Source organism: Nuphar pumila, chromosome 10 (assembly GCF_984573655.1).
Source record: "Nuphar pumila chromosome 10, dmNupPumi1.hap1.1, whole genome shotgun sequence".
In the NCBI taxonomy this organism is placed as follows: Eukaryota; Viridiplantae; Streptophyta; class Magnoliopsida; order Nymphaeales; family Nymphaeaceae; genus Nuphar; species Nuphar pumila.
Genome location: NC_143258.1, coordinates 88,807,181 through 88,929,076, shown reverse-complemented (window position 1 = coordinate 88,929,076; position 121,896 = coordinate 88,807,181). Strand labels below are relative to the sequence as shown.

Sequence of the window (121,896 nt, the reverse complement as noted above, 5' to 3'; positions counted from 1 at the left end):
ATGCTCTCACTGAAAAAACTCGGAAGCCCAAGTTGGTGATTTTGGATGGTCAGAACTGATATTTAATGTCTGTGCAATGTTTGACACGTGAATACATTTAGGTGGCTTTTGTGACCATATGTTTTACACAAAAAAATATACAATTCATACAACTCAAAAATCTTTAAGGATGTACCTTTTACTTGTTTGTATTGGCCTAGTTATTGTCTTTCCTCTGGTGGAAGAAAGGCCTTACACATAAAGGATTTAAGCATTTTCTCTATACAATTGCTCTTTATAACAAGAATGTTTCACTATTAAAAAATTTAATGATGAGGATATTCTTATTTGTAAGTTAAGATGTGTGGATAACTTGATACGTCGCCTGCATTCCATGTGCATAGATTCATGAACTCGTTCATTGTCTAGAGATCATCTGTCAAGAGCTACAACATTTTTTTTTTAAATTAATGGAAATTTTGGCCACAAAGTCCTCTATGTCGTGAAGCTTCGTAACCACTTTGTCAGAAGTGCTTGCATGAAGCACATTACTTGTTTGATCTACACAACAATTGATTTATCTATCTGAGATACCAGGCATGACATATCCATAGGTTATGTGATTACTGTTATTATGAGTTGAACAAATTCTCTTGGTATTTTTAATAGACAATGTATTAGTATCTCATTTTGGTGAATTGATTAAGAGATCCAAAATCCTACTTGCCCATCCTAACCCTGATTGGCTACCATTTGGCACTTGTTAGGGTCTCATGCATGCAAAACTTAAGTGTGTTTATGTGATAATGCACATGTGAGTCATTATTTGTATTATTTTTCTGTGAGTTATCATTTCTATTTTCAAACAGTTGGTGGCACTTTATTGCTTCCTAACTATCCATTTTCAGGCCTATTATAGTTATGCACTGGATACATCTTGAGCCACTACAATTATTATAAGTCCTGCAATAAATACTATGACAATCTATTACTTTTGATTTTGAACTTTTTAATTGATTTTGAAGTTGTACAGCTCATGAGAGCATACGAGAAGGTCATATTGCTCTAAATGCCATTCAACGAAGACATATAAAAGTTTCCACTCGAGCCACTATATTTGTTGTAGGTTTGATTATTTCACCTCCTTCACATTTATTTAGACAATAATTCATTGTCATATGATCCTGCATATGCATTATATCATAGATTGTGACGAATTATATTTCAATTTTTTTAATTTTTTTTTTAAAATTTTGCGATGAATTAGCGATGGATATTATCTGTTGTTAATATTTAGTTTTGTGACGGAATGTAATCCATCGCTAATTTGTCGATAAATTAGTGACGGATTACATTCTATCAAAAAACTAAATCCGTGCTTATTTAGCGATGGACTCACGATGGACATGATCCATCGCTAATTAGCGATGGATAAGTTTTGTCGCTAATTAGTGACCAAGAATATGCGACGAATGCTATCCATCGCTAAACACTTTAGCGACAAATAGTATCCGTCGCTAATCCGCATTTTTCTTGTAACGTGGGTAAGCAGTGGACTGGTTTAGAACTTGGGAAACTAGGCATTAATTGGCCGGATCCAGTTGGATTTGGCCACAATTTACTACCCATGGACATTTACTGATTTCCAGATTGAACCCAGACAAACTTGGGTCAGGTACTGACCACGTCTGAAGGATCATCTCCTAGTACCTAAATAGATGTTCACAACTTGAGATTGCTCAAGTAGGGCTCGTCTGAACAAACCGAACATGAAGTGTTCAAGCTTTGGTTATTTTTTGTGGTGATTCGAGCTAAACGAGCCGAGTTAGAGTCGGCTAGTCGAGCTAAATGAGTTGAGTTAGAGTTGGCTCATTTGTAATAGGATTTGGACTCTAGACCTATTGAGCCAAGCTCATGCTGATCTATTTACAAACGTTATACATTGTTTAAAAGTTGGAAGCAATAGGATTTGAACTCTAAACCTATTGCTTGCAAGCCTTTGACCATGTATGCTACACTATGTGATATAACGTCACTACTTGGCGAGTCTATACAAGTCGAGCCGAGTCAAACACCAGCTGTTCAAATTTGGCTTGCTGAGCCTATTTTACAAGTTGGAAGAACTAGCTCGTTATGAGCCAAGTCGCATTTCCCCACTCACCTAGGTCTGTAAATTAAACAGACTATAGTTAGGCATTGTGTCTTCAGGATGGTAAGAGCGTAAAAAGTCAGATCAAGGTTCACACGAGTCTGGATCTGATCATGTTGGTCATTCGTTGGTTCGGATCCGGGTCCAACAGGACCCTGTCCCATCAGATCTAGATCAAGAAGGGCCTTAGTCTTTGAACCCTGTATCATCAGATCTGGATCAAGAAGGGCCTTGGAAGTTACCATTACCAAGTAAACCTTCACTCCATTTGTGTCGTCACAGATCTCAAGCAAAACTCTTGCCGTGTCGGGTTGGGCAAGCAAAACTCTCAGCTGCTACATTAACATAAACTCCGTTTATTTTGATGTTGAACCCCATGTACTTTATTGGTCTGCAATTATTGACATTGTGGAATTGACTGTGCTTTAATATCATAGTTCCTGTTTAGAAACAGCCAAACATTTTGCAAAAACTCCCACAAGTGCACATGCATGTTCATGTTACTGAATTTTCATGACCATGTGTGTATTGCATCCATGTACACTAATATAGTGTAAACTAACTAGTGTACACTAACCATCTGTTGGTAATAAAGCGTTCTTGTTTCTTGTTGGTCAAAGTTGAAGCAGGGGTTCTGCCAGAGTTCTTTGATGCACTTATGACCACTTTATGATAAATGTGCAAAACTCTTATAAATTAAATTAAAGATGAGAAAAGAACAGTGGCAATGGATTCTTTGATTTTAAAATTTGAAGGAATTTTCATCATTTTAGTCAAGAGTTGAATATCTTGCCAGTTAACAAATAAAAGGGTTGCAGTCAAAACATTAACTGAAAGTATACCAACAATAAATTTCTGCTTCAGATGGGGACAGGCTTAGAGGAATCATTATTAACTAATTACCCTTATCCCCAGTCCATGGAGGCAAGGAATGCTGGACTATCATACATGGAAGTCCATTATCCTCCATAGTTTTATTGAAAGAATATTAAATGCTAGAACTAGCTCTCGAGTTTCTGCTTTCAAGTTTTTCCATATAGGAAATTTGATGCAAAATACTTCTAACAACTAGATTTCAAGATACTTCCAAATCTCTAGTTTTGTGCGGATGGTACGTCTTGAATTCTACTTTCAAGACTACCCCCATCTACATGAACTAATACAGATACCAAGTTGCAAGAAACACAAACTATGCAAACTAGGCTAAGATTTCAAGAACTATGAGCGTCATCCATACCAGATTGCAAGAAATACATGATTTAAGGGTGTCACCCCCTTGCTTATGTTGAACCAGGGGTGGGACACAGGTTTACACCGCCGGGACAATGACCGTAAGTAAGCAATGAAGGAGCCGCATTGGGGCCAAGCGCCCACCCTGACATGAAAATCCCTCGGTAGAGGGATTCAGGTCAGGGTGGGCACCAACCCTTTTACACCCCCCCTCCTCTCTCCACTTACCCAAAGTTCTCTTTCTGCAGTCTCCACTCTAGTTGCTGGGCTGTCCGCCATCCGGTGGCACCAACAGCTGCATCTCCGATGCCACTGAACACACCTCTTAAGGTCATCTCCATTTCTCTCTCTCTCTCTCTCTCTGCATAACTGTGTCGGGGCCAGGCGTCCACCGTTCGGCAGCTCTTTGGTGCACGCCGGTATGTGGAGGGGTCTTCTTCTTCCTCCTCTTCTTGTTTTTGTTTTTTTAAATTATTTCATGAATCTAGTGTTTTTTTCAAATTATTTTATTAATCACTTGATAGGGTTTGGATTTTAGAGGGTTTATTTTTTTAGCTGACATAATGTGTGATGTTTGGTGGTGTTTATGTTTTTCATTTAGTTGTTTTTCTAATAACATGAATGTTTAATTAAGGTTTAGGTTTTTTTGTGTTTTTTAGGAGTTTGGGTTTTGATTTATTTTTTAATGACATAAATGCTTGGCTATGGTTTTAGGTTTTTTGTGTTTTTTTTTTTTTCAAATAGCATTAGACATGACATGAATATTTAATTAGGTATTTATGTGTTTAAACAGAATTCCATGAATGCATGCTTGATTTTGGTCGGAAATTTAAGGTTTTATTTTTTTCAATTACCATATCTACAAATGAAATTTGTTAAGATTTTGATTTGGTTTTTTACTATGAATTTGTGTCCACTCTAGTTTAAATTCCTGGTTCCACCAAGCATAGCCAAAGCGACTAGGTCTATGATCATGGAGGTGGTTTCCCATTCCTCGTCTAAAAATAAAAACTAGAGATGCTCAGTAGGCCTAGAGTGAAATGTTGAGGGCTCAAAATGGTCAAAGTTAGAGGCCACAATAATCCAAATAGCAGACATATGCTGCAGACAGGAGCACCATTGTCGCTATCTAAATGAGTGCATCACATCAATTGTAATTTGTCTCTAAGGATGCCAACCAAAAACGTGCAAAAGCATCCCACAAGTTGTTGATCAACACACTCATGAAACAAGCCTCTACTATTGTTCATACACTATCAATCAACTCCTACGTTGGAAAGTCGGCCAGAAAAAACACCACTATCGACCCTCTTCCTTTTACACAATTCTTGTACACAAAACTTGTTCTTTTAAACTGTTGTTATAATGCAACACCTTTTTTCTTGGTACAATTATTCACCCTCGATTATTTAGAATCAATGTCACACATCTTATTCTTGGGAAAATCTTGTGACATATCAAAAAGAACGAGTTTTTCTCGAGAAATTCCTCAGAAAATATCAGTATGTAAAATATAAAAATATAAAAGATATGTACAAAATTATAAATAAAAATATTCATAATGTAAAAATTGTTCAAATTTGCTTTTATTGCATTAATATCGTAAATAAAAAAATGATATATTCAAACATAAGGGATACTACAAAAATCTCTTTTTTTGTTATTATCTGGTTTTGAAAATATTGCAATAAAATCATGTTGAATGATGCCTTTAAACTGCTAGGAACTTCCATCATAAACGCTTGGACAATTTGTTATCCTCCACCCAATGTCATGACCACTAACCCATCTATCATCATCAGAAAGGAAGAAAATGAGTCAATTTGGTTGCTTGAGAATATATGCCCTGCAGATGTAATCTTGATCTGAAAAAAATGTATGATGCTTGATAGAATCCAACTTATATACATGTGCTCTCTTCAACGAATTATTTACAAAAAACTGCTTATTAAATCAACTATTTACAAATGCCACTCCAAATTTGGGTTAATACCACAAAAGACTCCATTATCTGAGTATATCTCAAATACTCTCGCCCGAGGTATAAAATAATACTAATCATTTTTTTACTTAACAAAGAACAACTGAATGATTTTAAGACCATATAGCTTATAATGGGAGATGGCTAAATGTAATAACAAAAACGTCAAGCAACTTTTTATAGATACCTGGTAAATTAAGCAGAAAATGACTGTTGTATGGCTAATTTGATGTGATTTTCTAAAAATTCTATAATTTTTTATATTCTCTTGATGTCCAAAATCGCAAATATCCGACATCATTAGGACACTTTTACCCTTTGCAACTGTGAATTTAAGCCTTTTTCACGATAAAATTATACTACATGTTGGCTATCTCCAACACCCACTTAAATTCAGAATTGCAAGTTTTTTTATGCAAATTTAGACCTCACAAACTCACATAAAATTTATTTGTAAAATCTCGGTGAAACTGAAACCACCAAAATCACAAATATCATATTGTTTCGTATATAATAAAAAAAACATAAAAATATTTGTGAAAAAACCTCACATGAAATTATTTTTGAAAGGTTTTCATAAATAACATATTGTTTCACAAAATAACTGAAATCACATAAATTTATGTGTGAAACACTTACCACTAATTTGGAAAATAGCTGACATTTTGGCATATATTGCACGCTCTCACATTAAGTTATTTGAGAATCTCCAAATATCACAAATATCTTACTTAAATATTTGTGAAACTATGACAAATATACGATATTTCTTATTTTTTGTGAATTTCTCGAATCATATATAAACCCATTGTGGTCTCCAACTTACATCCTTTCCGACTACTAATTTTGGAAAATATTACCAACTCATTTGCGTATATCATACTCGTTCGCATATATGTTTTGAAATCTCGTGAAGTATATTTGTGAAAATCCTACCGATCGACAAAAATTGGACAGTTTTGCAAAATTGTTTATCAATGTATAGACAAGTCAATATGATTAGCATATAACTAAATACAATTAGTTTGCACGAAATCAAATAACTTGAAGTTTAACAATTACAAAGTTACATTTAATTCATGGGCTTCAATACAAAGTTAAAGTCAAAGTTTAACTTGATTCATTCAATTACAAAGTTTAACTTGATTCATCCAATTAAATGTAAGTTTAACTTAATTTATTATAAACGTGCATAATTGTCCATGGCCCGGCTAGCTAGACAAACTCTTCTGACACCTCACTAACTGATGTCTTCATATTTTTATTGTTTTGCACATCTTTGAAAGTCCTTTCCTTCATGTGCTTATAGAACTTGATTATATGATACCTTATAGTTGTGACATCTTGCTGAAAATAACCCTTTATTAGCAAACAACTAACTAGAGCGAGCATCTCAAACTAGTGAATAACTTATATAAAAACACATACCTCCATGAAGTTCAACCTCCAGTTTCTGCCCAAATACTGCATATATTGTATGACAAATATACCATAATAATACATATAAAATAAAAAAAATATCAAGTAAAAAATATGTACATGTACGAAATGAGTTAACAAACAAATGCAAAGTAATTACTTATTCTCTTATTGAGGAATATTCTTCATACTCTGCGTTGTCTAATCTTTGTAACAGTCGAACTTAAATTATGCCAAAAAAAACAATGAACCTACAACACATATACACGACAAGGAGATAATAAACATATATAAGAAAACACATTATTGAGTAAGTTATGTTATCATACTATTTATTTGAGGTTTTTATCTGCTAAATATGTGTTCGATATGGAATTATACAACGTGAAGTCTTTTTTCTTCATGTCCATTTGCCAAAGAACCCAGTGATTGTTTTTCCAGTTGAAAGGAATTAAGAACATCAACATAAATCTAGATTATGCAAAAAAAAATTTGTAAATATGCAAAATTATGTAAAAACATACATTGTTAGCATCAAGGAAATGATACAGCAAGTTGTTGCTCTTCAAGCAGTCAGTTGCCCCACCTTGCTGCCCTTTAGTTGTGATCATTTGTTGTGAACAAACAAGGTTTACCAGTTAATTTTTACTAATCTATAGTAAAACAATATAAACATCACTTTTATAACTCACCAAGAAATACGAGGTAAGGTAAAGGGTCTTTGACAAGTTGTCTCTTTCTCTGCCCTCGTTGTGAGTTACTTGGATTCTTTCTACAAGTCGTGCTAGAAGATACATAGTAAATTCAGTGTGGTAATAAAAGAACAAATAAAATTACGTGCAAACATAACAAAAAAATAAATAAATTAATGTGCAAAACGAATACTTATGTCACTTGCCAAGAGAGTTTATTTGCAAAACTGATACTCTTTCTGCTCTAGGGTGTTGTCTTCTATAGCTTTTTTTTCTCATTAACTTGTCATTAACAACAAAATGAATTGTATATGATTAATATTAAATATACACACATGATTTGGGATATTGCTTAAACCTCATGTACGATCAATTGTTCCTTGCTCTTCGAAACTCGGAGCTCTTTGAATCTCTTTCTTTTGTAAGAACATGTACGACCATACATCTCGAACTACCTAGATATACATAAAAAAAGTAATTAATTAAAAAATATTGGATATGCATATAAAAGAGTAATTACTTAAAAAATATTGGATATGCACACAAAGAAGCAATTTATTAAACAATACTAGATATATATACATGCTTTTATTTGTGGTGGCTCATGTTGTGGCTAATCTTACTACATACACTACACTTATATGGAACAATATCCTTGTGTTTTGTTCTTCATTTATTAACCTCAGATCACCCTACTTTTTAACCACTTTTGGCAAATGAACAGTTATATGAATATTGATTATATGTAGCATGATATGATTAAACTTTAAACCACTTGTCGCAGTAATCCATTGGTAGATTGTCCTCATACAAAATGCATGTGATCACAAGTTTGCAAAGAATCTCGCTAACCTACCACTCTTCATAAGAGCATAGTGCCTCTGAAGATCAATATTGTAACTGTGAGATAGGACGTGATTTTCGTACCATTGTCGGAGGCAATGCATTACTTGCACACGTACTTGTGCATTTTTTTTAGTTCCTCTAGCTTTTCTTTGACCTTCAGCATCACAATGCATGTCATATGTTGCCCCATAGTTTTTTTTTCTCAAAAAGTTTTATCAATATGAAACGAGAATTTTCAATAAGTGAAATTAGGAGCTTGTTATGTATGGTGAGAATACATGAATTGAATCTCTCTACTATATTAGATGTTAAGCAGCCATATTTTTTTGCTTGAAAGTGATAGTTAGCCCAATGTTTCGGATCCACGTCAGTGACAATATAATTGTATGCGTATGCGATTTGTTCTTTAACTTTGTCAAGAAAATAATTGCATTATTATTTTATAGCTACTTGAGATACACTCCACCAAAGTGCATTGAGTGGTAAACTAAATTTCTTCGAAAAGTTCTTTGTTAAATGCTTCATGAAAAATCTAACATGACATATAGGTCATGTGTGGAAGACATCACACTTGAAACCCAAATATTTATCTGAGATAACTATCAATACTTCTCTCTCTAAACTCATCGAAGAGTATGAATTTGTGCTTTAGTACATCTAAAAACCATGTTCATGAATATTTAGACTCATTATCAACAACTGCAAATGCTACCAAAAATATCTCACCACAAGAATCAATACTATAGGTCGACACTAATATACAAATGTATCTTCTTTTTAGGAATGCGCCATCTACCATAAGAATTGAAGGACATTCTTTAAAAAACTCATCGATGTTTGGCCGGAAGAATAAGAACATATGCTTAAATCAACCTTTCGGATCGACCTTAATATACCCTAGCGATCCTCGGTTAGCATTCATCAGATGATTCAAATAGGTGGAAAACATATTGAAGGATTGTTCAAATAAAACATATAATGCAGTCTTAGTGTATTCCCGTCCACACCATGCTTGTTTGTAAGTAACCTTCACATCTTCCTCGCGATTGATGTCATTCATAATTTTTCTTGGAGTTATTTTTGGGTTATTGTGCATGCATTTTTGAATAATACTTGAAAAACATTTTCTCTTCTAAAAGGTTACCCCATGATCCACCACATCTACGCTCGCTATCATACCTCTTCACTTAAAAGAAACTTGTTCTACGTACCTTTGTGCAATGGATCTTTCACGGGCATTCAACTATCATATGAGTGTTCTTCGTATATATGATAATGACTCTGTTATTACAGATCTTTAAGAAATTTGCTTTATAGTTATTTCTAATCACATGATTTTTCAAAAACTTGCGACAGTGTTGAAGATCATTAAACCTTTTGCCTAAAGCAAGGTCTCGATCATTTGAGTATGTTGATAACCATTATAATTATTTACAATCATTAAGCCTTTCATTACGCAATTGCTCATATAAATTAGATGTTTTCGCTTCAATAAATTTTAATTGTTCTTTTCATTGTATGAGAACCCATTGAACAAGAAGCAAGGGTTCGCATTCTTCAATGCCATTGTATACTTATCATTATTGATATCATTCAATTTTGCACTATCAACATGATCATTGCTTTCACTAATTGATTGTTCGATTTCACCAACTACATCAAAATTTATTGTATCTATCAATTAATTTGCTTTCATGCATGCATCATTCTGGCATTTCTAATATTTAAGATTAACCATCAAAATATCAAAACCATATCTCAATCATAAATTATATTGAAATTATAACTTGTACCTAGCATTGGTGTATGCTCGAAAAGGCTGTGTCATTCAAATTATCGCGATGAAGATCACTGGCACTTATTTGTCCATGTGGTTCTATATCCTTTGTAGTGATTTATTATTCATGTACAACAACAATATCGTCCACTGTTTGCGACAGTTGGGTAATTGGCAAATGACTCATATCAATAGATGGTGCTTGGGATAGATACACATTCTCTACGGGGTTCACATCATTTTATTGATCAACTACTTTTTGTTTAACTTTTCCTTCATTAATAACAGCGATTCTACATCATCATCATCCTCAATATCTATCAACATTTCTTGGTTGTTTGACCTCAAAGCTGTAAATTCCTTAAAGGTAATATTTTTTATGCCTATTATAGATTTTCAATTAGTTTAATCAGACCTATGATAATGTACTTTAACCCTTTTAGACGTCATCATTGAATGCCTACAACAATCATGATAGTGTACTTTAGCCCTTTTAATGCTTGTGCACAGTGAACCCTAGCCCCATTACACCAATACATGAACAACAAATATTAACTAAAGGACAAACAAACAATCATAAATCATCTACAACAATATATATTTCTATGAAAAAAACCGTAAACATAATAAACCCTAAATAGAAACCGATCACAAGAATGATATCGCAACTTTCTAAAAAATACACATGGGGATACACAAGTATATATTGTATGGAACTCACCTTTTGAACCTGTAGTTGAGAAAGCCAATCACAAGGGTGATACTGCAAGGGTTCTATAGAAAAGTTCTTTCCAGATACAAACGAGAAGAAGAAACCCTAGAACAAAAACAAGTATATGTATGATTCGATAAAATCACAACTATTAAGAAAAATCACATGTAATAAAAATTTCGCAAATATGTAAGTAGCATATTTGCGATTTTGTTGGTTCTTTTAAGTGGAGTTCCGCACATAAATTTATGTGATTTTAGGATATATGCGAAACAATGTTATTTGCGAGAGGTTTTGCGCAAAAAAAATTATTATATACGAAAGAGTGATATTTGTGATTTTGGTGATTTATGTTTCACCAAGATTTCACAAATAATTGTATGCGAGTTCGTGAGGTCTAAATTCGAATAAAAAACCTGCGATTCTGAATTTAAGTGGGTGTTGGAGATAGCCGATGGGTGATACAATTTTACTGCAAAAGAACCTAAATTCGCAGTTGCAAAGGGTCCTAATGATGTCGAATATTTGCAATTTTGGACATCAAAAGAATATAAAAAATTATAGGATTTTTAGAAAATCAAACCAAATTACCCATCTAGTACGGTTATTTTCTGTAAATTAAAAGCAGCTTTTTGTAAATTACTCTTAACTTATCAATTGAAGAATTAGAATTTCCACCACAAAGAAACCTTGCAATGGTTCGGTTGCGCATATCAACCACATAGCAATCTGTTTGTTGTCACGGCTTTGTAGGCTGGCAGGAGATTTGGATCAATTTGTGCCAAGAGTTTTTGTTTTATGGACACAGGTTTCCTTTGTTGGGATAATCTTTGATCGGCATCCATCTATCTGTGTCACAAGATCACGCTATTGTTAATTCCAAGGTTGTTAAATGCGATAAGGTGAAGCGAGGCGTTGAGCCTGTTATGAAGCTAGGCGTACTCCTCGAGGCGTTGAAGCGTAAGCTTCATGATCAAAATAATAAAATAAAATATTTTGATCGCCGGTGAAAATACGGCCAGTAATAAAAGGGGGCTTTACAGTTTACACGGAACAAAAGAAAGAAGGGGGGGATGCTACAAAACTCACAGGCGGCCTCATTTACATTTTAGTGACACTTGGGACAATATCTTAAAATATTTTCTTTTATATAAAATGTGAGATATTTTTAATCAATTAAATAATGAAAAGATCCGTGTCCTAGCATCATATTTTTCAAAAAATAAGAAAACTCACTCTCAAACTCATATCGAGTCAGGAGTCATGTCCGGGTGTCATTGTGACATAGCCATCAATCCAAGGGGTTATGAAGAGCATATAGCCACCCCTTAACTTCTACCAAGCAGTATTAGGGTGGGGCAACTGGTTTCACCGAGTGCCAAAAAAATTTAGATGACTTTTTGAAAGTTCAGGACCTTCAGGTCCCAAAGATACTGAAACTTGTAGTCTTCTGCATTCAACAGAGCCAGTAAACCAACAGTGGATTCAACTAAAACAGGAAACATATTCGCCACTTCTATAACCTGTACTTCAGCTATTAATACATGCTACATGCTTTTGTGACGCATATATTCATATGATTTATTTATTTGTAACAACCCAGCATTGGTGATGAAAATAAAAATATGATTCCCACTTGGGAAAATTGATTAATTAGCCAAGAGCTAACTTAGAGGGTTTTAAGCACTGTTTCGCAGTCTTGAATTGCAGGTGCATTGTGGTTTCTGCAACAATCTGTGTTGTTTGGGAGCAGTTTGTTGTGGTTTCTCGAACACCATACGATGCAATGGTGTTTCCAGAACACTGCCTTCAGATGGAGTTGCCAACCCCAACACCATTCATAAGAGGATGTTTTTGGCAACTCCATCCCCAACACCATTCATAAGAGGATGTTTTTGGCAACTCCATCCCCAACACCACATTTTGACAACACGACCCTTTGGCAAAACCATAGTTTGCCAACACATGGGAGAACGGTGTTCTTAAACCGATGCAAGGTTCCCAAACAGAGATCAAAATCAAATTATAAATACTAAATTTCAGAAAAGGTATTACTATTTTATGAAGAGAAATCTGCAAAACACAAAATTCCCAATAAACTCGCAATACTTCATTGCTGGCAACCATGATTTCCCAAGTTTTCTAAAATGTCAATTTTTTCCTAAATCTTCCCAGATTTTCCTTGCCAGATAATCCCAAGAACAGGCATTGGTGAGTATGCTAAAGTGTCGTGCCTGTCAACCTGTCTTGGTCAGACAAGGCCTATCCTGACAGGCAAGGGGAATTACCAATACAACCACCACGTATAACCTTATACATGCATAGCCCACCAACATTAGGCTTTAGTCTTCAACATTAGTCATTTAATGACTTCTCCCAATTTCTTTTTATCAGATGACAAAATTCTCAGCATGTCTAAACAGAACATCAGACCATATTTTCATCTATTGAAAGCTATTTTAAACCTTTTGCTAATCTTCTGTTTTAAATCTAAGCTTTAATCACTCAATACATCCATATTCAACACTAAGAACACTTCTTGACAAAATCATAGTTTCATTTATGTGAATATCGGGTTACAATATGGTGGTATAGGCAAATAGTTAGTGATGATGGAAATATACATGAGATTTTTGCAAACCATACTGTTAACCATGTTTGTTCTTGCTGACCTGAAAATGCCTCCAAGCTTCGCCCTTCTTTAGCTGCAGAATTCAAATCTTATTTCCGGTTGTCCCCAAATCACGCTACCAAACAGATGATTTCCCAATCATCTGAAACCCATAAATCTTAGCCAGATGAATCGAACGCCAAAAAAATTCTCAGCATATGGAAAGACACGAACCTTCATATGCTTCAGCTGCGACCTTTTTTCTGACCCCGGCTTGCAATCAAGCAGATCAGAGCTGGACCCTCTTGGACCTACCATGTATATTCACAGAGGGGACTCCGAAGTCAGACAAGGCCAATTATGGAGTTTAATTCCTATGCATAGTCCTTGGGAGTTTCACATTCTTCTATGCTGATGCTTCTTGCTCTTCTTCAGTAGCAAGGACATATGCTCAATCTCTTCATGACTAGTGGCTGTATTGCCAGTCAGCAATCGCAATGCCTCACTAGCTGCATCTTTCTCTGCAAGTTTTTTGTTCTGGCATGGATTTCCAATGAACTGCATCCCGTTGAACTCAACTATAGCTCTGAATTGGTTGTTCTTTAATTGCTTTGTCTGATAAGTTGGTGCTTCGTGTCCTGCCCTTACGACCAATGTTTGCAACTGACTCTTGGAATTGTCACCCCCAGGACCAAACCCAGGTTTTTGAAGCAATGCTGATCCCGACGTTTTAGGCTTGAAAACCTCACGTCCAAAAACAAACCTGCCTTGACATGAATCTTCAGAGACCAGCAATCTGACTGCAGATATGAGATTCTCATAGCCATGAAGGTCCATTCTCGGAGTTATAAGCTGTCGCACATAGACATGAAAGGCAAGTCATCAGTAGCTATGACAGAACAATAATTGCAACAGCACATGAATGGTTCTACTTCTAGAGGCACCTTCTTCTGAATTAGTTCATCAAGCTCTCTTTTGAGGCAAATATACATTTCTGCCAAGTCAGGCTTCATGAAGAATTCTAAGTAACCCCCTAGCATTTTCAAATGCCCATCCTGTGCAAGGAAGCAGCAAAAGGTTGAGGAAAGAAAGCTTCCATAAATGACAAGCAACAGGTCAACTACAATTTTATCAGCAGCAAAACCAAAGGGATTGATAGGAACTCACAAGTCCTCCTCGAGAAATGTATCCCCCAAACAGTAGAAGGGTAGAATCAGAGATCGCTGTTGAATCACGAAGGAACACTGTTTTCACTTTCACTTTTTCATTGAAAACCAGCCATGCATAGGGAATTCTTTGTTCCCGTCCATTGACTGAATTCTGAAAGCAAATGCAAGGAAAAATATTGGTGAAACTTAAAATTGCACAAACCATGCACGTGCATTCTCACACACCAAAAAGGGGAAAACAAAAAAGAAAAGGAACTTACAGAGTAAAGCAGGACATGACCATCCTCCATTGTCTTCAAAGCAATTGACTTTTCTTTGTTCTGTAATATAATGATATCAGCATTATCAGTGGAACTTAAAGATTACACCCAGATACTGAAGTATGGAACTTGCCATGCACATAAATATTTATGGCATTCACAAGATAGCCAGGTTGGCATATACAACAGCAGCAGCAACAACAACAAACTGAACTAGAAGCAAAACTTAACCTTGCAAGCCATGTTCAAGAGCCAGGGAAAATTAGGACGATGGACAAGAAAAAGTTTTCACAAGGTTTAGCCCAATTATGGCATGTTAACAGTCGTACCAACCTACCTACGTCTTCACAACAGCAGATACTTATAAATGGTCAAGCAAGACGTCACACAAATAAAAGCTTCCACTTTTAATGGATTATGAGATTTTGTACACAGTAAGATCTGTTGAGAAACATACTTGCAGATAGTAGCAGCACAGCATCTTAAAAGCTGCAAATTAACCAAGTAGATGGCAAGTAGACAGCATAAAATAATAAATACATAAATAAATCATAGGAATACTAGTGGCCAGCAATGTAAATCTTATTTTTTGGGCATCATTTGTTTAAATATCATTCTTCACGTGTCTGTGTGGACACATAAATGTGCATGTGTGGATACATTTGATATTGACTAAGTTAGGTGGACATCTCAATCACAACTCACTTATGTCACAGATATTCCATTTTGACTCCCGTTCTGTATTCCCTTATATACAAGTGATTAGAAACTTGGTAAAAATGATTGTATCCCTGGATCCTCGGTGGTATTCATGTGACAGCAACTTACCCTATGTAATATGGATACTTTCAGAAGGGTGACATACCTGTGTCATCACATGTCAACACGGCTACTGGCACTGGTACTTCATGGCTGCAGGTTAGACCAGTTTAGGATCTGAACTGATCCAAACTCAACCAATGTGGGTGATCCTTCCACAATGCAATCTGATAATTGTTATGCGGAATCATTTGCATCAGTTTTTAAGGTGCTTAGAGGGTCACTTTCGTCCATTCCTGTGTGGTGTTTGATATACACACGTAGGGATGGCAGTGGACTGGGGGAAAGCGGGGCCCCGCCCCGCCTCGCCCCGTTTGGACCGGGGATGAAGGGTATGAAACGGGGATGGAGGCGGGGACGAAGGTTAAAGTCCATCCCTGTTCGGGGATGCCTTACACTTTTCCCCGCCCCGCCCGCCCCATCTCCAGTCCTCTAAAGGATAGCAATAGACTACGGGGAAACGGGCCCCCGCCCCGCCTCATCCCCGTTTGAACCGGGATGGAGGACATGAAACGGGGATGAAGGTTAAAATCCATCCCCGTGCGGGGATGGAGGTTCTAATCTTGAGATGGGGCAGGGGTGGAGACCCTGTCCCCCGCCTCGGTCCATTGCCATCCCTATACACACGCATACATGCATACATACTTTTATTAGGAAAATACATACATATACACTCAAGTGCATGCACGCACATACACACACATGCACCTGTACCCACACTCATACCTATGTGACAGCACCCACTAGACATCACATACTGCTGCCCTCTCTAAACTTTATCTTCTTTCTTGGGAGATGCATGCAAATTCTTTCTCCAAGTTGTCCTCCCTTCTACTTTCCAACTATTTGAATTTATTAATATCTTAATTTGGCAGTTTCATAGGCTGACCAAACAAATTTTCCATAATGAAGGCAAAACAGAAAAGAAGATCCAAGAAATGAAGTTCTGCAACCCATTATTTGCATCAAATGTCCCTTACCTACTATATTTTGCTACATGAATGTGTGGCTACTGTATCGTGTATCATGATAATACCCTTGAAAACAAGAGAACAGCAATAATAAAACATTAACAAGTTTCTAATCTTTTCATGAATGAAATGCTTATCAATTTCAGTTTTTCCTTTTCGATTTCAGTTTGTTCAGCTATAGCTTGAGACAGGAGTAGATAGTCATTGCATTCTGAATGATCGGTAGATCTATACTTCAGCCATTAGTGTTCATCATGAAAAGACAAACTCAACTACATTATCAGCCATGGAGCAAAATTCAGCCCTGGAAGAACAATGAATTGTTTGTGGCTATTCCAAGATAGGAGAACAAATAAGCTTGGGAAAACAATAATTTGGCGACACTGTTGTCTAACAAGGCGGCCAAAACCAGAGTTACCAGAAGCTTCTTAGGTAGGTGGGAAGCTCGCTTCCTGGAAACTCACTTCGGAAGCGCGATACTCCTCGCTTCCGAAACTTCATGGGAAGCTCGATTCCCCCACGCTTCTTCTATGCTTCTCATACACATGGTCTATGCATACTATATACTTTTCTCACGTTTCTTTTCATCTTTTTCATGTATTTTCTCTCATGCTTTCACTCACTTTCCATGTACTTTATTTAAATTGGTAACCATCATTGTTAGATTTTAATAAAATTTAACTCTTTTACAGAAAAATCATAAAATATAAGAATGATCAATTTTATTTTAGTTTTTATTTGTTTCTTGTTTGATTCCATATTGCTTCAATTTTTATTCATATTTCGCTTTTAAATTGAAACTTCGCTGCTTCCCGCTTCGGATAAATTTTAAAATGCCTCGCTTCCTGTATTATTTCCCGCTTCCGCTTCCTAGTTTGGCAACCTTGGCCAAAACTAATGGTATAATGTTTGAACTGGCGTTAACGTGAAGTGAGAATAATCCATACATAAGGCACTTTAACCTTATAAAAGATGCATTTTACAACCTCTGCACAGAGTGTTTAGAAACAGAAAGATGATAAACAATAGATATAGTTTCAGGCTAAGTACACAGGTGCACAGGCCCAACAATGCTACTTTACTGTGCTTATATACTCCGGGGCTCATGGCTACCAATGTAACAAAAGGTTTGCAACTACATGCTAGGTTAATTTCACATCTGGGCCAGAACCCTCACATTTATTAAGAAATCAACCATCAAAATTGGCCTTAATCACGTGGATGCAGCCACAAATAAATACAGAGAATTGTCAAATTGTACATATATTTATACTTGTGCATATACGTATATGTACATGTATATATATATTATATTTTACACATATATATATATATACATTTATCAATATAAATAAATATATATACATATATATATATATATGTAATTGTGGGAGAGTCAAACTGATTTGACAGCTCCCACTCTTGTAATGATCTCTCTCCCTCTCTTTTCAATCTCGCCCCCTCCCCCCCCCCCTCCTTTTGTGTATAAATAGGAGTGTTCTCTCCTTTGTAAATTATGCTTTTTGGCACACTCTCTATTGAATAAAATATATTTTTTATATTGGCTTATTGTGTATCCCCTTTGTGGGGTTTGTGAAGTGTGTTCTTTTAGAACAGATTGTGGTTCCCTTTGTGAATGTGTTCCTTAAGAAAACACTTTTGTTATCTACTCAAGTTGAAGATTGGTGGACTTTTGGTTCGTGATTGAAGTCTCCTTGAATCTTTACAAGAATATACTAAATAAATTTTAAAAAATATGCAATACATATACATTATGTAATATATGCAGCACCTAGAAGTACCTAAACACCAGATCTCTGGCGTACCACCATCAATAAGGTTATGCCAGGCAATTTCTCGCATCTGCCTCACACAGAATAAGCCCATTTACTCTGAAATTCCTTTTTAGTAGTTCCAAGATAAAATTATGTCAAGGTTTGACATCTGGAATTCTCTAATTTTTATTGGACATTAATTCTATTTTCTGTAATCATGATCTTAAGACCTTGATGTTCAATACAAGGTAAGAGAAAAAAAAACTGAGAAGAAGCCCCAGTTGAAATTGAAGATTCTGCATATACATTAATACTGTTACCCAGTTCTAGAGCGAAAACCAAATCCTGCATACCTTAGTCACAACTTGAAGAAATAGCATGACTATACATATATGAATATTTTTGTGTTCCTGATTTAACTAATATGACCTAATAAAATTTACACCTTTATTTGCACTAGTGATAGAAATGTTGTCCGAAGGAATGTTCCTTTGGTGTCTCCAAAGATAAGCCATTAACCCAAGCACAACATTTAAACAAGAGGCCTACTTACAAGGACACATTCAGCTGTAAATTTTCAATGTTTAATATCAACTGCTATATATCATTTTTTGAAAAGGAGAGAAATCCTTACCACAACAGAACAAACTCCAGGATATAGACCAGCACATATAACTGACCGAACGAGATATTCATCGTAACTCCACATATTGCAAACATCAGCATTATCACCAACAAGACCTGTATCCTTGAGAAGCGAAAGAAACTGTTTCCGAAGGGAATCAATGGCCCGCATTGTTTGAGCTGAAAGAAAGTTCTTCCAGCAGTATTCATAACCAGCACCTTCTCCATCAGCATTTTTCCAACCACCATATGCTCGAACCAGTGCAAGATGATCACTGTAATCCTTAGAGGAGAACTGGGATTTTGCAGACTCAGCAAGCTGAAAGTGAAGAAAATAACAATACTTTCATAAGAAACAAATCCAAAGAGCCAAAAAACTAAGCATGAATTTTAACAACATACAACTTACAGGTAACAACAGTAATAGTATTAATAGCAAAAGCTAAAGCTCAGAAATACTGAAAAATGTACATAAAATGTCTGCATATTCAAAAGATGTAGGTAGCAACAAGCTTGCAGCTGTCACATGGGTGCAGGTGCGGGTGCGGGGATTCGACACTTCCAAAAAACCCGGGTGCGGGGGTGCGGCAGGGGCAAAAAAAAAATTATATATATATATATAGAAGGGGGTCGGGGGTTCCCCCGGCGCGGGTCGGGATCCAGTTTTTTTTTTTGGTGTGTTTGTTTGAAGACTTGTTACCCACGTTCTGCTTGTTGTGTACTTTGATCGACCCAGCCTGCTGCGTTCTGCTGACTGTCATGATTCAATCATGTCTGAAACTCTCTGGTCTTCACGAAAAAAAATACAAGTGAAAGGTTTGATGTGGTTTGTTGGAGAGAGTCTTCACGAGGCCTACGGCTCCACTGCCACGCCACTGCCTAGGGTTCTTCAAATTTCATTTTATATACAGTTGCACACAGATTACAGCTAAAAGAAATTTATTGGATTTGACATGTGGAAAAGAGAGGTCTACACAAGGCTACGGCTAGAGCACCCATCTCGTCAGGAGAAAAGTGAATACTAATAGCCACCAAGGCTACCACCACCATTATCATTTATTATGGAGAGAGAAAATCCTTGACGAAAAAGGATCTGGATGGTTGAAGGATAAAGACTTCAAAAGGCTCTTGAATTTTGGTTTTAATTTTTAAGGAAGATGGATCATCATTTACAAGTTAACAGTATGTTTTCCAACGCTGCGAATTAACTGTTTGGAGGCAGGAATAGCATGGGATGCCAACAAAGCTCGTCAGATGTTGTGGACACAAGTGCCCCTTTATAAAACAAGAGCAGCAGCAGCAAGCAGCTGTCAGCAGAATTTTTTTTTTAAATTCTGCAGTCCATTTCGTAGGGCAAAATTTAAAAAAAAAAAATCCAAACAAAAATGGACCGAAATGACCCTGGGTGCGGTCAACGCACCCAGGATCGGGTTGACCACACTCGCGTCGAGTCGCGTCGACGCGGGTCCGGCACCCTGCTAGCCGAATCCCTGTGACATAGGCTTGCAGCATACAAGAATGCACCAATTTCATAATAAGGTCAAAGTGCCAAACAAATATTTGCAAAGGAAAAATAAGAGGAAGCATATTTAATTTATGCCATCTAATTTGGGGACAAGATTTTATTTCCAGAATAAAGGCATTTTCAATCATCTAATTTGGTCAGACTTGGTATGAAAAATTGCAAATCTGTAGCCTTATATGTGACTTATGTCATACAGGTACAGGCATGGACAGTATAGACACAAAAAAGAGGACTGATTTTGAATCTGGACAGAAACAAGGTCCGTATCTATAAATATGATAAGTGATAGCCTTAGCAAAAGAGGGGGAGGAAATGATATTTTGAATAAAAGAGGGGGGAGAACAAAATTTGAACACCCACCGCCCTGCCCCCCGCCCCCCCCCCAAAAAAAAAATAGTCAGGTGTGAAAACACATGATGGACTTATTTCAGTATACAGGGTGCATTTATAAAACTTCCCAAAGATGGTTTATTTGACACTTAAAATGTAAAAAAATATATATATTCTATGTCACGTATGAGTGGGTGCCAGTACACTGTATGACATGTTTCCCAAAAGAAGGGTAGGCAAGAACCGCTAGCTTGTACATGTTACACACACATACAAATATATATCTTGCTGCAAATAAAGAACTAAACCAACAGATATGAAAAAAATACAATATACAGTCACATATGATGTATCCTAATACTATATAATATGTGCCCAGAAGCACCCAATACCAGCATATGAAAGTATCAGTGACACAATGGTACATTTGGTATTTTCAAGTACCCATTACATAGAATTTTTTTTCAAAAATGTTACTGCATGGTAGTCAAATATCCCTAGTTTTAAACTAATAAACGCACATCTATAGACTACTAAAATTTTTTGTACATATGCACATAAATTGGAAGCATTCACTTACTTCCTTCTTATCAAAAGGTGTTAGGAAGGGATCTCGGACGCTTAAGCCAGTCACAACAGTCAAAATAGGATCTAAGCAGTTGAATATAGCACCTAAAATAAGCATCTTTCCAAGTTTAGGTTCCACTGGAAGCATTGATAAGTGGCGTCCTGTTCAGTTCACAAGAGGCAGACTTAAAAAGAGCAATTTACTGCAATAAAAAAATTGCTAACACAAAAATAACTTTATTTTTAAAAAATGAATAGCAAAGTTAAGTTTATCTGGCATACCAAGAACGGTTAAATTTTCCTTATCATCCAAAGCTCCAATTATCTTCAAGTACTCAACAGCATTTTGGGCCTTGAAATTGAAATCCAGGTTAGTTTGGATAAAGAAAGTCAAGAAATTTGGAAGTGAAAAAATTGAAAATCCAAAAACATGTCAGGAAATGAAAAGAAAACTGAAGCAACATTCCAAATCCTCACAGAAACACTCACATAAGAAGACACCACTCACCGAGAGTAGTTCTGGTGGCTGTAGAGCCTTTGAAAGGAACTCTGAAATGCTACCAAGCTGTAAAGTTTTAATTTGAAGGCAGAGTGACTGTAATGGTGTTCTCAAAAGCTCTGGCAATTGGTATTCTGCAAAAGCATCATAGACACAGCGTGGATAGAGATGGTAACATTCTCCAGGCTGGACACGACCAGCTCGACCTCTTCTCTGCATGAAGAGGAAACATAGGCAACAGTGGCTTACCCTACCAACATCTTAACAAAATAGTACATTAGGAAATGCAAATGCATATTTTCAACAGAACTTGAATCTAATCCTGATGCCCTTTGATTGTGCTTGCTACAACCAGTCGAAATGTGACATACAAAAATATAGGGTGAACAGGAAAAAGAAAAAAGCTATCCCCAAAATAGCATGAGAATCATCTCAACAAAATGAAACAGAAAGCACGATTTGTGGTACGATGCTCCAAGTTTTATCGATAGCAACCAATTCTTGTTGGATTTGAATGTCAGCATAGATGAACTTAACTACCTAATGCATTAACAACATAGTCATAATAATGACAAATATTGCTGATATTTTGAACATATCAGATTTACCACTACATTTTCAAAATTTTGATGCATACCCAAAAAAAGGATATTTTCCTTATCACCTACTTTGTAGGTATAGTGTTCTTAACCTGATATTTATGTGACAAAAACTCCTTTCCTGTTTTCTATCTTATTTATATTTATAGATTTATGGATTATATATATTTTTATTTTTGTATATACCAATATTATTGCAGGAATTTACCAATAAATACTGGATTCTCTGACCAATATTTTTCTGAGAACAAGATTTGTAACTATGATTCACATGAATCTGGTAGCAACCCCCACATCACAGAGAGCAGATGCGAGAAGCAGAGAACATCATAAAAAAAGGAAACTAGTGAAAACTTTAAAAAGAATGATAGAAGCCTCCCAGGAATAACATGCAAGAACATGGTTCCTTTATATGAGCTTCCAATAAAAAATAGTATGATGGTGGCACAAAGTGCTTCACTTCAATTAAATAATTGAAAATTAAGCCAACCTCTACAACTAGTTCCATTGGCACTGGGACAATGATCAAATATGAAAGGTCATAAAAAACAATAATTAAATACCCATATTGAACTTGAGGCTGATGTGAGAAGCAACTGAAGCATGTATTCTTACCTGCCGAGCAGAAGCCTTTGAAATCCAAGATGGGAGCAAGCATGGAGTATTATTCAACGCATCATAAGATGTCTCTTTTGCCTTTCCACAGTCTACAACAAAGACCACATCGTTGATGGTAATACTGGTCTCGGCCATGTTAGTGGCAAGAACTATTTTTCTCACACCTTCTTCTGGTTTGTCAAAAATTAACCTCTGAATGAAGGGGGAAAATACAAAAATGAGATTAATAGAAACATTACGGTAAACAATGTGTCAAATAACAAATAAGATGCAATTTAAGAACCTAATTTTCCAACATTAAATTCATGAATTGGCAAGAGAAGTATTTGATATACACATGGGGGCATGTATAGCTGCAAAAAATTAGAAGTAACAATTATTCACCAACCCATTATAAATTCGTACAAGCCAGAGAACACTCAGGCTTGAACTACATTCTCTTTTTTTTTTCTTCAAGATGCTCAAAAGATAAAATTCTAAAAGGATAGTACATAAAATAGAATGACAAGAAGTCAAGTATGCAAAAAACTAGAAAAGAGAACAGGCAAAAATATAACAATCAACTACAACTGTAGACCTCAAGAGAATCATGTTCCTATTAACCACATCCCATTCAGGAGAGCATACGCCTTTGCCATTATGTGATATTCTCATATCCTTCTTTGGAGGTCACAAAAATCAACTAAATCATTAAAAAATACATTAAAGTCAATGAGTACTTGTTGAGTGAAGCAAAACAAGCCAATATCAACCAACTATAAATTAAGGACAAGCCAAAAACCATCCTACAACAACCAACAAGCAACGAACATATGCATATGGCAGAAAGGAGATGGAATGCCAAGGATATCAAATTTGAAGTAGGGACAGAACAGGGTTGGCAAATTCAGTGCACCAGACCAGGCCTGCAAGCCCAAGACTGCAGGCATGTTCCTCAACTAGGTCCAGACCAATGTGTATTCCCATTTAGAACCAGACCCACATGACCCATATTGAAATGTGAATCTGTCACAGGGACTCGGAAAACTGGGTGCCGCACCGGCGTCTACGCAACGCGGGTGCACGTGCGGGTGCGGTACCCGGTGCGGTCAAACCTTCCCTGGGTGCATTGACCACACCCAGAGCCATTTGTGTTCAATTTTTATATTTAAAAAAAAAATCTGCCGGATAAAATATGCGGCGGAGAGGAGGATAAATTTGCCCTAATCCTCCCTTCCTCTCCTCCGGACCTCGCCTCCTCAGGTAAGCTCTCTCCTCTCCTCTCCGACTCCCTTTGCTCTCCTCTCCGACTCCCTCTACTCTCCTCTTCGACCCCTCCCCTGCACAAAGAGGGCGCAGGGAGGACAGGGAGGGGGCTCAGCCCCTCCCCTGCCAACAGGGAGCGCAGGGAGGGGGGCTCGACCCCTCCCCTGCACAAATTATATATATATATATATATATATATATATATATATATATATATATATATATATATATATATATATATATATATATATATATATAAATTTTTGCCGCACCCCCCCACCCAAGTTTTTTGAAAGTGCCGCACCCCCGCACCCATGTGACATAGATGTGAATACATCATGATTGGTGAATAGTATCATTCACCCTTGCTGCTTAGACATTTTTGGATAATACTCTCTCAATTAGCTACCAATCTCTCCTACTCTATTAATGGAGCCCCACATCACAATGATATTTTAGCATCGCTGGCTGTTCACAATGGCACCATATATCCCAAGAAATATTCGATTTTGGTATTGCTGCACCTTTTTCCCAAAGAACGAACTATAGAGATGGAGGATGAAGACGATATTTGGGATTGTAACTTGGAACAATACCCAATATGGGTCATCCCTTCAATTTTTTTCTGTTTACATTAGCAACACAAAAAAATACAATATTACTGCTACCGTTAACATGGGGTTACAACAAAACAAATAATTACAAAGAAGCCCCTGTACACGACCCATAAAACAATAAAAGAATATACCCATTCTAACAGCCCCCCTCAAGTTGTACATGGCTTACAACCATGGACAACTTAGACTTCAAAAACCAATATCTTTCCTTGGTGAGACTTTTGGTGAAGATATCTGCAATTTGGTCTTTGGTGCTTACAAATCTGGCCTTGAGTTCAAGATCTTATATCTTATTCTAGATGAAGTGCTGGTCTATTTTAATGTGCTTTGTCCGGCCATCTGGCTTATATTTTATCTAGAATACCCATTTTGAACCAACCACATTCTTGTTGTCCTTTGGCCTTCTGACAATCTCCCATGTTCGAGATTCATTCAAAGCCTTCATTTTCTCATTCATGGCCTCAATCCATCTGTCGTTTTTGCAGGCTTCTATAAATGTTTTTGGCTCCTAATGGTTCTCAATTTCTAAAATGAAAACTTGATGGTCAAGACTAAAACGTTCATAGCTGACCCACCCTTCAATAGGATGACGAACTCTTGATGATCTTATCACAACATGTTCCTCATTCACAACATCTGGCTGCTCATTGGATTGTTCACTTTGTTGTTGTCTATCATGAACATTACCACCATGTCTGACATAAACTTGACCATATCTGGAGACTCCCTGAATCTGTGAATCTGTGTTGTCCATAGTAGGTGCTGCAACTTCATCTTCGCCTTGTCTTCCTAGAGAGACATGCTATTCATGAGTGGTTTCTCCAACATCATGGCAGGTAGGGGTGTCGGAGAACAATTCAGCACTCAACCATAGTTGGTAAACTTCAAGCTTATCACCAGTCTTTTCTTGCATTGCAATGGGAGAAGCATTCTGAAAAGAATTTTCATCAAACACCACATTTCTATAGATATGAATGCATTATTTAAAGGGTCATCACACCTATAACCATCATAGTCATTGGCATACCCAACAAATCTACATGCTATAGCTTTGTCATCAAACTAGCTTCTAAGGCTTTTCTCAGCATGAACATAACATGTGCAGCCATATGCTTTCAGGGCATCATAATTGGGATGTTCTCCAAACAACACATAATAGGGAGACTTATTTTTAAGTATATGCATGGGCTATTACATGCACAAGCAGTCTCACAATGTCTGTTTTTTTTTTCAGCCAGACCATTTTTTTGAGCTGTCCGCAAGCAAGACATTCTATGGTTAATTCCATTTTGGTGTAAGAAATCAATGAATTCCTTTGATGTAAACTCACCACCACCATCACTTTGGAAATGAACAATGGGAGTAGAAAATTTACCTTTAATGAGAGCATAGAACTTATGAAAGATATCAAACACATTAGATTTATTTTTCATAAATAGTTCCAGGAATAACAACAATACTCGTCAATGAAGATAACATAGTACTTGCTGCCAGATAAAGAAACAATAGGGGCTGGTCCCTTAACCTCATAATGGACAAATTCAAAAGGCTTCGAAGTCCTATCATTCCATGGCTTGAAAGGTAAAACACGACTTCCAAATAAATGACAACTATGACATAAACTGGATTTGGGAATTAACCCATCAGACATAAGTCTCTCAACAAAACCACGATTACAATGAGCAAGACGAAAATGCCACATTGTAGCTTTATTGGACTCTGCAACATCCGAAATGAAAACAACAAGACAAATAGGCTTCAAAGCTGGACCTCTAACAGCTGACACAGATGAATAACGATCTCCCTTGATGGCGTACATATTCTCTCATTGCTCTCCGTCAACCAAAGTCTTCTTCGTAAGAAGATCCTTCACATAAACAGATGAGGAAGTGAATACAACACAGGAATTTGTATCATCAAGTTTAGACACCGAAACTAAATTTTTTTGAATATTAGAAACACACAAAACACTTGACAAAGATAAAGAATTAAAATTTGGAATAGTGATTTGAGCACTACCAAAATGAGTGATTGGGTGGTGATAACCATCTCCCGTAACAACATTGTTCTTACATAAATATGGAATTAACTTCGAACACTTACCTACATCACCTATGGTGTGGTGGCAGCTCCAGAATCAATGTACCAGTAACCATCTTCATTCTTTTTAAAGTTAAGACCAGCAAAGGCAGCAATAAGAGAATTCTTTTCGCTTCCTAATTGATTGTTATTACGTTGTCCTTGATTGAAACTTTGACCTTGAGTAATTTTTTTGTTCTTACTTTGAACTACATTGACTTCAGGATTGTAGTTAGGATCATTCAAGAACCAGCAATTGGCCTTCACATGGACCTTCTTGGAGTAATAGCATATTGGAACCTTACTTGTCATAGGCACTAGGCGGAGCCTAGGCGGTGAGCCCGTAAAAAGGCCTAGGAGGGGCCTAGGCAGTACCCAAAAAAAATATAATAAGAAACATGTATATTTGTAAACACCCCAAATTTTCCATATCCATTCCGGACATCCTCCTTTCACAAATGCCAACCACCCACAGTACAGTGTAGGAGTCGCACCCTTAGGTCTATCCTAGTTTAGGTGTCATTTTACCTCATTTTGTCAACAAAATTACCATTTTACCCATAGGTCACCCTAAACCCTTGTCAGTTTAGACCCAACCAAGCTCATCTTAAGTTCAAAAGAGTTAGAATGTCAATCATTTCTAGCTCTCCTGAGCTGACGATGAGCAGTGTCAGTTCATTCTGGCTAAATTTAGTTCGTTTCAGGAGAAATTAGCTCATTTCTAGCTCGAATTTTAACCAATTGTCTCCAAGGCAGTCAAATTCCAGTAGATCCTATTCCTATGTGTCTAATTGAACTCATCAAGAGTTTGAATGGTCCATGTCCAGTTCAAAGTCACTTCTCACATTCTTGGACCTTCATTTCAGCTCATTTCAATCAAAATTAAGCTAATCTCAGTCAGCCCAGCTAGTGTTTTAGCTTCAGATTTAGTTCACCTTAGTATAACTAACCTTCAATTCAGTTCTATCCAGTTTAAATCAGTTCAAACCAGTTCATTACCATGTCACTCTACACCCTGCAGGGCAAAACAAAAAAAATGATTTCTTGGACAGAACATCAATTATGTCAATTTCCAAGTTGGGACAATTCCCAATCTGGACTCAAACCAATTCCTTTATCTGATATTTTATCTATATCAGAGATCCAATTCCACTTCTGGGCCCGATCCAATATCAAATCCAAGATCCAAATCCAATTTTTATCATGGGCCTAGAATTTTCGTCTAAATCCATATCTAGGGTTCGAACATCATTCTGGATCAATTCCTTTCATTTTTATCTTCAATCGAGATCCAAATCCACTTTATTCAAAATTTTGGATCCAGATCCAAATTCAAAATCCAATTTTTATCTAATTTCAAAATCAATCATTGCATTTCAAGTTCAAATCCAATGTTTTGAAAAGCCATTTTTGAAAAACAATCTGAATCCAATTTAAAAACTCCGATTTGGATTTCATTATAAAGCCCAAATTTTATTATGGATCTTAGATCCACTTCAATTTTTAAACCCCAAATGATATCCAATATTCATTTTCTGTTCTCGACCTAGATCCTTTGTCCAATTCACCTTGTTATTCATATCTAGGATCCAATTTACTTTCTGAACTTGGATTATCTCATTAGATATCCAAGATCCAATAAATCATTCCCGGATCCATTCCTCAATATCCAAGATCCAATAAATCATTCCCAGATCCATTCTTCATATCCAGGATCCAGTTTACTCTTTTCATCATCCGAGATCCATCTTAAGTGTTTTCATCCTCAATCCAGGATTCTTTCATTATTTTGAAACATGGATTCTGACTTAAGGTCCGAGATCCAAATCCATTTGTCATTTTCAACTTCGGATCCAGATCTAAATTCAAACTGTCTTCTAATTTCAAACTTGGGTTAAAAACAGATCTTTCAAATCCAAAACCCAATGTTTTACCACAGATGTTTTGAAATGTTTTCAGAAAAATATCTTTTTCAAATACATCAGATCAAGATCCGAATCAGATTTCTGATTTGGATTTCATCAAGCTTGTATTTTGAAAATGGATCTTAGATCCAAATTGATCCAAAAGACCCACCTAAGTGGCGTCATGTTCTTGAATCATCCATTCCATATTATTCTTGTTTTAGAAATTTATTTCTCACTCTTTATTCCTTTGCTTTTAACTTTAATTTCAAAACTTCCTTTTAAAAATCCTTTTGAATGCTTTTAAAATCCAATGTGAGGCCCACTTAGGTGGCGCCACATTAGGGTTCCTTTTTGGAGTTTTAGTTAGTTTAAAGCTTTAAAAAAAATCAAAACAAATGTTAGTTAGAGAAGAAAACAAAACCAATTTCTATTAAAAATAAATTAGGAAAATTGATTAGCCTAATTAGGCTAATTAGGGGAAAACCTCTAGAAACCCTAAATTCCAACCCAAAATCCTTATAAATAGATGCCTTAAGGTGGTGCCAATCGCAAGGAGAAAGCCTCCAACCCCTCTCTATATCTCTTCCAGCCCCCTTTGGATCTCTCTCCTTTCCCTTTTCCTTCTTCTTCTCCAAGTAATCGCCCCCCTCCTACTTCTTCATTTGGGTTGCAGCCAAGCCGCCTCCACAGCAGGTAATCTTTTCCTCTCTCTCATTTCATTTCTTCTTTACTTTAGTTGATTTACATTGCTGCAAATCTCTTTTTATTCAAGCCGCCATGAAGATGGAATTTGATCTTACATAGATCAAATTCCTCTTCAATCGGCTATAGCAATTGCTCCATGCCTTTGGTTCATCTGATTTTTCGTTTGTTATTCCTTTATTAGATGCATTTTAGTTCTAGATTATTGTTTTTCATCCATCTAAAATCCAAAAATATTGCATATATGTCTCTCTTTTCATTTCATTTTTAGCTTAGATTAATTTCTTTCATTTTCTTTTACAATTCTGCATATATTTTGATTTTGGCCTCACTTTGGCTCTGCAATTTCGGGGGTTTATGTTTGTCATTTCGATTTGATTTTTTATGATAGATTCATGATTATGTCTCCATGAATCTGTGATTTTTTCACGATTTTTGGGGATCTGATGACCCACTTTAAAAATCAAGAGTTGAAACATGTTATTCTGCACCGTCAGAATTTTAGCAGAATCAAGACCGACTTGCCGGAGTGATTTCTTCCTAACTGTAGATGATCTCTCTGATCCGTAAAAAGTGATGTCTTTGTGATTGAATCTAGTTTATTTGTGCCAATTTTTAACAATTTTCATGGTCATTTTAGGTCTGATTTTGATAAAAAATCAGAACCCTGTCATTTTACAACACCTGAGTTTGCTCAGGCCTTAGTTCATTTTGTCAGAATCATATCTCCCTAATGGAAGATCATTTTCTAGATCTATAAAAAGGGTTTGCTTCATTTACATGTCTAGTTTACCTCCGCCAATTTTCACCAATTTCTATGATCGATTTCTATTTTATTTGCGTTAAAAACCAGGACCTTTTTTGTCTGCAACCTCAAGCATTGCTCAGACCTTGAGCCATTTTGTCTGAATCAGATCTCCCCAACCCGAAATGGTTTTCGAGATCTGTAAAAAGGGTTTTCTTTCCTTATGTGTCTAGTTTATCCATGTCAATTTTTATAAATTTCTATGATTATTTGTTATTTCATTTCTGTTGAAATCCATGACTGGTTACAGAACACTATGTTCTGTAACAGGTTTATCTCTTGAGATAGAACAATGACTTTGCGGAGTCACTACGCCCAAACCAAAAAAGATTTTCCATTTCTGTAAATTTGAGTAGTTTCCTAATCTTTTCAAGCAACATCTCTCAGAAATTTGAGAGAAATTGAGTCGGTTTAGCCACTGAAACACCCAAATTACAGAAACCTGTCTGTTAAAATCAATTTCTTGTTTCTAAAATTAATTCTCTAATGTTTCATTAATATCTCAAGATTCATAAATGATTTTTCGATTCTATAAAAAAGAGATGTTTCTCTGATTTGTCCTGAATCCATTGACTCAATTTGGACTTAAATTGAGTTCTTTTAGGCCTCCTTTCACCCAAAACACTCTGACATGCTTTCCTATAAATTTTATTTCTATAAATTCCTGTTTAAATTTGATAAAAGACCTTAATCCAGTTTTTCCTCCAAAGATTTTCCAAAATTTTCAATTCTAGATTGTTCCTAGGGTTGTTAGGGGTCTCCATACCAATTTTTAGAATGTTTTATGGTCATTTAGCATCTCATTCATTGCATTTTTCAAAACCGATTTTCTAAAAGTCATAATTTTGCTAAAATAGGGGCAAATTAGGCATTTTCTCATTTAATTTCTCAATTTCAAATATTATTTTCATAGTTTAAAATTTTGTTAATGTTTTTAATCACATCAACAAGCTCTCCAATCAATTTCATAAACTTTTGAGCTTCCATGTGATGAATATTTAAAAATTTCTTTTTAAAAAACCCTAATTTTAAGGACACTCTTAATTTTAGGGGTATTTTGGTTATTTTGCCCCAAATTTCAAAATTTAATTTCCAAAATAGATCTATTTTGATGGTTTATTAAATCATGCATTCATCCTTTATTTCATTTATGGTTTTGATTTTATGAAAAGCATAAAAAGGGCTTATTTATGAAAAATATCCTTTAATTTCCGGATATTATTGGATAAATCCCGAAAAGCTTACATTTTTTCATTAATGTGTTTGCAAATTTTGCAAGAAAAGATCAAGATGATGTTTCCTTATATTTCCTCTTTTTCTTTATTTTATTATTCAATGTAAATTATAATCAAATATCAAAAATAGTAGAAATTTCCCTTTCTGCATTAGTTAGATTTCATTTGCATATAGTTTTATTTTCAATATTAACTGTTATGGTTTGTCATATGCAATTTTCAATCTCACTTATGGTGAACACGAATGACACGTGCACATTCTTTTAAGAAGTTGATAAACTTAATGGAATTCGTATTTGTGGTCATAATCAGAATACAAATGAAATTCAAATTTTATTAATTTCTTTTAAGTTACAAAATCCTACACTCTTAGGCTATTTTCAAAAACCATTTTATATTTCAAAAGGTTTTCAAAGATATTTTCAATAAGATGCATTTAAAACATGTTTGTGGCCAAAGTCATGGATATGTGGCAAATTCATTTTTATTAAATTTTGTAAAAGCACAAAAATCAATTTCACAAATTCATAAAGGCTTTTACTTTCTCAAATCTTTCAAAATAAAAGAATTAACAAAGGTTTTCCTTTACTCAAAAACAAATTTCAAAACAATCATATTCTTTTCCAAGCATTTTTCAAAATTTTGAATTTTTCAAAAAGATTTGCATTTTTAAAACAATTTCTAAATAATAGCAAAGTATTTTTCAAATTTTCTAAAGTCTTCTTTTCAAAATAATTTCAAGGCAATTTCGATTTCAATTTCAATTTAAAATTCAATTTCAATTTCAATTTCAAATCTCAACTTCAAATTCAATTTCAAATTCAAATTCAAATTCCATTTCGATTTCAATTTCGACTTCAATTTTCCTTTCAATTTAAATTACAATTTCAGAGCAATTTCAATTTCAAAATAATTTTAAAATGATTTCAAAGTAACTTCAATCTCAAGACAAATTCAAAGCAATTTTAACTTCAAAAATCGATTTTTTTCAAAATCATTCGGGTTTTCCCTCTTATCGGTTTTCTCAAAACATCTCCCTTTTCAAAGCAACCTCAAAATAATTTCCAAGTAATTTAAATTTCAAAGTATTTCAAAATTTTGAATTTTCCAAAAGATAAGTATTTTTCAGAATTTTTAATTTTTCAAAAAGATTTGCATTTTTAAAACAATTTCTAAATAATTCCAAAGTATTTTTCAAATTTTCTAAAGTCTTCTTTTCAAAATAATTTCAAGGCAATTTCGATTTCAATTTCAAAGTAATTTCAATTTCAATTTAAAATTCAATTTCAATTTCAAATCTCAACTTCAGTTTCAATTTCAATTTCAATTTCAATTTCAATTTCAATTTCAATTTCAATTTCAATTTCAATTTCAATTTCAATTTCAATTTCAATTTCAATTTCAAATTCAAATTCAAATTCAAATTCAAATTCAAATTCAAATTCAAATTCAAATTCAAATTCAAATTCAAATTCAAATTCCATTTCGATTTCAATTTCAATTTCGACTTCAATTTTACTTTCAATTTAAAATACAATTTCAAAGCAATTTCAATTTCAAAATGATTTCAAAGTAACTTCAATCTCAAGACAAATTAAAAGCAATTTTAACTTCAAAAATCGATTTTTTTTAAAATCATTCGGGTTTTCCCTCTTATCGGTTTTCTCAAAACATCTTCCTTTTCAAAGCAACCTCAAAATAATTTCCAAGTAATTTAAATTTCAAAGTATTTCAAAATTTTGAATTTTCCAAAAGATAAGTATTTTCAAAACAATTTTAAAAGCAGTTTCAGATCATTTTCAAGATTTTGAATTTTCTAAAAGAAATCTATTTTCAAAACTATTTCAAGGCAATTTCAAATCAAATCCAAAACAACTTCAAAGTCATTTCAAAACAATTTTCAAAACCATTTCAAATTTTCAGGTCATTCTAAGCATGCTTCATGATTTTCCTTGAAAATTTTCTCAAAATCACATGATTCTGCATTTTTAAGACTTATAATAATTACTTAGGCATTTAAGCAAAGCAAGGCATAAAGTTCAATCCTTTGTTCAATTACCCCTGATAAAGGCGCCAAGAACAGTTGAACCTCGTACCGACAGGCGGATCCCATTTCCCAATTTTCAAAAAACTGAGGAGAGTTATTTCATCATATCGCTGACCCCATAGGTTTTGGGATGAAGGCGTAGTTGTTGTTGTTGTTGTTTGAGGAGAGTTATTTCAAAATCTTTTTCAAAAGGTCAGTGGACTTGCAAAACGTAAAAATTTTGCAACGATCATAATATTCTCTTCTTCTTCTTCTTCTTCTTTTTCTTCTTCTTCTTCTTCTTCTTCTTCTTCAACTCAAAAAGAAAACAAATGATGTCTTAAAAAAATTCAAAAAAAAGCCTAGGCAGTGACAGCCTAGGGGGCGCCTAGGCGATGGGGCTACGCCTGGGCGACAATATAAGGCCCCACCTCCCAGACCTAGTCGCCCAAGCGGTGGGGCTACGCCTAGGTCGCCTTTAACAACTAAGATTGGAACACCTCCACCCTGATTCTGATTAGGAACTCCTAACAGATGCATATTAGGTAAGGGTAAAATACCTCTACCCCCTTGATCATTCCCACAACCTCGACCTCGCCCAACACCAGTATTGAGGACATCACTAGAAGTCTTTGCATCTCTATTTTGGTCCTTCAAATCACTGAGAGACAACTCATAATGTAAAAGCTTGGATCAAAGCTCAGCAAACATGGGTAAGGCAGTAAGAAGAGACATAGTGGATAAAATATAAAACTCCAATCCAAGTCCACTCAATGCATGTCAAACTTTCTCCTTTACCTCTATCTCACACCCAACCATGGCATATTGGTTCGTTATAGACTTCAACTTGTTCAAATAATCAAGTAACACTCATAGATCCCCTCTTCAAGTCCTGAAACTCCCTTTTTAGATCCATAATTCTGGCCTCCGAAATCTATGAATTAAGTCTAAACCAATCTTCCCCAAAGCTCCATGGTAGTAAAATCATCTGGTATGCCTATGAGAACCTCCTGTGAAAGAATAGAGGTGATATAGGCAACCAGGGCTTGATCCCTCTTCATCCAGTTAACGTATTTTGGATTGCGAATTGTGGATAAAGAAACAACCCCTTTCTCATCTTTCTCTTGTCGTAAGATGAACCATGTTGGGATTTTGACCAAGGTTGTCAGACTAGGAACCAGAAGCGGAAAGCGAAAGTGGGAAACGATACAGGAAACAAAAGCAAGAAGTGATGCATTTGAAAATGTATAGGAAGCGGGAAGTGATGAATAAAAAATAATATAAGAATTAAATGGGAATCGAAATGGAACGCAAATAAAAACTAAAATAAAAGTGACTTCTTAAATTTCATGATTTTTTTAGTGTAAGAATTAAATTTTTAACAAAACCTAAAAATGATGACTGTCAATTTAAAGAAAGCACAAGAAAGTGAGTGAGAAGCGTGAGAGGAAACACATAAAAACAAGAAAAGTTGAGTGAGAGAACATCTACAAAGAATGGACGAAACATATGAAAAGCATGGGAGAATTGAGTTTTTCATCAAGTTTCAGAAGCGAGAAGTATCGTGCTTCCGAAGCGAGTTTCCGGGAAGCGAGCTTCCCACCTATCTAAGAAGCTTCCAACCATAGTGACAAACGTTTTTATCGGCAATTTCTCGTTTTTCAAAAACTCGCAAGAAATTGAAAAAAAATCATAAATCTTGCATTTTTTTCGGCAAAATCTCGACAATAAAAAAATAAATTAAAAATATATAATTTATTTAAAAATAAAAATACACGATTTTTTCTTTCTCCAGTATGGGTGTTGGAGCAGGCTCTCTGGCAAAGGGAGGCGGTCCGATGAAACTCAAAATTGACCCGTGTTGCCGACAAAAAACCAGATTTGGACACCAATGGTGACAGATCCGACTTCCACCAAAGGTTGTTGCAGATGCAAGGTGAGCAAGAACATTATTTCCCCTTTTTTCAGTTATAAATTCAGCCACCACCGGAGTTGAATTAGACCAACACCAATCAAATTTCTATTTTTCGGACCGTGGTATGCCTTGTTCTTCCGTCGGCAACTCCTACGAGGGCTGACTTTCTGGCTATTCTAAAAGTTTTTCAGGCATCGCACATAAACCCCTCTTCGCTTTCTTTCTCACTTCCTCTTAACCCTCAGTTTTCCTGTTTAAGGGTTTTAATCACAAAACCAAACAGAGTTTGCCCAAACAGAGTTTGCCCAAACAGAAATTTCTTTCATTGTTTGCAAAACAGAAAAACTATTTTTTTCTTTTTACTGACCTGGGTGTTGGAGCAGATAAAATTTATTTTTTATAAGAAGATATTAATAAAAATATTTTAAAATAAAAATACATGATTTTTTTGCAATAAATAGCTGTTTAAAACGTAAATATCACGTTTAAATCGCGATATTTATGTTTTTTTCATAAATCTCGCGATATTTTGAAAATCTTGCGAGAAATTGCCGTTTTAAACTTTCTGGCAATTTCTCGCGATATTATCACGAGATTTTTATAAATCTCGCGATATTTGTCACTAGGCTTCCAACACTAATCCATCCAAATGTCCTGCAAGGTCCTAACTTCGAATGAATAGTGAAATTTCTCTTTAAGGTCAGAAAATTGGAATGGGTTAATTTTTCGGACACAAGTTCAGGCAGGAAGGTGGAGGATAAGGATTTGGATCTATGAAAACAGTGAAAATAGAGTAATGAAAGAAGTTATACAAGAAACAACCAGGAATCCAAAACACGAACATAATCGGATTCTGCAGGCACGAATCATCGGCACCAACGAATTCGACGGGGAGAATAAAGAAACTGACTCAATAATTCACGTCACAATAATAATAATAACATTAAAACCTCCAAAAGAGAAATAAATAAGATCTGAGTTTTTTTTTGCAAATCAGATCAACGAAACAACAACAGTAATAGCAATAATATAATCTACACATTAAACAAACACCTATTGTTTCATCATGTGAAATATTGTGCCCCCCCCCCAAAGAAAGTAAAAGAAAGGTATGAAGTATGGGTGAAAACGACAACAATTTCTCAATATTTTGGGATGTTTTTCAGGTTTTAACAGACCCAAAACAATAAAACTTAAGAGATTAGAAAGACATATAGATCGATCTATAAGTAATGATTAAAAGAAGAAGAAAAAAATCTTGGGTCATGAACAGTGTTGTTAAAAACGCGCCTCAAGGCACAAAAAGCCTCCCTCACCTCGAGGCGAGGGCCTTTTTGCCTTGAGGCGCACTTAAAAAGCTTAAAACCATAAAAGCGTACGCCTCATGCGCCTTGAGGCGAGGCACGCCTCACCGTGAGGCGCGCATTAAAAAAAATCGAATGGGCCCGGACCCGTATTCTCGAAGGTTCGAGAGAACCTGTGTCTTTATAAAAGACACAGGCACCTCAGGCGAGGGGCAAATGCCCTCGCCACTTCTCTCTCCACTCTGTTCCCTCTCGTCCCCCGCGACAACTGTCGCCGACCACCACCCGCCGCCTGTCATCGCCTCTTCCACCTTTTTTCCTCTGCCGAGAAGGCGTCGGCGACCCGCCGGCCACCACTGGCTTATTTTTTCAGTTGCGAGGGCGCCAGCGACTCACCGCCACCACCGTCCGTTCCGGCGACCTCGGCCAACATCCCCGACGCCACCTTTCCTCTGCATTTTTCGGTGACGTCGGAGTCGCCGCCGCCAGGTAAACCCTCTTCTTTAGTTCTTCTTCTCTGTGAGGGGTCGACCGACGGGGGGGGGGGGGGGGGGGGGCAGAGCCCCCTGTTGTCGCCTCTCATCGGCAGGGGGTTACCCCTGCCTTTCTTTGGGGTTGACCGACAGGGGAGCGGTGCCCCCCCTCTCGTGGGCAGGGGGTCCCCCCCCCCTCTGCTTTTCTCTCTTGGTCGACCGACAGGGGGGCGGAGCCCCCTGTTGTCGCCTCTCGTGGCCAGGGCCCCCCCCCCCTCTGCATTTCTCTCTTGGTCGATCGACAGCCCCCTGTCTCTTTCTTTTTCGGTAGGGGGCTCCACCCCTTGTCACTCACCTTGTCGTCAGGCAGGGGGCTATGCACCCCTTGTCCTTCTTGCTTTGCCGGCAGGGGGCTCCACTCCTCCTGCCATTTGCCTTGTCGACAGGGGGGCTCTGCTCCCCCTGTCCTTTTTGTTGTGTCGACAGACAGGGGGACTCCCCCCCTGCCTCTTTCTTTGGGTTGACCGGCAGGGGGCGGAGCCCCCTGTCGTCGCCTCTCATCGGCAGGGGGCTCTGCCCCCTGTCGCTTTCTTTTTCAGCAGGGGGCTTCGCCCCTGTCACCTTCTGTTCGGCAAGGAAGGTTAATTATTTCATGTTAATTCATGTTTCTTGCATATTAGATTAGTTTTAATTAACTTTAATTATCGATAATAGCCATTTGATTAAAATAGAAATCAGTGGATAGAATAAATAGTTATTTAATTTTTTATTATTTAGCCAAATAGATTAGATTTATTTATTGTTTCCATCAGTTAGTTAAGTTTATTTTCAATCTCAAAAATTTTATTTCTTATATTTAGATTAGAATTTAGTTGTTAATTTATTAATTATCGTTTTTAGATACATTTATACTTGTGAGAGTAGTTAAAAAAATTTGCAGTACATTAATACTTATGTTGAAGTTTTAGTGTAATAAAGTATGCTGATTTTTCGATTTCTTTAAAAATCTGACTAAACATGACAAGTTTTAAATCTGGTATGTGTTTTCAACTAAAAGAACTAAAGATATCACAATCATGGGTTTGGTTTACAAAACTTGCAACGAACCAAACCTGGTTAAGATGGACAAATTACTTAAAAGACCTTTCAACTCACATTATATTTTGATAGATTTGCAACTTCCTGACTACTATGCCTTCAGTTAGCGGAGTTTTATAGTTTTTTGATAGATCACATTATTTATAATTTTAGATAACTTTTATAGTTTTTTTAAGTTTAAAAAAAGAATTTTTTTGAGGCTTACGCTTTGCGCCTCGAGGCTTACGCCTTACCTCAAATTTTGGTGGAGCGCCTCGCTACGCCTCAACGCTTTTCACAACACTGGTCATGAAAATATAAGGGAGACAAGAACAATAAGTAGAAAGGAACAAGAAATATAAAGAAAAGAAGAGAGGGAGATAAGGAAAAACCTGAAAGAGAAGAAATCTAAATCAATACCTTACAAGTACCTGTAGGATTCAATCTTGAACCCCTGACCTGATACCACACATTCGATTTTGGTATCGCTGCACCTTTTTCCAAAAAACAATCTATAGAGATGGAGGATGAAGACGATATTTGGGGTTGTAACTTGGAACGATACCCAATATGGGTCGGCCCTTCAGTTTTCTTCTATTTATATTTGCACAGAAAATTACAATATTACCCCTGATATTAAAATGGGGTTACTGTTAAGATATACATATGCGTGTATATATATGTATATATGCATGTATATACATGTATATGTATATATGTGTTTATTGTTAACTGAAATACCCATTAGGGGTATTTTGATCTTTTCTCTGTAATAGTTGTCAGCCCATTAGGGGTTGACATTTCTGCATTTTATTTCATGTATTTATTTTTGTCTTTTTCTTTTTTTACCTTTTTTGTCTTTTTCAGATTTGATGGGACAACTCCATATAGCTATTGAGTGCAGCCCCAACAGCTATATTGAGCTGCACCCCATTTGCTCCATTGTATTATAAATTGGCCTCTTGTGGCCTTGTATTCCTAACTCATTCTTGAGTGCTTCTATGCAATAACAAGTTTGTAGACCCTTGTGTGGGTGGTTTCGTGATTCAATCAAGTATTTTTACTTGATTGAAAGTGTGTTCTTGAATGTGTATCGGATTCAATCCACTTCATTACATGGTATCAAAGCTTTGGTGGTCCAAAGGCAAGTTTTTTTGAAGAAAGTTTGTGACAATATCAAGAGGAGAATCGTACGCTTAGGGGATACAACAAATCGAGGATTGTTGCATCGGGAAGCATGCCATCTCTCAAATAAGTGCTCGTATTTCACTCTTTTTCTTTTTTCTTTCTTCTTCGTTCTCTACCCTTTCTCTTAGCCTTGTAAGGAAATGGAGAATGAAAGAGAGGTAATGGTCTCTATTCCCGTACGCCTAAACGATACAAACTATGTGATATGGGCATCCATAGTTAAACACAAAATATGGGAAAAGAGATTATGGGGTTTGGTGGACGGTACCGAAAGAGAACCCAAGCTCATTCTTACAAAAAATGAGAATGAGAAAGAGGTTGCTCTTTAAGAAGAGGAAATGGGTAAAGCCGTTTCCGATTACGAGAAAAAATGGAAAGAGTAGAGGATGGGTCACTCCAAAATAATTGGATGGCTCATCAATAGTGTGAACACCCACAAATGTTCTAGCTTAGCAAAATTTGATTTCGCTAGTGATGCATGAAAATATCTTAAAGACATGTATAGTCTTAAAGATATTGCACACATATGCAATGTCCAAAACAAGGTGAGAACCATGACCCAAGGAGAAATGAGTATTAGAGAATATTACAATGCACTTTCTCTCCTTTGGGATGAATTGGCTCTTCTTGAGCCAAAATGGCATTGTTGTCAAGATGTAGAACTCCGTGAAAAACAAATTAAAACGGAGCATTTCTACCAATTTGTGAATGAGCTTAGACCCGAATTTGAGGAAACTAAATCGGCTCTCCTTCATAGAGGAGGTGTGCCATCCATAGTCGAAACTCTTGAAGAATTGACTATGGAAGAAAATAGATTGAAGAAGTCATCCACTTCAAAAGATGAAGAAACCGTGCTTGCTATGTCAAAGCCAGATAATCATACTAAGAGTTATAAACCTCCTCACTTTCTGAAAAATGAGAATGGGAGAAATCCTAACAACTATGAGAGGAATGACAAAAAAGGTGGCAAAATCAAATGCTATCATTGTTATGAATCGGGACACATCAAGCCGTTTTGTCCAAAAAGAAAAAAAGAAGATCAACGAGATGATAAGAGAGTTGCTTCGGTGGAAAAGAATGATATTGACAACTCCAAATGCATTAGCTCCTTATCTTTAGCTCAATTAATGGAGGCGCTACAACCAATGTTCAAAACTCAAGCTTCTTCCTTTTCGGGGGCGGCCGTATCCACAAGTGGTGACCCTGGTAAGACTTCTTGGATCTTGGACTCTGGTGCCTCTTTTCATATGACTCTAAATGAGTCAATATTATCCTAATGTCATTCTAACTCAAATGATTCTTATGTTTCAACCGCCGACGGAACATCCTTAAAAATCAAAAGTCTTGGGATCTTTCAAAAACAACCAAACTTTCACATACCAAATATTAGGGTTGTGCCAAAATTAAATTTGAACATTTTATCGGTTTCACAAATTACGGATCATGGTTGTAAAGTTTTATTTTAATTTGAACATTTTATCGGTTTCACTCACAAATTACGCCTCAACGCTTTTCACAACACTGGTCATGAAAATATAAGGGAGACAAGAACAATAAGTAGAAAGGAACAAGAAATATAAAGAAAAGAAGAGAGGGAGATAAGGAAAAACCTGAAAGAGAAGAAATCTAAATCAATACCTTACAAGTACCTGTAGGATTCAATCTTGAACCCCTGACCTGATACCACACATTCGATTTTGGTATCGCTGCACCTTTTTCCAAAAAACAATCTATAGAGATGGAGGATGAAGACGATATTTGGGGTTGTAACTTGGAACGATACCCAATATGGGTCGGCCCTTCAGTTTTCTTCTATTTATATTTGCACAGAAAATTACAATATTACCCCTGATATTAAAATGGGGTTACTGTTAAGATATACATATGCGTGTATATATATGTATATATGCATGTATATACATGTATATGTATATATGTGTTTATTGTTAACTGAAATACCCATTAGGGGTATTTTGATCTTTTCTCTGTAATAGTTGTCAGCCCATTAGGGGTTGACATTTCTGCATTTTATTTCATGTATTTATTTTTGTCTTTTTCTTTTTTTACCTTTTTTGTCTTTTTCAGATTTGATGGGACAACTCCATATAGCTATTGAGTGCAGCCCCAACAGCTATATTGAGCTGCACCCCATTTGCTCCATTGTATTATAAATTGGCCTCTTGTGGCCTTGTATTCCTAACTCATTCTTGAGTGCTTCTATGCAATAACAAGTTTGTAGACCCTTGTGTGGGTGGTTTCGTGATTCAATCAAGTATTTTTACTTGATTGAAAGTGTGTTCTTGAATGTGTATCGGATTCAATCCACTTCATTACATGGTATCAAAGCTTTGGTGGTCCAAAGGCAAGTTTTTTTGAAGAAAGTTTGTGACAATATCAAGAGGAGAATCGTACGCTTAGGGGATACAACAAATCGAGGATTGTTGCATCGGGAAGCATGCCATCTCTCAAATAAGTGCTCGTATTTCACTCTTTTTCTTTTTTCTTTCTTCTTCGTTCTCTACCCTTTCTCTTAGCCTTGTAAGGAAATGGAGAATGAAAGAGAGGTAATGGTCTCTATTCCCGTACGCCTAAACGATACAAACTATGTGATATGGGCATCCATAGTTAAACACAAAATATGGGAAAAGAGATTATGGGGTTTGGTGGACGGTACCGAAAGAGAACCCAAGCTCATTCTTACAAAAAATGAGAATGAGAAAGAGGTTGCTCTTTAAGAAGAGGAAATGGGTAAAGCCGTTTCCGATTACGAGAAAAAATGGAAAGAGTAGAGGATGGGTCACTCCAAAATAATTGGATGGCTCATCAATAGTGTGAACACCCACAAATGTTCTAGCTTAGCAAAATTTGATTTCGCTAGTGATGCATGAAAATATCTTAAAGACATGTATAGTCTTAAAGATATTGCACACATATGCAATGTCCAAAACAAGGTGAGAACCATGACCCAAGGAGAAATGAGTATTAGAGAATATTACAATGCACTTTCTCTCCTTTGGGATGAATTGGCTCTTCTTGAGCCAAAATGGCATTGTTGTCAAGATGTAGAACTCCGTGAAAAACAAATTAAAACGGAGCATTTCTACCAATTTGTGAATGAGCTTAGACCCGAATTTGAGGAAACTAAATCGGCTCTCCTTCATAGAGGAGGTGTGCCATCCATAGTCGAAACTCTTGAAGAATTGACTATGGAAGAAAATAGATTGAAGAAGTCATCCACTTCAAAAGATGAAGAAACCGTGCTTGCTATGTCAAAGCCAGATAATCATACTAAGAGTTATAAACCTCCTCACTTTCTGAAAAATGAGAATGGGAGAAATCCTAACAACTATGAGAGGAATGACAAAAAAGGTGGCAAAATCAAATGCTATCATTGTTATGAATCGGGACACATCAAGCCGTTTTGTCCAAAAAGAAAAAAAGAAGATCAACGAGATGATAAGAGAGTTGCTTCGGTGGAAAAGAATGATATTGACAACTCCAAATGCATTAGCTCCTTATCTTTAGCTCAATTAATGGAGGCGCTACAACCAATGTTCAAAACTCAAGCTTCTTCCTTTTCGGGGGCGGCCGTATCCACAAGTGGTGACCCTGGTAAGACTTCTTGGATCTTGGACTCTGGTGCCTCTTTTCATATGACTCTAAATGAGTCAATATTATCCTAATGTCATTCTAACTCAAATGATTCTTATGTTTCAACCGCCGACGGAACATCCTTAAAAATCAAAAGTCTTGGGATCTTTCAAAAACAACCAAACTTTCACATACCAAATATTAGGGTTGTGCCAAAATTAAATTTGAACATTTTATCGGTTTCACAAATTACGGATCATGGTTGTAAAGTTTTATTTTAATTTGAACATTTTATCGGTTTCACTCACAAATTACGCCTCAACGCTTTTCACAACACTGGTCATGAAAATATAAGGGAGACAAGAACAATAAGTAGAAAGGAACAAGAAATATAAAGAAAAGAAGAGAGGGAGATAAGGAAAAACCTGAAAGAGAAGAAATCTAAATCAATACCTTACAAGTACCTGTAGGATTCAATCTTGAACCCCTGACCTGATACCACACATTCGATTTTGGTATCGCTGCACCTTTTTCCAAAAAACAATCTATAGAGATGGAGGATGAAGACGATATTTGGGGTTGTAACTTGGAACGATACCCAATATGGGTCGGCCCTTCAGTTTTCTTCTATTTATATTTGCACAGAAAATTACAATATTACCCCTGATATTAAAATGGGGTTACTGTTAAGATATACATATGCGTGTATATATATGTATATATGCATGTATATACATGTATATGTATATATGTGTTTATTGTTAACTGAAATACCCATTAGGGGTATTTTGATCTTTTCTCTGTAATAGTTGTCAGCCCATTAGGGGTTGACATTTCTGCATTTTATTTCATGTATTTATTTTTGTCTTTTTCTTTTTTTACCTTTTTTGTCTTTTTCAGATTTGATGGGACAACTCCATATAGCTATTGAGTGCAGCCCCAACAGCTATATTGAGCTGCACCCCATTTGCTCCATTGTATTATAAATTGGCCTCTTGTGGCCTTGTATTCCTAACTCATTCTTGAGTGCTTCTATGCAATAACAAGTTTGTAGACCCTTGTGTGGGTGGTTTCGTGATTCAATCAAGTATTTTTACTTGATTGAAAGTGTGTTCTTGAATGTGTATCGGATTCAATCCACTTCATTACATGGTATCAAAGCTTTGGTGGTCCAAAGGCAAGTTTTTTTGAAGAAAGTTTGTGACAATATCAAGAGGAGAATCGTACGCTTAGGGGATACAACAAATCGAGGATTGTTGCATCGGGAAGCATGCCATCTCTCAAATAAGTGCTCGTATTTCACTCTTTTTCTTTTTTCTTTCTTCTTCGTTCTCTACCCTTTCTCTTAGCCTTGTAAGGAAATGGAGAATGAAAGAGAGGTAATGGTCTCTATTCCCGTACGCCTAAACGATACAAACTATGTGATATGGGCATCCATAGTTAAACACAAAATATGGGAAAAGAGATTATGGGGTTTGGTGGACGGTACCGAAAGAGAACCCAAGCTCATTCTTACAAAAAATGAGAATGAGAAAGAGGTTGCTCTTTAAGAAGAGGAAATGGGTAAAGCCGTTTCCGATTACGAGAAAAAATGGAAAGAGTAGAGGATGGGTCACTCCAAAATAATTGGATGGCTCATCAATAGTGTGAACACCCACAAATGTTCTAGCTTAGCAAAATTTGATTTCGCTAGTGATGCATGAAAATATCTTAAAGACATGTATAGTCTTAAAGATATTGCACACATATGCAATGTCCAAAACAAGGTGAGAACCATGACCCAAGGAGAAATGAGTATTAGAGAATATTACAATGCACTTTCTCTCCTTTGGGATGAATTGGCTCTTCTTGAGCCAAAATGGCATTGTTGTCAAGATGTAGAACTCCGTGAAAAACAAATTAAAACGGAGCATTTCTACCAATTTGTGAATGAGCTTAGACCCGAATTTGAGGAAACTAAATCGGCTCTCCTTCATAGAGGAGGTGTGCCATCCATAGTCGAAACTCTTGAAGAATTGACTATGGAAGAAAATAGATTGAAGAAGTCATCCACTTCAAAAGATGAAGAAACCGTGCTTGCTATGTCAAAGCCAGATAATCATACTAAGAGTTATAAACCTCCTCACTTTCTGAAAAATGAGAATGGGAGAAATCCTAACAACTATGAGAGGAATGACAAAAAAGGTGGCAAAATCAAATGCTATCATTGTTATGAATCGGGACACATCAAGCCGTTTTGTCCAAAAAGAAAAAAAGAAGATCAACGAGATGATAAGAGAGTTGCTTCGGTGGAAAAGAATGATATTGACAACTCCAAATGCATTAGCTCCTTATCTTTAGCTCAATTAATGGAGGCGCTACAACCAATGTTCAAAACTCAAGCTTCTTCCTTTTCGGGGGCGGCCGTATCCACAAGTGGTGACCCTGGTAAGACTTCTTGGATCTTGGACTCTGGTGCCTCTTTTCATATGACTCTAAATGAGTCAATATTATCCTAATGTCATTCTAACTCAAATGATTCTTATGTTTCAACCGCCGACGGAACATCCTTAAAAATCAAAAGTCTTGGGATCTTTCAAAAACAACCAAACTTTCACATACCAAATATTAGGGTTGTGCCAAAATTAAATTTGAACATTTTATCGGTTTCACAAATTACGGATCATGGTTGTAAAGTTTTATTTTAATTTGAACATTTTATCGGTTTCACTCACAAATTACGCCTCAACGCTTTTCACAACACTGGTCATGAAAATATAAGGGAGACAAGAACAATAAGTAGAAAGGAACAAGAAATATAAAGAAAAGAAGAGAGGGAGATAAGGAAAAACCTGAAAGAGAAGAAATCTAAATCAATACCTTACAAGTACCTGTAGGATTCAATCTTGAACCCCTGACCTGATACCACACATTCGATTTTGGTATCGCTGCACCTTTTTCCAAAAAACAATCTATAGAGATGGAGGATGAAGACGATATTTGGGGTTGTAACTTGGAACGATACCCAATATGGGTCGGCCCTTCAGTTTTCTTCTATTTATATTTGCACAGAAAATTACAATATTACCCCTGATATTAAAATGGGGTTACTGTTAAGATATACATATGCGTGTATATATATGTATATATGCATGTATATACATGTATATGTATATATGTGTTTATTGTTAACTGAAATACCCATTAGGGGTATTTTGATCTTTTCTCTGTAATAGTTGTCAGCCCATTAGGGGTTGACATTTCTGCATTTTATTTCATGTATTTATTTTTGTCTTTTTCTTTTTTTACCTTTTTTGTCTTTTTCAGATTTGATGGGACAACTCCATATAGCTATTGAGTGCAGCCCCAACAGCTATATTGAGCTGCACCCCATTTGCTCCATTGTATTATAAATTGGCCTCTTGTGGCCTTGTATTCCTAACTCATTCTTGAGTGCTTCTATGCAATAACAAGTTTGTAGACCCTTGTGTGGGTGGTTTCGTGATTCAATCAAGTATTTTTACTTGATTGAAAGTGTGTTCTTGAATGTGTATCGGATTCAATCCACTTCATTACATGGTATCAAAGCTTTGGTGGTCCAAAGGCAAGTTTTTTTGAAGAAAGTTTGTGACAATATCAAGAGGAGAATCGTACGCTTAGGGGATACAACAAATCGAGGATTGTTGCATCGGGAAGCATGCCATCTCTCAAATAAGTGCTCGTATTTCACTCTTTTTCTTTTTTCTTTCTTCTTCGTTCTCTACCCTTTCTCTTAGCCTTGTAAGGAAATGGAGAATGAAAGAGAGGTAATGGTCTCTATTCCCGTACGCCTAAACGATACAAACTATGTGATATGGGCATCCATAGTTAAACACAAAATATGGGAAAAGAGATTATGGGGTTTGGTGGACGGTACCGAAAGAGAACCCAAGCTCATTCTTACAAAAAATGAGAATGAGAAAGAGGTTGCTCTTTAAGAAGAGGAAATGGGTAAAGCCGTTTCCGATTACGAGAAAAAATGGAAAGAGTAGAGGATGGGTCACTCCAAAATAATTGGATGGCTCATCAATAGTGTGAACACCCACAAATGTTCTAGCTTAGCAAAATTTGATTTCGCTAGTGATGCATGAAAATATCTTAAAGACATGTATAGTCTTAAAGATATTGCACACATATGCAATGTCCAAAACAAGGTGAGAACCATGACCCAAGGAGAAATGAGTATTAGAGAATATTACAATGCACTTTCTCTCCTTTGGGATGAATTGGCTCTTCTTGAGCCAAAATGGCATTGTTGTCAAGATGTAGAACTCCGTGAAAAACAAATTAAAACGGAGCATTTCTACCAATTTGTGAATGAGCTTAGACCCGAATTTGAGGAAACTAAATCGGCTCTCCTTCATAGAGGAGGTGTGCCATCCATAGTCGAAACTCTTGAAGAATTGACTATGGAAGAAAATAGATTGAAGAAGTCATCCACTTCAAAAGATGAAGAAACCGTGCTTGCTATGTCAAAGCCAGATAATCATACTAAGAGTTATAAACCTCCTCACTTTCTGAAAAATGAGAATGGGAGAAATCCTAACAACTATGAGAGGAATGACAAAAAAGGTGGCAAAATCAAATGCTATCATTGTTATGAATCGGGACACATCAAGCCGTTTTGTCCAAAAAGAAAAAAAGAAGATCAACGAGATGATAAGAGAGTTGCTTCGGTGGAAAAGAATGATATTGACAACTCCAAATGCATTAGCTCCTTATCTTTAGCTCAATTAATGGAGGCGCTACAACCAATGTTCAAAACTCAAGCTTCTTCCTTTTCGGGGGCGGCCGTATCCACAAGTGGTGACCCTGGTAAGACTTCTTGGATCTTGGACTCTGGTGCCTCTTTTCATATGACTCTAAATGAGTCAATATTATCCTAATGTCATTCTAACTCAAATGATTCTTATGTTTCAACCGCCGACGGAACATCCTTAAAAATCAAAAGTCTTGGGATCTTTCAAAAACAACCAAACTTTCACATACCAAATATTAGGGTTGTGCCAAAATTAAATTTGAACATTTTATCGGTTTCACAAATTACGGATCATGGTTGTAAAGTTTTATTTTCTTCTAATGATTGTTTAATACATGATCTCCAGTCCGAAAAACCGATTGGGCAAGGCCATAGAAGAGGAGATCGCTATGTAATGGACAATCTTGAGTTATCAAAACAATCTTTTTGTAATTTTGTGAAAAGAAAGATATAGAAAATTGGCACAAAAGACTAGGACATCCTAGTGTGACCAAATTACACTTGTTTTCATTTCTTACTTATTATAAAGAAAAGAATTTGGTTTATGAAGATTGCATTTTTGGCAAAATGAAAGTTTTACCCTTTGGGCAAAGACAATTTATATCCAAAAATCTATTTGAGTTAGTACATTCGGATGTATGGGGACTGGCTCCAGTTATATCGAAAGGTGGGGTATCTTACTATGTTATATTTGTAGATGGTTATAGTAGACATTCTTGGATCTTTTTTCTTAAGCAAAAGTCAGAAGTACTTGATTGTTTTAAAAGATTTTTCTATTATGTAAAGACTCAATTCAAAACCAATATTCAAATTTTTAGATCCGATTTTGGGAGAGAATTTGTATCAAAAGAATTTAAAAATTTTCTTGATTCAAATGGCACCATTCATAAAAAATCTTGCCCTTATACTCCTCAACAAAATGGACTAGCTGAAAGAAAACATAGACATATTGTTGAGACCACTAGAACACTTCTTGTATCAAAAAATGTTCCAAAAATGTTTTGGGCCGAAGTTGCTCTTACGGCAGTCTATTTGATAAATAGAATGCCCTCAAAAGCTATTGAAAATATATCCCCTATTGAAAAATTGCTTAAAATCCTCCCCGATTATAAAAGATTGAAATTCATTGGATGTAAGTGTTTTGTTCTTACCCATAAGAACAACAAACTTTCTCCAAAAGCAATCCCCTGTGTTTTTTTGGGCTATGCCGAAAATCAAAAGGGATATAGATGTTATGATAGGGAAAGAGAAATTATATGTTTCACGAAATGTTACATTTCTTGAAAATGAAGATGGTTTTAGCAAGGAAAAAACCCAAGAAAACTATGATTATTAGTCTTTTTTTTATCTCATCAATGAACATGAAGGGTATGAAAATCTTCATAATTAGCATGAAAGTGAACATGAAGACTCTGACTCTCATGAAGGAAGTGAAAATATAGACAACAATCTTAACAATATCGACCCATCCCATAGTAACATACAAACATATACTAGGCGGACCGAAGGGCACCCACCATGTGCTTTAGAAAGATATTCTCAAAATCAAGATATTGATTCTGCTAGTATTAGAAAATCGGTAAGAATTTCAAAAGCCCCTAGTAGATTTGTATCTTATGATTCCTTTGAACCAAGATATTGAGCATGCTTAATGGCTATACACTCATATTTTGAACCATCATCCTACTATGAAGCTAAAAATCATCAAGAATGAATTAAATCCATGAACGATGAATTAGAAGCATTAGAAAAGGCAAAAACTTGATAAATTCAAACATTACCTAAATGAAGGAAAACTATAGGATGTAGATGGGTTTACAAAATCAAAACCAAATAGGATGGGACATTGAAAAGATTTAAAGCTAGACTAGTAGCTAAGGGATACAGTCAAGAATATGGAATTGACTATGATGAGACCCTTGCCCTAGTTGCTCGAATAACGATTGTCAGAACTATCATCTATATAGCATCAATCCAAAAATGACCAATTTTTCAAATGGATGTGAAAAATGCATTTTTAAATGATAATCTGGATGAGGAGGTCTACATGGATCATCCACCAGGTTTGAATTTAGCACATGGGAAAACTCTTTGTCTATGAAAAGCCTTGTATGGGTTAAAACAAGCTCTCAAAGCTTGGTATGATAGATTTAGTAATCTGATGACTCAACTGCATTTTAAATCTTGTTTTACTGACACTGCATTGTTTGTTAAGTCTTCCAATGCAGGGATGGTTATACTATTGCTTTACGTAGATGATATGATAATCACAGGAGGTGATAAGCAGGGAGTAAACCATATCAAAGATGTACTTAAAGACAACTTTGATACGACAGATTTTGACTTTTTACGATATTTTCTTGGAATTGAAGTAGCTTAATCACCTCATGGTTACTTTTTGTCACAGACTAAGTATGCCGCAGAGATCATAGAGAGATCGGGACTCTTAGATGAAAAACGGGTTGACAGTCCAGAGGTCATAAATGCAAAAATGAAGAAGGATGGTGGAGAACCTCTGCAAGATCCAACCCCATACAGACAAATGATTATAGCTTTGTCCTACCTTTCTATTACTCGTCCTGATATCTCTCATGGTATTCACTCTGTCAGTCAATTTCAGCATGCTCCCACTACAATACATATGAGTGTTGTAATGAGAATTATTAGATATATTAAGAATTCTATAAGTCACGGATTGTTTTTATCATCTTCTTCCTCATTAGAACTCATTGCATACTCAGATTCTGACTAGGGAGGGGATGTGAATGATAGACGCTCAACTACTGGTTTGTGTGTTTTTGTAGGTGACTCCCTAATCTCCTGGCGATGCAAGAAGCAACAGAAGGTGTCTCTCTCATCAACTGAAGTTGAGTATCGCGTCATGGCAACGACTACGTCTGAGTTAGTATGATTGCGACAACTACTAGAGAATTTGGGAATTCACACCACAGAACCTTCCAGATTATGCTGTGACAACAAGAGTGTGTATATATCGCGAGCAAACATACGTTTCATGAGAGGACAAAACACATTGAAATGGATTGCCACTATGTTCAGAAAGAATTTCTGCGGAAGACTATCACCCTGTCTTATGTTCCATCAGAGTATCAACTCGCAGACTTCTTCACCAAAGCACTTCCTTCACCTAGATTTCACTTCCTACTTGGCAAACTCTCGGTTGTTGCACTATGAGTTTGAGGGGGGTGTTAAGATATACATATACGTGTATATATACATGTATATGTACATATATACACGTAATGTACATATATACACACACGTATATACATATACGTGTGTATATGTATATATACATGTATATGTATATATGTGTTTATTGTTAACTGAAATACCCATTAGGGGTATTTCGGTCTTTTCTCTGCAATAGGTGTCAGCCCATTAGGGGCTGACATTTCTGCATTTTATTTCATGTATTTATTTTTGTCTTTTTATTTTTTTACCTTTTTGTCTTTTTCAGATTTGATGGAACAACTCCATATAGTTGTTGGAGCTGCCCCCAACAGCTATATTTATGATGGGACAGCTCCATATAGCTGTTGGAGCTGCCCAACAGCTATATTTATGACTGTTGAGTGCAACCCCAACAACTATATTGAGCTGCACCCCATTGGCTCCATTGTATTATAAATTGGCCTCTTGTGGCCTTGTATTCCTAACTCATTCTTGAGTGCTTCTATGCAATAACAAGTTTGTAGACCCTTGTGTGGGTGGTTTCGTGATTCAATCAAGTATTTTTACTTGATTGAAAGTGTATTCTTGCATGTGAATCGGATTCAATCCACTTCATTACAGTTACAACAAAACAAATAATTACAATGAAGGCCCTGTACACGACCCATGAAACAATAAAAAGAATATGCCCATTCTAACAAGAAAAGCATTGGATGGTCATGGAAAATGTAAGATGTAATAAAGATGGTATTCATCTTCTCATCTATGTCACATGGGTGCGGGTGCGGGGATTCGGCACTTCCAAAAAACCCGAGTGCGGGGGTGCGGCAGGGGAAAAAAATGTAATATATATAAGGGGGGTCCGGAGGTTCCCCCGGCGCGGGTCCGTCTGTCGGATCGGTTCTCGATACAGATCCAGGTTATCCAGACCAGACCTGGAACCCAAATGGGTCTGGGTGGGAGCCTGGGTCAGGACCGACTCAATGAGATTCGGGCAGACCTCGGTAATGAAATCACTTAAAACTTAAAGTTCGGTTTCTGAGAAACCGAACGATCAGTTTCTCAAAAATCAAAAGTCACCAAAAAAGGGCAAAAGCCCCTTCGGCCTCCTAGTTACTAGGAAAATCGTTGGCGAAGCTATCGATGAAATGGCGACGCTTGACGAAAGAAACTCTCTGCTTGCCTGCGACGGCAGCCGGATTGCTGGCCAAAGCCAAAAAACACCAAGTGTTGAAACCCCAAGGAAGAACCCAACTGATGCACGGGTTTGGGGTTTCGGCCAGCAGTATCAGTCCGGTGACAGCGAAAATCCGATGACCATCCGTAGCAGCCAACGACGCAGGCAAGGCCGCCAGCGATCCACGACAAAAAAACCCTTCCAACGAAGGGCATTGGCCACCCGATCCTCCTGACAGAAACTGAAAGTGCCACTTGCGAACGGTGGTACTCCAACTCTGCCAACGACAGCGGTGAGGCCGCCGGCGATTGTTGGCCCCCTCATCTCCCCGACGAAAGCCACAATGGGTAAAGGGTATAGCTTTTTTTATTGTGCATTCCACCGGCAGCCAAAAAAATGGACCGAAATGAACCTGGGTGCGGTCAACGCACCCAGGGTCGGGTTGACCGCACCCGCGTCGAGTCGCGTCGACGCGGGTGCGGCACCCTGCTAGCCGAATCCCTGTTACATAGCTTCTCATACTTTTCAAGGATGTAGGCTTTGCATGGCTTACAGATGGAAGATGAATCAACATACCACAAGATAACAAATAATTCTGAGGACTAGACACCAGTAGGACTGCACACGAGCCGGTTTCGAGCCAAGCTTAGGCTCGAAAAACTCAAATCATCCAAAATATATATGTTCAAACTCGGCTTGAGCTGGAGCCAAGATTGAATATTATCTGCACAGACTCGGCACGGGTCAAGCTCGATCATAGCTTACCTCATTTAAAAAAAAGTAAAGAAATTTAATGTGCAGGAGATGGGATTCGAATCGACCAGCTCATACATGAGAGGCACGCGTCTTACCCATTTGGGTAAGACTTCTTTTTGTAACTGTCAAGAAATACTTTACATATGCATAAACTAGTGCCTAGTCGAGCCTAATCGGGCTTATCGAGCATAGTCAAGCTTGAATGTCTGATCAAGGTCAGCTCATTTATATTTAACGAGCCTCAGTTTTTGTTCAAACTCTGCCCATTTACCTACTCGGAGGAGTCCGAGCCAGGCTTAAACGAGTCAAGCACTAGCTTGGCTTGTTGTGCAGCCCTAGACACTAGACAAATGAATTAGCAACTCTGCAGATACGGTAGCTAAAATCATTATGGTCAAGCTTCTGGTTAGAAAGGAATGTCAAGTCTGTTGCCAGATCAAATCTGGTTTCACAAACACCCATTATCTGATTCTCCAGGATATTGTAGTGCTTCCTTGTTTTTCAGGTTGGCTATTGTAGTAGGGTTACCTAAAATACAATGAAGGATCTCTTCTCTGATTGATGCCTGGTAAAGTGTCATGGCAGTCCTAAACGATGAGAAAAAAATATAAGATGCGCTTCTTTTTGTGTTATTTTTCGTTTGTGACTCCTATCATCTGAGCTCACCCATTTCTTCTTTTCCCAGATAGAGTTTACCTCTTTCAATTATGTGTTTGTCCTTCAACACTCAAGACAAAAGCCATTATCGAAGCATATTGCTCCACCAAGCAACAATAATCATATGATATATGTTAATTATCAAATATCTCATGGGGTGTTTGGTTCGACACCAAAAACATGCATAGGATGACTATGGTTTGCAAGTTTAACTGTTTTTGGTACTTGTTGTGTGGCTCACTTACATGTAACTTGGCATGATTTTTTGAGGTAAATCGTGGGAGAAATAAAATTAGATAATATCCAATTCTATCCAAAATGTATTTCTCCAAAAAATGTGCAACTAATCATATCCTTAAACTTTTAATTTTTTCATGTATACAAAAGTGGAATCTACACAGAAAAAAGGGGTGATCAATACAAGAAGCACGATTTTGAAATTTCAACTTAATGTAATTTGTCAAGTCAAAGCATATCATTTGTCACATACAGAGAAAGAAAAAATCAATAAATAGAACTGAAGAGCAAATTCATAGTGTACCTTGCCAGGGATTAGAAGCAATACCATTAAACATACAGGCGACAAAAAATGAAAAGGAAAATTATTACCTGCTCCGAACTAGCCATAGATCCATGGCATGCAAGCAGTAGTACTTTAGTAGGATCGCCCAACAATGGATGAGAATGAAGCTGCTCCTTGAGAGCATTAATGTCATCCCAACCAGTCATAAATACCAGAATGGCACCAGGCTTTTCATTTCTACAGATATGGCACAGCACATTTTCTATGAGGTTAAAACCTATAGAATCAGGGTTCCAACATGACAAGGACTCACGAGTTCTCAAACTGTATTTCTTAAAGTCAGCAGTTTCCAGTGCATCCTGTCAAGATAAAATTAAGTAGAAGAACGTTGAAGAAGAAGATGCTGAAAAAGGTCACATGATGGAATTAAATCAATATATTATTAAATAGGATTTCAAACCTCAACAAGAGTAGCTATTTGACTCTTCCTCTTTCTAAGAGCTTGTTTCTGTATTTTCCACATCTTCTCTTGCCCATAGTCATCTATTTGATTATATGGAGTTAAACGATACCCAGTAACCTCGAGAATATTCTCCAAAAAATGGGAGCGAACTGGATGGGTGAATCCCTGAAATAAGGCCAAAAATCCTCTAAGAAATCATGAATACTGAACGAACACATCCCATGTCTGATCTCAAAAATGCTTTCAGGATTATGTAGAAGCATAGAACATAAAAATAAATAAATAAATAATGTGAAACCCATAATAGCGATCTAAATATTTTTTCATTCAACTTTGTGAAGAAGACAAAAAATAAATTCACACTCAAAGTAAAAACTCTATCAACATTATGGTTCTGCCTGGGAGCTGGTAGTTGTGCCGAAGCTAAGCATTTGGGTTGAAATTGGGTCCAAGTCTAACTCTTCTCAAAGTGGCTCTTTAGGCAAAAAGGGACGCATTTGAGGAGTCGTGAATGCACTTGATGATTCTGACACCCAAAACCAGCTCTGGCAAATCTATCTTCTATAGAAGAAATTTGCCAATTCTAGGAATTGGACACCCCTTCCATTTCTCCTACTCCCAACTCCCTTTGACACCATGTTGTCAGTGGCAAGGTTGCCAGACTAGGAAGTGGAAGTGAGAAACGATATGGGAAGCAGAAGCAGAAGCAAGAAGCGATGAATTTTAAAATGTATAGGAAGCATGAAGCGAGGAATAAAAAATATATATATAAGAATTGAATGGGAATCAAAATGAAACACAAATAAAAAATAAAATAAAAGTGACAAATATTCAATTTCATGTTTTCTTTAGTGTAAGAATTAAATTTTTAACAAAATCTAAAAATGATGACTACCAATTTAGAGAAAGCACATGGAAATGAGTGAGAAGAGTTAGAGAAAACGCATAAAAAACAAGAAAAGCTAAGAGAACATATAGGAAGAATAGATGAATCGTGTGGAAAGCACAGGAGAAGCATGTAGAAAGCACATGAGAAGCGTGGGGGAATCGAAGTTCTCATCAAGTTTCGGAAGCGAGGAGTATCGCACTTCCGAAGCGAGCTTCCAACCTATCTAAGAAGCTTCCGGTAACAATAGTCAGTGGTGCCTATGCTTTCAAAGTAGGACATAAAAAAAGTGGAGAAGTTAGTCAAAGATAATCCAGAATACCATGAATAGAGCCTGCAGATTCGATCCAACTAGCACTGCAATTTTTCTATCTATAGACTTTCAATTCAATTTTGAACATCTATTAACTTGACCTCAAAGTCTGTGGACTTTGAAATGCACCTAGTGTGTACAGATCAACAACTTACATATATGGCTCTAGGCATTTCCATGAACCCAAGATTTTATTCAAGAAGATTCTCATGTGCATTATGTTTTCCAAGAAGAAAACAGCATGCATAGGATCTCGCGAACACATAAAACAACTTTATTGAGATACTCGGGTGAAATAACTATAAGCTTATATATGAACATTTACTCATCCATTCCACCCAAGCACATAACATTTCAGAAAAAAGAGCAAAAAGAATACATGGCTTTGAATAAGAAGTTATCAGTTGGATGAGAGCTACAACAAAATGAAGATTAACCTATGGGAAGCTCCAGCTCCAATAGACTACCACATTGTGCAGCTCACAATACAGGAATTAGAGCCAAAAGACCACTTACAAGGGAGCTTCAACAGGAGGCAAATGCAAAAACAGTCATTGTCCTTAGTTTTAGGAAGGTTGCAGCTGTAGAAGTAAAACCAAAGACTATTCAAGGTTTCTCCATCCAGGAGATCTCTTCCAAGGTGGAAGTTCTACATGTAGGATAGCTATCAAATTATATAAGGAATAAATAAGTGAAAGAAGATGGAAGTAGCCACTAATTATCCTAATGTGGATGTGACTTCTAAGTACAATAAATTATAAAATGCCAAGGAAATTCTTCTAGCTGGGTTGAATAACATAGCTGGTTGATTAGGTCGCACTATCATAACAGAGGGATCTCAGGTTTGAATCCCATGTGGGTTATCCCCCAGCTTGGAAATTCCTCTAGCATTTATAATCAACCACGCCATATTACAAAATGCTATTGAAGAAATAAAAGACGGTAGTGATTTTTGACGTGAACTTACAGGAATATGTAGCATTGGAGCCTTGCCCAAGTAGGATGAGAAAAGTTCAGCATCGAGAGTTGCACTCATCAAAATCAACCTCAATTCAGGTCTGCGGGGCAGCAGTTCTTTCAAGACAATAAGCAGAAAGTCTGACACCAGTGTGGATCACCGTGAGTAGAAAATTTGTCATTAATCCAAAGTTCAACCAAATTCAAACAAACAACTACCTTCATTCATCCCACGCTCATGGATCTCATCAACAATAACATGAGTTACACCTTTCAGTTTTGGGTCAATAAGTAATCTCCTCAAAAGAACACCAGTAGTGCAGAAAAGTAGACGAGTGTCCCTTCCTTTTACACCCTCCAAACGAACCTTATAACCAACCTGGGGAAGAAAGGACCAAACTTATAAATCCTCAAATCACTGCCCTATGATTCAAGATGTAGAATCTTAAATAACTGATGGTTCTGATTAGTTTATGCATGAACAACTCACAGATTCACCCAACTTCTCGCCCCTCTCAGCAGCAACTCTTTCAGAAACAGACATAGCAGAAATACGTCTAGGCTGAGTACAAACAATGCTGCATGTTGCTCCACGACAAGCATCTATCTCAGTTTCTAAAATGTATTGTGGAAGTTGTGTAGTCTTGCCACAACCAGTTTCACCAGAGACGATGATAACCTGCGAAATCAACACACCCATTACAATCTATATACATGGTTCACAGCATGAATTGCATACTGATTTAATTCAACAAAAAAATGTTCCAACTTAAAGAGGTCAGTAAGCTTCCAACTATCGTAAGGCTATTTTCATGCAATTGATAGCCTGAAGTAGAACACAAATAAGAAAAACATTAACATAAAAATTGCTATAATCATGTTATAATGATTCTGGTATCAAACATATAATTGGATATTAGGTTGCCAGACTAAGAAGCGGAAGCGGGAAACGATACGGGAAGCGGAAGTGAGAAGCTATGCATTTGAAAATGTATAGGAAGCGGGAAGTGAGGAATAAAAGAAACAATATAAGAATTGAATGGGAATCGAAATGGAACGCAAATAAAAACTAAAATAAATGCGTCTATTCTTAAATTTCATGATTTTTTAGTGTAAGGATTAAATTTTTAACAAAATCTAAAAATGATGACTGCCAATTTAGAGAAAGCACATGGAAGTGAGTGATAAGTGTGAGAGGAAACACATAAAAAACAAGAAAAGTAAAGTGAGAGAACATATAAGAAGAATGTATGAAGTGTGTGGAAAGCATAGGAGAAGTGTGGGAGAAGCGAGATTCTCATCAAGTTTCGAAAGCGAGGAGTATCGCGCTTCCGAAGTGAGTTTCCAGGAAGCGAGCTTCCCACCTATCTAAGAAGCTTCCGGTAACTCTGATATTAACACATCCACAGCCATCCACTGTAGCACCAAAAGTGAAATGTGCTCACATGATTCAAATGTGCCTGAGTCTGTACAATGGTTTTATCGTGTTAATAACTGGCAAGGATTAAAAAGGCACCTGTACTGAAGCAAGAGGCACTCACTAACAGTGGGAAACCGAGAAATGTCTTGCCACCCTTGGGGAGGCGAGTTTTCTCTAAAAAGAACAAATGTGTGCCCCTACTTTTCTACTCACAACAAATTAAGGTTTTTTTATCATATATAAATAAACAGTCAACCATGGAGGAGTTTAAGGATGAGTAAATGCATATTTTGGAAAAGTAGTTTTTGTTTCGCATTAAATTATAATTAACGATGGCATGCAGTGGGTGAAAAAACACAACACACACGTGCGCTATGCTCAATTTCCATTTCTCGATAAAATTTAGAGGCATGTGCTGACTTGGAAAGTCCCACTTTATTATAATTTATTTGTTCACTCGACGTAGAATTAGAAGAGCATAACTTTTCACTTGGGGGCACAGCACACATCCACCCCCATATGGAACGAGGTCCAGGTCAGAACCCCAAACAACTTCACCAGAGAGAGAGAGAGAGAGATGGGATAAGGGCAAGCGCTAGGCAGTGACCTTACTAGAGTGGTTCATATATGGATGTTAACAAAAAATAAAGACATATCCATGTTTTGTTATTTTGCAAATGATAAATCATGCAGTTAAATTGTTTACCAAAAGAAAAACTTTGCTCAAGATCATAAGCATTTGAAATTGGCCTAATATATCCATAATAAGTTTCTGAATCTCACATATTCAAGAGCTAACATTTTTGGGAAATCAATTACTTTTACTAGGAGAAATTGATCTCTCAAGAGTGGGCACTGTCTTGCAAAATGCCGAAATCATGATTGCAAGTTGATAATGCCGCTCTGGTTCCATGTGAAACACAAGGCTTAAAAATGAAAGACATAATAAGAAAAGACAAAGGATATGACCCCAAATTTTTCACCATAAGTATGATGGCAGACTGATTCCATATGTTCAGAAAATGATGGCAAGATCACCACTTTTGTAAAGACAATAACAGGAAACAAAAGATAAAGTTCCATAAAACAGTGCACAGATATTATAGTGACTTCTCAAGAATTCAAGGCAATGAATACATAACCATTTTTTTATATTATAACATTATTCCCAAATCTGCTTGCAATAGAAAAAAAAGGAAGCTGGTTATGGAAACAACTCAAACCTGATTCTGTGAAATGGCTTTTAGTAAAGTATTTTTTTCCTTGTATGCAGGAAGACTTCTTCTAAATTCTTGCATTTTTTGGCCTTCAGGTGATTCCTGCAAAACAAAATTCGCCTGGTTAAATACATGAGTGTAAAATCTTGCACAACTAGTACGTTACCGATCTCACCAATGTTGTAATTAGTGTATCGGAACCCGCATTGGAAGGGCTGGCGATATGGGTGTATCGTATTGTATCATAAGATACAGAAAAACTCCATTTTTTAAATCATAAAAAATATAAAAAATGCACAAAAATCAGAAAAATTCCAAAAACTCAGAAAAAATAGAAAAAATGATAGAAAAAAAAATCAAATTGCATTATAAACAATTAAACATACACATGTACTACTATAACATGTGAAACGATATTGTAACAAACTAACAACTAACAAAACATAAGGTTTACTATTAAAGAGTCACATTAGATAATAAACAAAAGCAAAAAGTTGAGTAAACAAATTATAACAATCACATAATACAGAAATAAAATAAAATAAATTTTAAATAACTAAAAAAAATAAAAATAGGACCACAAAGATAATTAAAGCACACTTTAGTCAAACTGCAATATTAAGTAAACTTCATTATGAAAATTGAGCATGATTATTATGTAACAATTATCAAATATAAAAGCTATAATTATGATGTTATAACAATGTATCCATTACATATATCAAAAGAATAAAGTATATATATATATATGTGTGTGTGTGTGTGTGTGTGTGTGTGTGTATCATTTCTCAGTAGTAAACATTAAAAAAAAAGAACTTTCATAATGTCTTCATTAATTAGTTTCACTAATTACAATAAGCACAAGAGTTGAATAATGTGTAGCGACAAGTGCCCTTGTGCCTAGGCGATCTGATTAATTCCCTCACCTAGGTGAACTTTCATAATGTCTCCATTAATTAGTTTCACTAATTACAATAAGCACCAAATTGTATGTGGCTGAAAACGAGTCGCAAAAATGTGAACCATGAATAGGACTAAAAGTGAAGAAGGATCCAAAATAAATTGCTTGAAAATTTTAGCACAAAAAAGTGAAAAAGTTGCTGTATCGTAAGATATGGCATGTATCGTACGATACGGTGTGATACGGTCCAATATACCACATTTTCCGATTTAGGGGGGGTATATCGTATTGCATGGATCAGCAATACTGTGATACACCGTATTGTATCGTACGATACGATACAATACTAATAACACTGGATCTCGCAACTGCCTGATAAAGTGAGCCAAAAGTAATCACCACATGTAAACATCAGGTAAAATTCAAATGAAAAGTCAAGAACTGGATCACCAGATGAAAAAATTGCTATTTGGAAAGCAACATAAGAGCAGTTACAATTCACATGTAATGTATTAAAAATTAATCACAAACGCGTAAGTATGACGACAAAAAGCACCATACAGCAGAACAATAGAGAAGATATACTAGCTTTATGACATTTTCAAAGATCAGGAATATTGATGATGCATGTATAATTTATGCGACAAGAAAACAATGAAGACATTTTTTTCATAGATCACCTGAACAGAAAGGAAAACATAATACAAAAATAGAAAAGACATTTGCAACATGCAACAAGGAATAAGAATACAGAACCTTCAATGGTGAAAGGCACATATAAAGCCAAATGCAAAATTGCTAACATCTGCCTATGCTTTATGTTGACTAGTTACCAATAATCAAGCAAGTAGTACTACCTACTGATAAATCAGCATATTAATTAATCTGGTAATGAGAAGTGCCAGTATCCAATTTGTCAATAAATATCCATTCATCAACAATATTTTATTTTTTTGTCCAAGTCATCTCATTTGCAACATCTGAAGTCCTGACAGAGGCATTTAGCGTTACACTACATATAGGAAGGCGATTATGCACAAGATACAGGTACATATATGTATGTTTCCATATGATGCAGGCTACTTGACATTTTCCATCTCTTTGGCTTCTCTTCTACCATACAAGTTCCAAATTTTTCCTAATACATTTGAATAAACCTTATAGAAATTCAACCAGCAAGAAAGCTAGACCTTTGAATTTCAACTCATACAAGAGAAATGCATATCTTGCTACATGCTTTTCTTAAGAATAATGCACTCATTCTAAAGGGTCTGAACTATCACATTCTGAGTATGATCCCAAGTTGCCTTTACTGAGGTTCCATTGTCAATACAGTTGTTCTTACTTGACATCGAGGGATTCGGAAAAAAAGAATGCCCAGTTGATTTATCAGATTTTATAATATGTGCGAATTATAAATATACATATGCATGCATGTTTGTGTGTGCACACAAAAAAAATATAAATAAGCACACACACATGCACATGCATATACACACATGCATAATAAATATATAGGAAAATTGGTTCCTCCTAACTTTTCATACGGTGTGGATAGACACTGCTAATTTTTTATCTTTCAGGCCATATTTCGTAAATCTGATCCCACAGATGTGTTTAGCATGATCAATTTGCTAGGAAACGACTGCTTTTTAAATTTATAAACATTCTGAGTGCTTGATCTTTGAAGCCTTATAAAACCTGCTCACATGTCAAAATTCAATGAACAAAAAGCCTATTCCTACTAAACAGACCATGTAAATCACATCTATAAGGTCAGATAAAAAAAACATAAAAAAATTCAAAATTAAGTCAGTCTGCACCCTCCTACCGTTGGGAGGAACCAATCACTCTATATATGTAATGTATATATGTGCTTATCTCGGACACAGAGTCCGCGTAGCAGGCTTTATTTATTAACTCAAACCTTACAGAGGGTTTTACCATGGCTTTTCTTACTAATAAACATGCTTTAATCAAATTGATTTGATGAGAAATGTTTTTTTATTATGAAATTTCCGTGCATTATGAGGCCATTGACTTTTGGATTCTTTTAGAAACCTGTACAAACATCCTATGATTTAACACATACTCCAAATAAAAGAATCATAGGGGTTGCATCTATACAGTCAGATTTAATGCATACAGCAGAAAATCAACAGAGCTAATAACATATATATATATATATATATATATATATATATTTCTCTTCTTCCCTGAGTTTCACGAGGGCTAGATTAAGCACTGAAAGGTGTAAGAAAATTACATCCACTCAAGGTTACATACATAAACTGCCCCGAGTTTCACAACAGCTAGATTAACCCCCAACCAGTCAAGGTAATAACATTCACTTGAGACTTCCCCTTGGAAAGGCAGGTTGTAATTTCCTTCACATTATCTTCTTGAAACCCAACTCCAAAATAAGTCTTCACCATGAGTCAAAGTCGACCAATTATGCCAACTTCTTGATCTCACAATTCATCTTTAATACCTTTGTGCACCTTCCCTCTGTTCCACATTTTTCATGATCCTCTTGATCTGGTGTATCAAAAAATCAGTCGTTCCAACTCATCTTCCTCCCTCATCTACTTCATCCAAAACAAGAATATCTATGCACTCTCCTCTTTCAACTATCCCATATGATGGCCCTATAATGAAAAGAGGTGGAAGCTCCAATGGAGTAAAAAGCACTCTTTAAGAGTGACCTTAAGAACCAAGAACACAAACATTATAAGTGCACACACAAAACTCTCAAAAGTAGAAAATGACTTAAAGTCATAAGTTGGATTTATTGAAGAAAGGAAGAGAAGGGTGAAAACCCCATGCTTACAAGAGGAGAATACCTCCTCTATTTATAGAGGAGGGAGGCTCAAAGAAGGGACCACAAGGGGGCTCCCTTGTAGTCGTTGGGAGCCCCAACGGTCAGAAATCTGACCGTTGGGGCCCCAACGACTACAAGAGTGGGGCCCTTGTGGTCTTACAAAAAGTAGAAAAATAAAAAGAAAAAAAGGTAAAAAAGAAAAGGAAAAAAAGGGGAAAAGTAAAAAGGAAAAATACATTGTGGTTTTACAAGAATACCCCTATCGGGTATTTCACTAAAGAAGAAACAATATATATATACATATATGTATATATATACTTATATATATACGAATGTATATATATATATAAGTATATGTATATATATATACATATTTTAACACGCCCCCTCAAACTTTACAGGGGAGAAGACCGAAAGTTTGCTAAAAAGAAACATAAATCGTGGAGTTGGGAGCGCCTTGGTGAAGAAGTCAGCTAGTTGATACTCTGAAGTAACATATGGTAACGAGATAGTCCCTCTGAGATATTCATCTCGAACATAATGGCAATCCATTTCGATATGCTTGGTCCGCTCATGAAAGGTGTGATTGCTGGGAATGTATATCGCACTTTTGTTATCACAGCAGAGCTTGGTGGGAGTGGAAATGGGGACGCCCATGTCACCAAGGAGACTCCTGAGCCATACGATCTTCATAGTTGTCATTGCCATGGCCCGATATTTAGCTTCAATGGATGACAGTGAAACCTTCTGTTGCTTCTTGCATCTCCACGAAATGAGGGATTCACCTAAAAAAATACAAAGACCCGTTATTGAGATACGATCATTGAGATTTCCTCACAAGTCAGCATCAGTAAAAGCAGTTAAGTCAAGAGATGAGGAAGAGGATAAGAAGAGTCCCTTGGATATAGTATTTTTGATATATCATACTATTCTCATTACGGCCGCCATATGAACCGAAGTAAGTGCATGCTGAAACTGGCTTACTGCATGAACTGCATGAGTTATATCTGGACGTGTGATGGATAGATAGGTGAGAGATCCGATTAATTGACGGTAGGGGGTTGGATCCTCAAGAAGAACACCATCTCCAAGTCTCAGTTTTGCATTAATAACTTCGGGAGTCTCAACTTTCTTTTCATCAGATATTCCTGATTTGGTACAAATTTCTGCAGCTAATTTCATTTGAGATAGGATGTATCCTCGCGGGGAATAAGCCACTTCAATCCCTAAAAAATATCTCAAATATCCAAGGTCAGACATATCAAAAGTTTCTTTTAACATAGACTTTACATCATTTACTCCATTTTTGTCATTCTCAGTGATAATCATGTCATCAACATACAGTAGAAGCATAATAATGGAGTCACCTGTCCTTTTAACAAAAAGAGCAGTGTCAGTATAGCAAGAAGAAAATCTTAAATTGATTAATACATTACTAAACCTATCATACCAAGCTTTAGGAGTTTGCTTAAGTCCATATAAAGCCTTTTTTAATTTCAAAATTTTTCCATTTAAATTCATACCTGGAGGTGGTTCCATATAAACTTCTTCATTTAAATTACCATTTAAAAAGGCATTTTTGATATCAAGTTGAAAGATTGGTCATTTTTTAACAGAGGCTATAGCAATAAGAGCTCGAACACTAGTCATTCGAGCAACTGGGGCAAAAGTTTCATCATAATCTACCCCATACTCTTGGGCATATCCCTTGGCTACCAACCCAGCCTTATATCTTTCCAATGAACCATCACACTTAGTTTTTACTTTAAAAATCCATCTACATCCAATGGGTTTCTTGCCAATGAGAGGATCAATGATTTCCCAAGTTTGTGCCCTTTTAAGAGCATTAAGTTCTAGTTTCATCCAAATGAGCATATTGTTTAGCATCATTGTAATGAGATGGTTCATGAAAGGAGTGAAGAGCAAGTAGGCATGCTCCATAGTTAGGAGAAAAAGAATCATAAGAAACAAATCTATTGGGTATTTTGGAAATCCGATTTGATTTTCTTTGAGAGGTCTCTTCGATTGACTCACTTTGAGAAAAATTTTCAAGGGCACAAGGTGGATTTCTTTCATTCCTTCTAGAGTAGACTTGTATTTGTCTTGAAACATTTTCTTCTAAGTTTTGATCATCATTTGGATGTTCAAAATGATTTTCACCAAGGGGTTCACTAGGATCAATATGATCATCTATGATGTTTTCTTGAGGCAATAAGTCAAATAAAAAAGAATAATCAATATTTTGATTTGGTTGGTGCGAAAAACCATTTTCTTCTTCTAGGAATATGACATCTTTTGAGATATAAAGTTTGTTTTTGAGTATGTCAAAACATCTATAACCTTTTTGTTTTTCGCCATATCCCAAAAAAATACATTCAATAGCCCTAGGCGAAAGTTTATCATTTTTGTGAGTTAGAACAAAGCATTTACATCAAAAAATCCTTAGTCTTTTATAATCGGGAGACATATTGTAAAGTTTTTCAAATGGAGAAAGATTTTTCAAAGAGGATGAAGGGGTTCTATTGATAAGATACGTTGAGGTTAGAACCGCTTCGGCCCAAAAGGATTTTGGGATATTTTTTGAAATTAATAACGTTCTTGTAGTTTCTATTATGTGTCTATACTTTCTTTCCGCAAGACCATTTTGTTGCGGAGTGTTGGGACAAGAACGTTGATGACAAATTCCATTTTCTTTTAAATAGCTTTGAAAATCATTGGACAAATATTCGCCTCCCGAATCAGACCTAAGAATAGATAGATTTCCCAAAAATTGATTTTTAACCATTACATGGAATTCTTTAAAAAAGGAGAAAACTTTGGATTTGCGACTTAGAAAGTAAATCCACGTGAATCGAGTGAAGTCATCAATAAAGACCACATAATACAAAAATTCTCCTTTAGATAAAATAGGGGAAGGTCCCCACACATCGGAATGAACAAGTTCAAATGGGCGAGTGGTAAAGTAACTTCTTCGAGGAAATGGAGTAGCTTTAGATTTCCCAAAAATGCAATCTTTACAAGTCATGTGATTGTCTTTACAAGTATTGTTCAAAACGGAAAAAGAGACATTTTTACAAAATTTGGATGACCAAGTCTCTCATGCCAAATTCCAATACTTTTGTCTTTTACAAGATTGCAAGAAGATTTAGATGGAAGAGTCAAAAAGTCCATAAAATAGAGATCACCCCTTCTATGGCCTTGCCCAATCAGCTTCCCTGACTGGAGATCCTGCACGGTGCAATCTTTAGGTGAGAAAGAGACTTGACATCCATGATCGGTGATTTGAGAAACTGAAAAAAGATTTAAATTAATTTTTGGAACGATTCTTACTTTAGGAACAAAAAAAATTTGAGAATTTTTAAAATCAAGCGTTCCAATACTCTCAATTTTCAATGATGTTCCATCGGTCGTTGAAACATAAGAGGATATGGGTTCGGAAAACACATTTGAAAGAGAGTTTTTATGAGATGTCATATGAAAAGAAGCACTGGAGTCTAGTATTCACATACCTGGAGGTGATGAAGAATAGGCGATGGCGGCTCCGGATGTTGAGGAAGAAGTCTTGAGAAGATGTTGGAGAACTTCGGAGATGTGATTAAGAGTCTCTTTGATATCTCCCACTTTGGCATTTTCTTCTTCCTTCTTTGGAGAATTTTCTCCAACCGCGGCTACTTTTCCTTTAAGTTTGGGACAAACCGGTCTAATGTGTCCCGGTTCATTACAATAATGGCATATTATTCCCTTTCTAGGCCCATTACTATTTTTGTTGAAGTGAGGAGGTCTATAGACTTTAACATTTGATTCGGGCCTAGTAACGGCCAAAACTTCATCATTCTTAATGCTTAAGCCAAGTCGAGTTTCTTCTTGGCATATTTCGGCGAGGGCATCTTCAATAGTTAGGCTTTGCTTCTATGGAGAAGAGATGCCCTAACTTGTTCAAATTCCGGGCGAAGACCATGAAGAAATTGAAAGAAGTGTTCATTTTCAATTTGTTCCCTTCTTAATTCAATATCTTCCGAAGCCACCCATTTCGGCTCAAGAAGAGCAAGTTCATCCCAAAGAGGGGTTAGAGAGCTAAAGTAGTCCCGGACACTCATATCCATTTGTTTGGTGGAACGGATTTTTTCTTGACAAAAAAATTGTCGAGCAAGATCCTTTTGGGTATAAAAAACCATGCCTCATTGGACCTTCTAAATTTGGCAATATTAGCACAATTTTTAAGGTCAACATTGTTCATAAACCATGCCAAAATTTTGGCATGGTTACTTTCTCAATCTTCAACTTTGGATTAATGGTCATTGATAGCTTTGATGCGCTCATCGCCATCTAAAGCTTTTTCAATCTCATTTTCGATTTTAGTGAGAACAAGAGAGGGTTCGGGAGTAGTTCCCATAACATAACCCCAAAGTTTCTTACCTCTTAGATGATTTTTCATCGTGGAGGCCCACATGAGATAGTTGGACTCATTTAGCTTAAAAAAAAGCTCCACTTTAGAATCGCGTTCCATCGGCACCAAATCCTTCCCTTCTCAAAATTTGAGAGGCACACATTCCAAGATAATAAAGAGAAGCCCAATCACCAACCGAGCTCTGAGCCCAATCACCAACCGAGCTCTGATACCATGTAATGAAAAGAGGCGGAAGCTCCAATGGAGTAAAAAGCACTCTTTAAGAGTGACCTTAAGAACCAAGAACACAAACACTATAAGTGCACACACAAAACTCTCAGAAGTAGAAAATGACTTAAAGTCATAAGTTGGATTTATTGAAGAAAGGAAGAGAAGGGTGAAAACCCCATGCTTACAAGAGGAGAATACCTCCTCTATTTATAGAGGAGGGAGGCTCAAAGAAGGGACCACAAGGGGGCTCCCTTGTAGTCGTTGGGAGCCCCAACGGTCAGAAATCTGACCGTTGGGGCCCCAACGACTACAAGAGTGGGGCCCTTGTGGTCTTACAAAAAGTAGAAAAAGAAAAAGAAAAAAAGGTAAAAAAGAAAAGGAAAAAAAGGGGAAAAGTAAAAAGGAAAAATACATTGTGGTTTTACAAGAATACCCCTATCGGGTATTTCACTAAAGAAGGAAGAAACAGTATATATATACATATATGTATATATATACTTATATGTATATATATACTTATATATATACGAATGTATATATATAAGTATATGTATATATATACATATTTTAACAGGCCCCTCCACCTAGTTATCAAGAAAGCATTCATCCTTTCTACCATCTTCTGAGCTAAGACACATCGAGATCTCCCTGCTTATGTGCTAGTATATAAATACCCAAGTATTGCAACTCCCCTTCAACCATGCTAATAGAGTAAGCGAGTCTTGCTAACAGCCCATACAACTGTTGACACCCAAACCATCACCTTAGGGATTTGATAGCATACCAATGCTATCTTCTTTCTACATTCTCCAAATCCCAACTAGATGCATTATTTTTTGGAAAACCAACCATAATCACTACTTTCCTTCATGGTGGGCTGGGGATGGATCTGTGATAATTCCTTGGTTATCATTCTTGCTTTCCAACTTCTCTACCATAGTGAAGACAACCTCACTGTTTCAATCAAATATTTAACAATGCCTGCCAATTTTAAGCAATGACATGACCGATAGGTATATGATATTAGCAGTATTTTGGAAGAACCTCAACATTTAATCCTTGGTGGGTGCTCAACTTCTTGGTGCATAATCTTTCCTCAATACAAGATCCATAACCTCCTCCATTAATTGCTAGAGGGGTGTAAACTCGTGGTCTCGCAACCAACAAGTGTAGTCCCTTTGTGCCCTTGGGTTAGACTGAATAGGAGCATTGTCAAGGTATACTTCAGTTGCAATGTTTGACCTTGGAAGCAGTGGCGGAGCCAGGGGTGGGCGGTCTCCCACCCCAGAATTTCTTATCGGACCCGGGTCGGGTCCGGATCCGAGAACCCAATAGGGTTAAGTTAGTAGGGTCACGGGGAAGGGCTCGCAACGCCTTTCCCTGTGCTACCCTCCCCCTTCCTCCTCACCTCCCGTAACGGCCATCGCCGGCCGTTGCGTTACCAGTGGTCGTCGGCTCCCTCTCATCCTCTTTGTTTCCCCCTCTGCGATTTCCAGCGAGCCGATCCCCCATGCCAACCCTGTCACGACGAGCACCGGCGCCTCCCGCAAGTAAACCCCTTCTCCTGATTTTCTTTTCTCGTTCGACCGGGATCGTCGGAGGACCAACTCAGGGTTGGTGTCCTCTGTCGGAGCCTTCCCCCGTGACGGTTGGAGGTCCGACAGAGGGTCGGTGGCCTCTGTCGAAGACTCCCCCTTCCCCTGGGGTTGTCGGAGGTTCGACAGAGGATCCGGTGGCCTCTGCCGGAGCCTCCCCCTTTTCCTTCGGTGGTTGTCGGAGGGTCGGCAAGGCCCGACTGCCTCAGTCAGGCCCTCCCCACCCATCTGAGGTCAGAGAGGGGGGGGTAGCAGAGGTCCCGACCACCTCTGTCAGGCCTCCCCTGCCCCTTTGGTCTCTCCGGCAGGACGGGGGGGGCTCTGCCCCTGTCCTCATGCTTGTTGGCAGGGCTTTGCCCTCTGTCCCTTTGTTCTTTCCGGCAGGACGGGGGGGGGCTCCGCCCCTATCCTCGTGCCTGCCAGCAGGGGGCTTTGCCCCCTGCCCCTTTGATCTTTCTGGCAGGACAGGGGGCTCCACCCCCTGTTGTTTTGATCGTCGGCAGGGGCAAAGCCCCTGTAGTCACGAGTTGAATACTTCTCTTATGTGATTTTCTTGAAACGTGCAGAACTTGGATAATTTTTTTATCTTTTTAATGATTTGGCATTACTTGCTAGAACTTGCGAATTAAAAATCAGGTTTGGACTTACTTGGCATTACTTCAGATGAGGTAAACTGATTATTTCATGTAAGAGAAAGATCCAGAGATCACATCAGGTTTGGACTTTGGAGAATTTTACTTTCACTTGATGATTGAGAGCTTTAGATTCAGTTCATATCATGTTGGTGATACTCATTGCTTAGTTACAAAACATAGTTTGATACCTAGCTTCATATAAGATTGTCATTTTCATTTTGCTCGATCCTTTTTTTGCAATAAGATTTGGCTCATAAAACATTGTCTTATTTTTTTTTCATTGGATAGGAATGGATAAGTTTATAATGAAAATGTCAATCTTTGATAAAGCTTTTGTAACTCGAGAAGGAGAACAAAGTAAGAAAATAAGCAAAACAGAAATTGATGAATCAGAGTTACCTGAAGACCCCGCACTTCGTCCTTCTATTTTTAGTTATCATCCTAATATCCAAGATAATGTTCGTAGAGCATATATGATCTGATGTCCTTGTCAACCTCGAGATTGTACTGTTCAACTAAACCACCAAAAACGAAGGTTCATTCCAGCTTGGTATGATGAGTATAAGGATTGGTTGGAGTATAGTACAAGTAACCATAAAACATATTGTTTGCAGTGTTATCTTTTCAGGCCAAAAAGCACAGAGAAGATTAATGCAGAGGCATTCGTATCTGAAGGATTTGATAACTGAAAAGACAAGAGGTTTGATAAACATGTTGGAAGCTCTAGCAGTTTTCACGATTCAGCACGAATGAAGTGTCAAAATTTGATGCAACAAAAATAACATATTGACGTTATACTTTATAAACAAAGTGTTCGACAGAAAGATGAATATAGACTTCGTCTTTGGGCAATTGTTAATGCAATTAGATACTTGTTAAGTCAAGGATTGACATTTCGAGGGCATGATGAAGCTGAAGAATCTCTTAATAGAGGAAATTTTATTGAGTTGTTGAAGTTATTTGCAAAGATCAATGATGACATAAATAAAGTTGTATTGAAAAGTGCTCCAGAAAATAACAAATTGATATCTCCTGATATACAAAAGGATATTGTCAAGGCTGCTTCTATACAAACCATAAATGCTATCATCATGGAACTTGGAGATACTTTTTGTTTATTTTACTTGATGATTCTCGTAATGTATCAACTAAAAAACAAATGGCTATTGTTTTACGGTTTGTTAATGAAAAATGTTTACTCTTATGCATGTTCTTGAAACAAGTTTTGTCACTCAAACAAGCAGTTGAAGAAGCATTTTGTAAGAATAAATTAAGTATATCAAGTTTGCGTGGACAGGGTTATGATGGAGCAAGTAATATGAGAGGGGAGTTTAATGGATTGAAAAGTCTTATATTACATGAAAATGCATCTGCATATTATATTCATTGTTTTGCACATCAACTTCAATTGGCATTAGTTAGTGTTGCTAAAAAAAATTCATTGTTTGATGTGTTTTTAATATATTAGGCAGGTTGTCAACTTTTTTCTCCACTTCATGCAAGAGATCTGAGCTCATTCGAGAAGCAGAATTTATGTGAATTATTGAAGCACTTGCATTGGGTAAACTTGAAACAGGACGAGGATTAAATCAAAAAATAAGTTTCAAACGACCTGGTGATACTCGGTGGGGTTCTCATTACGATGCTTTGGTTAATTTACTCAGTATGTATTCTTTTGTTATTCAAGTGTTAGATTTCATTGCAGAAGATACATATTCAAGAAAAAGTTCAGATGCAACTATTTTATATCATCAATTGCAAGATTTTGAAATTGTTTTTTGCTTACATTTGATATGCAAAGTTTTGGGAATAACTGATGACCTTTCACAAGCAATTTAGCAAAAAGATCAAGACATTGTGAATGCTATGAGTTTAGTCACTACATCAAAACAGTGCCTTCAAGGTCTGAGAGACAATGGATGAAACTCTCTCATAAACAAAGTGTTCATATTTTGTAAGAGATTTGATATTCTGATTTTTTATCTAGGGGACTCATATACACCTCAAGAACGACCAAGACGTAAGGTTGAAAAGATCACCACATTGCATCACTATCGTATTGATGTATTTTATGCTATTATTGATTTGCAACTTCAAGAGTTGAATGATCGTTTCACTGAAGCAAATACAAAGCTCCTCCTTTCAATGGCATGCTTGAGTCCAAAGAATTCCTTTTCTGCTTTTGATAAAGATAAGTTGATTCGTCTTGCTGAGCTTTACCCTCAGGACTTTTCTAGAGTAAACATAATTAGACTTGAAAATCAATTGGATATATAAATTGCAGAAATGCAAAACAGTGATCAGTTTTCAAGTTTAAAATATTTAGCAAAGCTAGCAGAGATGATGGTAGCAACTCAAAAGCACATTGTATTTTCTCATGTGTATCTATCTATTGATTAAGTTGACATTAACTTTGTTCGTTGCAACAGCAAGTATTGAAAGAGCATTTTCAGCTATGAACAATATCAAAAGTCATCTACGTAATAGAATGGAAGATGAATGGATCAATGATGCTTTGATTACTTACATAGAGAAGGAGACATTTGATACCATCAGTGATGATGCAATTATGAATTGTTTTCAAAATATGAAAAATAGAAGATGCCCGTTGTAAAATTTTCATGAATTTAGTTGTTTGTATTTCTTAAGTGAACAATCTTTATTTTAGTTTAAAAGTACAATTTAAGGTTTTATCTTATTATGTTCATAAATTTAGTTGTTTGTGTTTGTAACAATTGTTATTTTAATTCAAAGGCTTATTTAAGTTTTATCTCTCCACAAACGATTGTTCCTCCAGCGGAAAATTTCTGACTCCACCACTGGTTTGAATAAATGGATCGTCCTTCAAGACCATAGCATTGTCCCCGAGATCTGAAGTCTGCCCACCCAACAAAAAACTTCTGGCTCCGCCACTGCTTGGAAGTTGCAAGTGGTCGAGCACTATACCCTTCTTTTGCATTCATCTAAGCAGCTTGGAATAGTGAAGCAAGAACAAATGAAAATAGATGGCAAAAAGCACAAAAATAATAAATGCTGTGGAAAATAAGAAAGTACTTGCATATAAGTGTGAGGTACCACGCGCGCACACATGCATGCATGTATTTTATATATGTCAATTCTGATAACTGAATCATTTGTTACCCTAAAATGTACCTGCCATGCATGTTGTTGATCACAAAGTTGCAGACTTTTTCGCCTCAAAATTTTTTCCATGACCATACTAGTTGGCGTCTGAGATTCTTGTCGATCAAAAAACCCATCGTCACTCCCATCTGGACTAATGTTGGCATTTGAACTTGAAATGGCAATATCTGGCAAACCCAACAGACTTCTAGGCTTTTGAGCAAAAAACTGATCGAGTAGACTGTCCATTTTCCTTTGCAAAATGACAGGAATTATAACCTGTTAAATCAAAGCTAATATTGACCAGTCACCACATGAAAGTGATTTAGCTTTGATGTCAAGCGACCAATTTAATTACCCATACATAACTAATTCATTTTACCTCTCTTTGTGGTCGTTTATCATCAAGATCAGGCCTGTAGTTTGGTAATGGAACTTTACTGACAACCACAACTCTTGAATACTGACGGCTGCCGTGTTTTGCATTTTCCCAGGATTCAGTAGCCCAAATCATACATTAAAAAGAAATGAACAGCAAATGAACCAAAACAAAGAATACTGATATAGGAAAAGCAAATGAACCAAAACAAAACATACCTATATAAACCCATTCTACTAGCCAACACTTCTATCTGCTCGTAGTCTCGTCTATCTTTTCTGTCTCTCGAAACCACCTCCTGCTCATCTTTGTTGCGCATAAGCATGTTTAGTTTCCACTTCCAGTCATCAATGTTCTCAAGGGTTGATGAATCCTGTTTGAAATTTACAAACAGATAGAAAGAAGTAAACATGATGTTTCAGTACTCGCAGAAAGACTCCACATCAAGCAGTGTAATATGTAGAAAGAAAAAATAGCCACAAGTGTTTTTTTTTTCAGGGGCAAATCTCATAGAGAATAAATTTATGTGTGACACCATTACCCTGACAATAAGCCTGTTTGGATGTACTTTATAAACACTAAACACATTGACTCTATTAAAGTTCATTACACTAAACATATTGTGAGAGTAGATGAAAAATTGTTTAAAAACCTAAAAATAGAACATGTTTCTAATATATGTGGTAAAACTACATTTTGATGTACTTCTACCTGAATCTAACAATAAGCATGATCACAGTATGATTGTCCTAGTACTTTCATTTCCATAAGTTCCTTCAAATCACCATTAGTGAATGAAGTCCCAATCATAGTCTTCTTTCTTCATACCAACACCTATGTACTTGTAGATATACCTAGGCCTAGGCCAGTCATGCAAAAAGATTAACAAGTCAACTCACCTAGTCAACATAACCAGGCAATCAACTAGGCAGCCTAGTCATCAACAAGTTGACCATCATGGCCAACATTTTTTCTTTCCACTATGATCAACATTCTTCCTACTTTTGAACCTGAGCATTTATGCTTATTTGGGTAAAATGGTCATAACGATGAGTATCAAGAACCAAAATCCAGACACACATACATGCGTGTATTGACACAGACACACACGAACATGCACATGCACATGCACACACACACATGCAAACATACAGGCACACATATATACTTACAGAAAGTCTTTGTAGGTAGATTAGGGGCAAAAAGTCTTTTTTTTATTTTTTCACCTCTTGAGAGTTCCTTCAAGCTATTTGGTGGTTTCTAGTGAGCTTAGAGTACGACGTTGTGGCTGGAGAAAACGCAAGTAAAATTCATCCTTCCTCTTTTTTCTTCAATTCTCTTTTCTTCTTTTTTGACTCATAAATGATATTTCATGATTATCATGTGTAAGGAAATGAAGATATTTTACAAAAGCACAAAAGCTCAAAAGCTCACAACATGTGTCTATTAAAGATACCTTAACCATAACCCACAAAAGGGTACAAATGAGAGAGCTTCAAGAATAAAATAATAAATTTATTCATTCACATAAAAATGCTTAAAAAGCATTGATCCAAAGAGAGGGCAGTTACCCCTTATTTATACACATTAGAGAGAGGTAGAGAGAAGCCTTGAAGAGGCTTTTTAGAGAGAAGTTGGAGCTAGTCCAACGGCTCTATTTGTAGCTGTTGGACTATTTGTAGTCGTCCAACGGCTCTCCAATTCAAACTAGTCATCATTAATATGTTGACTAGTTTGTGTCTAGTTCAAAAAGAACTAGACAACCAAAAATAAAAATACCATAAAGAAAAGAAAAAGATTATAAATAAAAATAAATAATATAAATATTATATAATTATATTATATCTATACACTTTTTAACACTCCTCAATCTTATGGTACAATGATCGAAACTTTGTTAAAGAGGAAATGAAATCTAGGAGCAACGAGAGGTTTGGTGAAGAAATTTGCTAATTGGTATTCTGATGTAACATAAGGCAGATCAATGATCATATGTAGATGATTCGCTCTAACGTAGTGATGATCCATTTCGATATGCTTGGTGCATTCATGAAATGTTCGGTTGCTGGCAATGTACATCGCACTCTTGTTGTTGCAGCACATGCATGATGCTTTTGTCACTTCAACTCAAGGTTTTAAAACTCGCCGAGTCAACTCGGTGACTCGGCTAACTCAGCTCAGCTCAGACCTCCAGCGAGTCAACCCGACAAGGTAAACTCGGTTTGCGAAGACTCGACTGCGACTCAGCATTGACTCGGCCTGACTCGACCGAGTCACGGGTCATACTGGACTCGGGCGAGTTTTGGGCACTTTCGACTTGACAAAACTCGGGTGCTGGATCGCTTGGACTTGCGAGACTCGGACCGAGTCACGAGTCACAAAGAATCGGATGGTTCGTGATAATGGAATGTTTGAAAATTTATTGTTTTACCTTTTAACGAAACCCCTTTAGGGTCTTCATTGTTCAAGCCTCGACGAAAGAGAAGGAGAAGGTGCGGTGCGGCTGCATCTCCGGCCATCCGACGAGAACTCCGGCATGAACAGCGACACCAACAAGGAGTTTTCGGCGTGAACAGTAACTTCGACGAAGGTACATCGTGCTTTTTTTTGCGTTTTGTTCAGAATGTTGTTCAGGTATTTCATTTTGTTCTTTTGTAATTTTCTATTGAACATTGATATTTATTGTCTAGTATGTTAATAATTTTTTGAAATTGAAAAATGGCAGATAATCACAGATAATGCAGCCAACTATCAAGCAGCTGGAAAGATGTTGGAAGATAGGAGAAAAACCATATTTTGGACTCCTTGTGCAGCTCATTGAATAGATCTCATGCTTGAAGATTTGTCTAAGATAAAAGGCATAGTTGGATGTGTGGAAAAAGGAAAAGGGATCACCTATGTCACATGGGTGCGGGTGCGGGTGCGGGTGCGGGTGCGGGTGCGACACGGGTGCGACACGGGTGCGGCGCAATTTCAAAAATTTTGGACACGGGGACTCGGCTATATATATATTTAAAAAAAATATATATATATATATATATATATAAGACTCGGTCAAAGTTGTGCCCATTAGGGGACAGGTGATGAGTTGTAAAGGCATTCTGTACACTTTCTTCATACAGGAATAATTCACTTTTGGGCACTTTCTTCATACACTGTAATAATTCACTTTCTTCATACAGGAAAAAACCACAAAAACTTGAGTTGTGCCCATTCTGTACTTAAAACTTGAAAGTGTACAGGTTTTTTAGTTGTGATGGGTTTTTTTCCTTACAGCTGTAGCCCAGAAAATTTAAAAAAAAAATCAAAAAAAAAAAATCCAAAAAATGGACCAAAATGACCCTGGGTGCGTTGACCGCACCCAGGGTCAGGTTGACCGAGTCCGAGCCGCACCCGTGTCCGCACCCGTGTCGGTGCGTGTCGACGCGGGTGCGGCGACCTTGGACCCGAGTCCGTGTGACATAGGGGATCACGAAGTTCATTAAAATCATACTTTTGTTTTGAACCTAACGAGGACTCAATTTTCCAATAAGAAAGAAATTCTAAGACCGGTTACTATGAGATTTGCCACTAATTTTATCATGCTTCAATCTTTGCTAGAACATCGAAGTGGTCTTAGAAAAATGATGGCATCAGATGAATGGAACAATTCAAAATATTCATCATATGCTGAGAGAAAAGAGATGAAGGATACAATACGAGTACAAATTGAAGCGAAAATTGAAAAGCGAAAGTTGATTGCTGAAATACATTGCAGATTGCTCAAGTATGGTTATCTTTACTTTAGTTTTTACTCTTACTCTTGTAAGCTTTTAATTTAACTTTACTCTAGGGCTTGTTTTTATTGAAATATTGAATTATTGTTTTGCTTGGTTGTTCGATTTCTTGCTATTAAATGAGTAATTATAAGTTAGATATAGTTTTACTTGATGTTATTTTACTTACTAATCAATTAAACTAGTAATTAAGTCATTCTACAAACCTTTATACGTTTAAATGACAATTTATATATTGTTTTTCTTTTAAAATCAAAAGTTAACAAAACCTGGTCTGAGTCACCGACTTGACCCGCTGAGTCACGAGTCAATAAAGAACGAGTCGAGTCCCGAGTCACTGGGTTTTAAAACCTTGCTTCAACTCACATATCCGCAAGCAGCCTTATGAGCCAGACTACCTCCATTGTTGTGGTAGTCATAGCTGGGTATTTAGCTTTAGTTGATAAAAGAGAGATCTTTTGATGTTTTTTGCACCGCTACGAAATCAAGGATTCACCTAAGAAAACACAAAAACCAGTGGTCGAGTGCCTATTATTAAGATCACCTCTCCAATCAGCATCAGTATAAGCAATCAAATCTAATGAAGATAAACCAAACAAGAAGAGGCTTTGAGAAAGAGAAGATTTAATGTATCTAATAATACGCAAAATTGTTTTCATGTGAACAAAAGTGAGAGCGTGCAGAAATTGACTAGTTGTGTGTACAGTGTGTGCTATATCAGGTCTAGTAATTGAGAGATAGGAAATTGTCCCAATAAGTTGCTTGTAAGGAGTAGGATCTTCAAGAGGATCTCTATCACCAATTCTCATTTTGGTGTTGGCAACCCCTGAAGTATCAACTCTCTTATCATCTCAGATTTCGAAACTGGAAACAATATCAAAAGCAAATTTAGATTGAGATAATCAATAATCTCGAGAGAAATAAGTTACTTCAATTCCTAAAAAATATCTCAATAAACCCAGATCAGTAATTTCAAAATGATTTTTAAGAAGCCTTTTAATATTTTCAACTCCCTGTTTGTCTCCTCCGGTGATAATCATGTCATCCACATAAAGGAGAGAATAATAATACCTGCATAAAAAATCTTAACAAACAAAGCAGTGTCGGCTAGGCAAGTTCTGAATCCAATATCGCATATAACATGACTAAACCTGTCATACCAGGCTTTTGGTGCCTGTTTAAAATTATAAAGAGTCTTTTTCTAAATGAAGAACTTTATCCTTAAGAATACTTATACCTGATGGTGCCTCCATATATACTTCTTCATCTAGGTTTCTTTTGAGAAAAACATTTTTGACATCCATTTGAAATATAGACCATTTTCTAACAAAAGCTAAAGCTATTAAGGTCCTAATTGTGGACATCCTATCAAATGGAGCAAAAGTTTTTCATAATCTATGTCATACTCTTGAGAATATCCCTTAGTCACTAATCTCGTCTTATATCTTTCAAGAGTTTCATCACTCTTGGTTTTAATCTTATAAACCCACCTATAACCTATAAGTTTTTCTCTTTATGGAATATCTTGAATAGTCCAAGTGTTAGCCTTTTCTAAGGTTTCTAATTTTGTCTTCATGTCGTTTACTCACTCAATATGTTCTTTAGCTTGAGCATAGGATGTAGGTTTTATATACGAGTGTATTAATGCAAGGAATGCCTTATATGTGGGAGAAAAAAAATCGTAGAACACAAATTTACCGGGAGGTTTAGAGACTCTAGATGACTTGTTTTGTACTTTTGAATATTTTTCTAGTGCACATGGAGAATTGGATTCCTTACGTCTGGAGTATTGCAAACAGATGGTGCCCCTATGGGTTTGCTCTTCATTAATTGCATTCTGCTCAGTATCTATAATATTTTGACCATCATCAAGATCGCATTCATAGTCATAATTATCATACTTTAAAGTCAAATCTATCAGAAAGGAATACTCCGTTACTTCCTTAGCTTTTTCAAAATAAAAAAAACTTTTCTTTTCCAAGAAGGAAACATTTCTTGACATATACAATTTTTTATTTTTAATATCAAAACATCTATAGCCTTTTTTGTTATCTACATAACCTAAGAAAGCACAAGGAATGGCATGGGGAGAGAGTTTATCATTCTTATTAGTAAAAACAAAACACTTGCATCCAAAAACTCTTAATCCAGAGTAATCAGGAGTTAATTTAACAAGTTTTTCAATAGGAGTTATATTTTTCAAAGAAGAAGATATTGTTAATGAGATAGGTAGCACTTAGGGCAGCTTCAACTCAAAATTCTTTTGGTATTTGGTTTGCTATCAATAAGGTCTTAGTAGTTTTCATAATGTGTCTGTGTTTTCGTTCAGCCAAATCATTTTGTTGTTGTGTGTGAAAATGAAGAACTTCAATGTATTGGATGAATGGGTTTAAGAAGAAAATGAAGAAGGCATTCAATAGATAAACGTGGAGGGAGATTAGGACGTAAATGACGAAGACCCCACGTATATTGGAGATGATTTGAATGTCGAAGGAGGAGGAGAACAAGAACAAGAAGATAATGATGATGATTGATGGTATACTTCTTAAAAACTTGGTTATGTATTATAATTTGTAATTGTAACTGTTACGTATTCATAAACTTGATTTTTTTGCTTTTTGATAAATCTTGTGGCATGTTCTTAATTGAAGATATTGTTAAAATGTATCATTCAACATTTGTAATATATATATATATATATATATATTTTATATATATAAAGCATAATACATATTCATATATGGTATATATGCATATGTATTATCCTAATTATATATATAAAATATATATTTTTCTATTTATAGGCATAGGGGTAGTTTAGACATTTCACTATTTTACGCATATTCTATTGGGAATATGTTTGTAATTTTCCTTTTAAATTTATTTTTTATTTTTTCCTTTTTCGTTGTTTGCGCAACCTTGGGTGGCTCCCCAAAGAGTCGTTGGGGGCTCCCAACGACTCCTTTGGGAGCCCCCTAGGTGGCTCCTTTCTTGTGTTATAAATAGGGGTCTCCCCCTTTGTATTTCTTACTTCTTGAGGGAGCTTATGCTCCATTGTAATGGGGTTTTTACCCCTTGTCCATTATTTCTTCAATGATATGCAACTTATGACTTTATGTCATATTTTTCCCTTTTTATGGGTTTTATGGGTTAGCACATTATGTGCTTGTGTTGTTTCCCTTTAATGGGTATATTTGCACTTCACGTGCATAAGTATGGGTTCATTATTGAACCCAATGTATTCCAACTCACTTTCTAACATGGTATCAGAGCAAGGTTGAGATCGAGTTGCTCTTTGGTGCATCGGGAAGCGTGGTGTTCAAGAATTTTAAAGAAAAATGGTGAAGTATTCATTTCTCTCTATTGTTTTTCTTATAGTTATTCGGTATGCATTCTATTTCTTTGAAGTATTGTATGAAGAATTTAATATGTTCTTTGTTTTTTTATGTGTGCTCTTTGTCATTAAGTCCTTTTATAAAAATTTGAGTTACTTACTACTCCATTGAATCTTTTTCGTATGTTTTTCTTTGAAAATTTTTAAATGATAACTTGTTTTGCGAAAAATTAGATATATGATTGCTCAAAACTTGATTTAATCGGTCGGTAAAAATTTATGACCATTGGAACTTTGAATCTACTTTTTAAACCTAACCTTGTTTATGAGAATACCTTTATATGAATGTTTAGTCTTTAAAGAAAGGTATGTTAAGATTAAAATGTTTGTGAAATGTAGCTTTTTTGAAAATTGTTTGTCATATATGAAAAATTCCATATTATGTTCTCTTACCCAATGTGTCCGTTTTATATGAGCAACATTTAATTAAGAAAGTTTTTTTATATATAATACCGGTTGAATTAAATTTTAAAATGGTCTTATGGAATATGGTGATTTTCTTTTCATCTTTACACTCTTAAGGATGTTTTCAACATTTAGAGAGCTCTCTCTCTTTTCAATAAGAGATATTTATATTTTTATGTTGTGTTGTCTCTTGTGGGTTTGGGTGTTTGCCCTTTTGTTTGTTCATTAGTGAATGTTGTAAGTGCTTAATGCACTCCTTGCTTTTCGGCATATTTCATTATAAAAGTTATGATCTTCCCTAATGTTTATTGCGTACTTATTTCATTAGGAGTAGGTAAGAATCTATTAAGTCATGTTTTTTGATAAAACTAAGAGTTTTTTAATTTTTCCCTCAATAAATGTTTAATTTTTATTTATGCCATAGTACAATCTTATTTTATCATAAGGTTTTGTTAATGAATCTATTTTGTTGGGATTTCTTCCACTTTAATGGAGTTTTCCCCTTCGTTGGGAGTTTTATTTGTGTTTAAGCTCTCCTTAAGGAGCCTTTCGGTCCTTATAATCTTCTTGTGAGTATATACTCTTTTATGGAGATCTCATGATTGTTTATGAGTATCATTTTTAAGTTGCAATAGTAGATTTCATAAGTTTTTTGAACTTCACCATCTTTATGAATGCCTATATTGGCCTAAGTTTGTTATTTTCGAACTTCACCAACTTCACCGCTTAATTGCACCTTATATCTTTCATAATTAAGGCTTGTTTGTTCCAAATCGGTTCGTACGCATGATGTTGCTTAATATTTCATGTTATGTTTGTTGCATAATAAGCCTTTTTGGTGTACAAGACTTCTTTTGAAGATTAAGCATAATTTGTGGTTATGCAAAATTGTTTTGATGGATTATATTGGACCTTTGATTCAATTTGTTAATCGGTCCTCTTTGTAAAAAAAATTTATTTTGAAAATGATTCCTTATGTGTTTATTGCCCTTTTGTGGCATTTATGTTTGTCCATCACATGTTATTTAATGCATCATTGTTTTGGCCTTATTATTGTTTTATTAGAGATGTTTGTTGAGGTGAGTTATGGGCACCTCGTGTTATATCATTTTAGATTGTCCAAATTGCCATATTATAGATGGTGGTTGAGGTGAGTTATGGGCACCTTGGGACTCTAGAATGATTTGGTATATGATCTCTAATTATAAGTGTGACACTCGTTGTTATGTCTTTTTAGATTGTCCACCTACCATATTATAGATGGGGGTTGAGGTGAGTTATGGGCACCTTGGGACTCTAGAATGATTTGGTATATGAGTGTGTCACTAGTTTGTTCTTGTGCCATTGATATTATGGATGCTTCTAAGTAAATGTGATGGACATATGGTATTTGAAACCTTAAATGTTTTAAGGTACTTTTAAAATCAAGATGTTTTGGGATTATAGCCCAACCTTTTATTTGTTTATGAATCTTATGAGTGCATTTGCACATTTGTGATTCTGTATGTGGTGCTCGTTGTGCACATGTGTTCTTGTGATTTTGCACAAGTATTCTAAGTGTTCTTGGTGTGTGTATGTTCACACATTTGTTCTCAAGAATTTTATTTTATCGATTATAGTATCTTGTTGAAGATATTTTTTACATGCATGTTATTGTTATGAGAATTCATTTTAAAAGGAGTATTGTTTTATTCGAGGTTTATTTTCATTACAAGTTTATTGCCTCAAAAGTCTTTTTCTTTTATGCCCATTATCTAAGTGTCATCATATGTAGACAAGAATTTTATTACACCTTCGTGTGTTTTTAGCCCTTTGTTGGCTTTTGCTCTCTTGGTCTAGTAGCTGAACACACTTGTCTTGAGTGTTTTTATATGTAGACAAGGCACGTTGATTCACACCATGGTGTGTGATTTTTAGCCTATGTTGGCGTTTGTGTCCTTGTTCTAGTCGCTTTAGATGTATGCCCATGGTTGGCTTATTTCACTCATTTCAAGTGCTATCATATGTAGACAAGAGATGTATTATGTTTTAGCCCATGGTTGGCTTATTACTCTTGTTCTAGTAGCTGAACATACTTGGTTTTAAGTGTATTTTTTACGTAGACAAGGGATACTTTTTAGTCCATGTTGGCATGTATTCTCTTGTTCTTGTCGTAGATGCACTTATTTCAAGTATTATTATATGTAGACAAGAGGTTCTTTTACGCACCTTTGTGTGTGTCTTTGGCCTTTAATGGCTTTATATTCTTGATCTAGTAGCTTATACACTTGATTTATGGGTTTTGGAGGACTAATGAGGAAGATGTTTGTAATGGATAAACTATTGTTGAAATTTGCAAAATTTCATTCATGACTTGTGTTTTTCAAGCAAATCATATTTTTGATATGCATATCAAGTTGATTTCTTAGCATTTAATCTATATATTAAGTGCTTATTGTTTTTGTCACCCTTATATGCAAAATGTGTATTAAGTATGTCTTTCATAAATAATTTTAAAACCTTATGAACTCTTGGGTTTATTTTGCCTAAAGTATGCTTGGAGACTTTGTTTCTCTTGTTTGGCACTTCATTACATGTTTGAAGCATGATCATTAATGAGTTCTTTGAGTATTAATTCATTTCATGATAAGTATATGCATATGCTCTTTATGGCTTTTTTGGGCCCTCATTCAATAATGTTTATGTATATCATGCCTCTTCGTAGGCTTATTGTGATGTCCCTTAGTGGACCATTTTGTTATTCCCCATTATGGGGTTATATTTGTCCAATGGTGGACCTTATGAATGCATTATGCATTCTTGCAATTTACTTTTACATATTTTTTGCTTCCGCTCATTTTGTTTTAACATGATGTATGATTTAGAAACTTTTGGTTTTCTAAATTTCTTCGGTTCATGCTAAAGTAACCATCTTATTATGCATAAATTTTTGCACCTTGTTAGGAATGTTCTTTTTTGAGTAAAGTGCAAAGATATTGTTTACTTGTTCTTTTGTTGTTTTTTCTCAGGATCCTGAAGATAAGAGGAAAAGAAGTACCTTGGATAGAAGGTGCTCATCGATAAAGACATTGGAGGAAGACATTTACAATGGCATTCGTACTGAAGGCTCTTGAAGCTTTGAGATTCTCCTTCTTGCCGTCTTCAATCTTTTTGTTCCCCCACGCAAAGCTTGAGGGGGGGTGTTAAAATGTATCATTCAACATTTGTAATATATATATATATATTTTATATATATAAAGCATAATACATATTCATATATGGTATATATGCATATGTATTATCCTAATTATATATATAAAATATATATTTTTCTATTTATAGGCATAGGGGTAGTTTAGACATTTCACTATTTTACGCATATTCTATTGGGAATATGTTTGTAATTTTCCTTTTAAATTTATTTTTTATTTTTTCCTTTTTCGTTGTTTGCGCAACCTTGGGTGGCTCCCCAAAGAGTCGTTGGGGAGCCCCCAACGGTCACAAATGTGACCGTTGGGGGCTCCCAACGACTCCTTTGGGAGCCCCCTAGGTGGCTCCTTTCTTGTGTTATAAATAGGGGTCTCCCCCTTTGTATTTCTTACTTCTTGAGGGAGCTTATGCTCCATTGTAATGGGGTTTTTACCCCTTGTCCATTATTTCTTCAATGATATGCAACTTATGACTTTATGTCATATTTTTCCCTTTTTATGGGTTTTATGGGTTAGCACATTATGTGCTTGTGTTGTTTCCCTTTAATGGGTATATTTGCACTTCACGTGCATAAGTATGGGTTCATTATTGAACCCAATGTATTCCAACTCACTTTCTAACAGATATTACTATTTTGCATTGTTCTTATGACATTTGATGATTGATGATGTGTTATGTAGCTCATAGAGACATAAATGCTTCACATGTGATTTTATGGTAGCATTTTGTGCATTTCATCATTTTTTGTATGTTATGATTTCTTAGAATTTTTGCTAATTTTTTTTTATTTTTTTACGGTGAACAAGAAATACCGGTGGATGATTGTTTCAAATATTTGGGATCTATCATTCAAAAGTATGGAGAAATTGATGGAGATGTAAATCATAGGATAAAGGTTGGGTGAATAAAATGGAAAAGTGCAACTGGAGTGGTGTGCGATCGTAGAATGTCATTGCGGTTGAAGGGAAAGTTTTATAGGACGACAATTAGGCCCACTTTACTATATGGTACGAAATATTGGGCTGCCAAGAGACATCATATTCAAAAAATGAGTGTAGTTGAGATGCGTATGCTTAGATGGATGTGTGGAAATACAATAAAAGATAAGATTCGGAACGAGGAGATACGTAAGAATGTAGGTGTTGCATCCATTGAAAATAAGATGAGAGAGAATCGCTTACGGTGGTTTGGACATATTCGGCGAAGGCCTAATGATGCTCCAGTTAGAAGGATGGAGAAATGGGAAAATATATTAGTTAAAAGAGGTCGGGGTAGGCCTAAGAAGACTTTGATGGAGATGGTAGGAAAGGATATGAAGGCTTTGAACCTCACCGAGGACATGGCATTGGATAGAAATGATTGGAGGAGAAGGATTCATGTGGAAGACCCAAAATGATTTTCTTTTTTGGTTCATATTGCCGACCCCAATTGTTTTGGGATGAAGGCGTAGTTGTTGTTGTTGTTGTTGTTGTTGTTGTTTGTTGTTACGAACGTTTTTTAGACATTTTAATTTTTTTTTATTTATGATTTTTTACAATACGATATGTATCTTATTTTGGGCCCAAACAATACGCGTTACGATATGATACATATAACCTTGGGAGGAACTACTAGTCCCACTCAATTGAGCCTTTTGTTGTCCTTGGTTTCCCCTTTCCTGTTTATTTTGAAACATGTTCACTTCTGAGTTGTACCTGGGATGATCTTTATACCAACAATTAGCCTTTATGTGACCAGGTTTCTTGCAAAAAAAGCAAGTGAAAACAATATGTCCTCCCTAAGTATTTGTCGAAGGAGACATATTGGTGGTTTCTTGCTTCATGTTTCACATGAACCTAAAAACAGCCTTTTTGTCATTTATCTCTGTTTTGTATAGTAATTTATTGTTTTTATCCCCTATCCTAGCAACCTTGATTATTTTACTTTGAACAAAAAAGAAAAAATTGAGTTTTGAAAAGATTTGTAGGCAGTTCAAATCCATTGATTTAGATGTTGCAGCTCTTTCATGCAGCAAACTAGAGTAGAGACCCACATCTATGAGGCCATGTTTATTCTGAACAACCTTGCCTCTTCATATCTTTGATGGCCTTGATAGCTAAAAAATGGCTGCATAGTTAAAAGTGCACCATCCCAAAATTGCATACCATGCATCAAAACAATGCACTTACTTCTATCAAACAGAATTCTTTATAGTCTGGTAGAAATCTATAATATTTATTTGCAATGCTTACATGTTACCCTTTCAAGGCTTATAACTCGCTTTTTGTAGGTGCCCTTAGAGTCTCACTTTCCGCTGTTTTTCAAAACATTGGTTGTAATCGCTATTGGCAACACTAATGTGCATGCTTGTGAAAGTGAGAAAGTCAATTTACTGTCTTAACATTCTGCAATACCTTATCATCTAAATCCCTCAGCTTTACTCAGATTAACTTGTTAAAAGCTATACATAGCCTTCAAGATATGATTATATGGCATGTTTACCATTTGGGCATGTTCAATCAAAGTTTTGTGATGGCCACCTTTTGTTTATGTGCACTAAAAATCTGTTTGGTTCAATCTTATAGATCCCACATGGCAAACAGTTCTTGTTGCACAAATTCTAATCATTAGATCTACTTAATTCCATGGCATATGCATCTCACACTATAAGCCAGGCTGACCAGCAGTTGGACCTCTTTAAACTCAATAATCCACACAATGGTTCAATCAACATTTGGCTGCAGATGGTCAAGCCGTTTAAACATGTATTCTTACTCTACATGTTGACAAAGAATTCTAAATGGCCATATAAGGTCGCTATAAGCACAAACAACAATTTAACAGATCATTTTAGAAAATTTCTCAAAAAAAAAAAATACGATAGCAAAAAATGTTCTTCTGCAATACACAAGTGCTTCAAAAAATGGATTTTTCACCAAGGAAAGAACTTATCAGAGGCAAGAAAAATACAATAAACCAGGTTTTTGAGTAACAACACATTAGTACAGCCCAGCATATGCCGTGAATGAAAAAAACACTCTGTTATCGTATACAGTAATGACCCAACTCACTACATCAGTATAGTTAGTCTTGAAAAGAGCACGAAAAAGCAAACCATATGTCCCCTTTCCCTAATATCACGAGCACGTCTTCTAAATATTCAAAACAATGCAACCAGTAACTGCAATTCAAACTGATAGAAAAACAAAGGTGACCATGCACATAGAGTACCCCATGCATCGAACAAAAAAACAAAGCAAAACAATTGAAATCCAATTGAGACAAGCGGTCATCCAACTCCACACCAAATTCCTCCGGGAAAAAGGGGGAACTTGGCCCCTAATACCCAATTGAGGAAAATTTTGATCAGAAACCCACTGAATTTGGTTAGGAAAGAGATAACAGCCCGTTGATCGAATTCAGGGAACTAAGAACGAAGAAAACTCGATCGAAAGAACCCACCTTGTTAGTCTCGAGCTCGCGGTCGGAGTCCTCCTCGGAGCCCTCATCGAAGGCAAGGCGGCCGTAGCTGGAGCTGGGGTGCAGCGACGGGAAGGTGGGGTTGGAGGGGATGAGGAGCGCATCATTCCCCCAGGAATCGAGATCCCACGAGCGCGCTGAGAAGACAGAGGAGGACGAGGAGGAAGCGGCAGGGACGGCGACGACGCTGCGCAGGCGGGGGGCGGCGGGAAAGTGGTAGGAGGAGCGGGCGTCCTGGCGAAATGGGTAGTCCCTCATCTTGGGGGAAAGGGATCTTGGGGGCGAGAAATGGGGGGCAGCAAGGCGGCGGGTGGAGATCTTAAAGAGCAGGTGGGGGAAGGGCATGTTCAGGGAGAAGGGAGGGAGTAGTCATGGATAAAGAGAGAAGAGGCGGCCTTCTCTCTCCCTCTGTCTCTCTCTCTTTCCTCTCCTCTGTCCTCTGTAGTGCCCTCCCCTGCTCTTCCTCTCGAGGGCTTTTGTAGGGAAGTGCAGGAAGGGGTCTCCTTTCTAAGTTGGCGGTTAGAGAGAGAGATGCTGCAATAGGACCTGGATCCGTGTAGGGCAAGGTCTGACTGTACGGGTCCAGAGAGAGAGTTAACGGGTCGGATCAGGTTTGAACCCAGGTGAGTTCAAACCCGGATCCGACTAAAGGATCAGGTACCAACCTGCTCTGATCGGGTCTGCCATATGGAAAACCATGAGCAGACCCTGTAAAAATTACTTGTTCATACCTGTAGAATAATATTTTGTTATCTTTTTTACATTCGAACCTGGGTCTGGTATAAAATTTCACAGACCATATCCACCTCCATGTACTAATAGAACGCTTTAAGTCCCACTCTGATTCTAACATGACATCATTCTTTATCACGATGGCAGTGGAAGGGGGGGGGGAACGGGGCCCACTTGCCCCATTTGGACCGGGGATGAAGGGCATGAAACGGGGATGAAGGTTAAAATCCATCCCGTGCAGGAATGGAGGCGGAGATGGGGATGTTTCCCTGCCTCGGCTCGCCCCCGTTTGGACCCGGGATGGAGGACATGAAACAAGGATGGAGGCGGAGGTGGAGGTTAAAATCAATCCCCATGGGGCGAATAGAGGTTCGGATTTTGAGATGGGGTGGCGGTAGAGACCTTGCCCTCCGCCCCGGGCCCGATCCATTGCCATCCCTATCACCAACCTTAACCCTATAGCGTTTAGTACGGGTGGGGTTCAGGTAAACCCCTAGGAGACACGGAAGTGAACAAATCTATGTTGTCACAATTGTATCGGCCAATATAGACTCGAATCAAATCGGGCTGAATCAGACAGCATTTACTTTTTTTCATATAAGTCACTAAATTTAAAAAAAAAATGACATATTAAGTATTTTTTAAGTAATTTAATAATTTGAAAGACAAATATAAAAACAGCGGGGAGGCCGAATTGGCCTTTATTGGATCGATTTTTTGGTACAATAGTCAATTTGCATTGATTCCGGCAACATTGGGACGAATAACTGCTTAAATATTTTGGTAGGAATGTATTTGCTATAATCATTTATAATATAAAATGTCTTGGGTTTTTTTCCTTGCATTTTTTTACCATATGATCGGCATGATTCATTTAATGTGTGGCGTACATAGGGATGTTAACCTATCAGATTTTATATAATAGCCGATCAAATCCGACTTCATTTAGTTAAATTTGGTCAGTTAAAACCATACCTTACTATGATCAGATGCATGTGTTTTTGATCTTTTTTTATTTGAACGAATATGGTTTTGAACTTTAGCTACTCAACACGACAAATATCCAAAATAACAGATTTAGTATGAGTTCATCACCATCCAAAACCGAATCTGTTTAGCCAACATCTGATTAATCGGATTTGGTATTGGCCACATTCGACCCGATTATGAATATTTTCCATCTCTAGTTCTACATAGGGGTGGCAATCGGGTCGGGTTGGCGGGTTGGCGTGTCAGCATACCTCAACCCGAACCCGACCCGTTTATTAAACGGGTCGGCTGTGGCAAACACAAACCCGACCCGTTTAATAAACGGGTAACCCGACACGACCCGCCAACCCATTTAATAAATGGGTTGGGTCGGGTAAACGGGTTTTCAGGTTCGCGGGTCGGGTTGGTGGGTTGACGGATCGGGTTGGCAGGTTGGCGGGTCGGGTTGACGGGTTGGCGGGTCGGGTTGGCGGGTCGGGTTTGCGGGTTGACCCACCCGCCTAACCCGTTTATTAAACGGGTCAGCCGGGTTGGCGGGTTGGCATACCCCCAACCCAAACCCGACCTGTTTAATAAACGGGTTACGCGGGTCGACCCGTTTATTAAACGGGTTGGCTTAAGTCCAACCCGAACCCGCCTAAGAGGCGGGTTGGCGGGTCGTGTCAGAAATTGCCACCCCTAGTTCTACATGGTTCATTTAACTTGGATTAACCCCAATCCCATAAGAAGAACATGAGTGTCTACCTCATTGAGAACCTGACATTGAATAGAAAGTTTATGTACCCTCTTTTGATCAAACAAAATGTAATATCGAAGTTCTCAGATCTTCCTTGCCACCACTTGAAAAGAAACCAGCCATGCCCTATGAAGTTTTTTGTCCTTAAAGCCATGCGTTCCCCACCATAACAAGACATGGGACAAGCTATCTCTAGGTGTTTTTTTCTTTCCAAAATAGAAAACTATTTTTTTTTTCAAATAGAGGTGGCAACTTCACAAGACATTAATATTTGATCAGTCGATTCACACTTCTTACCACACATAACACACCTGCTAGCCATATGAAAGTCAAGATGCTGCGGACAACCTTGATTAAGCAGTCTTTTGCCCACTGATAACCTTAGCATAACCACCACATGAGGAACATGTAGGAAAACCAAATGAATGGATGTAACTGAAGGGGGGGGGGGGGGGACGTCCGACAGTTTGCTTCCCAAATAGCATGAACTGAGACCTATGAATTACCTAGCCAAGTTAATATATCTATACTTCTTCCTCTATTAGTGAAACCATTTATTAGTAGGCCAGTGAATGAGATGTCTAGTGCACATAGCTCCTCCTGGCAGAGTATGATGAAACTTTTTCAATATTTGTAAGACCTGTGATTTTTTAGAATTATAAATAAATAAAGTGAACTTCTTTATTATCGAGTTAAAAAGGTGTGTCTATCTTTTAAATTTCATTTATTAATGTTTTACATGTTTATTTGCTCATTTATGGCCAATAAGGCCATACATGGTATTTTTAAAATTATTTCAAACAACTAACTAGTTAAAATATTAAATTTATAGTTAAAACTATATATTTTAGTGAGTTGTGACTTATCAAGGTGTTTTTGAGCTTAACTAAATGTATTTTGAAAGCTTACTAAAGGATTTTAATCAAAAGGTATTTTGGTTATAAATAATTTAAGTAGGTATTTTAATTGAATATAATTATTAATCACAAAATTTCTAAGACAGTAAATTATCTAGAGTTAGAATGGTTAATTTGTTTTAGCAAAATTTAGGATTTAGTTTTAGAAAAGAAGTAGATTTCTAAAATGGGCCCAAGGACCCTATGGGTTTGGACCCTATTGGGTTGATCCAAAATTAGGTTTTTATGGGATTTTTAATAACTAAAGAGAATTAAATTAATTTATTTTTAATCTAAGAATAATATACGTAGGGTATAAAATTTGTAATTGTTATTTTTGGTATTTTTTTCTTTACACAACCCAATTTAGGGTTTTGAGTTGAAATGGATCCAAATCAGATCCAATTTAGACCTAGTTTGAATAGGTGCATAAGGGGTACTAGGTGGGGCCCACTAGAACACCCAACCCTTCTTACTCCCCTTATCTTCTTTTATTTTCTTTCCCTATAGATCAACATCCCCATTTCATTTTTTCTTCTCCTTTAGTTTTTGAAATAAGCATCTTCTAGCTTCTTTCTTTCCTCTAGCTGGTGACTTTGGAATTTGTACCCACCATTTGGAGGGGGGGGGGGTATGCCATCTAGATCTATATTGACAGAGAGACATGTTCTTCTCTTTCATCATCTTCTTCTTTCCCTTGTTCTTTTATTTTTTTGGATATTTTTCTTTAACCAAATTTCCTAAATAGGCATTTCTATTTATGCCCATTTTCAGCCTTGGGAACTGTGTCCCAACAGATTTGCGCTACTCACAGCCCTGTTGATGTATAGAGGTATGTATTTCTTCTCCTTCATCATCTTAGCTATCAATTTCCTCTTTTTGAGCATTTTTCCTCCTTGATCCCTCTAAAATAGAATTTCTTGATTTTTGTTCTCACATACCTAGCATTGGGAACCATGCTCTGTTGCTTTACACTCTCTTCTATGTTTAGCAACACCATCTTTATTCATGTCATCACTTTCTTCTTCCATTCACTTATTTTTCAATCGATTTCCCCAAGGATATCAGGTTTTTATTGTGAATTGGGCACCTTAGAAACTGTGCAACAACATAGGAGACATCTTGGGGTGCGTGCAAATAGTGGAGCTCATCCGACCAATGAGATTTAGTCATGGGTTGCCATTGGTGAAGATATATGGGTCAATTTTGGAGAAATCACCCTACTCGATCTTTTTTGGGTGTTGATTTGGGTGTGGATTTGCTTTACAACACTTCCTCGATCTTCGTAGAGCCCTGTAGCACACTCTCTGTTAGTAGGAGAGTGCGCATGCCAAAACAACAATTTGTTGTAGTTTTTGTGAAACTCTTTTATCTTTTTTTGTTTCATGACGTTACATTTCTGGATCTACGAAGGTAGGATCCCTAAAATGAACTTGTTGAATGCTTAATCAGGTTATTTGGTCATATTCTAGTATATTTTAGCGTTATGTTGATTGATTCGTATAGCATAATATAGTATTACCAAATTAGGTTTTTAAGATGCCTAATTAAGTGATTATGTTATAATATAATTATTTAGTGTAGTAAGCATTTAAGTAGAATGATTAAAATAGCTTATTTAATTTAGTAATACATGTTTATAATTCTTAAAAATTCAGTTTATGCCTTGAAAATTGTGTCACATGCTAAGTGTTCGGTAAATGCCTAAGAAAGCATAATTTTTAAAAGTACAAGCAGCTTTAAACGAGATTTAAAACCAGTTTTAAAATATGAATCATGTGTATTTAAAACTCAATTTGGAAGAGATTTTATACATAATTGTATCATGGTTATAATTATGTATGAAATGCATCATAAAAATGCATGTGAGTAATCGCGAATGTGCATAGTTAATTAAGATAACACGCACATCGTCAATATGGTTTGTGCATGTGCTCATGCATTGTTTATGATTGTTATTGAAAGTGTTTAAGGGTATATGATAATTTAGTTTAAAATTATATAATTCTTAAATGTATATATCATGTGAATATATGAAATATCATGTAAGTATTGCAAATAATATGATACTTAATGCGAAGTATTGTAAGCGACTAAAAAGCCAAAGTGCATTAAAAATGCAGTGCTATATGAAAATTGGGTAAATGCCCATGGTAAGTGAATATGATGCAAAAGCATCATGTAAAAAAATGATTGAAGTTTAGAGATTATGTTGAACATAATTTGAATGTATGAGAATAAAAGTGTTCTTTTGTTATGGTTCAGGAGATCATGCTCGACATGATTTTAGATAGCAGAATATGAAGTGCTTATGTAGGTACATGTATGCATATGCATGATTGAAATGAATATTGTGTGAATGTATGGTTAAATTGTATGTTTGTGCAAATGATTAGATGCGAAGTCTATCATATATGAATGAATGTATCATGCATATGAATATAAATAAATGAATCATGTGTGTGGGCATGAATAAATTATGACATGTATCATGTATGAAAGCATAGTTGAATGTGTTATCTATCATGCATAAGGGCATGAATTAAATATGACATGACCAAAGCATAAAAATATGAGAGAGTTATCATGTGAGATAATAATACTGGAATGTGACCTATGTCTTTAATAAAAAAAATAACCCTGGGATCATGGGTCAAAATGAGGCATCAATGAAACTGGGCTCTCAAAGATGGTTGCACTACAAGAAACCTGTGGATTAGCGATGACCTAAATCTGTCGTTAAGCCGACGCTAATCCATCGCTAAACAACTTAGCGACGGATAGCTTCCATCACAAATTTTTTTATGCTAATTAGCGACAGAATATATTTGTCGCCCATTCCGTTGCTAAGTAGTGACAGAATGTATTTGTTGTCAGTTTCGTTGCTAAGTTGCGACGGAATAACGAATGCCAACATTCGTCGCACGATCGTCGTTACTATATGGCGATTTTGGTGTTGCAACGGATTTATAGTCATCACTAATCCGTCGCTATATTCAACGCTAAAATTAATTAGCGATGGATATATCCATCGTTAATCCGTCGCAAACAAGGAAAAAAATAAAAAAAAATTATTTGAAAATTAAATATCAAGAAAAATTTTCTCGTGATACAATTTATATTTTCTGTGAATAAAAAACAAAGTACACATCAAAATACATATAAAAGGAAACTAAAACAATTAATCGATCCACTGTAAAATTCACAATTTCTAATTATTTATAAATCAACATTTACATTTTTGAAACAAAAAAGAAGCTAGAACAAATTCAACACATGAATCTAATCATCGCCAAGATTTTGTGTATCCTCTTGTTCATTGTCTTGATCTGTCCCTTCAGCTCCACTACACTGATTATCGTCAGCAACCTACACGAGAAAAGAAAGGTCAGTATTGATAAACAAAATATACTGAAATAAATTATACTCTATATGTAATTCTATCATGCTCATATGTGTTCTAAGGCAGTAAAAAAACTGTATATGTGATTCTATCATGCCCATATGTGTTCTAAGGCAGTAAAAAAACTATATATGTGAATCTATCATACTCATATGTGTTCTTAAGGCAGTAAAAATTTTCTTTTTGTGATTCTATCATACTCATATATATGTGCTCTAAGGCAGTCAAAAAACTGTATATGTGATTTCTATCATGCTCATATGTATTCTAAGGCAGTAAAAAAACTTTATATGTGATTCAATCATGCTCACATGTGTTCTAAAGATAGTAAAAAAACTGTTTTTGTGATTTCTATCATGCTCATATGTATTCTAAGGCAGTAAAAATACTTTATATGTGATTTCTATCATGCTCATATGTGTTCTAAGGTAGGCAAAAAACTATATATGTGATTATATCATGCTCATATGTGTTCTAAGGCAGTCAAAAAAACTTTATATGTGATTCTATCATGCTCATATGTGCTTTAAGGCAGTCAAAAAACTTTATATGTGATTATATCATGCTCATATGTGCTCTAAGGCAGGCAAAAAACTGTATATGTGATTATATCATGTTCATATGTGCTCTAAGGCAATCAAAAAAACTGTATATGTGATTCTACCATGCTCATATGTGCTCTAAGGCAGTCAAAAAACTGTATATGTGATTCTACCATGCTCATATGTGTTATAAGACAGTAAAAATTTTGTATATGTGATTCTATCGTGCTCATATGTGTTCAAAGGCAGTAAAAAAACTGTATATGTGATTCTATCATGCTCATATGTGTTTTAAGGCAGTAAAAATATTATACTAAAATATTATATAAAAGGTCAGTATTGATAAACAAAATATACTGAAATAAATTATATGCAATGCACCTAAGTTAAGGCAATCAAAGTTATATGAAATCTAATGACATGTAATACATCACATGAAACTTTCAACCTGAAAGGTACCTGCAAACGAAACTCTCCTTTTCTGCAAAAAATTGTTGAACTCATCCCGGAGAACGTTGACAATTGTTTCATGGAAGTAGTCACGCATTGTGTCCTTAACGATCTGGCGTACATCATCCCAAGAATCAGTCGAATGTTTGTAGCTGATGTTGACGGGAGAAGTCTCTAAGCCATGAGTGGAGGAAGCAACGATTGGTGAGGTGTTCATATTACTCCCAAACCCGAACACACAACCCTTTTTGGGTTCACCTGATGCAGTCACCCATGCTGCAGGATCAAATGATGGATGTTGAGTAGAGTCATCGTCATATCGCTCTACCATTTGTTGCTCATATGACTCCTACAAAATAATGTTCACATTATAAATTAATAATTAAGAATTACAATGTTTATGATAACTTGTATATTACAATAATTACTAATATAATAAATATATATCATTGTCGTTCTCGCCTTCTCCGATATAAACTCTCCTGTGGTCTTACGTTTATGTGTTTGAACAAATACATCCTTGTATGGCACAATGTCTCCTTTTTTCTGTTTTCTGCGAAGTGAAGTGATAAAAGATTTAGTTAACAGGTTTACAACAATACTTATAAAATTGATTTGTTTATATATTGATGAGTTACCATTTTCTTCAAGTGGCTCTCAAAAATCCTACATCTACCTGTGTGTAGATGGGCTTCAGACATTTTTGCTCAATTTTGTGCAGCCTTCGCTAAGCGGTTTCGAAATGCATCTCCAGCCCACTTGTCACACATTGCATCCCAAACATCTGACCTGATAGTAGGAGGTCCATGGCCCTTCCATTGCAGTGGATCATCTATCCCGCCAGATGTTTTTCTTGATGAAGTCTTCATATTATGCAATATGTCTGCAAATCGATTGACAACCACCTTCTGTCACACCTTACTTGCATCATGTCCCTCCATTGTAGTCGCGAAGTGATTCGAAGCCTACAAATATTTTCAAAAAGTCAGTAGACATGACTATAACAAATAATTAAATATGAAACACATTAACTATGACAAACAATTATATACCGTGAATGAGGACCACAATCTGTATATCACCTCTTTTGGATACTCTTTCCATTGAGCGATCAGTCATGGTAGATATTAAAGTAGTGAATTCCTAATATCGCGTACTACTTCCTGTGGCTCAAACCTCATGCTGCACCTGAATTGGTACATAGTAAATATCAATATATAATATTTATAAGATATGCAATAAGTGAAAATGAAATACTTACGGTCGATTATCGATATACACTATTTGAATGAGTCTTCTTATGTCAGACTGAGAAGACCCTGTGAAACATCATCTATAAAAAAAATATGTTAGAAATTCTCATAATGCGCATTTCAACTAATCAAGCATCTAATTAGTTAAATGATATACCTATCAAAGGAGCCCGTGAAGATGAAGGTTGAGACTGGCTACTACTGGATGAACGACCACTGTAAGCTCCACAAACCATATTCTAACAAATAAAAAATGTAATGTAATACATTCAAATTGTTTCAAATCATTCATATTAAGTATTTCAATACACTCAAATAATTCAAATCAAGTATTGCAATACATTCAAATCATTATCACACATTTTTATACATTCAAATCATCCACATCAAGTATTGCAATACATTCAAAACATTGGAATACATTCAAATAAAGGTTTATATTACAAGATTTTGCTCACTAGCTCGAGAATTTTTCCTCATCACTTGTTTGACTTTCATATTCTTCTTCTTCTTCTTATTTTTCATCTTCTTCATCTTCTTTTTTTTCATTTCTTTATTCATTGTTTGTCCATCCACTTGGTATATCATTTGGATCACATTCTTTTATGAATGTTTCATCGTCCAATGAAGATATGACATTCATATCATACGCAACATCGTGACCATAAGAGAAGTCATAACTATCATCTGATTGATAGTAATCACTCTCTTCAGTTAACTTGTTTTCCTGTAACTGATCATACTCAGGCTATAGTTTGGACTTCATCTTGCAAACTGCCCACCATTCATTTCTATCTGACTTTTTTGTACTCGGATATGAAGTATAATAAACTTGTTGAGCTTGCGAGGCTAATATGAATGGTTCATATGTTCCAAACCTTGATTTATGATTCACCTCCACAATGCCTGAGGCTTTGTCGACTCTTGTTGCAGTTGGGTCAAACCAATGACACTTGAATAAAGTTACCCTATTATTTATGCCTAAGTAAGTCAACTCCATTATTTCCTATATAACACCGTAGTAATCATGTTCATTTTCACCATAGCTGCTACCCTTAATACACACGCCACTATTCATCATTGATTTGTTTATACTGTAGTCTTTTATATGGAATTGATAACCATTTATGATGTACTTGTTGTAACATTGCACAACTTTAGTCAGACCATTTTGTAAATCACATATTTCTTAATCTTTAACATCACCATGGCGGACCTACAAACATAAACAATGATTGTAATCACGACCAATTAAGTAACTTAATGTTGTTTACAAGTACACAATTTATGTGAGCGTCCTTACCAACTCTTTCAACCACTCCACAAACTTAGTTTCACGTTCTTTTTGTACTTCTGCATCAGTGAGATGTGAAACTTATCTTCGCAACTCCAGATCAAATCGTCTGCAAACCACAAATACTTATATTACCGAACCATGTATGTATGTATAGAACATAAAAGGATTTAGAATTGTGTTGCATCTACATGTACTTACTCGATATATGGGTCGATCGCTGAGCAATTAAAAAGAATATAGATGTGTGCTGCGTCTTGCTCTTGATCTGCCAAGAGTCTTGATCGGTAACTACCAAATGCATGCTCAAGTGGTTGAAATATCGACAGTTTGTCAGCTACAGTTATTTGTTCTCCATCATCGTTACGAGGCAGGCATATGTAACGTGTTGTAATGTAAGGTTCAAAGTACATCGATGAGAAATTTGAAATCCCTTCTAAAGTGTATGCCTCACAAATAGAGCCTTCTACTCTTGCTTTATTATAAACCTTTTTTTTTTTAGGTCAAACATGCATCTGTCAAAAATTTATATTTCAAATTTGAAATATCTATCATTAAAGAGACAAATATAAGAAAATATATACCTTTCAAATGGGTACATCCACCGATATTGCATAGGACCACCAACCCTTAGTTCATATGACAAATATATGATCAAATGTTCCATAACATTGAAAAATGCTGGCGGAAAAAACTTTTCTAGCAGACAAACAGTAGTGATGACAGAGTCCTCGAGATTCTTTACATCAGATACTACGACTTTCGATGCGCACAATGTTCTAAAAAATCTACTCAACTCAAACAATACCCCCCATATAGGTTTGTCTAACATATCATGGAATGTTAGGGGTATCAATCGTTGCATAAAGATATGACAATCATGGAGCTTCAACCCATATAAATGTCCATCGTAAATCTTCACATCCCGAGCAATGTTAGAGACATATCCATCTGAAAATCTCAACTGTCTCAACCATTGACATACTTGCTTTATTTAATCAGGTGCAAGCACGTACCTTGCCTTTGGTTTCAGTACTTTGCCATTATACTCTTTAAGTTCCAATTCTCATCTTTTACATATTACTTTTAAATCCATACGGGCCTTCAAATTATCGCAATCTTCTTAAAATCTCTATGCCAGACAATCTTATGGATGAACCTTCCATTTCAGTTGTGCATGCTCGAAACACAATCCTTTGTCATCGGAATGGATGGTCGTTGGGTAAAAATCGACGATGACACTCAAACCAACAAGGCTTCCTTCCATGCGTCAATCTTAAAGTTTTTGTATCCTTCATGCAGTACGGACATGCCAACGTCCCATGTGTGCTCCTACAAAATAACACACCATATGCAAGAAAGTCACTAATTGTCCATAGAACAATGACCTTCATATCGAAATTTTATTTTTTATTGGCATCATATGTGGTAACACCGACATCCCATAGTATTTTTAGTTCATCAATCAATGATTTTAAATATATATCAAGATTTTGGTCAGGTGAGGTCGGACCAGAGATCAATAGAGACAAGAAAAGATTTGGACGCTTCATATACAAGCTTGATGAAAGGTTGTATGAAGTTACAAATACTGACCAACATGAGCATGGAGTTGATCTATCCCCAAATGGATTAAATCCATATGTATATAGACTGAGTCTAACATTTCTCACTTCCATTGCAAAATTCTGATGAGTATAATCAAAGTGCTTCCAAGCTTCCGCGTCAACAGGATACGTGATATTGTCTTCATCATGTCGAACTTTATTTGTATGTCATCTCATGTGTTTAGCTGTCCTTGAAGACATATACAATCGTTGCAATCTAGGAGTGATAGGAAAGTAGCAGAGCGACTTGTATGAAACTTCTTTTGATCTCGTGCTACCATTGCCTCTTGTCTTTAGCTTGAACCGAGGATGCCCATATGACGGGCATGATATGTTGTTTTCCTGATCCTTGAAATATAACATGCAGTGATTTGGACAAGCATCTATCTTTTCATACTCCATACCTAGAACGTTGACCATAACCTTCGCACGATAGAAATTTTGTGGCAATTTCTCATCTTTGGGCAACATACTTTTCAAAATCATGCACAAACGGTCAAAACATGATTGACTCAAATTATACTTAGACTTCAAATTCATTAGTTGAAGAACTGCAGACAAGATAGTGTGACTCTCTCAACTGTTCTAAAGTGGCTCATCAACATCTCTAAGTAAATCATAAAATCTACTAGCTGCATTGTTTGGTGATTCTTCATCTACTGCAGTTGTTACATCACTAGGACCCATAGCAGAACCTAGTTTTGTTCTTGCAGCATCAAATATCAAATCCATATATGGATTATCGTGCACCATATTCACCCGTGGATCAAAATTGTTGCTAAATTCTTCACCATAAAACATTCAATTATGATAATCACTCACAAAACCCTTCCTGTATAGGTGATGTCTAACGCTATGAGGTTCTACAAATCGATTGTTCTTACAAATCTTGTAGGGATACCTAATCCGACCTGTGAGATCCACTGTACTGACACTTGCCATTGCAAATTCAATAAAACTTTCAACATCAACCATATATTCATGTGATAACTCATTGTCAACTATCCTACAGTACATTCATTCACAATTTACAGTTATTTTATCGTATGATGTTACTAATAGTATTCTAACCAGTTAAAAGAGAATCATCAGAATGTTATGATGAAGAAAATATCAAAGTTATCATGCAATATATGATGTCATACAATCACAAGAGTTATGATGCATGCATTAATAACTTAATATTTTCATGTGCAAACTATTTGTAACACGATACATTCATTTGAAACATGCTTTCATTATACAATTTCACATATAAGTCATAATCAAATTGAAAGTAACTACATGCAAGCATTGATACAATCACATCAAACATTGCAATACATCGAAAACATTCATATCAAAAAAATGTCAAACATGTACATGTAGCAAACACACTCCAATATCTCGTTAACTACTACCATGCCTAGCATGAAATCCGTACTCCAAAAATAAAAACACATCTATTCTCATACATTAAAATCATGCTCAGCATGATCTCCAAACTCCAACAAAGCAGTCCTAGATATCAACAACTAAGTGAGTGTGTGAACAGTAAAGTGTTGCATCCAATAAATTAAATAACATGTGATGCGCTTGCATCACTTACTCACCATGGGTATTTACCCGATTTGCATTGTTTTTGTCACTTACTTACCGCGGGTGGCAGAGCAGAAGCGGGATCTGTTGAGAAATCTGCAAGAGACACTGTTAAAATGAAGTCACCCTCTGCCGAAAGAAAAAAATTTAGAATAAATATCAAAGTCGGACGGGATTCCGACGAGGCGGAACGTCTCCTAGGAGTCGACCACCTCTCCGTTCGGCCCAACAGGTTTTCGAGTTCGGTTGGCCAGTCAGTAGGCTAGCGATATACGACAGCGACACGAGGTCTCCAGAAACAGTGATCGTCCCCAAGAGCAGCAGACACAGAGTGATGTCGTGGTTCAAGAACCCAACGATCGCTGGGTGCCCCCCGTCCCATTGCCCCCCCCCCCCTACAAAAAAAAAACAAGGCAAGAGGGGAGACCCTCTGCCAAAAAAAATGAGGCACAGGGTCGCCCCTCTGCCCAAAAAAAAAAAGGCAGCGGGGCGACCCCCTACCGAAAAAAAAATGAGACAGAGGGGCGCCCCCCTGCCCAAAAAAAAAGCAACAGAAGGGCGACCCCCCTGCTCGAATAAAAAAATAAGGCAAGGGGGACGACCCCTTGCTGGAAAAAAAGAGACAGGGGGTGCCCCCCACCCTTGCCGAAAAAAAAAGAGGCAGGGGGGCGACCCCCTGCCAGAAAAGCAGGGTGGCGACCCCCCTGACAGAAATAAAAAATGAAGCAGGGGGCGACCTCAGGCGCCCCCCTTGCCGAAAAAAAAAGAACGAGGCAGGGGGGCGACCCCGAGCCAGAAAAAAAAATAACCCACTTACCTGGGAGACGTCGGGCGACAGAATGGGAGGCGATGGGCTGGGGGAGGGACGGGCGGCAGACCGGGGAGCAACGGGCGGCGGGCGGCAGGCCGAGGAGTGCGTCGGGCGGCGGTCAGAGGAGTGCATTGGGCGGGAGAGACAAAACAGGAAAGAGAAAGAAGGGTTATGATTAGGGATTTGCGGGAAACTTAGCGACGGATTTGGCGATGACCTACTTCCGTCGCAACGTTGTCACAAATTTACATGATCAGTTAGTGACGAAATATTTTTGTCGCTAACGTCGTCGATACGTTCCGACGGAAAAACCTCCGTCGCCGAATCCGTCGCTAAATGTTGCGGGTATTGCAACGAAAACCTGACGTCGCTAAGCCGTCACTAATTAGCGACGGATTTGGCGACAAAAGTTTTTTCGTCGCTATTTTCATAAATATTACAGATTTTAGAGCCAGATTTGTTTCTCTTGTTAATCCGTCGCAAAGTTGCGACGAAAAAATCCATCATAAACTTTTGTCGCTAATGGCCATTTTTCTTGTAGTGTTAGGCCCATCTTGATCTCAAAGAAATTGCTGAGTCCATCTCGATCTCATGTCTTCTTTAGAGATGAAAAGACAATACAAACCTTATGAGGTATTATGATGTTGAAATACTACGTGTGCCTCATCCTCGCCCTAAAGAGGTTATAGGGACAGACCTACATGAGGATTCACAATGTAGGGTAAAAAACTCAGCAGAGTAAGGGAAGATATTCCATTTGTTTCTATCTCGGGTGACATATATGGGCATAGGCCGATACAAAGACTCTGTGTTTATATCTTAATTACTGCATTGTAGAGTTGATCGCCTAAAATAGACCCCGTTAAACTATATGAGAAAAAAATAAAATATATAAAATAATAAATACTCTTATGGTTATTTTTAGACAATTATGTCATCTATTGTACTAGATGAGTATAAAACAATCAAGAGAAACAATGTATTGTATTCATATAATCATATTTATCATGTACATAAATATATAAAAGTAGGCACGTAGAATTTCTTATGTTTACATATGTCATTACATATGAGTTTACATGTGAATGAAAAAGATATGTATAGGGTCATGTAATTAACCTGATGATTCAAGTCATAAGACTTAGTAGAATGCACATGAGGTGCTTGTGTATGTGAGACACACAAGAATGGTCAAGAGAAATGACATATTTCTCATATGATAAAAATACAAAAGTGCATTATTGGTCCTAAGAATAAACTTAATGTTTATATAAATATAAAAATGCATATCATAGTCATGAGATGAGCATATTTATGTTAGTTTAAGAAAAGAGTGAATGCATTTATTTTTCATAGACTTATATTCTTATTTATTTAAAAAATATACACGTATAAAGTACGCTAAAACGGTTGAAACTTTATAAATGCAGATATTATGTTTTGAGATAGACTCTTATGTCCTGACTTGTTTGAAAAATATGTGTGTGGGTTTCACGCTGGATACGGTCAATGGGATTTGACCTATTACTTTATGCAATTATATATGAATTGCTTGATTATTATTTATTTATATGAATGTATGCCATAGATGTAAATGAATGAATGTCATGGACGCAAATGAGTGTTATAATGCAAATTTTCTTGACCTTTATTTTGTAAATGATGAGAATCATACTTTGGTTGTACCATTATAAATTTGATTTATATTTTTAAGTTTGGTTTTGGGTTTTCTTATAAGTACATTCTTAATGCTTTGCCATATTACAAATATTATCTTGGAGGAATAAAGCAAATGACAGGTTGTTGCGCACTTAAAGAGACACTCTTACCCATCACGATCCCTAGAGGATCCAGACTATTCTTTTCCAGACTTATACATATTAAACTTTTGTTTTGGATTATTACTATTTTAATGATGTGTAAATATTTTTGGATTAGATAAACTCATAGATGTTGTCTTTTCTTTTATGCAATAATTAAAATATGATTGTAAATCTCAACTTTTACGTAACTTATCAATTGTTTTAAACTTGAAATAAATTTTGTTTTCTGCATTTTTATGTGATTTTCTCAATAGTAATAACCTCAATCGTGTTGTGTCTACATATGATTTTATATTGTATTTGATACTGAGAGGCTAATATATGCTCGTGCTTGCGCTCAGGCAGCCCGTCCAATATTTGGAACGTGACCGTAGATGAATTCGTTGACATATTACTTTGCAGAGTCATGTAAAACTTTATAACAAATAAAAACATTTTTTAAAAAAATTTGGGTTTTAGAAAAAGTTTTAAAATGTTAATTTTTTTAAAGGAATATTACACTGTCACCTTATCTTGACATATGAATAAAGGGCCCAAATTCAACCAAGGGATCATACCAAACAAGAATTTTTTGCCCTTCACCAATGTGCCATTTAGTCTCATCTTGAATTAAAGTGCAGCTATCCACCACACCTTTCCATTCCCACGAATGACCGTGAATGTTCCATCTATACCAAATTGGACCATCTTTGGCATATTTAGTGATAGACAAGATTGGTTTAAGGGTTATCATGCTGATATGCTACAAACCATGCCAACTTGATACACAATGCGAGATTCATCTCTTCTAGAAGTTTTATTGCGAATCCCTTTCCTGCAAAGGTAGAAAAACATTTTCTCAATGCTAGAAGATGGAAAAAATTAGAAGAATTTGGGTCATTCCATAGAAAATTACATATCAAATGTTCAAACTTGCTGATCACCATTTTAGGAATCCTAAAACTCATCATTCAGTAATAGCAAAAGTGCATACAATTGATTTGATGAGTACAAGATGTCCAACCAACGATAATAACTTACCACTCCATAGATCACGACATTGCATAGTCTTATCTACTAATAGTTGGCACACGATAGCAGAGATATGGCCAGTGAAGATAGGAACTCCCAAATACTTGAAAGAAATTTGATCAATTTTTTATCCAAAAAAATGTCTAATAGTAATAATTTTGTCAAAAGATAAATTAAAAGGAACAAAAGCAAATTTCTCCTTACCAAAAGGCCCGAAACATTTTCAAAGTTGTGCAGAATAGATTTGAAATTTTTAACCGAAATTTTCTCATCTCTGATAAAAAACAGTGCATCATCAGCATAAAAACTATGACTCCAGCTAAACGATCAGACAGATGATGGAGACAATTCATTTAATCTTTCAGCAAGTCAAATCCTTCTCGTAAGCCATTCCATAACAATGAGAAAGAGATAAGGTCATAGAGGATCACCTTGGCAGATGCCTCTGCTACTAAAAAATGATCACATGGTTTACCATTAACAAGCACAACAAACGAAGTTGAAGATACACACAACATAATAAAATCAATCCACTTGCCACTGAAACCAAAATATGAGAGGGAGGTACGAAGAAAACCCCAACCAACACTGTCATAAGCCATCACCAAAAATGACTTAAAGAGAACATTCTTCCTATTGCTTACTTCCAAGGAATGGACCATCTCATGCACAATCAAAATGCTTGCCTGAATAGAACAACCTTTCAAGAAGACACGTTGGTTCTCCGAAACGATACGTTGCAGGATCCCACACATTCTGTTAACCCCAAGCTTCATGATTACCTTGTAAATAACATTACATATACTAATGGGAGTATAGAGAGGGTGGTGTATGTTCGCCCCCGATGATTCACTGAATCCCACGTCTGTGTTCGGGGCTTTGAATGAGCACCACGTATACAAGCACATGGGGCTCGTATTCCCGTGTATGTTGACATAACTTTGCATCGGACTCTGGTGTTGTTGCAAAGACTTAAGTACCCTTTCTTGTTATTCTTCTCCATAAAGTGATGGTTTGAGAAAATGACAAAAATGCCTTTCATTCAAAAAAGAAAAACCAAACAGTTCAAAAAAAGGACAAACATGTCCTCCATCCAGAAAGTCGAGGATGATGTTGACTCTTCAAAGTCTTCTTCTTTTTCTGTTCAAAAAAAGGACAAACATGTCTTCTTCTTCTTTCTCCGTAAAACACTGTAAAACCCTCTCTCTCTCTAGAGAAGAAATCAAGGGAAACAAAGAGTTCTTCCGGGAGAAGGCCATGAACATCAACCCTCTCACTCTCTCTCCCTTCTCTCTCTACTTCTGTGCACATCCAACAGACGATCCTACATCGCTCCATCGTCATCTTCTTCTTCTTCCTTCTTCGTAAAACACTGTAAAACCCTCTCTCTCTCTAGAGAAGAAATCAAGGGAGGTAAAGGGTTCCTCCTGGAGAAGGCCATGAACACCAACCCTCTAACTCTCTCTCCCTTCTCTCTCTACTTATGTGCCTGATTTAGAGTTTTTGCCCTTACAGGAGGGGGGTCCGGGGGTTCATCCCAGCGTGTGTAGCATCATTCAACTAAATGAGTTGTAGATCCTGATTCAGAGTTTTTACCCTTATAGGAGAGCGGTCTGGGGGCTCCTCCCAACGTGGGTAGCATCATTCAACTTGAAGAGTTGTGGAGTCTGATTCAAAGTTTTTACCCTTACAGAAAAGGGGGGTCTGAGGGCTCCTCCCAGCGTGGGTAGCATCATTCAACTTGATGAGTTGTGGAGTCTGATTCAAAGTTTTTACCCATTCATATTTTAAGGCATTAGATCTCATGTTTGAATATCCACGCATGTGCAGTTTGCTTTCATCATGTTTAGTTGCTTTCTAGATTATACTTTGAATTTTGGTGCATTTTAGATCTATCAATTTGTATGTAACCAGAGCTCATTTTAATCTGAATTTTTTACTGCAACTTCATGCATATGTCTTCATGCTCTCCACCAAAAATCAGATCATTCTGAGTTTGTTTGACTCACTTTAAAAATCGAGATTCAAAACCTGTTATTTTGTACCGTCAGGATTTTAGCAGAATCAGGACCAACTTGCGGAAGTGATTTCTCCCTAACTAGAGATGATCTTTCCGATCCGTAAAAAAGGTTGTTTTCAAAATTGAATCTAGTTTGTTCATACTAAATTTCAGCGATTTCTATGGTGTTTTCATACCAGTTTTGGGTCAAAAACCATAACCCTGTCACCCTGTGTCATTTTAACGGCTCAGGTTTTGATCTATATTGTTTGAATTTTATTTTTCTAATGGGAGATCATTTTTCAATTCTGTAAAACGGGTTCTTTTTGTTTATGTGTGTAGTTCATCCCTGTAAATTTTTAAAATTTTTCATGGTAAATTACTATTTTATTTTGAGTAAATACCAGAACCTTGTATCTAGATTTTATAAATGTTCTGATTTTGGCCCCCATATCATGACTGTTGTAGCACTTCTTCAACAAATCGTTATTTGATTGACAATATTCTTCAGCAAATTATTGTTGTAATTTTTTTGAGTCTCTAATGAGTCCCTACTATGATTTGTAGTATTTTTGGGTCTCCAACGAGCCTCACAATGATTTATAGTGTTGTCCGATCTTTTAACTATGATTTATAGTGTTTTGGGGTCTCCAACGATCTCCACAACGATTTGTAGTGTTTTTCGGTCTTTTAACTATGATTTATAGTGTTTTTGGGTCTCTAACGAGACCCACAGCGATTTATAGTGTTGCTGGACCTCGCTATAGCGATTTGTAGTGTTTCTCGCTAAACACTACAGCGATTTGTTATACAAATCGCTATCCGAATCAGGACCAACTTGTCAGGGCCATATCTCCCTAACCGGAGATCGAATTTCAAATCCGTAAAAAGTGGTGTCTTTGTTATGAAATCTAGTTTATTCCTGTAAATTTTCAGAGATTTTTATAGTCATTTGATACAAATTTGGATCTAAAATCAGACCCCTATTAGTCTATCTTATTTGAGTGACATAGGTTTTTATTTCATTTTGTAAGAGTCATATCTCCCCAACGGAAGATCATTTTTCAAATCCGTAAAAACGGTTTTCTTCCTCTATGTGTCTAGTTTATATCTGAAAAGTTTTATAACTTTTTATGCTCATTTGATATTTCAAACCTGTTAAAAACCGAGACATGTTATAAAATATTATAAAACATAAAAAATTTGAAACTTCCTATATGTGTCTCAATTTTTAACAGGTTTGAAATATCAAATGAGCATAAAAAGTTATAAAACTTTCCAGATATAAACTAGACACATAGAGGAAGAAAACCCTTTTTACGGATTTGAAAAATGATCTTTCGTTGGGGAGATATGACTCTTACAAAATGAAATAAAAACCTATGTCACTCAAATAAGATAGACTAATAGGGGTCTGGTTTTAGATCCAAATTGGGTATCAAATGACCATAGAAATCGCTGAAAATTTACAGGAATAAACTAGATTTCATAACGAAGACACCATTTTTTACGGATTTGAAATCCGATCTTTGGTTAGGGAGATATGGCTATGACAAGTTGGTCCTGATTCGGATAGCGATTTGTATCACAAATCGTTGTAGTGTTTAGCGAGAAACACAACAAATCGCTATAGCGAGGTCCAGCAACACTATAAATCGCTGTGGGTCTCGTTAGAGACCCAAAAATACTATAAATCATAGTTAAAAGACCGAAAAATGCTACAAATCGTTGTGGGGCTCGTTGGAGACCCCAAAGCACTATAAATCATAGTTAAAAGATCGGACAACACTATAAATCATTGTGAGGCTCGTTGGAGACCAAAAAATAATACAAATCATAGTAGGGACTCATTAGAGACTCAAAAAAATCATAACAACAATTTGCTGAAAAATACTGCCAATCAAATAACGATTTGTAGTGTTTTTCGGTCTTTTAATTATGATTTATAGTGTTTTTGGTATTTCAAACCTGTTAAAAACCGAGACATGTTATAAAATGTTATAAAACTTAAAAAGTTTGAAACTTCCTATATGTGTCTCGATTTTTAACAGGTTTGAAATATCAAATGAGCATAAAAAGTTATAAAACTTTTCAGATATAAACTAGACACATAGAGGAAGAAAACCCTTTTTGTGAATTTGGAAAATGATGTTCCGTTGAGGAGATATGACTCTTACAAAATAAAATAAAAACCTATGTCACTCAAATAAGACAGACTAATAGGGGTCTGGTTTTAGATCCAAATTGGGTATCAAATGACTATAGAAATCGCTGAAAATTTACAAGAATAAACTAGATTTCATAACGAAGACACCACTTTTTACGGATTTGAAATTCGATCTCTGGTTAGGGAGATATGACCTTGACAAGTTGGTCCTGATTCGGATAGCGATTTGTATAACAAATCGCTGTAGTGTTTAGCGAGAAACACTACAAATCGCTATAGCGAGGTCCAGCAACACTATAAATCGCTGTGGGTCTCGTTAGAGACCCAAAAACACTATAAATCATAGTTAAAAGACCGAAAAACACTACAAATCATTGTGGAGATCGTTGGAGACCCCAAAGCACTATAAATCATAGTTAAAAGATCGGACAACACTATAAATCATTGTGAGGCTCGTTGGAGACCCAAAAATACTACAAATCATAGTAGGGACTCATTAGAGAATAAAAAAAATCATAACAATAATTTGCTGAAGAATATTGCCAATCAAATAACGATTTGTAGTGTTTTTCGTTCTTTTAACTATGATTTATAGTGTTTTCGGGTCTCTAACGAGACCTACAGCGATTTATAGTGTTGCTGGACCTCGCTATAGCGATTTGTAGTGTTTCTCGCTAAACACTATAGCGATTTGTTATATAAATCGCTATCCGAATCAGGATCAACTTGTCAGCACCATATCTCCCTAACCAGAGATTGAATTTCAAATCCGTAAAAAGTGGTGTTTTCGTTATGAAGTCTAGTTTATTCCTGTAAATTTTCAGCGATTTCTATAGTCATTTGATACCCAATTTGGATCTAAAACCAGACCCCTATTAGTCTGTCTTATTTGAGTGACATAGGTTTTTATTTCATTTTGTAAGAGTCATATCTCCCCAACGGAACATCATTTTCCAAATTCACAAAAAAGGTTTTCTTTCTCTATATGTCTAGTTTATATCTGGAAAGTTTTATAACTTTTTATGCTCATTTGATATTTCAAATTTGTTAAAAATCGAGACATGTTATAAAATGTTATAAAACTTAAAAAGTTTGAAACTTCCTATATGTGTCTCGATTTTTAACAGGTTTGAAATATCAAATGATCATAAAAAGTTATAAAACTTTCTAGATATAAACTAGACACATAGAGGAAGAAAACCCTTTTTACGAATTTGGAAAATGATCTTCCGTTGGGGAGATATGACTCTTACAAAATAAAATAAAAACCTATGTCACTCAAATAAGACACACTAATAGGGGTCTGGTTTTAGATCCAAATTGGGTATCAAATGACTATCAAAATCGCTGAAAATTTACAGGAATAAACTAGACTTCATAACGAAGACACCATTTTTTACGGATTTGAAATTCGATCTCTGGTTAGGGAGATATGGCCCTGACAAGTTGGTCCTGATTCGGATAGCGATTTGTATAACAAATCGCTGTAGTGTTTAGCGAGAAACACTACAAATCGCTATAGCGAGATCCAGCAACACTATAAATCGCTGTGGGTCTTGTTAGAGACCCAAAAACACTATAAATCATAGTTAAAAGACCGAAAAACACTACAAATCGTTGTAGGGCTCGTTGGAGACCCCAAAGCACTATAAATCATAGTTAAAAGATCGGACAACACTATAAATCATTGTGAGGCTCGTTGGAGACCCAAAAATACTACAAATCATAGTAGAGACTCATTAGAGACTCAAAAAAATCATAGCAACAATTTACTGAAGAATATTGCCAATCAAATAACGATTTGTAGTGTTTTTCGGTCTTTTAACTATGATTTATAGTATTTTCGGGTCTCTAACGAGACCTACAGCGATTTATAGTGTTGCTGGACCTCGCTTTAGCAATTTGTAGTGTTTCTCGCTAAACACTACAGCGATTTGTGATACAAATCGCTATCCGAATTAGGACCAACTTGTCAGGGTCATATCTCCCTAACCAGAGATCGAATTTCAAATCCGTAAAAAATGGTGTCTTTGTTATGAAGTCTAGTTTATTCCTGTAAATTTTCAGCGATTTTTATGGTAAATTGTATCCCATTTGGGTCTAAAACCATACCCTTATCAGTCTGCCTTATTTGAGTGACATAGGTTTTTATTTCATTTTGTAAGAGTCATATCTCCCCAACGGAAGATCATTTTTCAAATCCGTAAAAAGGGTTTTCTTCCTCTATGTGTCTAGTTTATATCTGGAAAGTTTTATAACTTTTTATGCTCATTTGATATTTCAAACCTGTTAAAAACCGAGACATGTTATAAAATGTTATAAAACTTAAAAAGTTTGAAACTTCCTATATGTGTCTCGATTTTTAACAGGTTTGAAATATCAAATGAGCATAAAAAGTTATAAAACTTTCCAGATATAAACTAGACACATAGAGGAAGAAAACCCTTTTTGTGAATTTGGAAAATGATGTTCCGTTGGGGAGATATGACTCTTACAAAATGAAATAAAAACCTATGTCACTCAAATAAGACAGACTAATAGGGGTCTGGTTTTAGATCCAAATTGGGTATCAAATGACTATCAAAATCGCTGAAAATTTACAGGAATAAACTAGACTTCATAACGAAGACACCATTTTTTACGGATTTGAAATTCGATCTCTGGTTAGGGAGATATGGCCCTGACAAGTTGGTCATGATTCGGATAGCGATTTGTATAACAAATCGCTGTAGTGTTTAGCGAGAAACACTACAAATCGCTATAGCGAGGTCCAGCAACACTATAAATCGCTGTGGGTCTCGTTAGAGACCCAAAAACACTATAAATCATAGTTAAAAGACCGAAAAATACTACAAATCATTGTGGAGATCGTTGGAGACCCCAAAGCACTATAAATCATAGTTAAAAGATCGAACAACACTATAAATCATTGTGATGCTCGTTGGAGAACCAAAAATACTACAAATCATAGTAGAGACTCAAAAAAATCATAACAACAATTTGCTGAAGAATATTGTCAATCAAATAACGATTTGTTGAAGAAGTGCTACAACAGTCATGATATGGGGGCCAAAATCAGAACATTTATAAAATCTAGATACAAGGTTCTGGTATTTACTCAAGATAAAATAGTAATTGACCATGAAAAATTCTAAAAATTTACAAGGATGAACTACACACATAAACGAAAAGAACCCGTTTTACAGAATTGAAAAATGATCTCCCATTAGAAAAATAAAATTCAAACAATATAGATCAAAACCTGAGCCGTTAAAATGACATAGGGTGACAGGGTTATGGTTTTTGACCCAAAAATGGTATGAAAACACCATTAAAATCGCTGAAATTTAGTATGAACAAACTAGATTCAATTTAGAAAACAACCTTTTTTACGGATCGGAAAGATCATTTTTAGTTAGGGAGAAATCACTTCCGCATGTTGGTCCTGATTCTGCTAAAATCCTGACGGTGCAAAATAACAGGTTTTGAATCTCGATTTTTAAAGTAGGTCAAACAAACTCAGAATGATCTGATTTTTGGTGGAGAGCATGAAGATATATGCATGAAGTTGCAGTAAAAAATTCAGATTAAAATGAGCTATGGTTACATACAAATCGATAGATCTAAAATGCACCAAAATTCAAAGTATAATCTAGAAAGCAACTGAACATGATGAAAGCAAACTGCACATGCGTGGATGTTCAAAAATGAGATCTAATGCCTTAAAATATGAATGGATAAAAACTTTGAATCAGACTCCACAACTCTTCAAGTTGAATGATGCTACCCACGCTGGGAGGAGCCCCCAAACCCCCCTACTGTAAGGGCAAAAACTCTAAATCAGGCTCCACAACTCATCAAGTTGAACGATGCTACAGTTAGTGTGCAGGTCAGTCGGTGTTTGATGGAGAAATGTTGGATCGTTTGTTGGATGTGCAAAGAAGTAGAGAGAGAAGGGAGAGAGAGTGAGATGAGTTTTTACCCCTCTCTTGTAAGGGTAAAAACTCTGAATCAGGATCTACAACTCATTTAGTTGAATGATGATACCCACGCTGGGAGGAGCCCCCAAACCCTCCTCCTGTAAGGGTAAAAACTCTGAATCAGGCTTCACAAGAGTCAATGTACAGGTCAGTCGGTGCTTGATGGAGCAATGTATGATCTTCTAATGGATATGCACAGAAGCAGAAATAGAAGGGAGAGAGAGAGTGAGAGGGTTGATGTTCATGGCCTCCTCCAGGGGAGATTTCTTTCTCGGATAATCCTGCAGTGCAGAGACTGGGTCTTAAATAATCATATTCGGGGCACTTAAGTCTTTACAACCACTCCTTTTCAAGAACCGTCATTTTTTTTTGCACCAATGGAGGAGAGGGTACTTAAGTCTTTGCAATCTTATCAAACTCCAACGCTAATTAATGCTGACAAACATGGGGATACGAGACGCACATGCTTACATACGTGGTGCTCTTTGGGACCCCCGATCATGAGATGTAGCTAACTGCCCTGTTAGGGGGGGGGGGAACATATAACCTGCTTTGACTAATGGGATAGTAATACTTTAATTTCTTAGCACCCTGGACTATGGGAATCAACGAAATGTGTGTAGCATTTATCCGCCTAAGTATTCTCCCACTCTTAAAAAAAAAATTATTGCACAACAAACATAACTTGCAATAATCGACCAATATTTTTTGAAGAAGACCGAGAAACCATCAGGACCCAGTGCACCATCACTTTTCATCTTAAAAACTACTTGTTGAATTTCTAGAACAGAGACAAGAACATGTATAAGTTGGTTCTCTAAATCACTCACCCTTGGATGAGCCATACCTTCAAAATCATCTACGCCAATATCGATCCTCGTAAAAAGCTGCTGAACATAATCTTTAGCCACAGCAACCATATCCTCCCATTGATCCACCACTGAACCATCATCTTTCTCAATAGCCCTGATAGTGCTATGTTTATCTTTGGCATGGACAAAGCTGTATTGTGGTCCCCCTCTCTCATTCATCGTACACGAGATTTCTGTCTCCAGAAAAACTCTTTCATAAGAATGCAGCGCTGTAATTCATCTTGAATAAGGCCACTCTTTTCAATAGTCTTACCATCCTCCCGATCAATAAGTCTTTGAATCGAGACTAAGTCTTCTTGCAACTTTTTTTTTATACTTGGTAATATCACCAATTCTAATAGGGTTCTAAATTTTAAATTGCTTTTTGACTTCTTGTAGTTTCTGCACCACAATAAACATGGGAACACCCCTAACCGGAGTAGAGCAGGCTTTGAGAATAATCTGATCACAATCTGGCAATAACGTCCTCATCTTGAAAAACTTGAAAGGCACCTTAGCTTTATGCGATAAGAAACCGTTATCTATAGGAATACCAACATGATCAGAGACAGAATGTGGAATAAAGGTGAGAGTAGTTCTCTGATGAGAGAGAGACATCCCACTGGCTCCACTGCCAACCAATGTCTCCCTCTCATCACCTTTAATCTCAGGTGGGTCACGGATCTCACCGCCCTCATCTTCTCCTTCTAATACGATGAATATCAACTACTTTAAATATACCAAACTTGTGAATATCAAAAAGTATTTTTTTTTGTCAGAAGACACGACGCAATAATCATGCCTAAGAAATTGAACATGTTGAACCCATCTGTACTAATAAAAGTATGAAACTATTGCATTAGAAATCATAATGCAAGTTATATTAACTCAATCAAATTGTATATATGCGTTCAACATGGTTGGTTAACAAAGAATCAGATATCAAATTAGCTTTCAAAAAAAAAAAAAAATCAGATTTAAAAGAATAATACTTAGCCAAAAAAATTTAAAAGTGTCGTTAAATATAGTTGATATAATCTTAAAACACAACTCATAAAAGAAATACAAAATTAGTGATTAAAAGACATACAAAAGAAAGTGATTGAAAACAATATTTGAGGAGATGGATATCTAAAATGCAAAAAATAATAGAATAAATAAATATTCTATACACTCAAATTATAATGCAAAAATTGCCTTTACCTATTGAACTATTTGACATTTAGTTTTCTCATAGTTCAAACTTACTTCGGACTAAAATGGTTGATTCTCAGTTTCCTCTCTCTCTCTCGCTCTCACTTTAAAGCAAACTTTGTACTTGGCAACTTTCTTCGATTGATCGTTACAAATAGGGTCAAGTTCATTCTTATATGTGGTACTTCCAAAAAAAAGGGCTCATCTCTATGCATAACCAAACATCTTTTGTCATTCACTCATTGGATATATATATATATTTGAGAACTGAAATATGAAAACTAGAAATATGGGCATTTCCAACAGTTTTTGTGCAAATCCAACCATGTGGATGTGCTTTGCATGATGAATTTGCTAGGAATCAACCATTGGATGATATATTTTTTATGAAAAGTGTGATTTTTTAATGCTTGAATATTAATGAAGATTATGAGCTATTGATTTTAAAGCTTTTAAAAAAATCTTGTTTATGCATCAAAATTGGATGATTCAAGAGTGGGTTCTTATAAAATCAAGCATGTAGATCACATCCAGACAGTTAGATTCAAGAGAAAATAACAAAAAAATCCATGAAAACTGCGATTCACACATTAATTTTCATATTCTGGTGAATATATGATGTAAATCGAGGGGACTCGATTTATGAGAAAATCTATGCTAGGCTACTATTACACTCGAGAATCTAGAAAAAACAGGAAAATATAAAATTTTTAAGGAAATTGCTGAAAATTTCAAGAAATAAACAAAAAATTGAAATAACTGAAAATATTAAATTCAATCTCAAATCAACTCTTAATTGTGAACACCAATCTCTGAATCCTAGATCTTCCCAATATTTATAGGGGAAGAGTCCTAATCCTACAAATCTAGACTCTATACTTGATAAACATCAATTAAGAAATAATGCTATTGAACTATTAAAAAGAGATATGGATCAATTGTTGAGATCCAATATCCATTACAATGACCCAAATAAAAAAACACTCAAACTAAAATAAAATGGATCTCAAATGATCCAATGAGAGATACACACCCGGATATGTATCGCTCCGCTCCTGCATCACAATATATATATATATATATATATATATATATATATATATATATATATATATATATATATATATATATATAAAGACAAAATTTTTGCATACTCTATTAGGAAGATGTTGGTTCATTTGGTGTATGCTACTCATAATCTTTTCTCACACATACACAATCTTTCTCTCTCTCTCTCATGATTTTGCTACCCTAGTTTTCATTTATCTCATAATCAGTATTAGTGAAATGTCTTTTTTAATCCTCTTAGATTTTATTTATGTTTACATTGTGAATGTTTTATATTTTCGTATACACTTTTCTCTCTTTCATTTGTAAAACAAGTGGTTATTATATTTTTTAATCCTTTCTACTTTTGTTTTGTTCCTTCATATAATGGTGTTTGCATTAGGGTGGTTCTATTTGATATATCTATCTATTGAATCAAAATGGTATTATTAACTATTATCAAATATTATTTTATTTGACTTTTTTTAAATTTTTATATTTGCAATATGATATTTGAGTTGTAGGTTCATGCAATATAATATATTATATGGATGATTTTTACATTTTTTACGTGATCTATCTGCAATGATCCTAGTCTTTTACTATAGATGTCTGAATTTTTGAGTTATTTTTTTTTAAATAATCTACTTTTTAAAGAGAAAAGAAATGCAATGAAAAAGAAAAAGACACAATATTTACATGGTTCAGATGTGAGAAATCCTGCATCCATGGCTAATAATAGCTTTCTTGATGATATTTCAGAGTAAAAGACTCAAATAAATACACAGTAGATGCTGTAAAAAACAAATGACGCCAATATGTTTGAAAATCAAAAGGAGTGAAACAGTTTTTCCTTAACTTGCTTGATCATTTCCTTCATTTTAGAAATATCATATGATGAAACATGATAAAGTGGATCATCCTTTATTTTAGGAATCTCATACCGTAAAATATGATAAGGTCGATTAGTTTCCAACCGATATCTGACCCTACTGCAATCTTATGTTTTACCTAATCCAACTTTTCCATTTCACATTTACTAACTGTCTCCTTCATTTTAGGAAGCTCACCATGATCCTCTTCCATTTCACATTTACCGAGCACTGATACGGTTTTATCCCTTGTACTCACTTTGTTTTTATCTTTATCTTTTCCGTTGACCTGCATTTTGTTGTGTTTTTATCTAAAACGCTTTTAGTCTCCCTCAAACTAAGCCGACTGCATATGCCAAGTTTGCCCCTTAAAGCTCTGAATTGAGATTTTCCTAATGCCTTAGTAAAAATGTCTTCAAGTTGTCTGTCAGATTTAACAAACTTCGTAACGAGACTTTTGTGAGCTACCATCTCTCTCTCACATAGTGAAAGTCTATCTAAATGTGCTTTTATCTGTTATGAAAAACAATATTGATTGACATGTGAAGAGCACTGATGTTGTCACAATAAAGAGTGGGCGACTTCATAACAGGAATTCCAATGCCACGCAATAATGAAATCAACCAAGTGAGTTATGTTGCAGTAGACGCCATAGCTCGATATTCAACCCTCGACATTGAACCTTGCGACAATACTCTATTTTTTTGCACTCCATGATATGCAATTACCCTGAGGAAAATTACAAAATTCAATATTGGATCTTCTAGTAATTGGATAACCGCCCCAATCAGCGTCACATAACACATATAACTCAAGGGTGCTTTGAGAAAGAATTTTCATTTCAAAATCAATGGTTCCGTTAACATACTAAAGAATTCGCTTGACTTCTTGAAAATGTGCAATGTTTAGTGTGTGCATGAACTGACTAACATAGTTCACTCCAAAAGATAGTTCTAGTCTTTTGATGGTGAGGTACTGTAGAGATCCTATAATACTTCAATATAACGTAGGGTCTTCAAATTTTTTATCATTCTCCCTATTTACCTAACCCTTGGAAATCATTGGAGTATTCATAGGCTTGCATTCAAGCATTTTTGCCCATTCCAAAATTCCTTTAGCATATTTAGTTTAACTTAAGAACATTACATCTTTGTTATAAACAACTTCAATGCCTAGGAAGTAATGGAGCTTTCTTAAGTCTTTGAGAGAAAATTCTTTTTGCAGTTCTCCAAAAAAATCGTCTATAAGGGTATTGTTGTTTTCGGTCAAAAACATATCATCCACATAGACCAACAAAATCAAGATATTTTGTTTGGAATGAAAAATAAACATGAAGGGGTCTAACATACAACTTGAAAAAACATAGGAGAATAAAAATTTTCTCGATTGTTCAAACTAGGCATGTGAGGCTTGACACAACCCATATAGGGCCTTCTTGAGTTCGCAAACATGATTAGGGTATTTTTCATCTTCAAAACCTGGGGGTTGTTTCATGTAAACTGTTTCATTAAGGGATCCATGAAGGAAAAAATTCTTCACGTCTAACTGTTTGATCACCCAGTTCTTAATAGTGGCCACAATGAGAACAACTCTAATACTTACGAGGCGTATGATCAGCAAAAAAAGTTTCTTGAAAATCAATCCCTTTGATTTGATTGAACCCTCGCACAACCAAATGTGCCTTAAGTCTATCTAATATCCCATATGCTTTTAGTTTAGTTTTGAAAACCCATTTTAAACCTACTATGTTCATGAATGGATTCCATTAAACTAAATCCCAAGTGTGATTAGCAGCCAAGGCTGCCATTTCTTCATCCATGACAAGTTTTCATCCTGAATGAGCTAATGCCTCATTGATGGACTTTGGTTCTCTTAGAATCAAATATAAAACATGAAGATTGAGATATTTGGGATTTGGTTTAAATTTTGTCATACTTTGAGTGACCATAGAGTATGAGTTCATTGTTTGTTTCTGAGTAGCCTCATCATTCCGTGTTTGAAGAACCTGACATTCTTCTAGATGCTCCTCACGATGACGATCATACCCTATGTTAGCACCCATTTCAACATGTATTGGTTGTCCAACAACATTCAGATTGACTATACTTTGTCCGGGGCGTTCATTGTTATTGATGGAAAGTTGCATGTTACCCGTCTCCTAACTGTCTTCATTCGAACTTTGATTATTTCTAGTTTGATGATCATCATGTTGCTGGTGATCATAAAAAACCTGCACATTCTCATCAAAATTATCAATAAGTTGTTGGTCATCATAACAAGTAACATTTCAATTGTTTGGGACACTGAAATTTTCAGCAGTAGGTTTAGAGAGGCTACCAGTTTTTCAGTTTTCAAAAAAACCTTTGTGGTTCCAATCTTCGTTCGAAATATTTTCATCTTTATACAATGAAGATGAGTCTTGGTAAGACATATTATGCTCGTCAAAAGCAACATGTCTTGACATGTATATACGCCCAGTAGAAGGGTGAAGGCACTTGTAACCTTTATATTGCATATTATATCCTAAAAAAACACAAGAAAGAGATTTAGGATCAAATTTATTTTTCCCATAGTCTCTCAAATGGGGAAAACACCGAAAACCAAAAACATGTAGGCTCGAATAATCTAGTTGTGTACCAAACAGTCTAAAATATGGAGAATCCATGTTTAAACTGGAAGAGGAGAGACAATTTATTAAAAAAAAACATTGTTGAGAACACTTCCACCTAATACCTTTTTGGAATGACACTATGAAAAATCATAGTAAGACCCAACTCACTTATATTTCAATGTTTTCTTTTCGTAACACCATTTTGTTATGGTGTCATGAGACACAATGTTTGGGGTCTTATGCCCATATCATCAACATATTAGATATATTTTTGGCTTATAAACTCACCACCACCATCCGATTTAAATACCTTAATCTTTTTATTAAATTGACATTCAACATATTTATGAAAGTGAACAAAACTTTCAAAAAAATTGGATTTTTGCTTTAAAGGGTATATCCACGTGAACCTTGTGTTGTCATCGATAAAAACCACATAATAGCGATAGTTTTCACGAGACAGGGTGAGAGCTGGTCCTCAAATATCAGAATGCACATTTTCAAAAGATTCTTAAGCTATATTATCAGAATCCAAGAATGGTAGTCGGCAAGCCTTGCCAAGCTGACAACTAGCACATATGGTGCTTTTATTGTTGGGAATAATATCGATGAGTTTTTTTTATTCAGATATCTCACGGTGCTCATTTATGGATATCCAAGTTGTTCGTGCCACTTTTCTTCTGAAACCTTTTGAAACCGTGTAGAGAAGAATGCCTCAGGACCTCCACCAAAAGCATAAAGACCTCCTTTTCTACTCTCCTTGGCCACTATTCTCCCCGTTTTCTTGTTCTTTGTAACACAATCAGGTGAAGAAAAAAAAATATATGGCAAGTCACTTGTTAGTTGGCTAACTGACATTAAGGTCTTTCTTGAGATAAGAATCATACAAAACATCTTTTAAAGGGGTATAAACTGAATTTTCCTTAATAATAGCATTTTTAGTGTGAGTAATAGGCATTTTTTTGCCAATTCCTACCATCACAAGGTCATTACTAGTATAAGGTTTCATATTATGCAATTTACCTGGGTTCCTTGACATGTGTGTCGTGGCTCCTGTATCGACAAACCTTTCAACATCTTGACTCTCAGACATCGTCATGACGACCAAAGCTTGAGGGGCATCTTCAGGTTGAAAAGTGTGGTTGAAACGATTAAAACACTTCAATGCAGAGTGATTTTTTTTGTTGTATATCTGGCAAATAACACCCTCTTCCTTTCCTTTCTTTTTTTCATTTTATGGTTGAGATTCACCATTTCTCTTTGAGTCATTAGAACTTTTATTTTGAGAAAAAATGTGTCCCTTTGAATTAAACTTATAGTTGTTATTTTCATTCCCTCTTTCTTTACTTGACCCATATTGTCCGTAAAAAGCTATTTGTGGTTGATTGGACTCATGCATCTTATTTCTTTCTTCTCGACTTTGTAAGAGAGGAATATTTTTTTTGTAGGAAGGGACTGGATGCTTCAACATGGTCGTTACAAAGGACTCATATTCAAGACCGAGTTCTTGTAACAGCCAAAAGACTTTTTATCATCTTCAACGAGTTTGCTAATTGCGGCAAGATCATCGCAAATAGACTTAAAATTTTTAATATAGGTATCGATGGAATCTGTACCTTTCTTGATAATAGTCATCATGTACATGAGTCAAAATTCTCTTTCTTGCGACTCTTGATCAAAGGTGTCGACCATAGTCATCCATATCTCCTTCGATGTCTCCAATCCAATAAGTTCGAGAACACTTTCAGACAAGGTTTCAGTGATCCAGCCTTTCAGAAGACGATTTATTTTTTTTCAGGCTGAGTATTGAGGATTGATAGCCTTCTTTAATTTTGAGTTAACATTAGTGCTAATGTGAATCATAGGTGGCGACATAGGTGTCTCATTGTTAAGAAACCATTGCATATCTTGGCTTTCAATTAATGCCATGATTTGAGTTCTCCACAATAGGAAGTTGGAGTGAGACAACTTCAAAGAGACAAAATTCAACACATTCAATGTCACGGGGTATGGATAGATCAAAGGTTAAGACGCAGAGGAAGCCATAGAAACAAGATGAACAAAATCACCCTGATGGCTCTGATACCATAAAGAGAAAAG

The 121,896-nt window shown here is 36.1% G+C and overlaps 1 protein-coding gene across 2 annotated transcripts; it reads right to left on the bottom strand.

The window, feature by feature from the left end:
• Positions 1 to 13,326: 13,326 nt before the first annotated feature.
• On the bottom strand, positions 13,327 to 88,410 carry LOC149827245 (DExH-box ATP-dependent RNA helicase DExH3-like). Of its 2 annotated transcripts, XM_090019227.1 has the most exons (19): positions 87,932 to 88,410; positions 73,945 to 74,099; positions 73,730 to 73,817; positions 73,378 to 73,626; positions 59,661 to 59,756; positions 57,508 to 57,696; positions 57,237 to 57,396; positions 57,028 to 57,158; positions 54,859 to 55,026; positions 54,485 to 54,757; positions 23,150 to 23,344; positions 21,945 to 22,148; positions 21,719 to 21,788; positions 21,450 to 21,598; positions 19,025 to 19,333; positions 14,826 to 14,885; positions 14,564 to 14,716; positions 14,341 to 14,451; positions 13,327 to 14,248 (listed from the first exon to the last, which is right to left on the bottom strand). In XM_090019227.1, the coding sequence occupies exons 1-19, from the start codon at positions 88,292 to 88,294 to the stop codon at positions 13,793 to 13,795; spliced, it is 3,579 nt and encodes a 1,192-aa protein (XP_089875353.1). In that variant the 5' UTR covers positions 88,295 to 88,410; the 3' UTR covers positions 13,327 to 13,792. The 2 variants fall into 2 exon arrangements, with proteins under 2 accessions (XP_089875353.1, XP_089875354.1); XM_090019228.1 differs by lacking the exon at positions 14,341 to 14,451 and having other exon boundaries at positions 13,661 to 14,248; positions 87,932 to 88,405.
• Between the last annotated feature and the right edge of the window lie 33,486 nt (positions 88,411 to 121,896).

Bases quoted from the DNA above. Each gene is read 5' to 3' on its own strand.
- LOC149827245 (XM_090019227.1), bottom strand. From the start codon at position 88,294: ATGCCCTTCCCCCACCTGCTCTTTAAGATCTCCACCCGCCGCCTTGCT. The intron at 73,818-73,944 runs GTATGTTTTGTT...AAAACACGGCAG, and splicing joins AGTAGAATGGGTTTATATAG to CCGTCAGTATTCAAGAGTTG. The intron at 14,249-14,340 runs GTGCCTCTAGAA...TATGTGCGACAG, and splicing joins ATGAACTAATTCAGAAGAAG to CTTATAACTCCGAGAATGGA.